The 144179-nt window shown below is 35.8% G+C and overlaps 1 pseudogene; it reads left to right on the forward strand.

Annotated features, from left to right (window-relative positions):
* Positions 1-3000: 3000 nt before the first annotated feature.
* Positions 3001-85780, forward strand: LOC140507878 (DNA replication licensing factor MCM2 pseudogene; annotated as a pseudogene).
* The last annotated feature ends 58399 nt before the right edge of the window (positions 85781-144179 follow it).

Here is a 144179-nt window from a genome sequence, read left to right on the forward strand (position 1 = left end):
TATTGATGGAGATACTTGGAAAGTTTTGCAAATTCTGAACCCTTTACAAAGGCAGGTTTTGAGAGGAGTTTATTTTTCCACCCTCTAGTTCTTCATTCAGAGGGGAGGCTCAATTGCTGTTGCTGAGTATCAAAAATTGTGTCAGTCATCTTGGTGATGAGATTTCAGGTGATCAGTTGATCCTGGAAGGATCATAATATTCTGTGGAGTGGAAACTAAGTAGAACTATACATAGAAAATGGAAAGTTACCAGGGAAGATTGATATGAACTGATGCAGAGTGAAAAGAAGCCAGAGAACAATTTTTATAATGATATCAATATTGTCCAAACAACTTTGAAAGCATTAGTGGCTCTTATCAGCATATTGACTAATCATGATTCTAGGGGATAAATGATGAAATATACCCACTGCCTGACAGAATGGTTTAAAGATTTAAAGTGCAGAATTTTGTACACATATGTGTATGTATGTATATGTATGTATGTGTATGTGTATATGTATATACATATATGAGTATATATGTATGTATGCATAATGCCCAATATAAAAATATTTTGCTTGATTATACCTGTTTGTAACAGAAATTTTGTTTTTCTTTTTCCTCAGTGGATAGGAGGGGAAAATATTACTTTTTACTGAATAAAATAAAATATATAATTAAATATTTATAAGAGCTCTTTGTTTTGTTAAGAGATAGGAACTAAGGGGTTCCTGTATTAATATCTTTCAAAAGGCAATCTTGAAAGACTTAAGAACTCCCTGATTAATGCAAGGACCAACCACAATTCCAGAAGACCAGTGATGAACTGTGTGACCCACTTCTTAAAAGAGTGATGATAGACTCAAAATGTAGTAAAAACAAATTTTTGGATATGGTAAATGCAAGATTTTGAGGGTTTTTTTTTTTTTGCATTTTATAACATAACAAAGCCAAAAATTTATCAGTGTAAATTACAAAGAATAGGATCAAATATAAAAAATTCCCTGAATCTTGAAAGAGATATAACATAGTTTCTTTAAATTAAATTTTTACTTTTTTCTATTCAGAAAAATCTTTTTTCTTTTCTCTTATCATAATTTGTTTAACCATTATCAGCTGATGGTGAACCCATTAGTTTTCTAGACCTATGTCACCACAAAAAGATCTTTTACAAGTAATTTTATCCCTGAGTCCTTTTCCTCTTCCTTTGATCTGCAATTTAGATCTAGCAATGGTATTACTAGGTGAAAGGGAATACACACACACATGCACACATACACACACACACACACATGCACACACACATACATATGCTTGTATGTATATAGTGAGAGTTATCATTATACTTTAGTAACTATTTGAGCATATTTCCAAATTTCTTTCCAGAATGGCTGAACCAATTCACAGTTTCAACAATAAGGCATTAATATGACTATTTTTATTTCAATTCACTTCAATTTGATAAACATTTATTAAGTATCAAATATGTCAGGCACTGAACTAAGCTCTGAGGAAACAAATAATAAGAAGAAAAACAGTCCTTGCGTCAAAAAGCTAGCAATCTAATGGGGGAAGTCAACACACAAAGAATGTTAGAAAAGGTGGGGAGGAGACAGGAAAGGAGTGTTCTGTTCCTTGAAATTGAAACTAAACAGAGCTGCAGATGCAAAGTGGAGCGAAAGTCTATTTTCTGCCCTCTCTATAAGTCCCCTTAATCATGTGTCATTTTCCTTTTCGGTCTAGTTCTTATACATTTTACAAACAAAACAAAAACCTTGTAAAAGTACATGTATAGTTTGAAAAGACTAAAAGCCATAACCCCCCAAATCAGTCAATGTGATATGAATAGTCAATTAAGCAAAGAAGATGATTCAAGGGCAGTCATATGTTGATGATGCCACATTACTGTGTGAGCCCTGGAATGAAAAATCCCAGAGAAAACTAAAATTACATATGAGTCTTTATCAGAGAAATCTCACACAGACAGACACTTCAACTGACCATGGTGAAGGGATACCCTCCCGAAGGACATGCAGATTGTCTCACTTCATGCCCTCTCCCCTTTAATCAACTCATTTTTGTGAATTGTATGCTACTCATAGTTGGGCTACAGCTGTCAATCAGAATTTTTTGTGCTAATATGAAATCAAATTCTAAATCAAAGTTAGAATCTACAAGTTTGGCAAAGCAGCCTCATCTAGTAGAAAGGATATTTGAAAACTGAATTCTTGTCTGGCTGATCCAGGTGTATATAAAACCTTAGGAAAAGTCATTTAAAGTTCTATGGATCTTACGTTATTCCTATGATAAATGATGAACTCTCATAGCTGCCTTATTTTAAGTATTCCTCCACCTTTCTGTTTTGTTCCTTCTTCTGCTCCACCTCCTCCACCTTCTAATTTCATTTAGATAGCACTTCAAGTTTTACAAAGTATTTCATATATATTATCTCATTTCATCCTCATAACAACCCTGTGACATGTGCTATTATTATCCTTATTTTATAGAAGAGGAAACTGAAACTAAGCGTGATTCAATAGCCCAGGTTCACACAGCTAATAAATGAGATAATATTTGCAAAGTGTTTAGTACCGTGACTGAACATAGTAAATGTTATATAAACCCTAACTTGTTAGCTGTGCTAGTGGAAACTGGAAAAGGTTCGGTTTCATTCCAGGCAGCAACATGTACCTGAAGACTGATAAGGACTAACACAGTTAATTATGGAAAGGCTCATTACCAACATCTTGGCTAAATTCTTTAGCAATGTTGACAGAGACCTCACTTGACTTTTATCAATCCCAGTTCCTAATCCACTTCAAAACACATTTATTAGGCTTCTTTAATAGAACACTTCCAAAGACTGAGAAAAGATGGCAAGAGATGGCTTAGCACAGATTTTGATTGGAGAGAATGATGGTCAGACTGAACTGATGCAAGATGCTGGGGTGCATGGTGGTTTGGGTGGTAGGGGTAGATTAAATTAGGAGTGAAGTTTGAAGGAGAAGAGACAGGAGAATGGGAGAAGAGACAGCAACGGTAGAAGACAACAGTGCCAGGTAAGAAAGTTCCTGATGAACATTCTCTATCCTGCCTCCTCTAACAGGCTTTGAGGATCTCCCTGCACTATTTTTACTACAATGACAGTGCTGTGAGACCAGAAGTATGGTTCTATGCATGAGCTATAATCTTTTCAAGATAGCATTCTGGTTCACAATGAGGCCTGTGTTAGCCTGACATTTTTTTTTTTCTTTTGCAAAAAATGTTATGAATGACAATATCATCCTCTGTTATTTCTGCTTGGGAGAGGAGTAGTTTAGCTTAAGTAATTTGGGTGTCAGGAAGGTAGGGCTTTAATCATGGGGATGTGAAAGATTCTCCTATGTTCCAGTTTCTACTGCTGCTGATATTGTCATGAATTTGGCTTTCATTATCCAGAGAGGTTTAAGCAATTAAAAAAAAAAAAGCTATATTAAAACTAAAAGATTAAGGAATTGCCAGTGGGAGGAGTCAAAAGATACCAAGGTATTAGGCTCCTGTGGAGTAACAGGGAAAACACTCACCCTCTGGAATAGACCATGAATAACTCTATTACACAGACTTGGCTGCTGGGGATGGAAGCTCAATTCCATGTGGACAGTCTTGGGCGGGTAAAGGTGGGAACTTCTAAATCTTGGAGTTCTCACGAGGCCCCCCATAAACACCAGGGAATCAAGGAGTGAGACCGAGCAATCTCGTGTATTTCCACCTCTTCCCGTGAGAAACGTGATGGGAGAGAGCTCTCCCAGCCCTTGAGATTGTCCCGGATCTGGGCACACCTATTGTTATCTAACAGGCACGGTATTCAGGTGCAAACTATGCGGCTGGAGAGCTTAATTAGGATTAGGAAAGCCTGAAAGCGCTCTTAGGCGGGAGGGGCGCGGAGCGGACAGGACAGAAGGCTCCATTTTTCCTCTCTTCCTTCTTCCCTCCCCCTCTCTCCCCACTTACACTTCTGCTTCCAATCTCTTAATATAAGATCTTTGCCTCCTTGGGAGATTCCTTGCTCCCTCCTAAGGAAGAATTCCCCCTGCACTTGTAACCAGGACCCTGAATAAAAGCCTAACCCTTGTTCGACTCCGTAAAGTCTCTTCTCTCATACGTTTATCCGGTTTGGCCAGCCGAAGACCTGCGATACAGGTAAGGTAAGACTCGGGTAGCCCTGGCAGTTGGCGTATCCAAACAGGGACAGGAGTGCAGATATCCTGGGTGGTTGGGAACACCCAGAAGGGGCTATGAAAGACGAGAGTCCCGAATCCTAGATTTGGAAGGAGAGAAAGAGTGAGTAGCTTCCCACACCCATGGGAAAAGGGCAGGGATGGGGAATCAATTGCCAGTAATAAAGCCAGAGGAACAGGAGGTCTGGGCTGAGATACTTTACAGGGAATGCAGGGAGGCGGGGGTAACTATAGAGTTAAACGACCTCCAAAAATTTTGTAAAAGGATTTGGAAAGTTTAAGAATTCCCCCTGCAGTTGTAACCAGGACCCTGAATAAAAACTTAACCCTTGTTCGACTCTGGGAGGTCTCTTCTCTCATACAATTATCCGGTTTGGCCAGCCAAAGACCTTCGAGAGGTAAGGTAAGAAGACTCGGGTAGCCCTCAGGCCTCTAGGCCTGGCACTTGGCCAACATGATCACGCTATTAATTATCAGTTTTTCCCTTTTTCTCCCTATGTTTCTCCATATGTGTATGTAATATACATGTGGATTCGGACAAAATCATCTACTGCAGTCTTGTATTTCTCACTAGCCATTCCTAGGGATATGGCAATGGCATTTGTTATATGCATGAAATATACCAGCAATGAATAAATGTATGTACACAGAAAGTTTATTTGAATGAATTTCTCTGTGGTTGGTGAATATTTCTGTGACATTCAGTGATTGAAACTCATTTTCATAATGTCACTCTAATGGGTATAAGATTTCTGATTGATACTAAACACTGAATGATCACCACACCCAGGGATTAATTGGATGAAGTTTTCTTCATAAACCTACATAGCTAAACAGCTTTTTGCTATGTTTGAAATTAAAAACAAAAAGGTTGCAGTTGTAACATTAGCAGGGGGTTCCATTCTGACAGCATGCTTGCTAAGGAAAAGTATGTTTGAAATATGCTGGTTCAGCTGTTTTTTCAGTACCTTATTTCAATTGTATTTTTAGCTTTCTTCTTCATAAGTCCTTGGACAAAATATAATTAAATTCTGTATTTTATGAAAACTCATCAGCAAAACAATGGGTAGTAGTATTCAAAAGATATGAGAAATATGCATATTTAGACATATATGCACACAAATTATATTAGGGAGTGATTATTCATTTGATATAGATTTTTTTCACCTTGCAAGGGAACTCATTATAGGATTCCTTTGAATATCTAACATTTAAAGTGATTCAAGTTTCAAATTTTTTCATTCACATATAATTTTTCATAAAGATTAAAAAAACCCAACTTTTGTAGTCTTTTGAATATGTCTTCTACAATCAAGTCACAGAAGTATTTTGAAATTAGTTTTTTTGAATTGGCTTTGGAAAGGAATAGAGATTATTTATTATATTACATGATATGGTTCCTCCTAAGCATAAAATCCAAATATTTTAATCAAATATGAAACCATATATTTTACATATGATGAAGACATCTTTTTTATCAGTAGTAGCCCAAAGGAAGGATATTGTTGAAGTGCTCTCTTGATTTGCCTTTTCCTTTCTCCCATACATCAATTTCCAGGTCCTGTCATTGCTGCCTACACAATATGTTTTTAATTTCATTAAATACTTCCCAGTTACATTAAAAATTTTAGAGGGGCGGAGCCAAGATGGTGGAGTAGAAAGATGTACATACACATAGCTCCAAACCCACAACCCATAGAACATCTGTAAATAGCAACTCACTGCGAATTCTGCAGGACCAGAGGCCAGAGAACATTGGAGCGAAGGAGATTTCTGTTCCAGAGGGACCTGCAAACCTCTCACAAAAGGTCCTTTGTGCTGTGGACTGGGAGCCAAGTACAGCCCTGCCGCGGCCATGGCACCGAGAGGAACAGATCTGAGCAGGCTTCAGAGACGGAGTCTCCAGCAGCCATGTGGGTCCCTCCACCCACAGGTGACGGGAGTTGGTGAGAGAGTCTCTTTGGCTGGTGGAGAGGGGAGTGGGGTGCCCCCATAACTCAGGCCCCCTCTGGAGGCAGAAGTGGAGGTGGGAGCAGAGAGGGGCTACCAAAGCAGGCAGGAGCCTGGATCCATTGTTGAAGGTCTCTGCATAAACCCCCTGAGGGAACGGAGCCTGTGAGGTGGCCCTGCCCTGACCTGAGCACCTAAACTTAATCTCACACTGAATAGCAGCCCTGCCCCCGCCAAAAGCCCTGAGGCTGGAAGCAGCATTTGAATCTCAGACCCAAAGCACTAGCTGGGAGGATCAGGAGGTGAGGTGGGTGTGAGGAGAATATTCAGAGGTCAAGTCACTGGCTGGGAAAATGCCCAGAAAAGGGAAAAGAAATAATACTATAGAAGGTTACTTTCTTGGTGAACATGCATTTCCTCCCTTCCTTTCTGATGAGGAAGAACAATGCTTACCATCAGGCAAAGACACAGAAGTCAAGGCTTCTATATCCCAGCCCACTCAATGGGCTCAGGCCATGGAAGAGTTCAAAAAGGATTTTGAAAATCAAGTTAGAGAGGTGGAGGAAAAACTGGGAAGAGAAATGAGAGACATGCAGTCAAAGCATGAACAGCAGGTCAGCATCCTGCTAAAGGAGACCCAAAAAAATGCTGAAGAAAATAACACCTTGAGAAATAGGCTAACTCAATTGGCAAAAGAGGTTCAAAAAGCCAATGAGGAGAAGAATGCTTTCAAAAGCAGAATTAGCCAAATGGAAAAGGATATTCAAAAGCTCACTGAAGAAAATAGTTCTTTCAAAATTAGAATGGAACAGATGGAGGCTAATGAATTTATGAGAAACCAAGAAATCACAAAACAAAACCAAAAGAATGAAAAAATGGAAGATAATGTGAAATATCTCATTGGAAAAACAACTGACCTGGAAAATAGATCCAGGAGAGACAATTTAAAAATTATGGGCCTACCTGAAAGCCATGATCAGAAAAAGAGCCTAGACATAACTTTCATGAAATTATCAAAGAAAACTGCCCTGAGATTCTAGAACCAGAGGGCAAAATAAATATTCAAGGAATCCACAGAACACTGCCTGAAAGAGATCCAAAAAGAGAAACTCCTAGGAACGTTGTGGCCAAATTCCAGAGTTCCCAGGTCAAGGAGAAAATATTGCAAGCAGCTAGAAAGAAACAATTCAAGTATTGTGGAAATACAATGAGGATAACACAAGATCTAGCAGCTTCTACATTAAGGGATCGAAGGGCATGGAATAGGATATTCCAGACGTCAAAGGAACTAGGACTAAAACCAAGAATCACCTACCCAGCAAAACTGAGTATAGTACTTCAGGGGAAAAAATGGTCTTTCAATGAAAAATAGAGGACTTTCAAGCATTCTTGATGAAAAGACCAGAGCTGAAAAGAAAATTTGACTTTCAAACACAAGAATGAAGAGAAGCATGAAAAGGTGAACAGCAAAGAGAAGTCATAAAGGACTTACAAAAGTTGAACTGTTTACATTCCTACATGGAAAGACAATATTTGTAACTCTTGAAACTTTTCAGTATCTGGGTACTGGGTGGGATTACATACACACACACACACACACATAGAGACAGAGTGCACAGAGTGAATTGAAGAGGATGGAATCATATCTTTAAAAAATGAAATCAAGCAGTGAGAGAGAAATATATTGGGAGGAGAAAGGGAGAAATGGAATGGGGCAAATTATCTCTCATAAAAGAGGCAAGCAAAAGACTTATTAGTGGAGGGATAAAGAGGGGAGGTGAGAGAAAAACATGAAGTTTACTCTCATCACATCCCACTAAAGGAAGGAATAAAATGCATGCTCATTTTGGTATGAAAACCTATCTTACAATACAGGAAAGTGGGTGATAAGGGGATAAGTGGGGGGGGGATGATGGAAGGGAGGGCAGGGGGAGGAGGGAGCAATTTGAGGTCAACATTCATGGGGAGGTACAGGATCAAAAGAGAACAGAAGTAATGGGGGACAGGATAGGATGGAGGGAAATATAGTCAGTCTTATACAACACAACTCTTATGGAAGTCATTTGCAAAACTACACAGATTTGGCCTATGTTGAATTGCTTGCCTTCCAAAGGGAAGGGGTGGGGAGAGAGGGAGGTAAAGAAGTTGGAACTCAAAGTGTTAGGATCAACTGTAATGTTCTTTTCACTAGGAAATAAGAAATACAGGTAAAGGGGTATAGAAAGTTATCTGGCCCTATAGGACAAAAGAGAAGATGGAGACAAGGGCAGAGAGGGATGATAGAAGAGAGGGCAGATTGGTCATAAGGGCAATTAGAATGCTCGGTGTTTGGGGGGGGAAGGGGACAAAAGGGGAGAAAATCAAGCAATTTAATATTGATTATACATGTGAAATCATGCAAAGCATTTTTCCATATTAGTCATGTGGCAAAAACAACACAAGAAAATAAAACAATAAAAATAAAGAAAGTTAAAAAATATGTGGTTCAATCTGCATTGAGAGTTCGTTAGTTCTCTTTCTGGAGGCACTTGTCATTTGTTCATCAGACAAACTCTGAAACAACCTTAGATTACTGTCTTGATTAAGGTAACTAAATCTTTCTCAGCTGATTATTACAATATTGCTAGTATGGTGTATGATGTTCTTCTGGTTCTGCTCACTTCACTTTGCATGAGTTCAGATAACCCAGGTTTTTATGGTACCACCCTGCTTATCATTTCTTTTAGCACAATAGCACAATGATATTCTATCCCAGTCATGTACTTTAATTAATGGGCATATCCTCAGTTTCCTTTTTTCCCCTTTGCAACCATAAAAAGAGCTGCTACATATATTTTTTGCACAAATGGGTCCTTTCCCCTTTTCTTTGATATCTTTTGGATACAATCCTTTTAGAGGTTTTGCTGAGTCAAAGCGTATATGAAGTCTTATATTTCTTTAGGCATAATTCCAAATTGTTCTTCAGAATGGTTGAAGTACATCACAATTCTAGCAATAATACATTAGTGTCCCTGTTTTTCCACATCCCTCCAGCATTTTTCATTTTCCTTTTTTTTTTGTCACAATAGCCAATCTGATGTGAGGTGGTATCTCAGAGCTGCTTTAACTTTCACTTGTCTAATCAGTAGTGATTTAGAGCATTTTTTATGGGACTATAGATAGCTTTGATGTCTTCTTCTGGAAATTACCTGTCATGAACTTTGACCTTTTATCAACTTGGAAAATGACTCATTTTTATAAATTTGACTTAGTTATTGCTAAATTTGAGAAATTAAGTCTTTATAAGACAAATTTGCTGTAAATTTATTTCCTCTTTTCCTTCTAATTTTGGCTGTATTGGTTTTGACTGTGCAAAAGCTTTTTCATTTCATATAATACAAATTATCTACTTCACTTCCCATAATCCTCTCTATATCTTGTTTGGTAATAAATTATTCTCTTATCCAGAGATCTGACAAGGTAAATTTTTTTATATTCCCCTAATTTACTCATTTTTATTTCTAAATCATTTATCCATTTTGACCTTGTCTTGGTAAATAAAGTAAGATAGTGATCAATGCCTACTTTCTACCAAACTGCCTTCCAGTTTTCTCAGCAATTTTTGTCAAATGTTGAGGTCTTCCCTGAAAAGTGTGGGTCTTTGAGTTTACCTAATACTTGATTACTATGGTTGCTTACTACTATATATTATGTACCTAATCTAGCCCACTGAACCACCACTTTATCAGCCACTGTATTTATCAGTACAAAATTATGATGATTTTTAAAAAATTAGTATTTTATAATGCAGTTTGAAATCTGGAACTGCTAAGCCACCTTCCTTCATATTTATCCTGTCCATTCTCTGAAGTCTGCTTTGCTTGTCTGCTTTCTTTTATATGCCTTCGTTTTTATCCCCCTCTCCCCTCTTTTTTCTCTAATCCACTACTCTTCTTATTTCCCTGTTGGGTAAGATCGATTTCTATTGCCAATTGATTCACACACATACATACACACACACACACACACACACACACATGCACGCAATACATACACATGTATACCTATATACAATCTATACCTTTCTATCTGTCTATCTATCTATCCATCCTCTTTGAACCAATTTATCTGTGACTTTCAAGAGTTTCCAGCCCCCCTGCCCTCCCATTTCCCTTATACTTTAAAAGCTCTTCCTTGTAGGCCTCTTTTCTGTGAGATAAATTTTCCCATTTTTCCTCTCCCTACCACCTTCTTGCAGGGCATCACTCTTTCTCACTTATCCAACTGCCCACTTTTTTTTTACATCATCACACCATTTTTGTCTCATTCCCATGTCCTCTTCCTATTTAAAATTCTAAATGCCCTAATGATGATAAAGTTCTGAGAAGATACATGGATCATCTTCCCATGCAGAAAGGTAAAGAGTTTAATATATTGAGTCACTTGTGATTTCTCTCTTATGTTTACCTTTTCATGTTTCTCTTGAGTCTCATACTCAAAAGAGAAATTTTCTGTTCATTTCTGGTGTTTTCATCATGAAAGATTAGAAGTATTCTATTTCACTAAATATCCATTTCTTTCCTCTTAAAGGAAATATTTATTCTCCCAAGTATGTTATTCTTGATTGCAATCTCAATTCTTATGCCTTCCAGAATATCATATTTCAAGACCCTCCTATTCCTTTAATGTGGTATCTGCTAAATTTTGTGTGATCTTGACTGTGGCTCCACATTATTTGAATGAGGTTTTTTTTTTGGCTGCCTGAAGAATTTTCTCTTTGATCTGGGAGCTCTGGAATTTAAAACATTCCTTGGAGTTTGCATTTTTGAATTTATTTCAGAGGTAATTGGTAGATTCTTTTCATTTCTATTTTACTTACCCATTCTAGAATATCAGAGGAGTTTTCCATAAAAATATCTTCTTGACTTCCATTTCTCAAGTGGAAATCATTTGTTTCCACTTGCCCACTTCTAATTTTTAAGGAATTATTTTCTTCAGTATGTTTGTACTTCTTTTATCTAGCTGTTAGTTCTGTTTTTTATATTTGTCTTCCTTCTCTTTTATTTGTTTATCCAATTTTTCCTATGGTACTCTTTTTTGATTAAGAAAAGTCAGTTTTTACCTTTTCTAGGAATTCTTGTTAGAATTGTGCTAATTTTATTTTTCCCCCACTTTGAGACTTTGCTTATAACCATTTTGACTTTATTGACTTCTTGTGGATTTGGGTCTTGATCTTTTCTGTCGTCATACTAATGTTTTATGGTCATGTTCTATGTTGTTGCTGTTTGCTCATTTTTCTACCCTATTTCTTGATTTGAAACTTTATGTTAATGTTGGACTGTTCCCAGATTGGGTGATAGGGAAGAGCTCTGTCTCAAGCTTCAGACTTTTTTGCACCTACTCTTTTAGAGTTAGTTCTAAGGGTTTGGAAGTTTCAGGTGCTGCCAAGTTGGTATGACCTGAGGAGAGGTTTGGTCACCACTCTCTTGGTCTGCTCTAAAGTCCTTAACAAGAAAGTATCCCTGATCCCTTGGGATTGCAACTGATACTGTACCTCATGGCCCTTCCTCCCTTGGGACTAGAAGTGATACTACTCTTCATGGCTTCCACTCCTTCTTAATTAAAAGTGGTCTTCACCTTTAAACTATGACCCAGAAGCAAGTATAGAAAATGGAGTTGCCAGACAGCATCTGTTCCTGCATCCAGTGCAAACACAATGGTACTCTGCAAACTTTTCCTGCCTAGTAGTCAGGTTCCCTTACCAACTCTGCTCTTATGTTGGCTCTGCCATTCCATAATTCAAATTTAAAGTCCTTGAGAGTAGAATGTCAGGAGAGCTCAGCTAAGTGCTTTCTTTACTCTATCATCTTGGCTCTGCTCCTAGAAATCATACTACATCCCTTACATGAATTTTTTTCTCTCTATCCCCAATTGTATCCCAGGTCAAGTTCTGTTATCTTCTTTCTTAGATTATTTTCAATAAATTTCTAGCTATCATACCTTATTTTCATCTCTTCTCCAACACATCTTCTAAGCCACTAGCCTAGTATTCTTCTTTTTATGATCATGGAATTCTTTTTTTTTTTCTCAACAACAACAACAATAACAAAAAATACAAAAACCCAAAAACCCTTCTATAGTATTTTCTTGGCAAAGATACTGGAGTGGTTCTCTGTTTATTTCTCCAGCTCATTTTACAGATGAGGAACTGAGACAAATAGGGTTAATTTGCCTAGGGTGACACAGCTAGTAAGCATTTAAGGTCAGATTTGAACTTGGGGAAAATGAGTCTTCCTGACTACAGACCCAGCAATCTATCCACCTAGCTCTACCACTCTAGCCACCAAGCTACCCCTGGAAATAGAAATGTCAAGGGTTATTTCAGTGGGTTATCTGATCTTATTCAAACAACAAAACCACCAGAATTTGTCTGCTTTTCTTGTAAATGGTCCAGACTAGAAGTCAGAAGACCAAGGGAACTTGGGAGGTTTCTGCTGAATTTCTCCTTAGTCCCACTTTCAGTATTTATAAAATGGGGATAAAATTATCTGCCCTGAGTACTTTACCAGTTTGAGAGGGGCCATTAGAGTTAGTTCTGGGAAGGCACTTAGAACAATATGAAATGTTACCAAAGTACACATATTAAGCAAAAATTACAAAGACTAGAAGCAATATGTAGCATTCTACAAGGATTTACTTTATGTAATAAAAAATAGATCAATCTCTATATTTGCTTCCCAGCTCCTCCTCTACTTTTCATACTTTTCTGAGAATAGACTAAAAAAACAATAGCAGCTTAATTAAAACCTTCACAGATAAAGGTTTTGTTTAAAATTAAGGACTCTTCACAATCATTTATTCAAGGTGGATCATATTTTAGTTTAGGTTCTTGATAATGTTTAAAAGGCAGATTGATTTGATTCCCCCCTCCCCATAGCAAACATATGGTACGTCTTGTCAGAAAAAAAGAAGTCTATCTACATGCTGAAAAAGAAAGTCATGGGTGCTGGTAAGGGAAGAGAGAGAGAAGCAATTTGGAATAGCCAATGTGGAGAATGAGAATGAGGCAGACATCAATAAATAAATGAATGAATGAACGAATGAACTAGCCAACAGAAACCAACGGATAAATAAATGGGAAAACAAACAAATGAGTGAGCAAATGAATACATCAATAAATGAGTAAAGAAATGAATGAATGAATGAACAATTATATAAATAAATCATCTCCATGCTAGGAAAAGCAGCTATTTGAGATTAAATAGATAGAATTTGCAATGGATCCAGTCGCCATGGTTTTTTAAGTTACTTCAGTAGCAATTAACACCTTAAGAGTAGGACTAGAATACCCTGGATTAAGGATGGGCAGAGTTGGAATATTGAAGGAGAAGATGACTGAAGATCATATAAACAAGGAAAGCACATTGTCTAAATGCTAACCAAAAAGTCAAAACTCTGAAGGGAAGCAAGTAAGGCCAAAGAATTTTTGTCAGATGTATTTGCTGAAAAGAAGATGATAAGTTAAAGATTCAATTTAAACAGTTGTAAGGTTTCAAGGCAATTCAAAGTACTCTTGATTTTGCCTAAGTAATCTGACAAAAGTCATGATATTTCTTTGATAAATAGTTTTCTTATTTTTATTTCTTTGTTCATTCAATATCATTGACAAAGGCATAAATTTGTGTATGGTATGTATATGTGTGGTGGATAAGAACAGGGGTTCAAAAAATTGAATAAAATTCACTTACCATCTTAAACATCACTGGATATTTTAAATCCAGTGATACTTAAGAAAATGGTGTTTCTTTTTATGGCAATCCTTGATAGTTGAATATTCATGTATGGTGAATAACATTTGACATTTGTGTCATTAATCAGCAAACTCTGTAAGTATTTCAAAAGGAGACAAATTAAATTCAAAGTTAGAAATCGCCTATGCAGAAGTAAGAATGGAGTAATTGTCTGTGTTCTTTCCATGTTCTTATACCTGGTATTAATGCCCTTTAACATGTTGTCACTGTGCTTATATTTCCAAATAAATATTAAGAAAAGAAAAAGAAAGGATGTATGAAAAACACAGAGAGAATCACTGTTATTAAGGTCAGAATGTCATTCTGGGAATAATTCAATTGCTCTAAAAATCCATCCACATCACTGTATGAAGGTTCCTTTCCTTTCTGCAGTTTTACTGGCTCACTTTTTTTCTGCTTGGGAACTGTTTTTGCTATTACATGCTCCATATATGACTTTTTGTCCATATTTCACACCAAAAAAATTGAAAAGTCAGCCATCCCTTTAGGATCACAAGTTAAAGATTACTCAGAAACTCTTGAGACAGCTCATTCCAATTTTACACAGTTCAAATTCCTAAGAAATACATCCTTAAATCCAAATCCTCTTTTATTCAATTTCTACTCATTGTTCTAGTTCTCTTTACAGAGCTCAAGTAGAAAAAGTCTCAATCTGTTAGCTTGCAATAGCTCTCCAAATATCTGATGACAGCTATCATGGCCTTTCTCCAAAGCAAATACTCACCTTACTCCAAATTCATAGCTTATAATAGGCTTAAAATCGCAAGACTCTACTTTACTTCTCATCAGTTCATGTGAGTTTTTCCAAGCTTCTCTGTATTCATTACATATATAATTTTTTTGCAGCCCAGTAGTATTCCTTTGCTTACATATGTCAATTTGTTTATGTATTTCCCAGTCCATGGGAATCTTCCTTCCTTCCTTCCTTCCTTCCTTCCTTCCTTCCTTCCTTCCTTCCTTCCTTCCTTCCCTCCTTCCCTCCTTCCTTCCTTCCTTCCCTCCCTCCCTCCCTCCCTCCCTCCCTCCCTCCTTCCTTCCTTCCTTCCTTCCTTCCTTCCTTCCTTCCTTCCTTCCTTCCTTCCTTCCTTCCTTCCCTCCCTCCCTCCCTCCCTCCCTCCCTCCTTCCTTCCTTCCTTCCTTCCTTCCTTCCTTCCTTCCTTCCTTCCTTCCTTCCTTCCTTCCTTCCTTCCCTCCTTCCCTCCTTCCTTCCTTCCTTCCTTCCTTCCTTCCTTCCTTCCTTCCTTCCTTCCTTCCTTCCTTCCCTCCCTCCCTCCCTCCCTCCTTCCTTCCTTTCTTCCTTCCTTCCGTTCTTCTTTCCTTCTTTCCTTTCTCCTTTTTCCCCCAATTTTCCCCCAATTCTCTGCTATTCCAAAAAGTATTGCTATCAATATCAATATCAAGTGTATATTTGAACTTTCTTCTTTCAGTAATGTCTTATTTAATAATGAAACCTTTATGTCAAAGGGTACAGAGATTTTTATCACTTTACCTAAGTCCCTCATGCTTTCTGAAATGGTTGTGCAGATTGTCACCAACCATGAAATGGAGTGCCTGTTGTCTCATAACCTCCCTTATATACCTATTGTTCCCATGTTTTGGCATCTTTTGCCTATTCTCTGGATATGAAATGAACCTCAGGCTCATTTTGTTGTTCTTTGCTAATTTGTGGTTAGGAGTTTGGGTTATTGAGTTCCATGGTTATTGATTTTCCCTTGTCTAGTTTGTTCCATTTTCCTTGTCTAGTCCAATCTTCTTATACTACTTTATAACATAGTATGTTTCAAGAAATTTAATTCCCACTTGTTCCTACATTTTTTATTATTTCCATTATATTTCTTTTATTTTTTCCAAAATTATTATTATTTTATAGAAATAATCTAAAGCCTCAAGGCCGCAGGCTCCTCATCCCTGAAAGTATATCTTTGCTAGTTTGATATGACATTAAAACTGTAAATTAATTCTACCAATATTGACACTTTTATTACATGGCACAATCAAACCATGGGCATTCAATTTTCCTCTTGCTGGTTATATCATGTGCTTTGATAGACTGAACTTCTAATATTTTATACATTTTTTATTTCAATGTTATTTCCTCTTATAGTTTTGTGAATTGAATTATCATATAGAAATTTTGCAGATATCTGTGGTTTTATTTGATAGCATGCAACTCTGTTGAAGCTATTTGCAATCTCATTTAGACACATCTTTGCTTTTCTACACTTTGATCTCTTTTCCAAGGTGGTGAGAAGTTGTGATTCTTAATGCTTTTTGCCACTGAATAGTAGGGTAAGGATATGAGCATGGTGTAACGAAAAAGATGTCAATATCAGGAAGGAAATTATTCATTGGCTTTTGGAGCACGTCAGGTTAATTGGTTTGCTATTTTACCAGAGTGTAGGAGTTTGTGGGGGAGGTGATGCTAATAAGCATGTTGGGATTAGTCTTCTTTGCTGCTAATTCATCAGTTTTTACATGTCTGATGTCAAAAGAAAAGGCATTGATAGGAGTTTTTTAAATTACTTTTTATTATTTTATTATTTATTTTATAATATTTTATATATTATATATAATATAATAATTTATATGATTATTTATTATTAATTTTTAATTAATTTTAATTAATAATTTAATTAATTTTTTAATTAAATTAAAATTTAATATTTTACACACACCTCTACACGCACCTTTGTCCTTGTTCATTGTACTTTTAGTGGTTACTCAATAAATATCTTGTTATTAAAATTTTTCATATAGCATTTACATTTAAAGTGAAGTATAGTAAATTCGTCATAGGCTCAAATTAGTATTGATCCTAAAAAAAAGCTTAATATAATTCTTGGGTATTAAAATAGCGGCCATCCATTATCATCCCCCATTCTGTTTTGAGCTCCGTAACTAAGACTTTGGAAAATGTTGCTGAGTATGCAGAATGGAACAATGAAAATAATTAAGACATTAGAAAGTTAAGATGATGAAATATTTAAAAGGTTGCATAGATAATTCACTATCTTGACTCCTGGACATATTTAAATCCCCAGAGATAACTCCATGAGAATTAAATGAGGCAAAGACTGAAATAGGTTAGCAAGGGCAATTGCTTTCCTATAGGGCCTTAAAAGAAAGAAGAAATTCTAAACCACATTAGAATCATAAAAGTCAGAGTGAGAAGATGCACAGAAACTACTTACTCAAACCTCTACCTGGAAAAAATAAACATCCTTTCTACAAAGGATCTGACAAGTGGTCATCTTACCTTCACTTAACAGTCTCAGGTAGAAGTGAGCTCATCACTTGCTGAAGTATCCATTTTACTTTTAGGTAGCACTAATCATTTGTGCTTTGGAGAATCATTTGGGAATAGTGACACTTTAAGGCACAAAGAAAGGATAAGATTTATAAACATATGTGTTGTTTTATTAGTAAAAATATAAACCCTAAAATTCTTATTGATTAGCAATAATTTGTTGATTGGCTACTATGTAATAATGATGTAATAATAATAACTAACATTTATATATTGCTTCAAGGTTTATATGCACTTTTATCAATTTTTATCTCATTTTATTCTCACAACGATTCCAGGAGGTAAGTGCAAAAAAAGTAAAAATGAAATAGTCCCTCCCCTCAAAAAGCTCAAAATCTCAATGTGGAAATACAACATTCACATATGCAACATTGATAATGAGGCAATTTTTTGAGGGAAGTCCCATATCTAGGAAAATCAGGAAAGGCTTCATGTAGGTGGATCACATAAGAGGTTTTAAAGATTCGTTATTTTAAACCTATGTTCTATATATTTGACTTTGGGTGAGTATTTATTTTGTGGGAAGGCCATGATAGCTGTCATCAAATATTTTGTAGGGTTATTACAAGTTATTCTGTTTGATCTCTGTAAACATAACTAGAACAATTGGCAGAAATTGGAGAAAAGAGCTTTGAATTAATAAAGTACTTCTCAGCATTTCAAATTTTCTAAAAATTAGAACGAGCTATCTCAAGAGCTTGTGAGTAATCTTTAACTTATGGTCCTCAAGAGAAAACTGAATTTTCAATTGTTTAGTGTATTATCTTTAGGTCCAGAATTTTCAGGGGCTCTGAATCCATGTAAAGGGACTTTCATAGAGACCATCTTCATCTTGTTCATAACAGCACAACAGATTTAGTTGAACGATTTGAAATTGAAAATCAGCAAAAAACAAAAAATAATAATTAATTAAATTAATTTAAATTAATTAAAGCCAGCCAAATGCAAAGTCAACTGTATCTCTAGAGATGTATGGTAAGGTGCCTAAATTACAGGTATGTTAAAGCCTTACTCCTCTCAGTGTAGGAAAAAACAAACAAACATCAAGAGAAAAAAAAAATGAATGAGAAAGAAATTCTTTTTAAAATTCCTGAAAGAAGAACAGCAAAACACTGAATACTTGAAGAGACACTAAAAAAGGAATGGTCTTCAGATCATTGTGTTAGAAGAGTCTAGTGCTCAGAAAAAAAAAATGAGGAATCAACTTGAGATCTTCAAGAAAAACTTAAAAGGAAAATGAAAGCTAGAATACTTTAACAAAGCAATGGGTATCCTGAAAAAGAAAAGGGAAGAAAATAAAATAACCCCCTTAAAATGTCAGCAATACAGTACAACATTTCGAAAGACATCAAAATTGTGATAGTACATGGTTATCTCCATAGTCAAAGCAACTAATCTTGAATATGGACGTTGGGAAAACAATCTAAAAATAATGGCTTTCAGCAATAAAACAAAAATTCCAAATACCATATTTCTGGAAATCACTAAAAAATTTCTCCTTAACTTTTAAGGTATAAGTCAAAGAGTAACTCAATTGGATTCAAATGACACTGGTAGAGAGGAACTCTAGATTAAAATATTGTCACCAAATTGCAGAACATTTCCCCTAAAGTGAAAAAAAATATCGGTGAATATAGAGGTGGATTCAAGACACTTACTAAGAACACTTTATTATAAAACATCAGTCAACTCATTAACAGTTGAAAATTAAAGAAAAAGCTGGAGTAAAATGTTCCAAACAGAAAAAAAAAAGAAAACTTCCACCCATAGATAATTTGTTTAGTGAGATTGAGTACCATAATCCAAGAAAATTGTACTCTAACAGAATTCATGACTTTTAAGCATTTATTTTAAGAAAACTGAGTTCAGCAGAGGTTTTAAATTAAAACTGCAGGAGAAAAAAAAAGAATCTTAAGAATGACAAACAAATACAAATAACATAAAAGGGCCAAATGATGATGAAGTGTTCATGTACCCCAAGGGAGTGATAAAACTGTTCATCCTTGGGATTGCCACATTGTCTAGGGGTCATTGAAAGGAATAGACTTTAGTTGGGGGTTAAGAATACCATAGAGATGAAAAATGCATTCACACATAGTCAGAAAAAGATCTTGGAGTAACAACTTATAATTATAACTCGCATATACAAAACTCTTTAAGGTTTCTAATATGCATTATATATGCTGTCCCATTTGATTTGAATAGAATTGCTTATACTTTGAATGACTCAAAAATGGATGGGATTTATAATTTCAAGTAAAAATATAGTAAACCTAAATAAATATTTTGTAGTCATAATAATATAAGGTATTTATATTTTATATCTGTAATATACACATAATATTTAATATATTTATTATATATAATGGGGTGCAGGATGTGTTCAGGGAGGACCAGTACCTTTGGTGTGATAGCTGCCAAGCCCCTTTCAGGTCTGCTTTCCGCCTTTGGTGTCCAACTGTTACACCCAACTCTCACCTGTGGCTCCAAAAAACTGCAGCATGCGCAGTGGCAACACCCCAGTAAACCATTTCGGCAGATGGGCCAGACCAGGTTGAAGGCAACCAAGGGGTCTCAAACTCATTGATGAGTTCGGGAAGTGTCTACCCCAAGCATGTGGAGACTTCCCTTGAAGGAATGGGAGGATGAGAACGATTTGTTCCAATGGCCATGAAGGCAGCTGAAGCAGGTGATGTGGAGCACTTAGAGCTTGCTTAGACACTGAAGATGAAGATGCTCATCCTGAGCCATTGCCAGTCATCTTGACTCTGTCTTGCCACTGGACTATGACCACTCTGGAGGAGAGAGTGAAGCTGAGGACTTCATGTAACTGCCTCACAAATTCAATTTACTCATGAATCAAAAAACATCACTTATATACAATATAATACAGTATTTCACACATTATTTATTATGTATAAATAACAAGCATGGAATTGAGAAATTGTATTGGATTAAAAGTACCATAGCTAATGAAATAGTATTAGTATTAAAGATAAATGAAAGAAATACTGTGTTTTCCTTAAGGAAAAACTTACTGAAAGGCAGAAACAAATAAATAAAATTCCAAGAGACTTGGCCAGTAAGACAGCAATTGCAGATTAGTATAATGTTTGTGTTTAATGTGAGATATTATCAGTATCAGCTACAACTGCTGACTACCTGTCACTAATGGGAAGATAAGCATAGTAGGCCTGAGAATGGTAGAATTCCTCCAACCCCATCCTTAACCTCAGTCCCTAATTTCAATCTGCCTCTCACAGCTGTCATCTGCTGAGCGACTCCTGTGGAGAAGGGGTCAGTCATTTCCTTCAAGTGCCAACCGCAGGGCAGGTAGCAACGTAGCTGAAGGGACAAGGTGCTCTGTGGGAGAGACTGCATGTAACCAGGCAGATCATCCCACCACCAACTTGGCCATCATCTCCCCTCTCACCCCAATGAGACAGCTCAGGATCCAAAATCCAAGAACCTTAGGAACAGCAATGCTTCCAGTCCAGTGTCCAGTTATCCATCATTCTGGTAATCAATTTCTGTGAAGATTCTGTATGGAAACTACTTCATCATATACTACAACCACATCTCTTGAAGACTCTGAAAAGACAAATTCTTTTTGCCAAAGTCTTCAGCACTGTGAAATGACTCAAAACTATAAATGTATAATTTTACTAGAAAAAAGAAACATAGTTAAAGATGAACTATTACCATCAGCTTCATGGATACACCCTAACGACCATGGAAACTTTCCATCTTACATCTGATACCTTCTTTGTATTGTCTCCCCCATCATAATTTAAGTTACTTGAGTTGTTTTACTTGTCTATTTGTATCCTCAATGCTTTTCACATATTAAGTGCTTAATGAATTTTTCATTTCCTTATTCATCTTTTAGTTTTAGAAAAAGTAGAGAAATAAGCAAGTAATGTATTCATTTAAAAACTAGATGTTGACCTCATAGTTAGCAATTAGTGAATGAGAACCCTAAAGAATGTATTTTTTCAGTATCACTGAAAATCTTTATCAAGATATGTATTGCGCAGTTCCCATCTCTTCAACACTCTTATGTTGACGACCACTTATCTTTTCTTCAAAATTATTATGTCAATCAATTATTAGTAAGCAATGAACACAACAACGTACTTAGAGATTACTGAGTTAATTGGGCCTGTGCTACATTAAATCACCCTTAAAATGTGACATTATAAAGGTTCTTCCAACTACTTTTTATAGTTTCTCTGTGTCTTTTCTTTTGTCAGTCACCATTTCTCACTACTCTCAAGACTCACTCTATGTTTAATTGGTTTTTCTTTCTTTGTTTGTTTTAATATACAGTTCTAAATCACATGTCTGAAGGTGGTTCCAAGGTACTCTAAAAAGGTTAAACCTTTCAGAAGCTTTGTATCTCCTTATGAGAGACCTTTTAAAAATACTGTGTCTGGTTAACACACTATGTTCCATATGATTGAGACTGTCTGCAATCCAATTTCTGGATAAGTGGGGTACTGTTATATTGGGTGAATATCATGATAGTCTATGGAACCTCTTCACCAAGATGCAATGAATTCAAACTATTGAATTCAGCAAATAGTTATTAAATGCCTGATTTGACAAAAGGTACTGTACTAGATACTGGGAATCCAAATATGAGTATAATATTGCCCCTGCCATGAAAGAGTGAAACTGATTTTAAAAATAATATCATCAGTAAATCAGATATATTTTTGTTAATGTTGTAACATCTATACATACATACATATACATATATGTGTATATATATATTCTCTCTTAAGGCATTTCACCATTACCTGCATTTTTAGATTCCCTTGGATTCAATTTTCCCTAATCAGTCAGCTATATGATGCTAAATATGTGATACTGAAAATGAATTCATAGCCAAGTAACCTTTGTCACTCTGATTTATGCTGTTTAAATGCTCTGCTGTGAAACCAAAATATAATCACATCTTAACTGAGAAAATTCAACCCCAGGGATAATTTATTTAAGTGCTTAGAGCTAAGACCTAGAGAAAAGCCTCCCTACAATTTTGAATTGTGATTGTTATTTTCATCTAATTCTATAATGGAAGCTACTTTCCACAGGATGGAAATGGTGATCGAGATAAAAGCCAGTATAATCAGACCATTGTAGGAGGGAGTCAATGTTTCTGGTTTAGTTCGGTTATGAGGAAACTGTACTACACTATGCTTTGTACCTTGTGGTCTCTAGTAATAAGGGAACCACTACAAAACTATCAAATGGTCACAGGAGTCTTTATGTGAACTCATGTGATTAAGTAGAGGCAGTGGAAAGAAATAGTACCTTCAGCAAAGACACTCAACCAGTCATCTGTCCTATTGTGTCCAGTTAGCCCTATGCATTTTTTATGGTCAGCACCAAATGCTCTCAGAGCATTCTGGAAGAAGTTTCTGTGCATTATTTATGGTTCTACAAGAAGTCTAGATACCTTATTTTAGTACAATTAATTTTAGGCAGTTAGATTTGCATCTTAAAGAGCCTCTTAATGCAAAGACCAGGTGATCTTTGACCACAGAGAAGGTATCCTGAATAATAATACTGGAATCGGATAAGCCATGAAAGCTATTGTGCTCAGCTGCCAGAGAGGGAAAAATAACAATTTGTACATGGTAAGTTTAGTAATGGAATGCTAGAGTGTTTTAGGGTGATAACTAATATAGTTTTTATGAGACAGACTAAAATGAGACTCAGGAGAAGAGCAAAAGGAAAGACTGATCAGAGAGAGTTAAATTGGTGACGAGAAGATTGGAAAGTGGAGCTTGTGGAACAAATAAATCACAAGAGAAGCTGCTCATAGAGGCACAAAACAGCAGACTAAATCCTAGGAATCCAGGTTTTGCTAGAGGTCAGACTAATGAATTATCAATGTGAATATTTAAATTCTTTATTATTTTACCACACATGGGAGAATGGTAGTTGTTGACTAGACAGAGAATGTGATTTTTTCCTCCATCTGGATGTTCAATAAAACTGCAAAAAAACTTTTTATAGTCAAAGTCCGATTAAAGAGAAAAGCACTACCTTGATTATATATTCTTTTTTACTTCTCTTGCTATTTGAAGGCCTGAGTTCTGGGCCAGACATTACTATATGGAACAATGATAATGAATAACATGACTAATGTGAAAATGTGTTTAATAAGAATGTATTGTAGAACCCATATAAGATTGCATGTTACCTTGGGGAAGAAGGGGGAGAAAATTTAAAACTTATGGAAGCGATGAACACTGAAAACAAATGAATTAATTAAGTAAAAAAACAGTATGACTTTAGATTTTCAATTGATACATATGTTGGGTTCATTTGGATCTCTTATTTAATAGTCTCATTTTAATCTGTTTCATAAAAATATATTAGTTTAATATGTAAGGTACATAAATTATTTTATATATTTAGTAAAAGTGAATAAAATCATGTTGCCTAGAAGAATTAAATGGGAGAAACCATGAGGAAATCCAAATCAAAGGAAAACATAACAAAAGAGAAAATAGTCTGCTTCATTGTGCATTCCAACTATAAAGTTCTTTCTCTGGATGTGGATGAATGCCCTATTATTTTCAAAAATGTTTATATATCCATTCTTTGATTTTACTGTTATGAATTCTATTCTCCATTTGTAGGTATTGTCAATGGACTTGTATACTTCAAATGAGCAGGAAATTTCCCTGGAAGTTCTTAGATTTGCAAGACCTTATTAATTCTCTCTGTTCTTGAAGAAAAAAATTGTCCCTGTTCAGTACTATTTGGCTAGTATACCATCTTATAATCTGTGGTTTAATGATACCAAAAGTTACTGATTTGAAGATCTCTATATTCCCAAATTCTTTCTAAGAGCAGTTTTATTAATTGTTGGATTAAGGAAATAGGATTAATAAATTTGCTTTATTTTAATGGTTATATATGAGGCGTTTGCTCTATGGAGTCCTTTTGTTTGGGGGAGATAAATTTTGATATACTGACAAGTAATCAGTTTATAAAGTAAATGAATCTATATCCCACAACTGGCTTATGCTCTGCTTTTCAGGAGATCCATCCTAAATATTGCTTGAATGAGATGGGGAGTGCTTTAAGGCTAGGATTAAGAAGACATAAATTCTACTCGCCAATTCTGCAATTTTCTTTGACTTTTATCTACTGTAGGATTATAACATGCACACAGCTAGAAAAGTAAAAGGAGAATTCCGAGAGTACTATCAGGGGGGGAAAAGTCTTTTGTGTAGAAGGTAGCACTTGAGTAACTCCTTGAAAGAAGAAAAGGATTATGAGAGGAAGAGATGCATAGGGGATGCATTCTTGCCATGATATATGTCTTATGAAAACACCCAGAAGTCAAAGTTAGAGTTCAGGAAACAGCTAGCAATCCACTTTGGATGAAGAGAAATAATATGAAATAATTCTGAAAACATCATCAAGTCACAGTGTAGGCAGTCTTACATGTAAAGCTATTGGACAACTGCATAATTGAGTCATTGAAAGTTTTTCAGCAGGTGATTGACATTATCAGACTTTTTCCTTAGAAAGATGACTTTGGAATCTATATGGAATATAGATTTGGGAAGGCAAAGAAAAACATCATAAAGATCAATTAGGAGGCTATGACAGTAGAACAGATGAGAGGAGAAAAGGGCCTATAAATGGAGATAGCTGTGGGAATGAAGTGGAAGACCCAGCTGCTAGAGATGTGGAATAAATTCAATAGGACTTTGCAACTGATTGGATCTGTTAATGAAGGACAGGAAAGAATTGAGGATTCTGAGGTTACAGAAGCTGGTTGACTCAAGGATGGTGATGGCCCCCCTAACAGATGTTTAGAAATATAGAGGGAGAGCATGTTGAGGGAGAAAATGATGAGTTCAATTCAGGACATTTTGTAAAAGTATAAAGTGGACATGTAAAATGAGCATATTGATACCTGCCACACAAGCTGGCAGTACAAGTGTTCAACCAATGGCAGAATGGGCCAGGCTGCAGATGGCTAAGACTCAGAGACCCAACCACTGGGATAAAGCAGGAAATGTAAGTTGCCCCTAAGCATGGGTGTTAGGAAACAGTCTTTGAATAATAATTATCAAAGCAATATAGTAGCAGATATTAATAAATACAGAATAGATGGTAGGTACCAAGGAAGTCCTGGACTAGAGAACAAAGTGGAAGTATTAAAAAATAGAGAAGTACGAAGAAATGGAAAATTTAATTTTAATTTAATATAAATGCTAAAGTGGTGAACTTGGAATTAAGCAAACCTGGGTTTGAATCCTGCTACTGACCTTGGTACCTGTTTATCCATGACCAAGTGCTTTAACCTGGATAACCCTCAGTTTTCTAATTTATAAAATGGAAATAATGATATCTATGGTACTTGCCTCACAGGATTGCTGTGAGTCTCCAATTTGTATTTAAAGCTATTCGTTCATATACATACATATGCACATACAGATATATTTTAATTTTATGAGTTTCATGTAACATATACATATGTATATATATAAACACACGTATATATGTGTATGTGCTTGTGTGTGTTATTACTAATGTTATTGTTAAGGAGAACTTGGCATTCAAGTAATGCCAATGGAAAGTCTAGGTAGATCAGATATTTATTTAAAGGGATGCTTGGCAAAAAAATATTCACATATTTTGGTTGTACTTTACAGTAAGTTTTTCATCCTTACAAGGTCTACCACTATCCCAGAAGAAATGAAATATGAGAAAGGCCACAAGATGTTGGGAGACTATGATAAAGGGTTGCTAGTGAAATGAGTGCACAAGGATGGGAACTTAGTCTCAGTGGATAAAGTTGGAATCCAGTGGTTTAGAATCAAAGCACAAGGTTATGGTAAGACTTGATGATGAGTCCCCAGAGTCATGATCTAGAAGTTCTTCTATTCATGTGTTCCAGCAATGATATTGGTCCTGGAATTGGTGCACAGCTAAAGACTGTAGGTGGTGGTTAAGGGATAACTACCTGAAAGAATTTTGATGATAGAAGGCAAGACTAGTCATTATACAAGATTGCTTAAATGACAATGACAATGAAAGTAAATTGGGGTGTTGACAGAATCATAGAATGATGGTACTAGAAAGAACCTTTGAGATCATCCTCTCCAATTCTCTCATTTTATAGAAAAGAAAATTCAAGGCTATCAAGGTAAAGTTATTTTACCCAGCTCTTTTGGACTGGGCCTAAGGTCAATCTCCTGCTAATTCGGTTTGATATTGGAACAAAATGAGACACACATAGTTCATTCAACAGTTAACCAAAAAGTTACTGTCTTAGCCATAGCAAGGGAAGGCTATTCAACAAGGATAGGCTTTAAGGACACCACAAGTTGATTAAGCTAATGAATCTCCCTTGCCTGAATTACTGATGTTCAGCCACAGGCCAGACATCAGAGTGCTTCCAAAGTGTCTCTGGAGCTCTTGGTGCTGCTTTATACTCAGGCAATAAGGAAATGATGACAACTGTAAATCATAAAGAATATTTCAATACCTTTTAACTTAGGATGAGAGAATGCTGTAAGGGGGGATTATGGTATTGTTCTTACCACCCCCAAAGGAACAAATGTATTGAGTAATAGAAGATATTCAAATGCCGTGTTCTTTTTCCTTTCCCAAACTGCAAATGAGACAGTAATGAAGCTACCAGAGCTATAATATTTTCCTCTTTTTCCTGTACGAGTCTGTATCTAGAAGTGGGCTCAAATTTCATAAAGAGCCCTGAGCACTAGTCAACTGATCACCTCAAGCATGTTCTCCAGGTCCCTCAGATCTTCGAGAAGCACACAGATAAGCAGACCTGTAAAGGTCTATTACTGTGTAAGCTCCCTCAGGGCTGTGCTTTTTTATTTCTTTGTATCTCCAGCTCTAAAAGCATTCTCAGCACACAGTGAGTGCTAATTAAATGGTTGTTGGAATCTGGCTTTTCCAGGAACACAAAATATGATATCCACCTGCTCTGGACCAGAACCCAAGACACCAGTGCAGGATAAAAAGATAGACATAACCAATGGGAAATGGAAGCTAGTCCACCAGACTCTGTAAGCAGAGTTCTACGACTTATATGGTTAAAGACAGATTGATCTTTGAAGTCATTTGCTATAATCTTCTCATTTAGAAAATGAAGAAACGGAGACCCAAAGAGGTAAAGTGCTTTATCTGAGGTCATACTACCATACATAACACAATTGATATTCAAACCCAGATCTTCTGATATCAATTTAAATACTCCATTCCCTTTTACTTTATATTTTAGAATTAAGATAGCCAGTGTGGTCAAGTGGACTAAAAAGGAAATTAGAGTCTTTGCAACTAGTAAAGAAGAGCTTTTACTTTTATTGTCTACTCCATTAAATATTCCAGATGGACTCTCTGTTGCCATCGGTCATGGCTACTCCCAAGAAATTCAATAATTCAATTAAATAAACATTTATTAAGTGCCTACTCCATGCCAGGCAGGATAGTTAGGTGGTGCAAGTGGGAAGAGCACCAGGTCTGGAATCTGGAGGACTTGAGTTCAAAGCCAGTTTCATATATTTCCTAGGTGTGTGACCCTGGGCAAGTCACTTCACCCTGTTTGCCTCAGTTTCCTCATCTGTAAAAGGATCTGGAGAAGGAAATGGCAAACCACTCTAGGATCTTTGCCAAGAAAACCAGAAATGGGGAAACAAAGGGCCAGATGTAGCTGAAATGACTGAACAGCAATAATAGATGTCAGACACTGTGCTATGTACTAGAGGTACAAAAAGAAGCAAAAGACAGGAGAGCAGACCACTGTGGGCAGAGCAGTTTCAGATATGACAGCTTCATCTTACTGATAGTTCTGTTGGTATTGTTACAGAGTACAATGAGCTCAACACAGTTTGGAAGCATTAACATAGCTTAGTCACATAACTTCAATTTAAATATTGATTTTTCCTGCCTCCAATTGTCTTTACCCAAGTCAAGACACGTAAGAGTGGAAATTGAAGAGGGCATGCAGAAATCTATTCTCCAGATCTCAGTTATTCACTTTACCTAACTGGGCCTTTATTTCCTCATCTGGTAATCAAGATGACAGGAGGCAGTAGGTGGCACAGTGAGTATAGTGACAGCCCTGGAGTCAGGAGGAACTGAGTTCAAATCTAATCTCAGACACTTGATACATTTATTAGTTGTGTGACCTTGGGCAAGTCACCCAACCCCAGTTGCCTTGCTTTCCCCTTCCAAAAAAAATCACGGGGACTATGGATATTTATATTTTTTGGTGCCACAGACCCTTTTGGTAGTCTAGTAGAGCCTATGTATATCTTCTCAGAATGTATATTTTTTTTTAATAATTGAGGAAAATGCTAAATTTCATTTAGAGATTAGTAAAAATAATTCTTTTTTTTACCATCCATGTTCACGGGTTTGATAAAATCTATCTGCCTGTCCTTAGATCCCAAGAACTCTTAGACTAACGATTTCTCAATTCTTGAGGTCAGCTGTGACATAAAAGACAGAGAGCTGGCCTCCTAGTCAAGAAGACCAGAGTTTAAATCTTACCTCCAACACATACTAAGTATATGACCCTGGGCAAGTAATTTAAATTCTCAGTGCTCTAGAGTCTGGTCAACTCTCTGAGATTATAAACTGTAGAAACGAGTGTGACCAGCATTCATTAAGAGAATCTATTCATCTGGAAGTTCCCGACATTCATGAAACCACAAGCCCCTGTCCTTACCTTCTAGATTTTGATTCTGTAATCTTAAAATTATGTTGGATGTCTCATACATACATGTGTTGGTCTAGTCTGAGGTTGGACCAAATGATATCAATCTAATATCCTCTCTTGTGAATGAATAAATGTACCTTCTTATATTTTTTGCCCATTATTGTTCTCTCTAAATTCCAACAAATGTGGTCTACCTGCCATTCCTATGTGGAACATTTCATCTCCCATCTTTCCATCAATTGTCCCTTGAACCTGCAATGTACATCATCTTCAACTCCCTTTAGGGCTTTTCTCCTTCCAAATTACTCTGTATTTGCATTTTGTATATTTTTTATTTAATTATATTTGTCTTAATTCTTAGGGTCATAGATATAAACCTGAAAGGAATCATAGGGAAAGAAGAAAAAACAATGCATTTAAGTATCTATTATTATGCCAGACACTATGTGAAGCACTTAAGAAATAAATATTACCTCATTTGATCCTTATAACAGTTCTGTGAGGTAGGTGCTATTATTTTTGCTACTTTCTGGGACCACATAGCTAATACATCTCTAAGGCCTGAGTCTGAACTTGAGTCTTTACAACTCCATGCCCAGAACTCTACCCATTCTGCCACCTACATGACCTTAGGAATGATCTAGTCCAGAGGTATTAAACAGATGGCCTGTTGACTACGCATAGTTCATAACACAGCTAAGTGAGAACTGAACCAGGTAAAATATAGTTTCTATCTGATTTTAATGTGTTGATCTATTCATAAAAAATAAAATCTATAAACATGTGTCTAAGACAAAATATGGCCCAAAGGGATCTTTATGTACATTTTAATGATCTCCATTTCAGTCTGAGTTTGACACCACTGATGTAGCCCAACATACTCAGTTTTATTGATGAGGAAACTGATTAAATAAATTGATTAAATGTCATGCAACACAGAGATCATCTTTGTTGTTGCTGAATCACTTCAATCATACCTGATTCTCCATGACTCCATTTGGGGTTTTCTTTCAAAGATGTTGGAGTGGTTTCCCATTTCCTTCTCCAGCTCATCATACAGATGAGGAAAGTGAGGCAAACATTGTTAAGCAGCACAGTTAGTAAATGTCTGAGGCTGGATTTGAACTCAGTTCCTCCTGACTCCAGGACCAGTACTCTGTTCACTATATCACAGTGGATTCAAATGATTCAAACTCAAATCCTGTGACTTCAAGTTAAACTGTCTTTCCTACTATACTATACCTGTCCTCCATTCTCCACCTTTTCCCTTTGAAAGGTAAGGACTAAAAAAAAAAATGCAACAACAACCTCTTTAAAAATTTCCCAGCAATTAGGATAGTGCCCTGCACCTTGTTCTCTTAGACTTGTTAGGCTGTGAGAGCTGCTGAAGACCAGGCTCATTGTTCTGCAATGACTTGAACCCTCTCATTCATCACCTGCAGACTAACTCGGTAGCCTCCCTATCAAAATGTTTAAATTCCATGCCTTGAGTGTCCTTTGAAGGTAGGGAGAACATAAATGCAAAATAATTATTAGCTTCAATCCAGAGCCATGATCTCACCAGACCCACACTCAACATGAAGCCAATGATTTAAGAAAACCCAGTGACTGAGTAATTTTCTCTTTCTTAACAATACATTTTTCAAATAAGCCCTTTCTCTTTTGAAATGAAAGCTTGATCTTCCAATTTACCTTAGTAGGAATACCCCATGTTCCAATTAATTTTATTGGCACAAATCTAAAGCTTTGAGTGTTAGTACTAAAATCACCGCTGTTTCTTCAACGTCAGCCTGTATCAGAGTTTAACAAAAAAAGAGCACATTGCTTCCTTACTCTCGCTGTCTCTGTCTCTATCTGTCTCTTTCTCTGACTCTGTCTCTGTATGTCTGTCTCTTACACACATACGTGCAAGCACATACAACCCTTTTTAGGGCTACCTTGACTAACAACTACGAGGAATTACCCATTAAGCTTCACTATACTTACTCATCACCATAATAAAATGAATGAATATTAGGTATACTCACAGGTAAGAGATGTAAAATCTGTAAAATATAATCTAAGAATCCTTAGAAGGAAATAAAGTATATCCTCTGTAGTCATTCCATAAGGACTGACCTTCCTACTACAGGATTTGGGGTAGCTCCACTCTTTACTATAATATCTCATCCTTTAAATCTAGGACAGGACTTCTTAACTTATTTTTCTGTGAACATGAATGGGGAAATATCTCTTTAACTTCACTAAATTCTAACCAAAATTTATCATTTTCTTCAATTAGTTATAAATATTTATCTGAAAATAGTCTCTTAGACTTTACCAGACTCTCAAAGGGATCCATGCTACATGCAAAAAAAAAAAAAAAAAGTTAAGAAACCTGATCTAGAATTATTTGTTAATTAGGAACTTGTCACTCATTAAGTCAGACTCTATCACTTTGGATAATCTATTCCTTACATGCCTACCATATTATTATATTAATTGAAATCTTAAAGTCATAGTTAAACCAGTGGTTTAATTTGATTAGTAAAAATATAATGAAAATCAAGAATCAACAGAGCACTAATATAAAAAATGATGACAGTCCAGACTCTTCCCATATCCAATCTTGTATTCCCACATGCTGCAGGGCCAGGAGATTATCATAGCCCTGCATGATAGTAACTCACAAATGGGTACTTCAGATTGAAATCTTTCATTCATGTGGTATAGGGCAATATAGCTTTGTATTTTTCACATTCCTCAAGTTGCTCTTAGAATCTGAGCTTCATACCTGTACTACTCACAATAGAATTAGATTTCCTTCTGCAGTTTTCAAACCTTGTTCTTAGATGCCTCACCCCCTTGCCAAAATGCCTCTCCTCATGACTTTCAACAATGCCTATGCATGGCAGCATTTGTAAATATCTTATACATGGCTCTCTGGGAAATCACTTCTCTCCCAATGAACACATTCTTTACCTGGAAACTTTCTGGAAAACAGGAAAAAAAAAAAACTTCTATTGTTGTCAAGGGTACTTCCATGCCAGTCCTCCAGGCTTTAACCTATGTCATTCTCTAAACCTCATTATCATTCACCCCTCCTCATGGAGTATATCAAACCAGTCCCTGGTGGCGCCACTTATTATTTCCTTGAAGCCTTCCAAAACATGTTACTCCATTGCCTCCATTTTCCTGTATATTTTGTCTTTATCTATTAGAAATAGCACTCTTTCCATATTTTTTTCCAGGAGGCATGATTATGATCCAAGCACTAAAAAAAGAGGAACTAGGGTTAGGATTAGATTATGTGATAGCTAGTATGAAGTTCAGAACTCATGATTGGAGCCTGGACCTAGATATAGGGAATGATTAATACAACAACCAGTCAGAACAGCAGGTCCCCGGGATCAGTGTTCAAAACTACTTTGAGAATAGGGATTGTTTTCACATATGCATTTGTATCCCCAGTATTTAGTATGATTCTTATCTCTTAGTATGTTGGGTCTTTTCCTTACAGCACCTACCTCTCAGGAATTTTGTGAAAATCAGATGAGATAATTTTTAGAAAACATGGCACAGTACCTGGCACATAATAGACACTTAATAAATGTTAGTTTTTATTCTGATAAATGAAATGATCCAAGACAATTCAAAAGGATTCATGCTGAAAAATGCTATCCACTTCCAGAAAGAACACTAATAAACTCTGAGTATAAAATGAAGCATATTTTTTACTCTATTTTTCTTGCTTTTTCGCAACATGACCAATAGAAAAATATAGTTTGCAGAATTTGACGTGTGTAATTGATATCATATTGCTTGACTTCTCAATGGGTGGGTGGGGCAGGAGAAAGGGAGAGAATTTGTAACTTAGCATTTAAAAAGAATGTTAAAATAAATGATATTTTAAAATGTAATTGGGGGAAGGACTTATATGACCTGATGCTGAGTGAAAGGAGCAGAACCAGGAGAACTTTGTGCACAGCAATGACCACAGTGTGTGAGAGTTTTTTCTGGTAGACTTGGATTTTTGTAATAACGCAAAAACTTCTTATATAAAAAAAAAATCCCAAAGGTTGTTCTCAAGGCAAAATGCCTTCCACACTCAGAGAAAGAAATATGGAAGTCACTCACAAAATGCAGCAGATCATGTTTGTGTATGTGTATGTGTTTGTGTATCATGTTCTGATTTTTTATACGATTTCTTTCATTTATCTTAGTCTGACTACATAGCATGACTATAGTGAAAATATACTCAATAGGAAAGTATATGTAGAATCTATACAGAATTGTATGCAGTCGTGGGGAGGGAGGGGGGTAGTGGGGGGTAGGTGGGGGGGATAAAATCTCAATTGTATGGCAGTGATTGTTAAACATTACAAAATAAAAACATAAAGAAAAAAATAAAATGTAATTGGGAAATGTTTAGCAAAATAAATCAAATACAGTAAAGCATTCATGTGCTGGTTATTATTACTGCAAAATAAAGTTGGAAACTATCTCTATACCCCTTCTGAATGCTGTCTTCCCTCATTAGAATGTAAGCTACCTTAGGGCAAATATTGTCTGCTTCTGCTTGTGTTTGTATTGCTGGCATTTAGAACTGTGTCTGACACATAGCAAGAGCTTAATAAATGCATATTTTCCTTCCTTCCATCTTGGTGTTTGATTCAAGAGCACCAATTACTAATATTTGTCTGGGAGTATGAAGCAAAAGAATAGTGTGATGTCATGCCACTGATACTAGGCTAACCATCAGGGACTGAATTCTTGTTCTGACTGCAGTTAACTAGTTGTGTCTCCACAGGCAACTCATAGCTTCCCTTTATCAAGAAAGCACAGACATACAGTGTGTCAGAGATAGAATGGACAGAATCTTTCTGATCACAGTATTTTTAGCTAGAAATGATGTTAGGCATCAATTAACCTAAACACATTCCACCCCAAATCTCATGTTACAGCTGAGGAAATAAAAGTCAAGGAATGATAAATGATTTTTTTCAAAATTTTATAGATAAGAGGTAGCAGAACTAGGCTTTGAACCCAAATCTCCTGACTCCAAATGTGACATTATCTCCATTGTGCTACATGGTCCACAACCTTAATTCTTTAGCAGATGAAACTGAAAACAAGAAAAGTAAAACTGATTGCCTAAAGTAACACGAAAGATGTATGGTAGAGCTATATCTAGAACTCAGGCCACCTATTCCCTAGTCCAATAGTCTATCATACTACTCTAATTTTGTTATGCACAAATAAAGATGCTGGGTTACATTATCAACAAATTTCTTTCCAATTCTAACAATCTATAATTCATTGATCCTCCAGAATGCTAGAACCAGAATATTGTCATTAACAGAGGACCTACAAAATACTGTAGGTCCAAATAGGAAGGTAAGGGGCAGTCAAACCTAGCGACAGCAGCAAAAACAGAGAAAAGTTTAAAAAGTGCCATACATCTAGACTGCCTGGAAGGTCCCAATTCTGACAGGTCCAAGACTTAATGAGAGACACTAATGAATAGATTCATGGAACTCACATCCTAAGATCAAACTTCTTTAGTCAGCAGTGACACAGTTAGTCATTCAAATCAAGAAGCATTTTTAAAGCACTTGTTATGTGCCAAAGCATTTCATTAAGTTAGAAATAAAAATGTAAGGAGAAAGTAAGATCATGCTTGCCCTCCAGAAGTTTATATTCTAATTGAGGAAGGCAGTACATTCAAATGAAGGTGGTGGGAATGGGATGGTGGTATCTGGTGTGACGTTATGGTATGGAAAATCCAGAAAGGCAGGAGCACAACCTGGAGAAAAATGAAGACATGAGCTTCTGGAAGGAATAGTCAATCAGAAGGAGTGGCCATAGGGAAAGCCAGTACTGCCAATATGTTAAGTCTAGGCGTAAAATGAGTTGCTAGGGTACAGAGGTTTCTGTGTCATGAAAGAGAAAGCTGATTAAGATAGGGATACAGACTGGTGAAAGTCTGTGGTGGCCATGCCAGTCAATAGTATACACTTGCTGAGTACTCTAGCCACCTCCCAGTGTGGAATTAAATAGTACGAAAAACATAAGCACTAATACTCTGTCTTTAATGCTAATTTTTCTGCTCAGAAAAGTCAAGAAGTCGACAATATTTATTAAGTGCTTACTCTCTGCTAGGCATTTTGCCAAATACTAGGAATATAAATACAGTTAGTATTTTTAGTACTTTCAATGTTTTTAGAAAAAAGCACACATGTAAAAACACAAATATTGATAAATTAAGCCAATGGGAAATTTGGTGTTAGCTTTAAATAATACCTCAAAATGAATCCTGATGTGACAGAACCTGCAAAAGGATGAGGTAAAATGATTTGCAAGTCTAAGAAAACTCCAAAAGTTGACTAGAAATGTTTATTGCACCATGGTGAGATGAGAACACAGAGTCAGTGTGGGCCATGCCCTAGTAAACCAGCAGCAAGTCTTAGAGGTGACTGAATCGGTAGCAACACAATTGGCTTCTGGAACTTTCAGTCAACAAATGGTAAGGAGGTAAGACAATTAGTCAGAAGGAGTTTACAGGGATCCCTTTACTGGAACTACATTCAGAACTCTGCTGGATTGCTTATATGAGGGTTCAAGTCTCAGTCCTGACTTATGGTCCCAGGGAGAGGCATGGGGAATGGGGAATGGGGAAGCTGGTCATAGTTCCAGGATAGAAAATAGTACTTGTGGTCATTCACAGACTAGAGCACAGGCCAGAAGAGTAGGAAACACAGCTTTCTTTAAGCCATAATACCATGGAAGAACTGAAAACTTGCAGCCCACCTGGGACTAGCTCTGAGAGCAAGCTGAAAGAAGGGACTGAAGCTTTGAATAGTGACCCTTTCACCCTAGGAGCAGAGTCCCACTTTAAAATAGAGTTAAAAGTCAAGTAACAGGCTAAAAATATGAGCAAACAACAAAAGAAAGAACCTGGCCATCTAAAGTTACTATGATGATAGAGGAAATCAAAACACAAGCTCAGAAGACAACAAAGTCAAAACTTCTTCCAAAGCCCCAAAGAAAAATGCAAATTTTTCTTCAGCCCCAGTAGAATTCCTAGAAGAGCTCAGAAAGGATTTTAAAATTCAAGTGAGAGAGAAATTGGAAAAATTGGGAAAAGAAATATAAGTGATGCAAGAAAATATTGAAAAAAGGCAACATATTGGTAAAGGACACCAAAGAAAATAACACCTTAAAAAGAGCAGAATAGATCAAATGGTAAAAGTTCCATAAAAATCCACAGAAGAGAAGAAGTGCTTAAAAAGCAGAATTGTCCAAATGAAAAAAGATCTATAAAGCTTCACAGAGGAAAATAATTAATTAAATGTAAAAACAATTTTAACATTCTTTAAAAAAAACTAATTATTCCATGAGACATCAAGAAACAATCAAAATCAAAAGAACAAAAAAAGAAAATGTGATATACCTCATTAAATAAACAACTGACCTGGAAAATAGAACCTGGTGAAATAACTGAAGAATTACTCGACTGCCTGAAAGTCATGCTAGGAAAGACATCATCTTTCAAGAAATTATCAAGGAAATTGCCTTGATATTTTAGAACTAAAGAAGAAATAGAAATTGAAAGAATCCACTGATCACCACTGGAAGAGATTCCAAAATGAAAACTCTGAAAAATAATATGGTCAAAATAATATTAAGGGACAATAAAGAGGAATACACTGGGAGAATGGGAAAGGGAGAGGACAAATGGAATAGCTTATCTGACATAAAAGAAGTATAAAAGAACTTTACCATTGGAGAAGATGGCGGAGTTTGGGGTGTGGGTGGGGGCAATTGAGCCCTAATCTTTTTTGGAATTGGCTGAAAGAGGGAATTCACATTCAGTTGGGTATAGAAATCTATATTACCCTACAGGAAAATAGGAGGGGAAGGAGATAAGAGAAGAGTGTGGTGGTCTAATAGAAGGGAGGGCAGATTGGAGAAGGTGATATTCAGAAACAAAACACTTTTGAGGATGGGCATAGTGAAAGGAGAGGGAGTAGGATAAATGGGAAAAAAACTCAGAAAGAGGGAAATACACAGTAATCATAACTGTGAAAAAATACTGTAAGTTTCAAAAAGACCTCATTTCTCAAATATGTAGAGAATTGAGTCAGAATTATAAAAAAAAAAAAATGACCATTTCCCCAATTGACAAATGGAGAAAGGTTTTGAACTGGAAGTTTTCAAATGAAATCAAAGCTATCTACAGTCATATGGAAAAATGCTCTACATCACTATTAATTAGAATTAAATTAATTAGCTTAATTAATTTAATTACTTAACTAAAATTAAATTAAAATTAGAACAGCTCTGAGGTACCACTTCATACCTGATTGGGTAATACGACAGAAAGGAAAATGACAAATATTGGAGGGGATGTGGAAAAATTGGGACACTAATACATTGTCAATGGAGTTGTGACCTGATTCAACCATTCTGTAACTATGCACAAAGGGCCATAAAATCATGCATACCTTTTGAACTCAGAATTACTATCATTAAGTCTGTATCCAAAAGAGAGAAAAAAATGACATATGTATGTATATATGTATATGTACACATATACTTATTGCAGCTATTTTAATGGTGTCAATAAATGGAAATTGAGGAGATACTCATCAATTGAGGAATGGTTGAAAAAAGTTGTGGCGCATGATTGTACTAGAAAACCCTTCTGCTATAAGAAATGATGAGAAATGAAATGTGCTTTCAGAGAAGTCTGGAAATGTTTGTTACATGAACTGATGCAAAGTAAAATAAGCAGAACCAGAACGTTGTGCATGATGATAATAATGTACAATGATCAACCATGAATGACTTACCCATTTTCAGCATGACAGTTCCAAAAGATTTTTGATGAAAAATGTTATTCAACTTCAGAGAAAGAATTGTTGGTGTCTGAATGTAAATTGAAGCATATGTTTTTGCTTTCTTTTTTATTTTTGGTTTTGTTTTCTTTTACAACATGACTAATATGGAAATTTATTTCTCATGACTGTCCATGTATTATTTATATGAAATTGCTTCTTTCTCAATTAAGGGAGAGAGGGAGATAGAATTTGGAACTCAAAGTATTTTTTTTTAAGCGTTAAAATTGTTTTTGCACGTCACTGGGGAAAAAGATATTATACAAATACACTTTTAAAATATGAGGAGTTTTAAGTTGGATCTAGGACTTAAGACACAGTGAACTTAGTTCACAAGAATATTGGGGATTGTGGGCTCTTAGTCCTTTTCTGGGGAGGATGAATCCTCTGGCATTCTGTTTGGCTCATGAGGCTGGAAATCTAGAAGCTAAACTCTGTTTATTATCCCACAGAGATGATAGGGGGCTCTCCTGAGTTTGACAAGATTTATCTCTTAATCAGTCATAGAGTAGGCTGAGTGAAATATAATACTGTCCCTTTGGAATTGCCAATGAAGATAGGGCCTTCCCCAGTTTCAGGAATGTAGGATGAACCTGATTAATTTGGTCCAGGTAGTTTCTCCAGAATAGTAAGGAGGCAATAGTAGGGAGATACAGCTCCCAACATGTTTGCTCTTTGTCTCCTTTGTGTTTTGATAAGAAAGGGCAAGAAGATAATTGTTTGTAGTTGAAGGAAGTCTCACCAGTGAAACTTGCTTGGGGTTAAGTAAGCCACATAGTCGTAGAGAAAAGTTTTTACTGTCACACTGGAAATATCTGCTATGAATCCAACAATAGTGCTGAAGACAGAAGACCATTACATCCCAGGACACAGTCATGGATGAGGGGATGGAATATATACATACATACATTCAGGGTATGTATGTGTGTGTATGTGTGTGTGTGTGTGTGTGTACATACACACAATATGTACATAGGTATAGGTATGCAGATATTGTGTGTTGTATGAACATATTTATGTATATAAGTTTATATCTGTTGTAAATATGTTACATGTAACAATTATGTCTCTGTCTGTCTATCTATCTACCTATCTATCTATCTATATCTATCTATCTATCTATCTATCTATCTATCTATCTATCTATCATCTATCTATCTATCTATCTACTTAAGCATTGTTCTTCTCTGTGGGTCTTAGATTCCTTATCTCTAAAAGCAGGAATATGGTCTGACTTCAGTGGTCCCTGCTAACTCTAAGTATCTGATGATATGAATTGTACTCCTTGTTTAAAGAAATTCTAAAGTGCATGTTCCATGTTTAGAGGTCAATAACTATAGTCTCTAAGGTTTCTTCAGAGTCCTTTGGCAATGTCCTTGTGGTATCTGACCCTCTAACTCAATAAATATCAAAGCCCCATTCTCTTTTGTAAGGCAGGGGAATAAATGAAGCCTTGTTTAAATATCATCTTAGGTAAATTAGTGTGTATAGGCATGATTTGTATAATTACACCCATTAGTAATTAGTGTAAATAGGGATAATGTCACAATTAGCAAACATAATTAAATCACATAAGGAGACTTTTGGAGAATTCATATGTAACTCTAGGAAAAAAAATCAGCAGATCAATATCACATTTGTATTTTGAAAAAAGTCTCCACTTCAAAATACACATCTTAATATATTTAAAATAATTAAAAGACTGTAATAAAGGACTGCCACAATAATTTTCTTTCAAACAAGTCCTTTTAAAAAATTTTTTCATAGGAGCTACAAGGAAAAATACAAATTTTGATTGTTACAATTAGTTTGCATAATTAGAATCCTACTTCCTCAAAACACAAGTTCTCACTGTTATGAAATTTCACTCTGGAAATTGTGTTTTCATAATATTCTAGAATCTCTGTTGGAAATGAAAATCCAGTCTTCAATAACATACTTATTTTTCTTCTAAGACACGGTTCAAAGTCAATAATATATAGTAAATGAGCAAGTGAATGAATAAAGAACTTCTCAAATTCTTACTGGATGTTCAATTCTGAAATAAGCACAGAAGATACATACACAAAAGATAGTGCCTGCCTTCAAGGAGTTTACACTCTAATGGAGGAGACACGTATAAAGATGTGGCAAACTGAGAGAAGGTGTTTTATTTTGGAAAGTTACATGAATAGAAACTTTGGGGAATGAGTCGGCAAGCATGTGTATTTACGATTTTAAAAATAAATAATTTCTTCTTGGACTCAGTATTTTGCTCACAACAGCTCATTCTTCCCATTTGTATTAGTCTTTGATTTGTCTTTCCTTTTTTGCTTATCTTTTAAAAAGTCTGAGTTTAGCCTCAATCTTTCTATGCCATCACTTTTGCTTATTCAGCTCCACTTTTTTTCATTTGAATTATTCATGATTTCATGTCACACATTTTAGAGTCTCCCAAATCTTTTGAACTATATTCTTATTTTGAGTTTTTCTCCATGAATTCCTAAGTTTCCAAGAATTAAAAATCGAAGATTCTAAAGTTTAAAGTGTACAGTACATGTCTAAATTCTATTTATTTGGATATTGTGAACTCTAAATTTTTCATCATTTTCATGACTAATTTCTTTTTGATCACAATTCTAGGCACTGTATACAGCAATTGCCTTTCCTTTTTCCAGTTTCTTCTCTGCAATCAGATGGTTAGCAAAGCAAGACTATCCTCTAAATTTGGTAGACTGAAATATTCCATAACTGTTCAGATAATTCAGGTTTCTTGTCTTTGCTATATTTTACTTATGTGCTAAAACTGTATTCTGTATGAGGAAGGCTCAATCCATAGCCTCTCATTGGCTGGGTGATCTGTAGTTATGGTCCTAAAGTGAAATTAATATTTATTTCTCTTTTTATCTTTACTAAAAATACTTCACTGTACCTTCACTCTCTGGTTCATTCATTTCTAATACCGAATGTCATTTAACACCTACACACACACACACATACATATACATGTTAACATTCAATTCAATATTCCATCTAATCAAGGTATATCATTACGTTTTCTGTATTTGTATGTGAATTCAACCCCACATATTTTCACCAATATCCATGAGGTCACATTCGCTTTACTGTTTTAAAATTTCAAGTTAATCTCATGCATTACTTGTGATATAGTCATTGGCATGAAAATATTGAGATAATATGTATTATTTTATGTACATCGCTGTTTTTCTATCTCCTGACCAGACATTTTCACTGGCTAAACTCTCCCCCTTCCTGAATTTCTGCTATTCTCTCTGTCTCTGTGTCTCTGTGTTTCTGTCTCTATTTCTGTCTCTTTCTCTCTGTCTCTCCCTGTCTCCCTCTCTTCCTTATCACTTTTCTGTACATAGTTGTTCACATGTTGTCAATCTCATTAGATTGTCATCTTGAGATTAGGGACTGTCTTTTGTCTGTGTTCCTAGTGCATAATACTGTGTCTGGCACATAGTAGGTGCTTAATAAACATTTATTTCCTGATCAACATGTTCCCTTTTGCTTATCTCTGATGAGTACTTTTTCCACTATGGTCATTTCTGTGTAATACACATTTTATTCAAATGCTACCTAGTTTTAAAGATTTATCTGGAAATTTTTCTCCCTTCACCTCAAATTTCAGTTCAAAGTACTCATGATCAAAGTTGATTGATCAAGTTCACTGCCAAACATATTCTTTTTTTTTATCTTGAAATGTACTGTATCCCTTGCCAAAAGCCCATCATCCTGTTATTAACAGGAGTTTGCATTACAGACACTCATATCTATCTTTAGTATAAGTATCTACTTTAATTAATGATAAGCATAATGGGAATCTTCATTTGTAAATTCCTACACCCTTGATTTTTTTTTTAAAGAAAGATTGATCTTCATTGATGATTCATATTTTAGTTATCATCCAAGATGCTATATCTTTCTATCCTATTTGCTGTCAGTTCCTTATTTCTTTCCTGGAATGTGTTGCTCTCTGCTTACCTTTATGTGTGTCATTCTTAACTCCCATTACACGAATGTATCAGATTAATTTGGATTCTAATTTGATCTTTAAATTTCCCCAAATCACTTATATCTGTGATCTTGTAACCATATGTTTATTACTAACTTTCAGATAATTGACCAGTGAAACGTTATAAATCTCTGCAGATTGAATTGAAAATGTAGGTAAAAACTCTTAATTTTATTTTCCCCCTACAAAAAATGATTACTCCAATACTTTTGTAACCTCTGTAATATATGATATTGTTTATTTTCCCCAAGGAAAGGTTCAAAAGCCTTCACACAAAATTTTAATCAAGCTATCCTTCTACCTTGATTTCCTAAGGTCCTCACTGTGACACATGGTAGAACTTTTTAATAAGCTGTGAATTATTTATTAGTCTCCTTTTTTGATCTAGTTACTTATAAAGTAATCTAGTACATTAGGGCAGAACAAAATGTGTTAATATTGTAAAGCTTTCTGAAGGAGGCTTTTAAAATTTCAGAGTTTTAATCAGTTGACCTATTCTCCCCCAATAATTGGATATTTCAATTTAGCTCTCAAATTACTGGAAATGGTGTTTTCAGACAATTTAAAGTAAAAGTCACTTAATGAAAATGATGTTTTGGAAGAATAGATTTTCTTCTTATGCAGAGTTAACTCCTGTCATCATGCTTTGTGGTTTATTCATTGTTACCATCATTCAGGACTTTGATTCTAATTTTTAATAGTTTAGAATTGAGATAATTAGAAAGTACATGGTGATGTCTAATTAGAATATGAAAAGCACTAATCCTTAAGTGCAAATAATGAGTGGGAAATGTGTTGAATTTTTTAAAAAAATGTTTGGAATTATATTGGCACTTGAGAAATCCAATTATCTTTTCCAGTAGCAATTTCACTTCTATCAGTGGAGAAAAAAAGCCAACCCCAAAACAAAACAGATTTCAAGTTTCTGAGACCTCCAACTTTGTTCAAATATGCTAACTTCTCATTTATGTCCTTTTATTTTGATATGTCTAAGCTGTGATTTTGGAGCTCAGATTTCTGTCTATTTATAAAGGAAACATTTGGGGTTATGTTAAAATATGTATCTTATCCCATTTTTTGAAATGTATTAGCAGGCATAATTTCAAATATAGGACAATTAGCTGACATTTGTAAGGTTGTTTAATGAATAGCTTTAAAAATGCAACTAAACTTGTTATGACTTACTTATCTTGCTGCCATGTGAATATTGGGATAAGGTTATATTTGTAATTAATACCTACTCAAGAAGTTATCAAAGCACTAGTTATTTACATAGATTTAGGAATGAGGTTGAATATGACTCTAAAATTACAGTGGGGTTGATTTTCACAGAGAGCCCATTCTTAAGAGCAAGACTTGACCAGGTAGGACAGGTAAAAACTCTTGACAGTAAGACTCCTGATATCCTGTATGATAATAAATGAGTCAGCTCTATATTTGGTGGGGTGGTATCCTTCAAAGACTGTTAATCCTTTGGTTCCACTTGCTCATTTCATTATGCTACTACCTTCAATACCTCCAATTCCCCACTTCATGAACTCAATCAAACTTCCATTTAATTTGTCCTTTTTGTTCTGAGGGTATGATGGAGGCAGGGAGAAAAGATTACAAACCAGAAAATTTACTGTGAACAAATATGGTAAATGATTTGCATATTCTATAGAAGATATAGCAACCATCTAGGAACTAGCCTTCATGCCCCTTTGGGAAAAAATGCCATTATGTCCAAGTAAATAGAAGTGATATACTTTTTTTGGCAGTGTAAAATGACTTCAGATATGTACAATTATGGGCCTAAGAAGGAAAGAATGAATTACCTGGAGCCATTATTGATTCTGGGTTTTGCATTTTATTTTAAACCTAACTCATTTCTACTGAATTCATGTTGCTATGAAATATTGGATAGAGGAGCAAAAAATTGGTTGACTTCATTGGAAATCACATTAGAAAACTTAACCAATAACCAGTCCTTTAATGTTCTTTTTGGGTAATGTGGTTGGACAGATTAGTGATGGAAAAACAAAGAGATCATATTTGATTATGTTCAGAAAATAAAACAAACTGAAAAGAAATAATTATTGAATACTTTTTTATTAAAATTATCCTTGCTTTAAACTATATCATGTGAATAAAATAAGGACATTTTGAATGTATATTTACTTAGTTTGAATAATAAAATTAAAATAGGTCATACACATAGTGCTAGAGCCAGCTTAAACTGGATCATGAAAACCTATTGCTAAATTTTTGTTTGAGCATTTATAACTCAGAAATAAGCAAGTGATACAAATCACAGCTTATTTTATTGCTTTGTTGATAGTCCAGACTTAAGAAAGTGATGGAGAAAATGTTAATAATGAAGATTAAAATTAAAAATGTGTCATGAATGCATCTTTCCTTCCTTCCTTCCTTCCTTCCTTCCTTCCTTCCTTCCTTCCTTCCTTCCTTCCTTCCTTCCTTCCTTCCTTCGTTGTTTCCTTCCTTCCTTGTGGCATCTAGGTGGTGCAGTAGCTAGAGCACCAGTACAGGAGTCAGGAGGACCTGGTTCAAATCTCACCTCAAACACTTGACACTCAATAGCTGTGTGACCTTGGGCAAGTCACTTAACCCCAATTACCTCATCCTGGGTCATCTCCAGTCATCCTGATGACTATCTGGTCACTGGATTCAGATGGTTCTGGAGGAGAAGTGAGGCTGGTGACCTGCATAGCCCTCCCTCACTCAAAACAAAGTCAATTGCAAGTCATGTCATTATTTCTCTGATGGCATGGTGTTCTTCAGCAACAAAGGATGAACACATACTTCCTTCCTTACTTTGTTGTTTCCTCCCTTTCTTCCTCCCTTCTTTCTCTCCTTCTTTCCTTCCTTCCTTCCTTCCTTGTTTCCTTCCTTCTTTCTTTCTTTCCTTTCTTCTTTCCCCCTTCCTTTTTTTCTTGTAATAAACATTCCCCTGCATAGAACTGGCCCTAAATATTCCTGTGGGGGTATGTGGTATGGGAATGAACATTTTAAAATATCTTCCATGTGCCAGGCACTGTGCTAAGCTCTTTAGATATACTACCTCATTGTATCTGCAAAACAAAAGACCCTCCCATTTTGTGGGAGATAACGATGTTACATGTTGTGAAACTGCCCTTAATTATTTGATGATGATGATGATGAATGTTTGTCATAGCAGACCATCATAGCTTTAGCATTCAAAGGGTGCTAATATGTTATTACTCCTAACCACCTCATTTTGTGTATGATGAAAATGAGGCTTACAGAGATTAAGTGACTTGCCTAATGTCATTGAGTAGATGTCTGAGGTGGTCAAAGCTAATTCGTCATGAATCCAAGTCCAAGCTCTCTCCACTATACTGCAGTGCCTCTAAGTAAATATGCTGTTTTGGAGAGATCTCATGGATTTCCAAACTATCCTACTTAATGCCAAATTTCAAAGCAATTTGTAACTCAACTTGAAAACTACTTATAAACACCACTTAATCTACCACTGAAATACAGTCATTTTTCAAATGAAAAAGAGCAGCTGTTTTTATTGCAGCCCCATACAGTTTTAGGATAGACAGCAAAGTACCATACCTCAGCCAATGAAAATGTCAAGAGGAGTTTAGGTAGGCAGAATGTCATCCTGCCTGCATAGTTAAATTGCTTGTTGCTTCATTTAGTATTTGGCAAATCGATCCAGATCCCTTTAGTGAAGACATTCCTGGAAATGATAGAAAATTATGGATTTTATCAGGAGAAAATATTTTCCTTAATAAAAACAACTGGATATATTTTATCTGGTCTTAACTCAGAGAAAGAGGGAAAAGACTACAATCATTAAACTAAAGAGGAAGCAGAATAGACCTTTCTCCTTTTATAATAGCTTTGGCAGAAACATTTTTTCTTCTCAAGTTAATATTACATTTGAAAACCATGTACACATATCCACATATATGCATATATATATGTATATGCACATGAATATACACATATAGGTATATCTGTATATGTATACATGTTTAGGTGTATTTTCCTATGTAGCTATGTGTATATATGTATATATATATATACATACACATAGATACGTATATGCACACATATACATATGGATGGTAGGTCCTTTTGTGTTAGAAGGAAACTTAGAGGCCATCCAATCCAATTCCCTCATTTTACACATAAGGAAATTGAGACATAATGAGGTTTAAAGACTTGTCTGGTGTAACTCAGCTGTGTTATATGTCTGGTGAAGGATTTAAATGGAAGTCTTTCTAACTCTAAACGTAGCATTCCATCCAGTATGTCATCTACATCCCTCAAATTTAACTTCCTCCAAAATAGCTTATATTCTGCTAGAGAGAAACAATAAAAAAAATGCAAATGAATTTCAAGAGGTGAAGTGTGTTATCACCACCATCACCCTTATTCATGTATTTACAATACTTTAGGGTTTGCAAAGTACCCTGCTACTCAAAACTATGTTGTCGGGTTGGGGTACAATGTGATACATACATAAATAACTGTAACACAAAATAATACATGATAATTTTCTTAAACAGTTAGAAATAAAGTGCTATGGTGAATTCCAAGGAGAGAAAGATTATATCAAATTTGGGGGTGGGGAAAGAGTCACTTAATTTGCCTCTGCCTCAGTTTTCTGCTTTCTAGAATAGTGTTAATATAAACTGTGATGACAATAAAATTAGGATCTTTGGCTGTTTTTGTTTTACTCAAAGTGCCTCTGATTGAATAATGTGATTGGGGAGGATCTTTTCCACCCATTGATGGGCCTGCCCATTGCCAGAAGCTTGATTAGGAGAGTTGTTTTGTAGGAGGGTCCCTAGTACTTTTGTGTTTTCTATTGAGGTACTGGGTCAGAAGATTATGCCCTCTGGCTCTAAAAAGTGTATAACTACTCTGAGGGTATGGAAGCTTAGTTTTTGTAATAATGTTTGAGTACCAAATGAGGATTCTGGGAAGCTGCTAAGGAGCCCCCTGGCTTTGTGAACCCAGATGTCATGCTTCTCTCTCTGGTAACTATGGTCAAACAGTTGGAACTTTCTGTTGAATTCAGGCAGAGAAAGTCTGTCTGTTGACTTTTAATTTCTCTGGATTTTCTTTGAAGTTCAGGGTGTTGACTCTCCTGAACTAGGTGAACGATATATGTGCTTGGTTAAAGTATTGATACATGTGCTTATTTAGAGTAATTAACCCCTCAAAAGTTGCCTTTCCTTTAATGAATGCAGATCTAAGAACCTGTGATAGCAGGTACCCCTGTGTATGCTGGGGTGCTTACTGATACAAAAACTTTCTTACCAACATCACAGAGTGGCTACAAAGATTAAGGAGCTTTCATCTGGGTGGTGAATATTTGGAAGAAGAATAGTGTGTTGTGTAGTGGAAAGAACACTCACTGGATTGGAGACCAAAGTTTGAGACAAAGGACTTGAATTCCAATCCTGCCTATGCCATTTTACCACCCATTTTACTTTGGAAAAGTCATTGAACCTCTCTGGGCCTCAGTTTCTTCCTTATGAACTGAGAGAAGCAAAAGATGTTCAAAGTTAGCATGGCCAGAAGTGAGGAGGAGGAGGAAGAGAGGAGGAGGGTGAGCTTCTGTGGGAGATGTTGCAGTTGTTAAATTAGACAGAGGACTGGGAGACTAGGTTGTGGGCACAAGTCAGGGAGAGATGGAAAAAAAACAGAAAAACTTTGTGAAGACCAGTACACTGTGGGAATGTGGATGTACTGAGCGCTGCTTCCCTTGTTCATCAACTGACAGTAATGGTGAGTGTCACTACTCAATAGCAAATAGGACCCTTGAAGAATCAGAAATACTGAGAAAAGTTAAACAACTGGGATATAATAAAGGCAGGGAGAAAAGAGAGAAAAAAAAAGGAAATAGATGTGGATTTTTATAGTCTTATCTTCCACAAGTGCTATAGGAAGAGAACAAAACTGAAAAATTAAAAGAAATGAGAACATGCAAAAATCTTCTGAGAACAGAGGCTCATGGTAAGACCTCTTTAAGGGAAGATTTTTTTTTTTTTAATTTGAGAATCAGCTTTGGAAATGACAAAAAGATTGACCTATTAGGAGAATGTGTATTGGGAGAGTATGATTATGGAATGCCTCATACTCTATGAAGGCTTAGCCTAATATGCATACATATATATATAAATACATATACATACATATATATAAATACATATGCATACACATACACACATATATAAATACATATACATACACATATACATATATACATACACACACATATATATGTATATATATCTCGTTTCCCTCCAGTTACTAATGCCACTGGATATTACATAGCACTTTATGCCTCTCCTAGAGGGTAGCACAGCAGAGTGGAAAGATCTGAGTTCAAAGCTAGGAAAAGCTCATAATGGTTGTGTGAACTTGGGAAAGTCACAGACCTTCTCAGGGCTCTGGCCAAATCTTTAATACCCGAAGTTACAGAGAAGGTGCTGACCTGTATGGATACAGGGAATTTCTGCCCTGGATATTTCATACTTCATTGAAATGACAGATTGAGTTTCTATCCCTAAGATATTTAATTTTTATCCTAATTTTTGTGTGTTTTTCATGCTCTCCTACAACAGAATTTTAGTAAGGGAAGATTCTTGCAAACCTCAAGGCAAGGTTCTTAGACAGTTAATGTGTCCTCAAATATTCACTAGCTGTATGATCCAGGACAAATAATTTAACTTTTGTCCGCTTCAATTTCTTCATCTGCAAAGCGGAAGAGATCCCAGAGTATTTGTAAAGTGCTTTGCAAAACTTAAATCATCGTTTTTCACTCATCTTGTTATATCTGATTTCATGACCCCATACTATCCACGGGGCTTTCTTGGCAAAGATATTGGAGTGGTTTCCCATTTCCTTCTTCATTGTATTAGGCAAACAAAGGTTAAGTGACTTGCCCAGTGTCACACAATTAGTGAATGTCTGAGGTTGGATTTGAACTCAGGTTTTCCTAACTCCAGCCCCAAAACCCTATCCACTGAGTCATTCAGCTACCTCCTGAATCATTATCTAAATGTTATTATTGTTAATTCTTGTTAATAATATTAATCACTAAATGTTAATAAAACTGACCTAGGGATATATGAACTTCATTATAACAACACGTTGATAACCCTATTTCTGTGTTACTGGTTTCCTTGATAATCTTATGTATTTTAAGTATTTAAAACCAGGCTGCCAAAGCAGTCTATGATACACCCCCCAAAATCTAAGAACTGTTTCCTTGAGGAGTTATAATGATGACAACAGTGGTGTCTACCCCCTTGAAATTACTTTGTAAAACTTTGTATTTCTTTTTAAGGTAAATGTTGTGTCCCTCCAATAGAATGTAAGCTGTTGAGGACAAAAGTTCTTTCATTTTTGCTTTTGCATTCCGAGTGTGGACCACATAGTAGGCACTTAATAAATGCCTGGAAAATTGAGTTATTATGACTATTAAATTAATCTGAGTATATAGATTACAACTTATGTAAACTTGGTATTGATTTCAGAGCCTCATTCAGTATTTCATATACAGCACTCAGTTGTATATAACATACACATTCAGTATTTTAAACATGTGTTTCAATCAAATTACAGAAATGAAATAGGGAAAAAGAAAAAAAAATCAAATTTAAATACATACCCTTCATCCCCAGGAAAACCAAATGTAAAAAATAATCTTATCTCTATAATGGGAGAGGGAATATTGTGAAAGGAAGCATTTACTCATGAAAGTGAAGAAGGAATAATTGTGCCCTCTTTACCCCCTGACTCTGGCTGTCGAATGTAAGGAGAAGTCTCCAAGTCTACAGGGTGATTGATATAGCTCATTGTGCCCTGATCACCAGTACCAGCTGGTATTATACATGCTTTCCTGGAATAAGTAAAACCAAAGGCTAAATTAAAGAACAAATTAGCTATTCACAGGAAGAAAAGACATTGGTAGCCTTAAGAGATGACAAGTAACAGATTAAAGTGGTACTAAAATAAAAACTATAATTAATGGAAAACATCTTTAAGTTTCAGTATTAAAATCAAGAAATTAGCTGCAGTATGGTGAAAAGATGTGGGTTTGTGCCCAACTACCAATCAAAGGACAGAAAAACAAATTGTTTTACAGCAAACTCCCCAGCTTCAGAAGTAAGTACCATAATCAAATTTTGCAGGGACAGAAGGATTTCTGAATTTTATCATCTCACTGTTTAGTTGTACAAAACTTTTGAGAAGGTGATTGAACATTTTTTGTGTTGTATAGGAAGGAGACACACTATGTGGAATTGTAGGTTGTTGGATAAGGATTTCACATTTATAGTACTAATAAATTAATATTCATAGATTTTCTAAAAATTATGATTCTTCACACCCTCTGCCCCCTTTCCTACCATTCTGCCACCTTCACTGTAAAAACAGATGGAGACTACACAAGATGCAGGACACTTTTTATACTTTTTTTATTTCCTGAATTTCTATGTATAAAAAAAGTCATGGGGATGAGCATCACTCTACTTAGCTAGACTGGTTCTCGGATAACAGACATAACATATTGCCTGGACTGTTCTCAAAGCCTTTCCAGAATGGAAGAGCTTGCCAGACTTTGTGCTCCACTGGCATAGATAGAAGCAATCAGACTTCACTCCACTCAGTGGTGAGACATTGTGATGCATTATGATGTGCCTTTTTTTGAGCCTTCTCAGGAAACTTAGTATAAGACCTTAAGCCAGATGATCCAGAAATAATTTTAAAATGAAGTTGAGAAGGGGTAGGGAAAGGTAAAATAGACAAATATACCCATATACATGCATATATTTATATACATATGTACATGTATGTATATATAATACATATAAATGTGTATAATATATATGCACATGTATATATAATAGATCTATCAAGATTCCAATAGCAAAAAATATTACTCTTCAGTGACAGCTGAATCATCATATTTATATTTTAACATTTCTTTCCCTTCTGCGCTATATAAGAAAGGGGAAATATTACCAAAGAAAACTGAGATAGGTATAGCAACTATCCTAAACTAATTATATATGAAAGAAAAATAAGCTAAGGTGGTAAAATTTTGCAAGCATCAAGTTATTGAGACTCAAGATATGTGAAGGAGTTGAAGTTGCCAAACAATAGCAAATGATAATATTACTAAAAAAAAGTGATGATCAGACAATATTTATTGACCAAAAATCTACTCTTTCACCTTTAGTAAATCTTTGTGAAAATAAGTGATACCTCTTTCAAGAAAATGTGATGAGACCAGATAAGTTTTCACAAGCAATAGTCTACAGCTGACTAGATTTTATAGTCACATAATTGAATGAAAGTATCAGAGAATACAAAATCTTGCTGTGTGCATTATTTTTTATTAAAAACAAAATAAAACAAAAATAAATTTGATTCATTGACAAAGTTAGCAAGCATTGCAAAGAAAGGCAAACACATCATCTGCCCTCAAGGAGTTCACAGTCTAATGGAGGAGACAACTCTCAAAGAACTATCTAATTTGGAGATAGTCTCCAAAGAAAATAAATAGCGTTGAGATGGTCCAGGAAAGGCTTCTTCTAGAAAGTAGAATTTTGACTGATACTTTAAGGAAGCCAAAGAACTCAGAAGACAGAGATGAGGAGTGAGCGAATTCTAGTTATGGGAGAATAGCTTATGAAAATGCATTAAGTCAAAATATGGATTATTATTAGGGCTAAAGAGAAGTATAGGATATTAAAGAGAAATGATTTTAGAAAACAGACTAAGAATACCTTCAGAAAGAATTGTAAAGATGATGGCAAAGAAAAATATGAAGGGCAAGATAAAAAGAAAAGTCGAGGAAGTATTTAAAAAAGACATATCTGAGGATGAAAATAAATACTGATGTACTCAAAGATGGGGACTTTAATAAAAATTTCAGAGCCTAAAGGACATAGAGCTAGCATCAAGAAGAAATATCAAGTCACATATATTCCCTACAATTGTTCTGTCCAGGGCAGAAAAGATTTCACTTTCCAACAAACAGGGTGTTGTAAAGGAAAAGATAAAAGCAAAACAATGTTTCATTTCCAATAGGCTGATGAGAAATGATCTTTGCTTCCAATTACTCCAAATTAGGTGACTGGGAAGCCAAGGAATAGGCAAGATACATTTAGAAAGAAATAATTGAGCAGTGGCAAAGTGATTCAAAAAACCCATAATCTTAGAAATAATGATTTTCTGTGATAACAGACATGTCAAAAAAGTGTCAGGAGAACAACTGAACAGAAGGACAAAAAAATATAGGAAAGAATGGGGTGAAAATGTGAGTAGAAAATATCAAAATTTGAGATCAGGGAGTTCAAATCATAACCTATGGGAAATTGGCAGGCTGAGTTTGTGCAAGTTCTGTTGGGTTCATCTGGTTATTGAAAAAACTTTAATATTATGTATACATACATATGTATATAAAATATTATATGCATTATATTATATATCACACTAGATATGTAAACTGTGTTTAAACTTTTATATATATGTATATACATATATATATATAGAGAGAGAGAGAGAGAGGGAGAGAGAGAGAGAGAAACTGCGTTTAAAAAAAGAAGATAAAATTCCACATTAATAGAATGGGTATGAAAACATTGTCTCAGGCAGAAAAGTTTAGTGATGTACTTTGGGAATGTTGAAAGAAACAGCAAAAGACCATTTCCAGTTCTTTCCTCATGTATGCTTAAAGTAATTTCATTTCTTACTGAGATCAGTTACATAGTATAAGCACTTTCTTATTTGATTTAGTTTGTTTCAGTCTATCTTCTCTCATGGAATTGCCTCTTAGAATTTGAATACAGGAGCTGTACATTTCTCTTCTTGCTTTATTTATGTTCATTGTTTTTGTCATCCATTTTAAGTGAAATGTTTTCAAGAGACAAGAATTACAGTAATCTAAATTTCTTGGCTTAGACCAAATAAATGTTCTAAAATAATGAAGATAATGATGACGTTAATGGTATCCAATGATGAATTCAAATAGAATAGTACTTAGAACAACTCCATTTTAAACAAGAAATTAAGTTTCATCTTCCTATCTTGCTTTTATCTTGTAACAAAGAGGCACGAGAAGAAGGTTAGGACTTTGTAAATGTCATCATTATTTCATAAATCTTGATCACTGATCTAAATGTAGAAGGGACCTTCAATGCCATCTGGTCTAATCCTTTCATGTTCAGATGAGGAAACTAAGGAGTTCAAATGACTTGTACAAGTTCACACAGGTAATGTCAGAATCATAGTATTAATACCAGTGCTCTTTCCATCAAGTCATGACTTTTTTCAACATCATTACCATGCTGAAATCTCTCCATTGACCATGAGACAAAGTCTGAAACTACATATTCAAGATTATCCATACACTCATCCAATTTTCCTTAACAAACTTACCTTTGTGAATTCTCCAAAATGAATACATTGCTTTACCTAGACAACTCTATTTAGGGCTATAAGATATTTCCTACTCTGTGATTTTTATCATATTTTGCCTTCTGCCTAGTTAAATCTACCCACCTTTCAAGGCCATTCTAAATGCCACTTTTCTCATGAAGCCACGAAACTCTAGTCTGCATCACTGAATTTTTCAGAGTAAAAAGATCTTCTGTAATAGAGAAGTAAGTTGATTAGTCAACTAGCATAATAGCTACTATAAAAATCCTTACTGAATTAGATGCAAAGTGATATTAAGGGAGACAGAACAACATAGTAGACTGGACGCTGGACTAGGAATGAGAAGACACAAGTTTTGTTATCTTTTTGATTGACTGTATAAACCTTGACAAGTCATTTGGTATCTCAAATACCTTCAATGTATCCTTCTGATCAAACTGCTTCATTTTACTGATGGAGAAATTCATATCCTTTGTCTATCCAACATTTTGCATTTCTGTTCTTAAATGCCTATCTCCTTTAAATCACACACAACAAATATTTATTAAGTAATTGCTATAATTGTATAAATAAACCCTCTCTGCTCTATAAGATCCTCTTATTTGATTCTAGCCTTAGCAATAAAGAAAGATAATATTAAAAATATCCTTAATTACCTACCTATCACCAGGGAAATAAATGTTTTTTAGACTTGTGTCTTGCATCATTTGAAGAGACAATACTGTTAAGAAGTGATACAATTATAATTATATATAATATAGATCTATCTATGTACAAACACATATCGCAAAACTAAATAGAGAAAACAAGCACAATTTCTCTACTAATGTTTATGTTTTCGTTGCACAACCATAGCCCTCCATTGACATGTTGTATTAGGAATTCTTTAAAGCTAGTTTAGGAATTCAATATCTAATAGAAAACAGGTATTTTGATCTAAATTTGATGTTAGTTTGTACCTCAAAATATCATGGGCTTAAATATATGCCTTGTTAAATGTATATGTGCTGCTATTTAATTGTTTCAGTCATGTCTGAATCTTCATGACTCCATTTGGAGTTTTCTTGGCAAAGACATTAGAGTTGTTTGCCATTTCTTTTTTACCTCTGAAGAAACAGAGATAAAGTGGGTTAAGTGAGTTGCCCAGGGTCACACAGCCAGTAGGGGTGTGAGGACAGATTTGGAATTCAGGAAGTTCAGTCTTCTCAACTGCAGGACTGGCATTCTATCAACTGCACAACCTGGCTCCCCCTAGCAAATATTTAGCAATTCTCATTAACTGATTTTTGAGATCTATTTTTGCAATTTGGTTATATATATATATATTTAATTCACATTAAAATAGATGACCGTGAGTTACTGGAGTAACAGTAATTTCCATTACTTATAGAAATTAAGTAGAAGATGGGTCTGCTTCTCTTTTTCCACATATGCACCTACACTGGGAAGTCATTTGCATTATACAGAGACAATTCTCCATAACTGAGTGGGAAGTGGAGTTGGCACATCCTTCAACAAAGAACTAATTTGAGTTTTCAGCATCCAGTTTTGACATGCAGTTTCAGATTTTCTTCAGGTACCTGAAAGCAAAGAAAGGAATGAAGCCAACATGCATGTGCATTTTGCAGCTAAGAAGCACAGTGGATAAAACACTGGGGACTAGAGTCGGGAAGATATGAGTTCAAATCCAGTCTCAGACACTTGTTAGCTGTGTGACCTTGGGAAAGTCACTGAAACTCTGTTTGCCTCTATTTTCTTATCTGCAAAATGTGGATAATAGTAGCATCTACCTCACCAAGTTTTTGTGAAGATCAAATAAGGTAGTAATTGTAAAGTGTTTAGCACAGTATTATATAAATGTTAACTATTATTATGTAGATGATCCAGCAGCTAGATTATGTCCCTATACCAAGCTTCCTTAACTAAAGACATCAGGAAATTTCCCTTTGAGTGAGATGTAGAACTTTCTTGGTTGAGCTATCTTGCTCCCAATATGAGAGCTTATTTACTTTGTGTGTTATCTAGTGTGCATGTTTATCTATCTACCTGTCTGTCTGTCTATCAGTCAATGTTTCTCATTTATATTTGCTTATCAACTTGGACAAATAGATTTGTTTGCTACTTTTTTTCATTGAGGCACCAGCATTTCATTAGACAGGAGTTAAGCCTTCAATATATAGCTTGGGATACTCCTTCCCCATTAAGAGACAGTGACTGGAAGCTTATCATGAACCAAAAAATAATTTCTCTTAGGCTAACGATATATAAGGGCAGGGAGGATGGATAAATATATTACTAGCCCTGTGCCCTTTCTCTGAGGAGATCAGAATGATCACCTCCTCTGTCCTCAATCTCCTTCTGCCCTCCTGGGAGGGGTTGAGATGGGAAATGAACAAACATATTTTATACACGTCAGGTGTTGTGCAAAGCAGTTCACAAATATTATGCCATCGGATTTCATTTGGTCTTTACAGCAGCCCTGCAAAATAAGTACTACTATTTCCCATTTTATAGTTGAGGAAACTGAGACAGAGGTTACTCAGGATTACACAGCTACTAAGTGTTTGAGGCTGAAATTTAACTTAAGTTTTCTGGACTCCAGGTCCAGAACTGCTTCTGCTGTGCCACATACGGGACCTTGAAGAAGATTATCTATTCATATTTCCCTGAGAGCCACACCAAGAGAGACCCATGTGGACACATAACCTACATGGGAAAAATATAACACTTACCGCTCACAAATATATGTATGTTTATAAATGTTTGTATGTATATGTACCTTTAAAGTTTTGGAAATACTTAATATATCACATATACAAACATATATTTGAAATGCTTTTCAGTTATGAAATACCATTAGAAATATAACACAGTAATTTTTTCTCACTTCCTATATCTCTGAATACCACTAAAAGTTGTTAGTCTGAACACATAAAAATAACTAAAAGAGATTCCTCTGTTCAAATTGCACCAATGTTGTTATATTTATGACTCTCTACCCCCCAACCCATGCAATTTTCTTATAATGAAAATCAATAATGTCAAATTCAAAGAGGAACAGGGCCACTAAACCTGCAGGTTTCATATTGATTTAGTATTTAAATGTAATATTATATATGTCTTATTGTATTTTTATTGATTTTGTTAAACATTTCCCAGTTTGCTTTAATCTGCCATTCTTTGGAGCATTATGGGAGATATGAATCCTCTGGGTTGCATGTCTGACGACTCTGATGTAAATAATTTTCTGTAATCACTAAGAAGATAAAGGAAGTAATGTCCTTCCTTGTAGTCTTGGTTATGGCTGTGTAGCACCAAAAACAAACAAACAAAAAATCCCAAACAAAGCTTAAATTAGTTGTTTTTTGCCAGGTGAGCAAAAATTCTTATAATTTTATTGAATTCACATTTTTTAAAATGTGCATTGTTATGGTTTGTAGACATACAAAAGCTATATAGGAATGATTTCTATAAAGCTGATACTTCTCCATCATTGTTATTAACCACCTAGCCATCATCTTACTAATGATCCATGTGTTGAAATTTGTTTTCCTTTTAACCTTCACCTCAATGGAGTCTTTTGAATTCTCAAATCATCAGGCTAGAAGAAACAGCAAAATATCATGTAGAAATTGGGGTTCAGGGTTGAGATGTGTATAGGGTCAAATAGATCAATACCATGTTTCTACCCTCCATGTTTAATGCCGCTACTTCTTCAAATAATGGAGATGAATTTAGTACAGTTGTATCTCTTTCCAAATTTTCTCATGTTCCTGCCTCTGATTCTGTGAGCAGGAAATGAAAAAAAAAAAAAAAGAAACTTGCAACAGATGGAAGAGAGAACAGAGAGCATTAGACTCCAATAGCAGTCCTTGGATGGCTGGACTGGCAGATTGCAAAAAACTGGGAAACAATGATCAAGACTGCCAAGTAGCAAGCTACCAATCAATCACAATCAATTAATTGTCAAACCAATGTACTATGCAGTTTTCATTGACACTCCCTAATTTTACAGTTTACAAGCATATCCTCATCAGTGAATATATGGAAAGTGCTTTAAATTCCTCAAAACTGTTATATGTATAAGGTGTTATTATTTATAACAATACTGCTAACTTGTAGTACACTACCTTTACTACTCATAGACCCCCTACCCCCATAAAATTAGTATGGTCTTACATGACCCACATTTCTTTTCCCTTCCTCACTCTCCACCCCTTATCTTTCTTTTGTCAACCTGTGCATATTCTGATCTAGGGCTAACAAGGAAGCAAAGCTGTTATAATAGTTGAAAGAAAACAGAACACCTATTTACTCTATAGCTGACAAGGTGCTAATTGTTTCTAACTCTCCTAAAAGAACCAGTTTTAAGTTCAACTGAGAGATTTACATATTTCTGAAAAGGAGGATGAAATTGGGCATTTTGGTTTTAAACGTATTCTGTAAAGCTACAAGTAGAATAGGAGAATGCAAGTAGGATCATAGCATCACAGATTTAGAGCTGGATGGAGCCTTATGAGGTCATGCAGTCCAACTCTTTCAATTTAGAGATTAGAGAACTAATGCTCATAGAGTTTAAGTGATATGGCAACTAGATGGTACAATGGATAGAGCACCGGGTCTGGAGTTAGGAAGATCCAAGTTCAAATATAGTCTCGAACACTTACTTGCTGTGTGACCCTGGGCAAGTCACTTATCCTCTGTTGGACTCAATTGTCTTATATGCAAAAGGAGGATAATGGTAATACCTATCTTCCAGCCTTGCTGTGAGACTCAAATGAGATAATGTAAACCATTCAGTACAGTGTCTGACACACAGTAAATGCTATATAAATGTTATTTATTAGCTATTATTGTCCAAAATCATTCATGTAGCAAAGGCAGGTTTCAAATTTAGGTCATTTCATTCCTAATCCAGCATTCTTTTGGAGAACAGCAATTGACCAACGAATCTACTGTTTTTATTGAAACACCTGCCAGTGTCAGAGGCCATGTGCTGAGAGCTAGGAGTATGTTAAAATAAGGATTTTTTCATGACCTTTGCTGAATGTTACTCATAACTTTTCAACAAGATCTCAATAATGTCAATATGGTAGGGAACAGAGTTTCCATGGTAGGTAATGGAACAGAAATCTGTTTGAGGGTTCAGTAAAGCATCCTTCCCTCCTACCTCATATAGAAGAGCTTCTTTGAATACTTACACAGTAAGCTTACACAGAGCTCACAGTAGAAAATAGAAACAATAGGTATGTGAGAGTTTTAATTAGGTGACCATTTAAAGGGTTATTTTCTTGCTTTCTCTTATTCTGGGGTATTTCTCCTTTTCAGTGCCGAGTAAACCTTGTTATTCTTACTCTCGTCTGGTTCCCCAATTACTTATTGGGCATCTTGAAATGCAGTGAATGAGGGCAGGGTGGATACTAGCCAGACATGGGCAATTGGATTATTTAGTCATGTCAGAAATAAGGCTTTAAATAAGGCTATATATGTATATATATCTTTTTTCTATAAAATTAGCTCATTAATTCTAGAGAGGAAAACAAGGAATTATTAAGCAACTTCTATGTGCCCGGAACTGTGCTAGACACTAGGGAGACGATGAAAGGTAAGAAAATGTTGTCTTCTCTCAAGGAGGTTAAATTCTAATGGTGGAAACCACATACATACAACTATATATAAACAAGCTTCATACCTAATAAATTGGGAAAATATTAGCACAGGGATGGAACTAGAATCAATGGGAATGAGAAAGGCTTCCTTTAAAAGGCTGGATTTAACTGGGACTTGATGGAAGCCATGGAAGCCAGGAGGTAGAGATGAGAAAGGAAAGGTTTCCAGACACGGAAGACAGTCAGTGGAAATGCCAAAGATCAGGAAATGGAGAACACAAAAAAGAAGACACGCGTCTTCAAGAAACAGTGGGGAAGTTAGTATCCCTGAATCACAGAGTATGTGGTGAGGAGGTGTGGAAGGTATAAAAAGATGAAATTTTGAGGAGGAAGGCAGAATGTGAAGGTCTTTGAAAGCCAAACAAATGGTTTGATATGTGGTTCTTGAGGTGACAGGAAGTCATTGGAGTTGATTAAGTGGCAACAGTGACATGGTTAGACCTGTTCTTTGGGAAAATTACTCGGAATATCAAATGACCTAAATAACCACTCATTTCTGCATTTCCATTAGCATTTGTAGATGATGTTAGTGATAATGGGAAAATTTTATTATCAATACACTTTTCCATCTAGTAAAATTCCTAATGGTCATATAGTTATTGTACTGTATTGAACTGTACATAAAATATCATTTATCCAGAACTGTTATGGGAATAAGTCAATTTGGATAGTACAGTTTTCTGGATAGCTAAGGATTTGCACACCAGATAACAAAACTTCTTTTAATCATTTTGGGTGATATCTTTCAAAAATGTGTTACACCTTCCCTTCCTTCTTAAACAGAGGGTACTGAACATAATTTATACTCTTTGTCATAACTCAAGGTCATTGCTACACTATAATAATGTAGTATAATATTACTATATATCATTGTACTGTTCTGAGAGATCCTCAACAAGTACCCAGATAGATAAGGCTGTTTGGCTTTATTATGCTAAATGATTCCAGATCATGGTCCCTATCTGCTATCAGTAGTAATTACAATAGTTCTCTTCTGTGCTGTGCTGTCCAAAATACTCTGCTTCTGAAGGTGGCATGCCTACCTTCTCGTATTTAATGGGAAAATCATGAATGGCCCATTTATTAGAACTTAGTTAATCTCAGATATGCATATCACATATAACACTAAGCTGTGTAAAATAAAACATGTTTGTGACTGCACAGTATCTCATTTGGATGAAAATCCTTCATTTCTACTCATTTCTGCAATTCCTTCTTTGGCTTATTTCTACTGTCCTATCCTTAAATTATTCCTTTATGATTCTAAGTATCTACTATCTTCTAGATTTCCATATGACATATAAAGATAGTGTAATTTCATCCTTCTAATGTGGGAACACCCTCCAGGCCCTCATTTCAACAAGGAAATCCTTTTATATCTCCATAATAAATTTACTGGCTCACTCGATATAGCAGCTATATCAAAACTTTTCATCCAGTCTTAAACTTTCTATATCTCTCCCCTCATTGCTCTAAGCTAATAATCTTGCTTCATTACTTCTCTGAAAAAATGGGACTATTTACAAATGAGTTCCCCTTTCCACCTTTCTTCACTTTTTACATCACTCAAGGATCTTCCTGTATGGTTTCCTCCATCACTCTGTGTCACATGATGGGTTATTCCTTCTTGCCAAGTCTAACCCTTCTCTGTATATCCTTGATTCCCTCCCCTCCCACCTTCTCTGAAAGATTCCTCTTTCTCTCTGTCTTTCTTCCTCTTTCTCTGCCTCATCTTCATTTTCTACCTATTGGTCCATTCTTTGTTGCCTACAGATATGCTTATGTCAATCCCATCCTTAAAAAAAAAAAAAATCTTCATTTGAGTTTTTCCACCCCCTAATCAACCTAGCGCTCCCTCTCTCTCTCTCTCTCTCTCTCTCTCTCTCTCTCTCTCTCTCTCTCTCTCTCTCTCTCTCTCTCTCTCTCTCTCTCTCTCTCTCTCTCTCTCCCTCTCTCCCTCTCTTCCCCTCCCTACCGCCTTTATCTAAATTCTTTGAGAAAGTCATCTACACTAGATGTCTCCACTTCCTATTCTCTCACTCATTTCTAAATCTTCATTCTGGCTATCTAACTTCATAATTCAACTGAAAGTAATCTCTCAAAAGTCACCATTGGTCTCTTAATTGCCCAATCTAATGACCCTTTCCCAATCTTTATCTTTCTTGACCTTTCTCCAGGCTTTGTCACTGCTGAACCTTCCCTTCAGATCACACCTAGTAACTGTAGATTCCCCAAATTCCTGCCCCAACCCCCACCAACTATTGGCTTTATCTTAGGACTTCTTTTTCCACCTCTATTCTATCTAACTTGATTATCTTGTCTGCTTCCATTTGTTTAATTGTCATCGCACTGGAGATGATTTTCAGATGTACATGCAGAGTTCTAATCTTTCTCTGGAACTCCATCCTGGAATCACCAACTACATATTATCTCAAATTGTGTTTTATAATCATCTCAAACTCAATATATTCAAATAGAACTCCTTGTTTTTCACTCAGTTTCCCTCTTCTCAACTTTCTCTCATTGTACAGAGTACTACTATCCTCCCAATCACCCAAGTTCCGAACTTTCATGTCATCTTCAAATCTTCACTACTCACATCATATATTAAATATGTTGTCAAATATTGCCATTTTATCCTTTGACATTTCTTATGTATGTTAGCTTTTCCCCACTCACACATTGCTCGTTACCTCTCACCTAGGATATTACAATGACTTTCTAACTGATTTTTATGCCTACCTATCTATCATCTACCAATCATCATTGTATAGCTATATTTTTGTGGCAGTTACTTTCCATCATTAATGAGACAGTATAGTATGGTGAATGGAGATCTGGTCATAGTCTCAGAAAGAAATTATTTAAAATACTGTCTCTAAAACACACTAATTGTATGAGCTTGTTCAAGTCACAGTGATCTCTCAGTGCTTCAGGCAACTTTCTAAAGACTATAAATTTCAGAACAAATGAAAATGGACCTTAATAGAGGAACTTTCTTATCAACACCTCATTAGAACTATGAAACCACCAGTTGACCTGTTATTTGTTCAGAAAGTAACTGAGTTTTGAATGACTTTAATAAGAATGGGGAAAACCAAGGTGGCACATTGGTACTGACTCAAATGAAATGCCACTCCTGTGGAATGTAGGAGAATAGTTTCCAATATTTTGTTGTTGCTCAGTCATTGAAGTTGCATCCAATTTTTCATAAGCCACTTTTTGGGGGCAAAGATATTGGAGTGGTTTGGTATTTCCTTCTCCAGATCATTTTACAGATGAGGAACTGAGGCAAATAGGTTTAAGTGACTTGCCCAGGGTCACACAGCTAGTAAGTATCTGAGGACAGATTTGAACTCAGGAAGATGTTTTCCTGGCTTCAGGTCCAGTACAATATCGACTGCACCACCTACCTGCCCATAGTATATAATACACATGTATACATTTCCTTGAACTGACATCAGAGCCATGATGTCCCCTCTCTTTTTTGCAAGAGGATTACTCACTTCAGAGTTTCATGATGATTGTGGTTGTAAACCCAAAGACAGACCTAGGAAAATAGATCAACAAACAAAGACAACTTGAAAACATTGACTTAACATTGTCAGGAAAAGTGGTAGAAGAGAGAAAAAGAGATAAAGTAATCTTCTTAAATATTGGTATCCTTCCTTTGGCAATTAGCATTATTATAGCCTCTTCTCATGATTACTATAGCTGAGGGTTTCAGGAAGCTTTCAGTAAATGCTTTGCCTGAAAGTAGCTTTCTAAGATTCCTTGACTGTATTCAACTCAGTACAGCATCTATTTATCAAAGTAATTACATTTATCAAAGAAATGTCATTAATATTTTTAAACACACTCTGCTTCCCACATAATCTTTTTAAAATGGCATTTGCAAATACTTCTTATATACAATGGATTGAGATTAAAATTTTGACAATTTTTTTTTTTTGTATTTTCTCAAATGCCTAAAAAGTGAGCTACATGGGTAACCTCATTCCAGTCATTTATATTTAACGTGCAGTGATGTCTGACATCATTGCCTCATTGTGGTCAAGAAATAACCCTGAGATCTTAAAGGCCATTTTAGCATACCACATTTGGCAAGTCTGCCAATCTGGTTAAGTGACAGACTGTGTCTTCATCTTCCAAAAAATAGCCTAAATTTGGAAAGGCTCATTAGCCCAAGGTTGGACAATAGGTTGATATTGGTTTTAGCTGTTGCTGGGTTTTTTGTTTTTTTGTTTTTTTTTATTGACCATAGAAACCAATACAAACAAGCCTGCAGTTGAAGTCTGCATTTGTAGATGATATAACCCCATAGATAGTCACAGATCTTTTCAGAGGCCTCAAAAGAAAAGAGATATCATGTAATTTCAATAGCATGGTCTACCTTTCTTTAATATATAAGAATGGAAAGTAAAAGCATTAGAACTAATTTCCTGTAGTGCACAATAATAATAAGTTGCTGTGTCAATTTTTTTTCAAATGCCTTGTTGTCATTCATAATATCAGTAACTGTAATGATCTTCCTTCAAGAGCATTCATCATTTCCTGTAGGTATAACTGGCTTTATGCAATTGCACTTCTATTTCTTGTTATATACATCATAGAGACTGAGTATTTTATCTTCATCTAAAATCTAATTTTTGTTCCTCAGATAAACATTTTCCATTCTGAGCAAACCAGAGGTGCTAGGTCATGGCTCAAGGTACAATCCTCAAATTTGCCATTATACATTATTTTGCAAGCTAGATATCCAGAACTGAAAGGGTAACATGCTATGCTTCCTCCTTCACACTGGTACTCTCTGATTTGTACCGTAGCAAATATTTTCACAGCATTGGTGAAGTTTCCTTGTTAATCTTAACTGGGTCTCCTAGCAACAGACTAAGGAGAATTCAGTTCTTCCTCTTCTGAAGGTACTTTTTTGTTTATTTGTTTTTTGTTTTGGATGGCACCCGTATAAGGGGTATTATTTTTAGTAAATAACAATAATCATCCAAATCTCAGATTCAAGTGAGCTTAGTTGATCAGCTGTGGATTTCAGAAGAAAGGGTGGGAGTGGTGCTCTGTGAGAAACTGGGCTGCTTCAAAAAGGAAACATGGTTCATGGTGCTATAAAATCAAATCACTAATTTCTGCATCACTATCTTAAGTTAAAAGCAAAAATGCTAACCTTTGTATCCATACAATTTTTAGAAACAAACTCATCATACTATAAGAGCTTTAAGAAAATTGGCGTTTGACCTTTACTTATTCAAATATCATTATAGTCAGTAGCTATGCTTCAACAGACTAAATACTGAAGAAATAACCTTCAAGAATTAAAGTTGATACTATATATGTTTTATATGTATCTATATGTCTATGTGCATATGTATCCACATATACCTTCAGAAGTCAAAATTTTTAACTCCTAAAACATAACTCTGAGTACAAATGTCCAGATTTTAAGTCTATCTAAACATAGGATTATTTAAATAGAAATGTCTAAAGAAGACTATCTCATTTACCAGAAGTAATGTTTTCCCAAAAGAAAAAAGATGCCGAGAAAAAGCAGAAGAGCCTTTTGTGCCTTGAATTAAAATGAGTATTAAAAAAAACAAAGTATTCTCCAGCATCCATATGAAGAAAAAATATTTTCCTCTTAATTTTTATCTTTGCTGTCTGAGACATTTCTTGTGCTTAGGAGACTGAGCTTTGAAAGTTTCAGGAGAAGAACACAAATATTTAAGCCAAAGAGAACAATCTTGATAATTGCAGACTCTATTAAAACCTTAATTAAAGGGCAGTGGAAAAGAGTATTAGTACATCTGAGATTTTAATCAAGCTGCTATTTCAACCAATTTATTAATTGACTTCAGGATTAGGTTGTAATGTGCAGAGATGGATATTCGTGATCTGAAATTTTGACTACTGTAGTTCGAGTTTACTTATTTCAGAGAAGAACAGTGTTGAAATCCACACTGAAAAATGGTCATCTTGTCTTTAGAGAATTATTATAGATATTGTGATACACTATGCCATGCTTGTTGAACCATTCCTACTTTGACCAAATAGAAATACTCAGGAGAAATATATGACACAAGGAGTATATTCCTGGGGAAAACTGACTCCCATAGGCATGTGTTTGTGTGTTACTGATCTTAAAGCTGCCTTCACTTTTTTCAGCCCTTTGTTCAAATGAAAGTCATTATTACCAACATATTTAAGTAAATCTGTGATGGTATTTTGCATCTTTATTGGTCTTTAAAGAGAAGACTTCCAGCTCAAAAACTAATGGTAAAGATGAAAAGCTTATGGATGTGAGGAGAATTTCTTTATTTTGATATCTCAGTATTGGTTATTTAACCTGTCTTAACTTTGAATGGTTCTATCATGGAACTAGCCCCTTTTTATTCTTTTGATAAGCTACAAAATAATAGGAAAGTGGTTGCCTTATACAAGCTCTGCTTTATAAATACAAGCATATGTTTTAGGAAGGCTATCTCTTGCATTTTAAGAAGAGACTTTATCAGTCTTGGATAGTTAAAATGTTACCTAGCCTGAAGGTAAGAGGATGAACTGTGTAACCTTATGAAGTTGCTTCCAGCAAGACAATTTTTAGTCCTAGTTTTAATGAACATTTCAAATTGGCTAGAATTTTGTGGAATAACATGATAGAACCTTCAGGTTGGAAAGGATCATATATCAATATAATCCACCCTTCCCTGAAATCTGAAATCCCTCAAGAAAATATAACAAGTAGTCCATTTAGAAATCAAAAAATAGTGAATTAGTGTTTCCTATTAAAAATATTATGGTTTTGGGTAGACATATACATCATTTTTACATTAAAAACAACCTCTTGAAAAATTTACACATAAGTAAATTAAAATTAACAGTGTTGCTTGAGAAGTCACATTCTTCAGGTTGTTCAGGGTTGTTGGCTACATCTACATAGTATCTTTACTCACACACAAAGCTGTTTTCGACTATTTTCGTATAGTTACTGGTGATATTATTGAAGTAGGTGCTCTCTTCAACAACGTTGGATTACTCTGTAGTAATTCATCTATCTATTTTCTTATCCAGAATAATTCCCACAAATCTTCCATGATGGGGTGTCATCTAACATTATCTGGAGGTGGTTGAAGTTTTCTTGACATTACATGGAAACCAATGGGGTATGCATAAAGTGTCTCAGTTATCTTTTACTTTCACCTCATGAGATGTTGACCTTCTTTCCAGTCAGGATTATGTCCTTTCAGTTATATCTAACCCGTATCCACCATGCACTTTTCCATTGCTTTATGGATGACCCTAAAATTTAATTCTTTAGAGGCTGTGATATTTCACATCTTAAAGATTCTGTTTTAGAAATCAGTCTCACTGAAAACTATTAACAGAATTCCTATCCCTCATAGTATGCAGCTCAAAATAAAAACTGTAATTTGACCAATTTTGTTGTTCTTGTTTGTGGAGTCAGGTCAGTCATGTCTGACTCTTTGTGACCCCATTTGGGGTTGTCTTGGCAAAGATACTGGAGTAGTATGCCATTTTCTCCTCCAGCTCATTTTGCAAATAAAGAAACTGAGGCAAACAGGGTTAAATGACTTTGTCAGGGTTATACAACTAGTAAGTGTGTGTTGCCAGATTTGAACTCAGAAAGATGAGTCTAGTACTGGTCTAGTACTCTATTCATTGTGCCGCCTAGCTGCCCCTAATTTGACTACCAATTATGTTTTCCCAACCACCAATTCTCATAATCTTGATTTTTAAGGAGTTAGTTAAAGTTAACAATGAAGTCAGAAGTAAAGATCAGAGAGCATCTAGGATTTATTAGAAAGAAACATACATTATACAGGAATATGTTTTTGACAGTTTATGATCTTATGGTACTGAATACAATAAAACATCATAGAAAATTAATCTGGTGGACTTCAAAAGGTTAAAATGGTTTGATTATTACCTTTTCAATGTGAAAGAAGTTCAAGACCTGGTAGTAACTGGATTATTCCTTTCATTGATTATTATATTAGCCACATTTGAATGGGTTTAAGTACTTTTATATTTTACCTCCACATTATTAACTATTCTCTATATAGTCATTACTCTCTGTATACCCATTCAAATAAAGAAAATTGCATTTGTTAGAGTGAATCAATATTATTGATCATGAAAGAAGATTGATATGTCCACAATCATTCCAGAAGTCTTTGAGGGGTAATATATCAGAAGTATAATTGACCATCATCAATAGTTTGGCTGAACAGTAAAACAAAACATAGTCAGCTACTTATTGATTATGGTTTGCAAATTGGTTCTTCACTCTTTATTTTCATAGACATGGTTCCATCTTTGATAAATCAAGCAGGAAAAAATCAGGCAGAATTTGTTGATCGTTTTAGGATGAAATTCATAGTGGATGGAATGCTGGACCTGGAGTCAGGAAGCCTGGAGGGCAAATTTATCTTTAGACACTAGCTACCTAGTCCTGGGCAAATCATTTCACATTGATGTCCCTCAAGCTTTCTCATCAATACTATGGGGATAGTAATCACACCTACCTCATGAGATTGCTGTGAGGTTAAAATAATATGAAATCTGTAGAGATTTTACAAAGCCCCAAAGATTATTAATTATTGTTATTACTATTGCCACATAGATATGTTTAAAGATGCTATTTTAAAACATTGGTAAAGACCAAAGTACCCATTATATTAATAGATGAGAAATCCGTAACTTCACTCCTCTTCTACTTTAAAATACTTTTCATTACTTCTGCCTTTCACAGAGGAAGATATTACCCTCCTCTTCAAAGCAGCTACTTCTGCTTCTCACATCTTCCACTTCTTCTGAGACTTTACATTCTGTCACTCTCCCCACTTATCCCTTCCCCTCTGCCTAGGAAGATGTTAAAGTTTTCCTTACTCTAAAAACAAAGGAAAGAAAAATAAAACAAACAAAATAACCTTCCCCAAACCATTCTGTTCTTCAAAACTATTGTTTCATTTGTCATCTTTCCTTTATTGGCAAACTTCTCAAAACAGTAGTCACATGTACTACTTCTATTTCTTCAAAATGTAACATATTGTCATGTGCATGGATGTGAATGTAATAGCCCCTCTCAAGGGTTTGGGTAACCACAAACCTCCCAGGGATTTATAGTTCTTTACAATTTGGGAAGAGAGTGAACTAACCTGTGATCCTATTATATCATCTGTACCCTTGTATAAGAAAATGAGAGATGACCCCTCTCTTAATGGTCAAGCTAGAAGGTGTTAATGATTTTCTGTGCCTTGTCATGAGCACTTTTCCTACTTATAGCCCCACAAGGAATAGAAAGACCCTATCCTGACCCAGAATTACTTCCATTTGATTTAACATCTTTTTTTCATAAATTCCTGTAGCTGACCAATTCTTATGTTGTTAGGTGTTTGTTTGTTTGTTGCATAAGCATAATGAGAGCAACAAAGGAGAGACGGACTTTTTCCATTGCAGGGCTGGGAGTTGCAACCCCAGTCCCTTGCTATAGAGACCTATACATTCTGTCACCATCGGTACTAGCTATGCCATAACATAACTATGCCCTTTTTAGTGCAGAATTACTATGACTTCAGATCAAGTTTTATAAAATTATATCTTAGACACCAGCCAGGTCAAGGCTTTATAAACACACATATGTCACATATGTTAAACATAGGATATATATATTATATATACATATATATATACATATATAATATATATGGCATCCTTATATCCACTCTGTTTTTATTCACTAAATGAATATTTTTGAGTGTCTGTGGATGAACACATACATACACAAATAAATGCATAAGTATTCCAAAAGAGACACTTTAGATTTTAAATAATATTGAAGTTATAAATCCACAGATTAATAGCTAGAAAGAAATTTTGAAGCCATTGTCTTCAATGTGGGTAAACTGGGGTTCTAAAAGGTTAAGTGACACATAGTTAAATGTCTAAGGTAGCATTTATCCCAAGTCTTCCTGACTCTAAGTCCAGCTTACTTTCCACTGTATCACACTCTTTTGCTGTACACATACTTTGCTGTTATCTTCACTGGGCCCCACCCTGTCTTTTAAATGAAAATTCCTCCATAAACTATTTGCCATATTCCTAAAATATATTTACTTCTATTATCCAAATGTATCCTAAACTTCCCCACCTCCATATTTTTTTCACCCTAATCCCTTGGCCGATTGTTACATTTCCCCTCAGCTCTGCCTAATATCTATCCTTTCTCAGTTCAAATGCTACCTTTGGTCCGGCTCAAATGCTGCCTCTATATCAAAGTCTTCCTCAAGCCTTTCCCTTCTAAACTGTGACCTTCTTTAGGGCCGAGACATTGCTTTATTCTTTTTTCCATTCATGCATCCCTCATCTTTCAGCATTGGAAACTGTGCTTTATTGATGGTAGATGCTTTAAAAAAATCAATTTTAATTGAATTAAATTTAATTTATGAAGACAGAAGAACTTAAATGGAGGGAATTAGTCGTTAGAGTCAGTAATAACTATCCTCTTCTTGCACCTCATACATAATTTTATTTGCACATCTCTTCTGCTTATCTCATCTTACTTATCATGTAATACATTTCATTATATTTATTTGTGCATGAAAATTATTCCTCTACTGACTATAAGTTGTATGAAGGTGGCAACTATATTGAATTCCAGATTCTTTTGTGCTCCAGCTCTTTTTCCATCCCATTTGTCCCTTTAGGTTAAGTATGATCTTTGGGAAAAAAAAGAAACCTGCCAAATTGCTCTTTAAGTTGTATTATCTGGCATTGCAATTGATTAATGCTAAAAACAATGACTTTGCGGGGGGGATCTGTGTGTTTATGTCTTGTTGGAACTAAACTAGAAATTTTTCAGGTTAAAAGCTACAGCTATTTTCTATTGATTCTGCTATATCTACACTACCCATACAATATGATATGGACAGGTAATATTTATTCAAATTTCACAAATGCTTATTAAATGCCCACTGTGTGCTAGGCATTGTGCTAGCAAGGACAAAATTTAACTAATCCAGGGTCTTTTCCATCATGGAACTTACAGACTTGTAGGAAGATACATAAATCAAAACCTATGATGCAAAATGCATAATTGTATAGGAGAGGCAGCAGCAAAGTCCTAGTTGACACCTCAGAAAGAAAGATCAGAACTGAATTAGGAATCAAGAAAGATTTCAGAAAGTAGTTAGCTTTTGAATTGGACTTTAATAGATGAATGGGAGTCCACTTGATTTGCTTTTGCAAAATCTGAATCTGGCAGAATTAAACCTTTTTTTGGGTATCCCATACATTTTTTGTGATTGATTGTTACTAGTGTCTTTGAAATATATATATACTTTTTATCTTTACAAAGGATTCTGTTTAGATACTCTTTACTCTAACTCTTCAACATATTAGAGCACACAAAGAGGGCATAAGATACTTAGGATTATATGTCGTTTTTATGAGACAACACTCAGAAGACATCTACTGTCTATTCCCAAATTTCCAAAACGATGAGTTCTTTTTTGATAATTTGAAAAAACCCAGGAGGTAGAGTGTGTGGGGGACTTGAAGAGGGGTGTTGTGGTGGTGACATGAAGAAATGATAAGGTAGTCTCTAAAATTTGCCAATTTACATCAATAGATATGATATTACATTCTCAGAAATGCAGTTGACGCTGAGACTCCAAGTGACAATTGTCATGAGAAGATATAAGCTATATGAACAGTATAGTTTCTTGGAAGAGGCAACGTGTTTGAAGTCAAAAGACCTAGTTTCAAACCATAGGTCATAGATCTAAAGCTAAAATAGATCAACTTAGAGTCCATCTCCTTTGACTTCCTTTTTTTTTTAGATGAGGAAATCCTTGCTCTGCAATTTGCATCTATGTGACACAAGACAAGAGATTTAACCCCTTTGAGTCTCAGATTCCTCATGTATGAAAGAATACATTTGAAATATATGACTGCTAACACTCTTTTCACTCTAAATTTATCATCTAATGACTTGGCAACCTTCACCTCTAAGAAGGGTTAATCTTGTGTCCAGTCTATACAGCAAAAAAATGAAAAATGAAGTTAGTGATTGATTAGTACTTTGGACCTATGCAGACAGCCAAAAAATAATAATTCAGGCAAAATCTATTTTATTTTGTTATTCAGGTGTGCATTTGCCAATTTCATAAGTTGTTGCAAAATTTAATTGAATCAACACTCCTACCTTCCTTTTAAGATGCAAGTATCACTTCTTCCAAAAAGCATTCCCTGCTTGCGCTAGAGGGCTTATCTAAAGTATATATATCCCCAGTGCACAATGAAGGTTTCTACTTACTGCAATCATTTAATGAATATCTGCTTAATTTTAATTTTGACTCATATTTCCTTTTTACAAGACACACACTGGGAGCATTCATGTTATCACTGTGGATGCTTTCAATTTTTACCAGCCATCTTCATAAATCCACTAACCACAAATGCCTACACTTGTCTGACAACCTTTCTACATACTCTGAAAATCTCTTCCAAAGAAATCTTTCCCAATATCTTATAATTGCTATTCAAGACATTGTTGTATCTGATTTTTAAAAAATTACAGATAATGATGCCTGAGTCATCATCTTCTCATCTTCCCATACTCACAGACAGAATTAAGTATGGCTACTAGCGGTTTACAAAGAATATTTTGAAAAATGTGGTAAAATTTCACTGCCAAACCATCTGTTACGGGAGCTGCTCCTTTTCATAGAAAATATCATGCTTATCTCTCTGTGTAGCAGAACCTGAACAATATCTATGAAATAATGTACAACCTCCTCTTCTGCACTGGTTTTAGAGTGAGAAAGCAATGACTGTTTGAACATTTTTGAGAAGCTTCTTCTACAGTACAAATAACACACATTGTCCCACTTCTTCTCCTGTATCTTCTAACATGTCAGCGGCGTCACATAAAAAAGATCAAGTTGGTTACTTTGTGCTTGGTGCTCTGTCTACCTAACTTAAAAGGATTGCTATAATATTTGAAATAACATTGCAGAATCTCCACTTTAGAAGAAATCTTGGAGGTCATCTTGGCCAAAATGCTTGGAACCAAGAATTTCCTCTATAAAATTCTGAGCAACATTCACTCCTCTTCTCTTTGTAGAGGTCTACTAGGAGCTCTGAATACCTACAAAGTATTTCATATAATTTTTAGTAGCGAAAATGTTTGTCTTTTTCCCTTAGGGCAAGCAGACAGTGCAGGAACTAGAACACTGGACATTGAGACAGAAATATTTGTGTTCAGACAAATGACTTATGAGCTGTGTAACCCTATGAAAGTTGCATAACCTCTGTTTACCTCAGTTTCTGCTCTGTAAAGTGAGGAATATAATAATACCTGCCACCCAGGGTTATTGTGAGAATAAAGTGAAAATAATATACGTAAATAATTTTAACCTTTAAGCATTATATAAATGCTAGCGATTGTGATTATTTTATGAAGTCAATATTTTCTTCTCTCCAAGGTCAGTTGAACAGAGCCATAGAAATACAATCTAATCCCTTCCCATGTAGCAAACCTCAAAGACAAAGATAGTGAATTCAAAAGTCTTTTCTCTTCAAGAGTAATGCAGATAATTTGTACTAGCTTGATCTCTAGACCTATGTTATCATTAATTTATCTGTATCCTCACTGATGTGACCTGTGGCCCAGGGCCCAGGACCTGAGTTTAGAAGGATAGAGTTCAGTCCCCAGAGCCCACTACTCCCCAAGTGATATTTGTAACTCATTTTACTCTGACTTAGAATTCCCTCTGGGAATCTCAGAATAGAATTCATGTCTAAATCTCTACATGATTAAAATATTCTCCATTTGCATTTATATTCAGCACATATTTAATATAGAGAAGACTTTATTTTATCCTACAGACAGAATGTAGAAAATGCAAAGACCTACAACCAATAAATACTCTTCCTTATCCAGTGAGTCCCCCATCAGTCAATCCATATATAGCATGAAATAATCAATATTCTGGTAATTTTCCTTTATATACTCTCCAGCTTACCTATGGCCTTCTAAAATGTGGTGACTACAACTGAACACAAAACTCTTGAAGTTTTTTTTTTTACCATAAAATAATACAAAAGGGCTGCCTTTTTTTTTTTAATTTCTGGAACCTATGCTAGTGTATTCAATATAGATCATTTGGCTACCACATTAAATTTTTGACTTCTACTAAGATTGCAGTTCATAAATCTTCCAAATAACTTTTTAAAATATATTACCATCCAGCCATACCTCCTCTTTTTTGTATTTATGTAGACTTTTTTAAACCAAATATAAGACTTAGAATTTTTACCCATTAAATTTCTGTATTTTTATTTACTGCTGTGTTCTAGCCCAGGGCTTTACTTGTGGGCAAACTATATCCCACAAGTAAAATCTAGCCTATTGCCCATTTATGTATGGTCTAAAAGCTAAAAATGTTTTTTATACTTTTAAATAATTTTTTAAAATTTATTTGTTTCATGGGTCATTCAAAAACAGGCTGCAAGCCAGATCTGGCCCCTTGACTGTAGTTTGCAAACTACTGTTCTAATCTGTTGAGATTTTTATTTGTTTGTTTCCTGAATTTATCGTCCAATATGCTAGTATGTCTCCTAGGTTTGGTCACATGAAAATATGAGAAAAAAAATTATTCGTGCCTTATCCATATCATTGATTAAAAATATGGTCAGATAATTAGATAGCTCCATTTAACATTTCCCTATTACCGTCCATCAATAAATCCTTTGGTTAAAACATTGTCAATCCATTAATCTGTAGTATCTTTCAGCCCATATATCATCATTTTGTCCACAAGACTTGTAAAAGCAACTGTCAAGTCACAGATTCATTGATGAATTGAATTCTTGGAAAATGTGCACAGGATGGGTACAAACCAACTGCCATGTGTTTTTTTAGCAGAAAGGAAGAGTTTTGAAAGAGAGAATTGTGATGTAAGACCTTCAAACACAAAAGATTTCATAGGAAAAGTGTCTGGAACATGGTAGTCACTTAATAAATTTTTCTTGATTAATTGATATTTCAGTTGAGATTGTTTTGCGTAGGTGAGAATTCAACAAGTAGTAGAGAGAAAAAGGATTATAGGTATAATAAATAGTGTTTGTAAAACAGACATGAAAGTATAGGGCATGTACAGGGGATAGGAAGCTACTAATTGGGTTGGACTAGAGCCATTAATGTGGGTAAGGGAACCAATTTCCTAAGTTTTGAAGACTCTAATTCATCATTGCCTCTTCCTTTTCCCTCCTCAATCTTGTATCCAAATACTGATTCTGCTATATCTGTCATAACAGTCCTCTTGTCCTTCATTGTAGCACTACCCTGTATCAGATCCTCATTCTCACTACCTCTCATGTTGACCACTATAACACCCTCTTAATTGATACTCTTACCTCCAGACTCTTTTCTCCAACAATTCTTCTCAAAGATGTAAAAAAATCTTCCTAATGAATAGTTTTGATTATACAATTGCTCACAAAATATTTGTGGTTCCATATGACCTTAAGGAGAACAGCTAGGTGGTAGAGTTGATAGAGTGCTGTGCCTGAAGTCATGAAGGCTCATCTTCCTGAGTTAAATCTGATCTCAGACATTTACTAGTTATGTCATCCTGGGCAAGTCACTTAACCTTATCTGGAAAATGAGCTAGAGAAGGAAATGGCAAACCACTCCAGTATCTTTGTTATGAAAACCTCAGATGGAGTCAAATAGACTCTTCTTGAGTCAGACATGACTGAACTCACAGTCATTTGAGACCCTCCACATCTTGATTCCATTCTACAACTTCAAACTTATTTCATAGCACTAACTTCTGCACATTTTATATTCTGATTAAACAGATCTAAGAGCCATATCCTGACCATAAAATGTAATCTCTTGCTTCCATACATTTGTAGAATCTGATTAATATGAACTAAAATATCAACTTTGTTTTAATTTTAATTTTTCTTGTTAGTGGATGGAAATATTTCTTTCATGTTGTTGTTACTAGCTTTTTAAGCAGAGTAATGACATGGTTACATTTGTGCATTTGTCTGGCAGGGTGTAAGGATAGCATGTGATGGATGCAATGGGGGCAAGAACTGTAGTGGCATGATCTGTTAGGAATCTACTGTAATGACCTGATACCTCACCCCATACGCTACTTTGCCACCCTTTTAACATTTGTTTTCTTTTGAAAAATAGCCCTTTAATCACTTTTCCCCACTTAGATGCTTCCTTTCAAACATGTGCAACATATTCCTATTCAGCTCCATATATCTTATGCCTCTTTCTCCTCTACCATTACTTGGTAAGGGTATTTTGATTTATTTTTCTTAGTAGGAAGCACATTTGAGAAACTTTGCTTTGTCTTTGTGGTCCCTTTCAAAGAGAGCCAGCTTTCAGCTTTCTTAGAATTACATTTTAATACCTACCTAAGTAATCCTAAGAAATTTTAAGTGACTTATTTCATATATATATATATATATATATATATATATACATTTCATATATATCTATATATGTATCTACCTATACATATACATATAAATGCACACATACATACATAAACACACACACATATAAACTGATCATACATGTTGCTGATCATGATATTCAGCTCAAAGTCCTAATTAATATAGTGAAACCACAGAACTAAGACCCTAGAACACTCTACCAGGGTCACATTTGTGGAAAACCCACACTATTACTTGAACACCTAGCATTAGACCCTCTGAAATGGGCTATTTAATTGCTATTTAGCTTAATATCTATTACCAAGTAATTATAATTTCATTATAATGTTCATTTCTGTTATAGCTCCATGCTGTGTTATGAAATTTAATCAAAGAATAATTTGAATTCGTGTGGTAACATTTCTGATTATCACCTCATAATTAAACATTTGATTCAAAAAGATTTGAAAATACTAAAAAAAAGTGCTTTTTCATAGAACCTTCCTTTGTTCAACTAAAGAAAAAAAGGATTCATATCAAATACAGTAATGATCCAGGATATATTTTAAACAAAATTGTGAGCATATTGTGTGTTTACATGAGATTCTACAAAAAGATTTGAGATTTAGAAATATTTAGTTTGAAAATATCAAGTGATGTTTTCAATGTATTCCACACACACAAAAATAATTCAGTGCTTCCTTTTTCCTAGATACATGATCCCAATCTCATTTCATCAATAAATTGAAAAGTTTGAGTGTTTACATTATCCATTAAATTGTTTTTTTTTCAATGCCTTGTTATGTTACATATGCTATGGTAAAACTGCTTGGGCTTTTTAAGTGGTTGTTCAATTTTATCAACAATTCTTGTAATTCAAAGTTCAGTGCCAGATATGAGAGACACAAACAAAAACTCTTAAATACCATTTTTAGTTTCTATAGGATCTATTGGAATTATTGAGAAAAGAATCTGTTCAACCAAGTTTCTTGAACTACAGAACCAGAAGCCTCCCCAGGATAACTTGTTTTTGAAGGTTTGAGTTACATTTTTTCCATTTATGAATCATTTATTAGTTTTAGTGGGGGTATATGAGGCAATGTCATATAGTGGAAAGATCAGTAAGTGTAGAGTCAAAAGAGCTAGGTTAAAATCCTATACCTACCACTTGCTAGCTAAGTGAGGTTAGACAAGTCACTGAGTCTGTTTCCTCACCTGTAAAATGGGAATTATTAGTCATACTACAAATTTCATAGGGTTGTTATAAGTATCAAAGGAATTAATAAATATAAAATATCCCATAAATATAAGCCATTATCGGCAAACATATGCATTCCTTTATCATTTTATTTTATTATTTATTATTGTAAGGTTTATCCCCTTATTTTCTTTCTTTTGTTTTAAATTCATCAATTCTATTTGATAAGTATATATTGGTTGCTTATTACAGGATCTCTCCTTTCACCCATGTGTAAGAACTTTTCCCACATTATCACCCAAACTTCAAAAAATTGATTATACACCCACCATCACCATATGCCAGGAAGTCATTTAGGATTCAGTGATAAGAAAGTGTTAGGTGTTACTAGAGGGAATGTATTTCTACCTCCATCCATATGGAGTTATTTGTTTTACACTTCCCAGTTATACCATAAGACACATTAAAGGACATTCTATCTAATGTGCTGACTGCCAAAGAATCTTGTAAAATGAGCCTTAGAAGTTTTAATTCATTATTTAACTAGGGTATGATATGATATGGTTGTATCTTTACCAAACAACACTGATTTTGACTGAATTCATTAAGACAATTGGAAAATATTTAATTCAATTTAAGATAACTGTTTATCAGAAATATTCCTCTCCCATGTATAGCCCAGAAGAAGAAAATTTAAAATGAAGGCACTATTCTCTTTTTTCGTTATTTTAAAAGAAGTTTTTATTGTGTTTTGTTTTATTTTTTTACATCACCATAATCTCCCTCTGTATACCTCCTTTACTCTCTTGAAGAGCCATCCTACATAACAATAGAATTTTTAAAGAAAAAGTTAAAAAAAGAGGAAAAATCAGCATCACTCATGAATAGATTGAAATAACCTAAAAAAATGTGCCTTGTGCAACATTTATGGACATTTCAGTTCTAATAAGGAGTATGGTAGGAGCATTTTTTCCTGTCTTTTATTTTGAACCATGCTTATTCTTCATATTTTTGCAACACTCACTTTTAATTTTTTGTTTGTAGTTCTTTCCATTTAAACAGTTTTAATCTTCATGAAAACTGTTTCATTTGCTCTGCTTACTTCACTCTGCATCAATTCATGCAGTTCTTTCTCTGTATTCATCCTTCTCTGTATTCATCACATTCATCTTTTCTTCCAGCACAGTGATGTTCCTTTATGCTCAGGTACTATAATTTATTTAGTCATTCCTCAAAAGGCAAGGGATGCCAACTTCAAGCAGTCTTTTTTCTTCAATCAGCTCCAGGAAATCCATCTATGTTTTCTTCCTACGTGAAATTATTAAGCATTCCAACCCATATATGTTTTTTATCTCATCTCAGACTCCTTTTGTTTTATCAATCTGTGCTCAATCTAAATCATATAATTTCTGTATCACAAGGCAGAATTATTTTTATTTGAAGAACAGTCCATTAGGAATATGTAGAGGTGATCATATGTAATGGCAAGCTTTTGCTGTTTTTGTTTTGGTATAAAGTGCCTCTGATTGAATAATGTGAATAAAAAAGATCTTCCTCACCTATTAATGGGCCTGCTAAGATTTGTAGGAAGGCCCACACCTTTCATTACTGAGACACTGGTTCTCAAGAGTTGTGATGTCCTTTGGCTCTAAAAAATGTATAAATACTCTGAGGGTGAAGTTTTACTCTGAAGCTTAGTTTTTGGTTTTGTGTGCCAGATGAGACTGTGGGGAACTTCTAAGCAGCCTCCAGGCTTTGAAAACCCAGATGCTGGTGCTTCCCTCTCTGGTAACTATGTATATATGGTCTAGCAGTTGCATCTGTCTGTTGAATTGTGATATATGTATTGCTTACTGTCAGACAGTTTGGAAGTGCTGTCTGCTCATTTAGATTTGTCTGTATTTTCTCTGAAGTTCAAGGTGCTGACTTTTTCCACGGAATTAAGTGAATGATATATATGCTTGATTAAAGTGAATGTTGAGCCCTTGAAAGTTGCTTTCTAAGAACCTGTGACAACAACCCCTCACATGCATGTCAGGTGCTTACTGATACATCATAACAAGTATCCATTGGATTCAAATATGAACATTTCATCAATCATTAATTGGACAGTGTACGTTTGTGGTAGATTTCTAATGTGGTGCCTGACAGATTGCTTTCACTTCATGAGAGGTCTCTTGTGACAAAGTGAAACACAAGTAATCATCCAATGGTCTCTTTTGAAAGCATATGCAACCTTTCACATCTCTAGCACCATCCCTATTTTTCTATTACAACAAAAAGATAACAGAAATATATCTTTCTCCCTCCAATCTCCTACTCAATAGGAAAAAAAACAAATTTCTTGTAGCAAATATTCATTCATATATACACTACTTTTTAAAAAAGCATTTCACACAGCAATTCTTAACACACTATATCCCAGCAAATGCAACACCAAAAAAATTAGCTTGATAAAATTGTTCACATTTTTAATATTTTAAAATATTCACCTACATTTTAGTGATTGAGCTGAATAAACTTCTGAATCATCTTGAGTCTCCCAATGTCCATTGATTCAAAACGAAAAGGAGACTTAAAAGGTCAGTTTTCATTTTTAATATATACATACAGATATATAAAACAATGCATATGCATTAAAATATTCACTTATGCATTTTATATATTATGTGGTATAACATACAGTATATATAGTATATTATACATAATGAAATGCATACATATACATACATATAAATTCAATAAGCATTTTTAAGTACCTACAATGCTTTCTTTACAATAGGAAGTAAACTACTTTGGGAATGTAGTTCAAGGAGTTGGAAGATGAGCACTATCAAAGGTATAAAAGACAAGACCCATCCATGAGAAAAGCTTGTGTTACCCCTGAGAATATAAGATAAAGACTATGTTCATGAAGCAACTTGAGATCAAATCTAATGTATCAAGCAGCAATTTGAAACATTAGCCCTCCCCATTGTGACCCTATGGACTCTATGATTCTTTTAACCTTAATGCAATACCCGCTTTTTGTGATTTCTTTTTTATTGAGTCCTGACCCAGATCATGCCACTATTTGATCCCTACCAGATTCATGCCTCTTGGTGAGGCTCTGGGCATCGTTTCATCCCATGCTGACCTTGCCTTCCTTCTCTCAGCTTAGACTTCTTTGGCTTCAACACAAACATCTAGCCAAACAGTCTTCCATTGGAACTTTGCTTTTTGGATTGTTTGTTGAACTTTGACTTTGAACTTTCACCCATTCTTGAAATATGATCATCAGCATCTGCTGGCCAGATCTTTTAATGGGAAATTCATTTGGATTTAAATGGTTTTTTCCAGAAGGAAAATAGTGTGATACAAATAATTTCATACTGTAGAACAGAGGGGGAGATATTTTGCTCTTGAGAGATAAGATAACAGAGAAAGCTTATTATTTAACTTAGAAAGTCATAGTACTGAATTAAATGGGAAGAACAGAATTTTATAAAATATACTTCTTTTATAATAAGGTAGCCAGATTATTTGAAGACAAAAAATCCTGCCTATGACACAAATGGCTCTCTGGAGCTTGAGACAAACAGAAGATTGAGAGGTCAGAGAAATGCCAAGAACAGTCAGTATTTGTGGAGTCCTTTTAGCACAACAGTCTCGGGGTATGACATAACAACTTGTGCGCTTGCTGTGGTCATTGCCATTGTTGCTGCTGCTCTGGGCTCAGGAACATGATGAGATGGAAAGACCAAAGTCAGGAAGACATAATTTCAAATCCCTCTTTTGACACTGGTGGTATCCTCTTTAAGCTTTTATTTCCTCATATAGAAATGGAGATAATTTGTTAGGCTTCGTGTTACTTCTAAGGCACAAATTATATGATGGATGAAAAGTACTTTGCAAACATGAGAGTGAATGTCCTATATTATCTCATATAAAGGAAACTGGCAAGGCCTTACAGTTTGAGCAGGAGTAACATTTGTTCATCAGTTTGTTACGTCTCCTTTTTGGTATTTAAGAAAGCATATGTGTTCCTTTTCAACAAAATAAATTTAGGGGGCAGAGCCAAGATGGCAGAGTAGAAGCACAGACCTGCTAGAGCTCTTCTCCCAAACCCCTCAAGAATCTGTAAAAAATGACCCTTAACAAATTCTGGAGCAACAGAAACCACAGAATGACAGATTGAACCAGATTTCCAGCCCAAAACAATCTAGAAGGTCAATGGGAAGGGTCTATCACTCCAGTTTGGGAGCAGAGCACAATTTGGTCTGGGTCCAAATGGAGCTGGAGTAGGCCTTAAGGGACTGAATTGCTGGAGACTGCTGTGGTTTCTGGACTTCTCAACCTATAAAAGTTAAAGATAGCTTCAAAAGGTCAGTGGGAAGAGTCTCTCACTTGACTGAGAGGGGAGCATGACCTGGCTCCATCCCAGTCTCAGCCCTGGCCCCAATCCTGGCCCCAACCCCAGGGTTTCAGCAGCCAATTCTGAAATGGAGGCTGTTTCTGGAACTCTCCACCTAACAAAAAGATCAAAAGTCACATAATTGGCTAGGAAAATGAGTAAATGGGGGAAAAAGACACAGACTACAGATTCTTACTTTCTCAGTGAAAAGGTATTTTATTTTTTCTTCCATTTTTTCAAACATTCATTTGTTTTCAATTTTCAACATTCACTTTCATAAGTTTTAAATTTTCTCCCCACCCCTCCTCCCTGGCTCCCTAAAACAGAAGGCAACCTTATATGGGCTCTATACATGCATTCTTTTATTTTTAATGCATAATTTGTTTTTATTTTTTCAGTTCTCTATATTCACTTTCACAAGAATTTGAATTCAAAAATTTTCCCCATTTCTCCCCACCTCCCACCCCAGCATAGCAGGATACCCCTTCCTTCAGTTTGTCCTCCCTTCAATTACCCACGCTTCTCCCATTCCCCTTCCCCTCTATTTTCCTGTAGGGTGAAATAGATTTCTATACTCCATTGCCTGTATATTTTGATTTCCAGTTGCATGCTAAAACAATTTTTAACACTCATTATTAAAGCTTTGAGTTCCATATTCTCTCCCTTCCTCCTCATTCACCCTCACAGAGAAAACAAGCAATTAAATATAAAGCCATACATGTGTAACAATGAAAAGCAATTCCATAATATTTATGTTGTCAAAGACTAACCACACTTCCCTCTGTCCTATCCTGCCCTCTATTTATTCCATTCTCTTCCCTTTCCCCTTTCCTTCCTGCAGGGTAAAATAGATTTCCTTATCCAACTGAGTGTGTGTTATTCCTCCTTAAGCCAAATCTCATGAGAGTAAGGCTCACTTATGTCTTTTCATCTCCCCCCTCTTCCCCTCCATTGTGAAAAGCTCTTTCTTCCCACTATGAAATGATTTGCTACATTCTAACTCTCCCTTTCTCTTACTCCTAGTATATTCCATTCAAAAGTAAAATTCATTTTATTTTAGGTAATGTCCCTTCATTTTCAGCTTACCCTGTGCCCTCTGTCTATATGTGTATGTGTATATACATACATATATATATATATGTGTGTGTGTGTGTTTGTGTGTATACAAACATACACCCATGTCCATATACATACCTATGCATATACAATATACACATACATGCATACCCATACATACCTACATAAGTATATGTATGCATGCATGTATGTACACACATATATATGTATATTCCCTCTAACTACCCTAATATTGAAAAAGGTCTCATGAGTTACAAATAACATCCTTCCATGTAGGAATGTAAACAGTTCAAATTTAACAAGTCCCTTATGGTATCTCTTTCCTGTTTACCTTTCCATGCTTACCTTGATTCTTGTATTTGAAAGTCAAATTTTCTATTCAGCTCTGATCTTTTCAACAAGAATTCTTTGGAGTACTCTATTTGATTGAAATTTAATTTTTCCCTCCGAAGTATTATGCTCAGTTTTGCTAGGTAGGTGATTTAAATCCTATCTCCTTTGACCTCTGGAATATCATATTCCAAGCCCTCCTATCCCTTAGTGTAGAAGCTGTTAAATCCTGTGTTATCCTGTTCATATTTCCATGTTACTTGAATTGTTTCTTTCTGGCTGCTTGTAATATTTTCCCCTGGATCTAGGAGCTCTGGAATTTGACTACTATATTCCTAGGAGTTTTCTTTTTGGGATCTCTTTCAGGAGGTGATGAGTGAATTCTTTCCATTTCTGCTTTACCCTATGGGTCTAGAATATCAGGGCAGTTTTCCTTGACAATTTCTTGGAACATGATGCCTAGCCCCCTTTTTTATCATGGTGTTCAAGCAGACCAATAATTTTAAAATTATCTCTCTTGGATCTATTTTCCAGGTCAGTTGTTTGGCCAATGAGATATTTCACATTGTCTTCTACTTTTTTCATTCTTTTGATTTTGTTTTATACTTTCTTAGTTTCTCATAAAGTTATTAGTTTCCTTCTGCTCCATTCTAATTTTAAAGAACTATTTTCCTCAGTGACCTTTTGGACTTCCTTTTCCATGTGGCCAATTCTGCTTTTTAAAGCATTCTTCTCCTCATTGACTTTTTGAAGCTCTTTTGCCATCTGGGTTAGACTATTTTTCAAAGTGTTATTTTCTTCAGCATTTCTTTGGCTTTCTTTTAGCAGGTCGTTGACTCACTTTTCACAATTTTCTTGCGTCACTCTCATTTCTCTTCCCAATTTTTCTTCCACCTCTCTTATTTGATTTTCAAAATCCTTTTTGAGCTCTTCCATGGCCTGAGACCATTGAATATGTTTATTTTTGGAAGCCTTTGATGTAGAAGCCTTGACTTTGATGTCTTCCTCTGATGGTATGCTTTGTTCTTCCTCATTCAAAAGGATGGAAGAAAGTACCTTTTCACCCAAAATGTAACCTTCCATGGTCTTACCATTTTTACCTTTTGGGGGTATTTTCCCAACTAGTTGCTTGATTTTTGATTCCTTTGTCAAGTGAGGGTATATCACCCTAGGCTTCAGAGGTTTTGTGCAGCTTTCCTCTGAGATATCTCTAGGGACCTCTAAATTCTCAGTTCCTCCAAGGTGGCACAATCAACAGAAAGTAGTTTACTCCTTTCCTGGCCTGTGCTCTTGTCTGTGAACAACCACAAGCACTCTTTTCTGCCCTGGAACTATGAATAGAGTTCGTTCTCCCAAGCCACCCCACCTCCACCGCACCAGTGCACTTGGGACTGAGACCCAGATCACTACTTGATTCCCTCAGGGTCTTTAGGCTAAGGGCTCCAAAAGTGGACACTGCTGTTGCATTAGCTGCTGTGGTCCTGGGGCAGAGTCTGGGACCAGACCATGCTCCTTTCTCACCCAGATGAAAGAGCTTTCTCACTGACTTTTGAAGCTGTCTTTAGCACTTATGGGTTGAGAAATCTAGGAACCACAGCTCCTACCTATGATTGTTCTGAGCTCTGTAGACTTCTCCAGTCCTGTCCATGCCATGTGGCCCAGGCCATTCCAAGCCTAGTGCGATAGACTTTTCCTATTGGCCTTCCCGGAAGTCTTGGGCTAGAAATCTGTTTCATTTTATAGGTTCTCCTGATCTTGAATTTCTTTAGAGTCATTTTATGGGTATTTCATGGGTTATGGAGGGAGAACTAGCACAAGTCCATTCTTCTACTCCTCCATCTTTCTTCTGTACCCCACATACATTCTTATTAAAAACATTTTCCCATTAGTCATGTTGCATAGAAAAATTAAAGTGAATGGGAGAAAGTACGAGTACAAACATGGCAAAAGAGAAAATAGTCTACTTTATTCTGTATTCCAACTCCATAGTTCTTTCTCTGGATGTAGGTGGCATTTTGCAACATGAGTCTTTTGGAAATGTTTTAGGTCCTTGCCTTGTTGTGGAGGATTGAGTATATCAAAAACAATCCTCACAACTGATGAGGATGTGAAGACTATCATTAGCCTCTCTAAGGATCAGCAAATTGTAGAAAAGGCCTTTGCTAGCATTGTCCCCTCTACGTATGGACATGAAGACATTAAGAAAGGACTTGCCCTGGGTCTATTTGGAGGAGAACCCACGAAGGGTCTAACTGAGCCATCTTCACCACTGGCCAGGGATCCTCAGCTGTGAGGCTCACAGCACATGTCCAGTGGCATCCTGTTAACCAAGAATGGACCTTAGAAGCTAGGACCTTGGTTCTAACTGACTGACGGGTATGCTTGATTGATGAGTTTGACAAGATGAATGACCAGGACAGGACCAACATCCATGAGGCCAACAGAGCGTCTCCATACCCAAAGCGGGCATCATCACCTCCCTTCAGGCCTGCTGCACCATCAGTGCTGCTGCCAACCCTATAGGAGGACAGTGTGATTCCTCATTGACCTTCTCAGAAAATGTCAACCCCACAGAGCCCATCATCTCCTGTTTTGATGTCCTGTGTGATGTGAGGGATACTGTTCAGGATGAAATTCTGGCCCTTTTTGTGGCTAGCAGTAATGCTAAACACCACCCTAGCAATAACGAGGAGGAGGTACCCAATGGCAGGACACTGGAACCAGCACTGCCTAACCTTGGAGCCCTTACTTCAGGAGATAGTGAAGAAGCACACCATCTATGCCAAGGAGAAAATCCATCCAAACTCAACCAAATGAACCAAGATAAAGTTGCCAAAATGTACAGTGACCTACAGAAAGAATCCATGGTCAGAGGTAGCATCCCCATCATGGTTTGCCACATTCGATCAATGATCCAAATGACAGAAGCCCATGATCACATTCTCCTTTGGGACTATGTGCTGAAAGGTGATGTCAGCATGGCTATCCAGATGATGATAGAGAGCTTTATCGACTCCCAGAAATTCATCATCATGTGCAGTATGCGCAAGACCTTCACCCATTACTTATCATTCCTGAGAGATAACAATGATCTGTTACTATTCATCCTAAACATCTAATGGCAGAACAGGTGATCTACTAGCACAACTGCTAAGGGGCCAAGCAAGACACCATTGAGGTGCCTGAGAAGGACCTAGGGGTCAAGGCTTGTCAGATCAACATCCACAACAGTGCTATTTTTTTTATGACAGTGAACTCTTCAGAATGAGTAAACTCAGTCATGACCTGAAATAGAAATTGATTATCCTGCAGTTCTAAGACCTCAGGACACTGTAACTTATAATGCACTTTGCTTTTGGAAGGTTCAGTCAATGTTGAACACCCTGTTTGCTTTGTGCCTTAGGGAAATTTCACCTAAGAGTTTTGGTAAACCATCAATGGACATAGGAAAATGGTGGAGTCCTGTTGCTCAGGGTTCAAATACCTTAATTTGGATTTGTTCTGTTTTGTTGTTTTTTTTTTTTAATTATTTAATTTTTAACATTCATTTTCACAAAATTTTGGGTTACAAATTTTCTCCCCTTTTATCCCCTCCCCCCCCCAAACCCAAGCATTCTAATTGCCCCTGTGACCAATCTACTCTTTCTTCTATCATCCGTCTCTGCCCTTGTCTCCGTCTTCTCTTTTGTCCTGTAGGGCCAGATAGCTTTCTTTACCCCTTTACCTGTATTTCTTATTTCCTAGTGGTAAGAACATTACAGTTGATCCTAAAACTTTGAGTTCCAACATCTTTACCTCCCTCTCTCTCCACCCCTTCCCTTTGGAAGGCAAGCAATTCAATATAGGCCAAATCTGTGTAGTTTTGCAAATGACTTCCATAATAGTTGTGTTATATAGGACTAACTATATTTCCTTCCATCCTATCCTGTCCCCCATAACTTCTATTCTCTTTTGATCCTATCCCTCCCCATGAGTGTTGACCTCGAATTGCATTCTCCACCCCATGCCCTCCCTTCTATCATCCCCCCCACCATGCTTGTCCCCTTGTCCCCCACTTTCCTGTATTGTGAGATAGGTTTTCCTACCAAAATGAGTGTGCATTTTATTCTTTCCTTTAGTGGAATGTGATGAGAGTAAACTTCATGTTTTTCTCTCACCTCTCCTCTTTATCCCTCCACTAATGAGTCTTTTGCTTGCCTCTTTTATGAGAGATAATTTGCCCCATTCAATTTCTCCCTTTTTCCTTCCAATATATTTCTCTCTCACTGCTTGATTTCATTTTTTTTAAGATATGATCACATCCTCTTCAATTCACTCTGTGCACTCTGTCTCTATGTATGTGTGTCTGTGTGCATGTGTGCATGTGTATGTGTGTACTCCCACCCAGTTCCCAGATACTGAAATGTTTCAAGAGTTACAAATATTGTCTTTCCATGTAGGAATATAAACAGTTCAACTTTAGTAAGCCTCTTATGACTTCTCTTTGCTGTTCACCTTTTCATGGTTCTCTTCATTCTTGTGTTTGAAAGTCAAATTTTCTTTTCAGCTCTGGTCTTTTCATCAAGAAAATTTGAAAATCCTCTATTTCATTGAAAGATGATGTTTTCCCCTCAAGTATTATACTCAGTTTTGCTGGGTAGGTGATTCTTGGTTTTAGTCCTAGTTCCTTTGACTTCTGGAATATCCTATTCCATGCCCTTCGATCCCTTAATGTAGAGGCTGCTAGATCTTGTGTTATCCTGATTGTATTTCCACAATACTTGAATTGTTTCTTTCTAGCTGCTTGCAATATTTTCTCCTTGACCTGGGAACTCTGGAATTTGGCCACAATGTTCCTAGGAGTTTCTCTTTTTGGATCTCTTTCAGGCAGTGTTCTGTGGATTCCTTGAATATTTATTTTGCCCTCTGGTTCTAGAATCTCAGGGCAGTTTTCCTTGATAATTTCATGGAAGATGATGTCTAGGCTCTTCTTTTGATCATGGCTTTCAGGTAGTCCCAAAATTTTTACATTGTCTCTCCTGAATCTATTTTCCAGGTCAGTTGTTTTTCCAAGGAGATATTTCACATTATCTTCCATTTTTCCATTCTTCTCTCTTTGTTCTGTGATATCATACTTTCTCGCAAAGTCCTTAGCCTCCATCTGTGCCATTCTAGTTTTGAAAGAACTATTTTCTTCAGTGAGCTTTTGAGTCTCCTTTTCCATTTGGCTAATTCTGCTTTTGAAAGCATTCTTCTCCTCATTGGCTTTTTGAACCTCTTTTGCCAATTGAGTTAGGCTAGTTTTCAAGGTGTTAATTTCTTCAACAATTTTTTGGTTCTCCTTTGGCAGGGAGCTGATCTGCTTTTCATGCTTTTCTTTCATCTCTCTCATTTCTCTTCCCAGTTTTTCCTCCACCTCTCTAACTTGATTTTCAAAATTCCTTTTGAGCTCTTCCATGGCCTGAGCCCATTGGGTGGGCTGGGACACAGAAGCCTTGATTTCTGTGTCTTTGCCTGATGATAAGCATTGTTCTTCCTTATCAGAAAGGAAGGGAGGAAATGTCTGTTCTCTGAGAAAGTAGCCTTCAATAGTCTTATTTCTTTTCCCTTTTCTGGGCATTTTCCCAGCCAGTGACTTGACCTCTGAATATTCTCCTCACACCCACCTCGCCTCCTGGTCCACCCAGCCAGCGTTTGGGGACTGATATTCAAATGCTGCTTCCAGCCTTAGGGATTTTGGTGGGGGCAGGGCTGCTATTCAGTGTGAGAATTAAGTTCAGGTGGTCAGGTTGGGGCAGGGCCGCCTCTCAGGCTCAGTTCCCTCAGGGGGTTTATGCACAGACCTTCCACAATGGATCCAGGCTCCTGCCTGCTTGGGGAGCCCCTGTCTGCAGCCGCCTCTCAGCTTCTACCTCCCGGGCGGGGTGGCCCGAATCATGGGGCACCCCACTCCCCTCTCGACCTGCCAAAGAGACTCTCTCACCAACTCCTATCACCTGTGGGCGGAGGAACTTGTGCAGCCTCTGGAGATCCCATCCCTGAAGCCTGCTCGGGTCTGTTTCTCTTGGTGCCGTGGTCACAGCAGGTCTGGGCTGGGCTGGGCTCCGCGTCTGCAGCGCGACGGACCTTTTGCGAGAGGTTTGCAGGTCCCTCTGTGCGTGGAGGGACCCGCGTGGCCCCTGGAGGTCCCGTCCCCGAAGCCTGCTTGGGTCTTTTCCTCTCGGTGCCGCGGCCGCTGCAGGGCTGCCCTCAGCTCCCAGTCTCGGCGCCCAGTCCGCAGAGTGAAGGACCCCCCGTGAGAGGTTTGCAGGTCCCTCCAGAACAGAAATCTCCCTCGCTCCAATATTCCGTGGCCTCTGGGTGCAGAATTCGCCATGAGTTACTCCCCTGTAGCCATTCTGTGGATTGTGGGTTCAGAGCTATGTGTATGTGCGTCTTTCTACTCCGCCATCTTGGCTCCACCCCCCTGGATTTGTTCTGTTAAAAAAAAAATGATTTGTTCTGTGAAGTTTGGATTCAGTTGAAGGGCTGGACTTGAGGACTTAGACACACACAAAATGCTTAAGTGCTTATAGCACAATAGTATTCCATTATATTCATATACCACAACTTATTCAGTCATTCCCCAATTGATGGACATTTCTTCAATTTCCAGTTCTTGGTCACCACAAAAGAGCTGCTATAAATATTTTTGTACATGTGGGTCATTTCTGCATTTATATGATTTCTTTGGGATACAATCCTAGAAATGGTATTTTTTATTGTCTTTTGGGCATATTTTTATTGTCTTTTGGGCATAGTTCCAAAGTGATCTTCAGAATGGTTGGATCAGCTCAGTGCTCCACCAACAATGAATTAGTGTTACAACTCTCCCACATCTTCTTCAATATTTATCATTTTCCTGTTTTGTCTTGTTAACCAATCTGATAGGTGTGATGTGATACTTCAGAGTTGCTTTGATTTGCATCTCTCTAATCAAGAGTGATTTAGAACATTTTTATATAACTTTTTTATATAACATTTTTATATAACTTCAATTTCTTCCTCTGAAAACGTCCTGTTTATATCTTTTGACCATTTATCAATTGGGGGGACGACTTGTATTCTTATAAATTTGACTCAGTTCTCTAAATATTTTAGAAATGAAGCCTTTATCAAATACAGTAGTTGTAAAAAAAAAAAAAAAAAAACTCTTTCCCAGTTTTCTTCTTCTGTCCTAATCTTGGTTGTATTGGCTTTGTTTTTGCAAAAACTTTTCAATTTCATGTAATCAAATGAAGAGGTATTTTCTTATGTGATTAGTTATGAGGAAGATCAAAACATACAACCAAAAGAAGACAACAAAAACAAAACTCCTCCATCCAAGAAAAATATGAAATGGTCTCAGGCTATGGAAGAGCTCAAAAAGGTTTTGAAAATCAAGTAAGAGAAGTAGAGGAAAAATTGGGAAGAGAAATGAGTGATGCAAGAAAATCATGAAAAATAAGTCAACAGTCTGCTGAAGAAAACCCCAAAAAATACTGAAGAAAATAACACCTTTAAAATTAGACTGACCCAAATGGCAAAAGAGGTCCAAAAAGCAAATGAGGAGAAGAATGCCTTAAAAAGCAGAATGGTCCAAATGGAAAGTGAGGTTCAAAAACTCACTGAAGAAAATAAAGAATGAATTAAAAAATTTAAAAATTAGAAAGGAGCAAAGGAAAACTAATAATTTTATGAGAGATCAAGAAACTATAAGAAAAAAAACAAGATAATGAAAAAAATTAGAAGACAATGTGAAGTATCTCATTAGAAAAACCACTGACCTAGAAAATGAATCAAGGAGAGACAATTTAAAAATTAATGGGCTACATGAAAGCCATGATCAAAAAAAGAACATAGACATCATCTTTCAGGAAATTATCAAAGAAAACTGACCTAATATTCTAGAACCAGAGGGTAAAATAAAATTGGAAAAAACTCTCTCTCACCTTCTAAAACAGATCCCCAAAGGAAAATTCCTAGGAATACTGTAGCCAAATCCCAGAGTTCCCAGGTCAAGGACAAAATATTACAAACAGCCAGAAAGAAATAGTTCCGGTATTGTGGAAACACAATCAGAATAACACAAGATTTAGAAGCTTCTACACTAAAGGATCAAAGGGCTTGGAATATGATATTCCAGAAGTCAAAGGAGAAAGGGTTAAAACCAAGAATCACCTCCCCAGCAAAAATGAGTATGATACTTCAGGGGAAAAATGGAACTTCAATAAAATAGAGGACTTTCAAGCATTCTTGTTGAAAAGGCCAGAGCTGACTAGAAAATTTGACTTTCAAAGGCAAGAATCAAGAGAAGCATGAAAAGATAAACAGGAAAGAGAAACCATAAGGGACTTATTAAAGTTGAATATTCCTACATGAAAAGATGATATTTGCAGCTCCTGAGACCTTTCTCAGTAATAGGATAGTTGAAGGTAAAATGTGTATCATTGGATTTGGATTCAGGAGGGAATAACATACACCCTACAGGAAAGCAGGTGGGGGAGGTGATAAGAGAAGGGAAATAATAGAAGGGATGGCAGATTGGGGGAAGGGGTAATTGTAAGGAAACACTTTGGTAGAAAGAGATTTCAAAGGAAAGAACTGAATAAATGGAGGGTGGGACAGGTTATAGGGGAATATAGTTAGTCTGCCTCAATATGACTTCTATGGAAGTGTTTTGCATGACTGCACATGTATAACTTATATTGAATTGCTTGCCTTCTCAATGAGGATGGGTGCGAAGGGAGCAAAGCAGAGACTGTGGAACTCAAAGCTTTAAAAATGAATGTTAAAAATTGTTTTTACATGCAACTAGGTAATAAGATATATAGACAATGAGGGGGTATAGAAATCTACCTTGTGCTGTAGGAAAACAGAAGGCAAGGGGGGGACAAGAGAGGGGCTGATAGAAAGGAGGGCAGATTGGAGGAAAGGGTAATCAGACTACATGCTGTCCTGAGGTGACAGGAGAGGGGAAAAGGGGAGAAAATTTGAAATTCAAAATTTTGAGGAAGTGAATTTTGAAAAATGTAAAATAAATAAATAAAAAGAAGAAAAAAATAAAAAAATAAACTTATTTTAATCAATAAAAATCTATCTTCTCTTTCTTCTCTATTTTCTTATACTAATTGAGAACAAAAGGAAAAACATGTATACTCATGTATGGTTAAGAAAAAAAATTCCCTCAGTGTCCACATCCACCCCAAATACTTGTTGCTTTGTGCCCTAAGTCCTTTATCAGGAAGTAAGTAGCATGTCTCATAACTATTCCTCTGGAATTGTGATTCCAGAGTTCCTAAATCTTTTAAAGTTGTTTGTCTTTACGATATTACTGTGTTTGTATATGTTATTCTCCTGGTTCTGTTTACTTCACTCTGTGTGAATTCATATGTCTTCCCATCTTTCTTTGAAACTATTCCCTTCATCATTTCTTATAGCAGAATAGTGTTCTATCACATTTATATTATTTAACTTTTTCAACTTTGCCCGAGTTTATAAGCACCACCTCAGTTTCCTCTTCCTTACTATCATAAAAAAAAAGTTATAAATATTTTTATGCATCATCACAGTTTGTTTTGGTTAGGACTAATATCTCCCTTAAGGGCTTCTCTCTCTAATTCTCACTCCTTTCCTTTTGAGTCAAAAAACTTTCTGTAGCAAACTGAGTATTTATGTGCATATGTGTGTGTTCTTCCCTCATTTGACAGCTTCAAAACAGAGAAAGATCAAGTGTCAATTGCTTCCTCCTCCCTTTTATTCTTGTTTATATAAACTTCTACTTGCACCCCACCCATTACAAGATAATTTTCCCAAAGAAGACCAAAGTAGAAGACCTACTTTCCCTTACTGTATTTCTTAGTGAATCTTTCTTTCCCTCCCTTTCCATCCTTCTTTTAAGATCTCTAAGCCTGGAGGCCTTCTGTCTAATTAAACTTCTTCTCTGAAAGCATAAAAGTGTGTGTGTGTGTGTGTGTGTGTGTGTGTGTGTGTATGTACTCCCTCTTTAAAAAATTATATCTAAACTTAATAATACAAACTTCCCTGGCCCACATTAACTGAAGAGCAGATATGTTACCTTTGGCCCTTCACCTATGGTTCTCCAGTACCCTTGAGGGGGTTAGGGGCATGTATCTATACTCTGTTATCCACCTACTATGTTTCCTTCCATCTAAGGGGATCCTCTGCATTCCCAGTTCCATTTAATTGTTAAAAACTAAATGGACTTTTAGAAAGAAATATTTCTTTCAAAATCTATAATCACAAATATACAAATTTATGTCTCAACAATTAGAGCACAATCCTCCTCTCCCTTTGCAACCCTTTGTTCTCTGGATACAGGAGGGTAATTAGATTCACAGCTTACTTTCAAGTCCAAAATCTCCCTTAGGATTGAGTTCCAAACACCTTGTTTCAGGGCTTCCCTGGCTGGTTGCACCATTCTACTTGTGATCTTGGCTTCAAAATCATCATGGTTCAAACTCCTGATGTCAGTGGGGAATCATCACAAGATCACCAGAGGAACCTGAACCTGAGGATAAACAACATAGATTAGAGACCACAGGCCCATTTCTCAGAGTTGCGATAAAATAAAATGAGAGATGTATCCATCCTTCTAATTTAGTTTATGGAATTCAGGACATAACTATGATCTTTACCTTCTGGATAGAGGAGAAAGAAAAAGAGTAACAGTTCTAATCTGGACAGTTTAATGACACATACACAGCCAATGAAAGGATCCTACCCCTAACGTAGAGGGGGTGTAGTTAAACCCTCTTACAAAAGAATATCTCTGTTCTAGGAATAACTTTCTAGCAGGTCTGCATTCCCTGATTGATGTCACAACAGTATAATGAATGAATGAGCAAAAAGTACTCAAATCAATCCCTTAATATTTACCAAAGTCAGGGGGCACATACAAAACAGCAATTTTCAGTTGTGACAGAAACTGAGATAAATTGTGAGCTTGGACCTTTCCTTCTTTTCAGAGACCAAAGTGGTATTGGTGGGATTATACTCAGGTATTAGGAGAAATTTGCATTTGGTAATACCTGTGAAGTAAGTATTCCTTCATAAAAACTAATCTGGCTGTTAAGTGGTTAAATGGAATGGGAGTGTATAGATCCATGATTAGGAGGAAACACAAGAGACCACCAAACCTGTTAATGGTACATAGGAGGACTGGAGTCTTTAGTCCCTGGAGGCTAGAGAGTCACTGATACACAGGGATGGTAGGTGTAGCCATTGAAAAATAGCAAACACAGTTTCGATTTGATTGTGGCCCCAGAATAAGAAGGGGGCACAATGATGATCAGAGGTTACCTTGCTGGCAGCAAGACTGTGGGTAACAGGAAATGGTGAAGAGGCACTAAAATGTAGTAAGGACAGAGATTGCCTCCATGGAGTGGGTCATGTGAGGCACAAGCCAATCAGGGTAGCAGAACTCCAGGGCAAAACTTCCTGAAGTGAAAGAGTTAAATCCTTCAAGGTATGTTACTAACTGGGGCAGAGTGAAGGACTAGAAAGAATGACTGCTATTGTCCTTCATTGCCTTGAAAATAACTAGAGAGTGAATGATATGAAAGAAGAGAGCAGATCCTTTCCCAGATTTCCACATATTATGGTAAACTTCCTTTGTAAAAATACACTCACAGATCATTAGCAACTTCATGTTAATACAATTGGTTTACCTTGTCCTCAGATGTAAGATTTATAAGATGATGAAATTACACTTTACCTCTGAGATAAGTAGTAGTATACCCCAGGAATAAATAGATGCCTTAAGATAAATTGAGTACAATCTGTTAGAATAGGAGCAGAGGTTATCAATTGTGTTAAGGGTTGGTTTAAGATAAAAGAAAAAGGAAAAGAATTTATATGTACAAAAATGTTCATAACAGATCTTTTTGTGATGTTAAAGATTTGGAAATTGAGGATGCCCATCAATTGGCTGAACAAGTTGTGGTTTATGATTGTAATGAAATATTATTGTGTTATAAAAAATGACAAATGTGATGGTTTCTGAAAACCTTGGGAAGACCTATATCAATTGACATAGAATGAAGTGAGCAGAACCAGAAGACCATTGTATACAACGACAATATTGTAATGATGATCAACTGTGAAAGACTTAACTACTCTGATCAATATAATGATCCCAGACAGTTCCTAGGGACTAAAGATGAACAATACTACCTACCTCCAGAGACAGAATTGATGAATTCTGAATACAAATTGAAGTGTAATTTTCTCTCTTTATTTTTCTTTATTATTTCAGGGCTAATATGGAAATGTGTTCCATAATTTCGTATGTGTAATTGGCTAGTCTTCTCAGTGGGTAGAGGAGAGGATGGAGAAAGGGAGATAATTTGGAATTTAAAATTTTAAAAAAAGGATGTTAAAAAGAATTGGTGGCGCATGTATTTACTTATTTAAGGGCTCAGTGATATTGGAAGCTAAGAAAGAGAGAAGACTTTAAGCCATTCTGCTGTACAACTGGTGCAAACACTTTGGCAACTGGGTTATACAGGAAAACAGTCAGAGCTTTATGTGTGGAGGACTGTTCAGATTACACTGTAGTTCAGAGACAAAAGGTATCTAATGAAGGGTATCTACCCCTAGCTATTGTACACTAGGTCTTCCTCAGCATGCTAAAGGTTACTTTAGCGCCAATGAACTCTAGGCAACTAGGCAACAAATCGCTACTGAATCAGTGGTTTCAATAAATGGACCCAGATTATTTAGATTGGCAATGGATTCATTGCTGGAATAATAACAATAATATTACCATCACCACCATTAATGGGCATGTAGTGCCTACAAAGTGCCAGGTACTCTGCTAAGTGCTTTACAAATTTTATCTCATTTTATTCTCAAAACAACCCTGGAAGCTAGGTGCTAATATTATTCCCCTTTTCCAGATGAAGTAACTGAGTCAACAGAGCTTAAGCAACTTGCCCCAAATCACACAACTAGCAGGAATCAAAGGTTGAATTTAAGCTCAGGTCTTCCTGATTCCAGACCTCCGGATTCTATTTAATCCACCACCTAGTTATACCTGGGCAGGAATGAAATTTGGACTTTCCACAAGTCAATTACTAGATTTCCTTTTGAGATACAATATATGAAGATCCTCTGTGAATACAGGTAGAGTCATTTAAAACAGAAGTACCAGGTTAGTGGTATTGTAATTAGCATGATGGCAAAAAAAAACAAAAAAGAAAAACAAATTCCCTAAACCAGTTACCACACTATTATTTTAATTCCACCCTACCAGCTTATAAATTTATGCTAGTATAGCCATCCTATCTCATTCATTGCTTATTGACTATAGTATCTCTTAACTGATGTCATATTTCAAAAAAAGAGCTACACATGTGCTAACTCTAACTTCTACCACATAGAAAACACTATTCTCTACTATTGAAAGTCAACAATCAGTGAATCAATTAGCATTAATTAATTATTTACTATTTGTCAGATATCACATATGAAGACAAAAAATGAAAAGTCTCTGATCTCAAGGAGTTTATCTCCTATCAGGGATGATTCCAATTTACCCAGCTTTTCCCAATAAGTAAGAAAAAACTGACATACAAAAATATGCTAATGAAAAATTATTTCTTTCATAGCTAAATATAGCTCAATTAACTTATGATTTTAGCTTACAGTAACTAGGAATCTCTATTTCTTGATTTTTTTTCCAAACAACTCATAGTTCTCCTATATGTCTTTTATGCTTAGTCCCTTTGGAGTGTCTGAAGGGGAGAATCTCTACTTGCTTTCAGAAGCTTCTTTAGCTAAGCATCTGTCTGTTACATACAGTCTTGTGGCTCTCAGCTTTTCCACTGGAAAAGAAGAAACAACTTTTCTCTCAATGTCAACTTTCTTTATACTTTTTTACTAATCTGAACCAGTCGTTGGTATATTTCTTTAGCTCCCTCTGGTTCTGGTAATGATAACACAGGCTATAGGTAAAAAGGTAGAAGGCACCTTGGTGCCACATAGCTTTAACTCCTTATTTTACAGCCAAGGAAATTAAGAATAAGCGACTTGACTATTATAATGCTTACACGAGGTTTTGAGCTTAGTGAACCTAGTTATCTTTAGTATGTAGAAGAGTATATCATCATATCAGTGAAATCTAGGATAAAATTGGTTCTTTCTCTAGAAAATTTGTTTCACCTGTATGAATTAATCCTGTTCTTTCTTTACCCCACACCCCTACACACTTTCTCTCTTGCATCTTCTCTTTATCTACTAGTTCTCAATTTTCATTGAAAAATATATTTAGGGCTTTCCTTTCCAAAATATCCGTTGACCTTAATACTACTTAATTTTCTTAGATTTTTTTGTTTTCTCTTTTTTGCACTTAGTAGTATTTTATTTTTTCAAATCACATGTAAAGATAGCTTTCAATATTAATTTTTGTAAGATTTTTGCTTCCAAATTTTTCCTCTCCCTCCCTTCCATCCTACCTCTCCAAGACAGCAAACAATCTGATGTAGGTTACAATCACTTTAAACATATTTACACATTATGTTCATCCTTCATTGCCAAAGAAGACCACGCTATCAGAAAAATGATGGCATGCCTTGCACTTGACTTTGTTTTGAGTGAGGGAGGGCTGTGCAGGTCATCAGCCTCACTTCTTCTCTACAGTCATCTCAATCCAGTGACCAGATATTCATCAGGATGACCAGGATGCACTAGGAGATCTTGCCCCCTGTAGGCCAAGGTCTTTGCAGGTACTCATTTAGGGCAAGGCAATGCACATTCATTGAATAGGACTCTTTAAGTGGTAGCCAGGGCATGGCCCCTTCAATGAGGCCAAGAAAAACAAAGACATAAGCCTGGGAGGGAATGTTGTGAAAGAAGAATCAGAACAAAAGGGAAAAACCTTGAGAAAGGAAAAATAAAACAGGAATACTTTGATCTGCATTCAGACTCCATAGTTCTTTCTCTGGGTAGGGATAGTATTTTCCATCATGACTCTTTTAATTAAGATAATTTTATTGCTGAGAAGAGCTAACTCTATCACAGTTGCTTCTGCCCACTTTACTGAGCACCAGTTCCTGTAAGTCTCTCCAGATTTTTCTGAAATCTACCTGCTCATCATTTCCTATAGAACATATACCACAACTTTTCAGCCATTCCCAAACTGATGGGCTTCCCCACAATTTCCAAGTCTGTCACCACAAAGAGGGACATTATAAATGATTGTATACGTGAGACCTTTTCCCTTTTTTTATGATTTCTCTGGGATACAGAGATAGTAGTGGTATTGCTAGATCAAAGGGTATGCACAGTTTTAGAGCCCTTTTGGCATAGTTCCAAATTGCTCTCCAGAATGTTGTTCCACCAACAATGCATTAGTGTTCCAATTTCGCAATATCTTTTCCTGCTGGGGATGGAAGCTCAATTCCAGGTGGACAGTCTCGGGCGGGTAAAGGTGGGAACTTCTAAATCTTAGAGTTCTCACGAGACCCCCCCAGGAAACGACTGGGAATCGAGGTGAACCGAGCTATCTCGTGTATTTCTGCCTCTTCCTGTGATAAACGTGATGGGAGAGAGCTCTCCCCGCCCTCGAGATTGTCCCGGATCTGGGCACACTATTGTTATCTAACAGCCCGGTATTCAGATGCAAACTATGCTGCTGGAGAGTTTAAGTAGGATCAGGAAAGCCTGAAAGCTCTCTTGGACGGAGCGTTTTCCAACATTTATCATTTTTCTTTACTGTCCTATTACCCAATCTGATAGGTATGAGGTGGTACCTCAGAGTTATTTTAATTTGCATTTCTCTAGTCAATAGTGATTTAGAGCACTTTATATGACTAAACATAACTTTAATTCTTCACCTGAAAACTGCCTGTTCATATCCTTTGTCCATTTACCACTTAGAGAACAGTTTGTATTCCTAAAAATTTGATTCAGTTCTCCCTACGTTTTAGAAATAAGGCCTTTATCAGAAACAATGGCTTTAAAAAATTGTTTCTCTGCCTTCTTTCCTTCTAATCTTGTTTGCATTAATTTTGCTTGCGCAAAACCTTTTTAATTTAATGTAAACAAAATTATCCATTTTGCATTTCATAATGTTCTCTATCTCATGTTTGGTCATAAATTCTCCCTTCTCCATAGATCTGACAGGTAAACTATTCCTTGCTCTCTTAATTTGCTTAATGTATCACCCTTTATGTCTAAATCATGTGCACACTTTGTCTTACCTTGGTATAGGGTGTGAGATGTTGGTCCATGATTACTTTCTGCCATCCTGTTTTCTAGTTTTTCCAGCAGTTTTTGTTAAATAGTGAGTTCTTATCCCAGTAGCTGGAATCTTTGAGTTTGTCAAACAGATTACTGTAGTTGTTGACTCTTTCTGTATCTAAACTATTCCACTGATACACCACTCTATTACTTAGTCAGTAACAAATAATTTTGATGATTGCTGCTGTATAATATAGTTTTAGATCTAGTATGGCTGGGCCACCTACTTTGAAAATTTTTTTCATTAATTTCCTTGTTATTCTTGACCTTTTGTTCTTCCAGATGAATTTTCATATTAATTTTTTTCTAGCATTATAAAAGAATTCTAGGTAGTTTGATTGGCATGAAATTTAATAAGTGAATTAACTTATGTAGAATTGTCATTATTATATTAGTTCAGACTACCCATGAGCAATTGTTATTTTTCTGATTGTTTAGATCTGACTTTTTTTTGAGTGAAAAGTGTTTTGAATTGTTTTCGTATAGTTCCTGAGTTTGCCTTGGCAGATAGACTCCCAAATATTTTATATCATCTACAGTAATTTTGAATGGATTTCTCTTTCTATCTCTGCTGAGCTTTGCTGGTAATACGTAGAAATGCTGATAATTTATGTGGGTTTATTTTATATCCTGCAGCTTTGCTAACTTGTTATTGTTTCAAGAAGCATTTTAGTTCATTCATTAGGATTCTCTAAACATACCATCATATCACCAACAAAGAGGGATAGTTTTGTTTCCTCATTGCTTAGTCTAATTTCTTCAATTTATTTTTCTTCTTTTATTGTTAAAGCTAAAATTTCTAGTACACTAATGAATAATAGTCATAATAATGGGCATCCTTGTTTCATTCCTGGTCTTACTAGGAAAGCTTCTGTCTTATCCTCATTATATATAATGTTTGCTAATGGTTTTAGATAGATACTACTTGTCCTTTTCAGAAAAATTTCATTTATTCCTATACTCTCTAATGTTTTTAATAGGAATGGGTATTGTACTTTTTTCAAAAGTTTTTTTCTGCATCTGTTGAGATAATCATATGATTTCTGTTAGTTTTGTTGTTAATATCAGAAATTACGCTGATTATTTTCTAAATATTGAACCAATCCTCTATTCCTGGCATAAATTTCACTTGGTCATATTGTATTAGCCTTATAATAATTTGCTGTAATCTTTTTGTTAATAATTTATGTAATTTTGCATCAATATTCATTAGGGAAATTGATCTATAGTTTTCTTTTGCTGTTTCAGCTCTTCTTGGATTAGCTATCAGCACTATATTTGTGTCATAAAAGGAATTTAGTAGGACTCCTTGTTTGTCTATTATTCCAAATAGCTTATAAAGTATTGGAATTAATTGTTCTTTAAATGTTTGGGAGAATTCACTTGTAAATCCATCTGGCCCTTAAGATTTTTTCTTAGGGAGTTCACTGATGGGTTGTTCAATTTCATTTTCTGCAATGAGATTATTTAAGTATTTTCTTTCCTCTTTTGTTAATTTGGACAATTTATATATATAGTAAATGTCCATCCATTTCACTTAGATTGTTGGATTTATTGGCATATATTTGGGCAAAAGAGTTCTCAATTATTTTTTAAGTTTCCTCTTCATAGGTGGTGAATTCATCCTTTTTATTTTTGTTATTGGTAATTCAATATTCTTTTTTATTCAAATTAACAAAAGGCTTATCTATTTTATTATTTTTTTAATAAAATTGGCTCTTGCTTTTATTGATTACTTCAATAGTTTTCCTACTTTCACTTTTATTAATACCTCCTTTGATTTTCAGAATTTCTAGAGTTTATAATTTGGTGCTTAATTGGGGATTTAAATTTTTTTTCTAGATTTTTTATTTGCATGCCCAAATCATTGCTGTCTCCCTTCTTAATTTTATGAATATAAACATTTAAAAACATAAAACTTCCCCTATGAATTGCTTTGGTTGTATCCCATAAGTTTTAGTATGTGGTCTCATTACTGTCATTCCTTTTAATGAAATTATTGAGTGGCTCTATGATTTGCTGTTTGAGCCACTCATTCTTTAGGATTAGATTATTTTGATTCCAATTAATTTTAAATTTATCTTTCCATGGCCTTCTGTTGCCAATAATTTTTATTATATCATGATCTGAAAAGTGTGAATTTAGTACTTTTGACTTTCTGTATTTGCTTGTGAGGTTACTATGCCCTAATACATGGTCAATTTTTGTGTGGGTGCCATGTGTCAGTGAGAAAAAGGTATATTCCTTTCTATCCCCATTCAGTTTTATCAAGAAGTCTTTCATACCTAACTTTTCTAAAATTATATCTACCTCCTTAGCGCTTTTCTTGTTTATTTTGTTGTTTGATTTATCTAGTTCTGAAAAGGGGAGGTTGAAATCTCCCACTAGAATAGTTTTGTTGTCTATTTCTTCCTGTAATTCACTTAACTACTCTCCGAGATTTGGATGTTATGCCATTGTTACCTGAAATTCAGGGCTGGCAATTTGCCTGTTGTGTGAGAGCTGAAGGTCTTACAGCTGACCACTGGGCTACTAAGTCAGGATCAAGGGGCCTAGGTTGTTGCTGATCTGTGTTTTGGCTAAGAACCTCATCCTGTCTTGCCTGGATACCATTTAAACTAGGCTGCACTCCTCTTTCACCAAAGTGAAATAAACCTTTCCTGAAGTCCTTCCAAGATATTGTAATCTGGAAAATTGTTTTGCTCTGTCTCTTTGTGGATTCTGTAAATCCAGAATTCATTTTGAGACTTAATTTAACTTTTTTTCTGAATTTTTTTCTGATGTAAACTGGGGAGAGTTTAGGCAACTTCCTGGCTTCTCTCCACTATCTTGGCTCCACCCCCTCATATTCCCTAATTTTCGACCTTGTTTCTCTCATTTTCTTCATAAACTTAAAAAAAAAAGAAAATATAATATTCACATATTCACTGGTGTCACTTTCTTATCTTTCCTTAACCTCTTATAGTGTCTTCTACCCTTCTCTCTCTGCTTGTCACTCTACTAAAACTGCTTTTGAAAGTGAACAGTAGTATAATTGCTGAGTCTGTTGAGATATAATGAAAGCCTCCAGAGAATGTTATGTTGAGTTCAATTAAGCAGTTACATTACATTATGATACATCATTAGGCAATAGCTAGCCATTCAAGAATGTTCCATAATATAGGTGGATGGGAGAAAAGTGGGGGGGGGGGTTAAAATTTCCCATCTCCTTGTTCTTCCTGGCACAAGACACTCCATCTCTTGACGCTGTACTTTTCATTGGCTGTCTCTTATGCCTAGAATTCTCTGCCTCCTTATATTTTTTTCCTGGCTTCTCTGGCTTCTTTCCTTCAAGCTGCAGTTAAAGGGACTTCTAAAGGAAACATTTCTTGATCCCCTTTCATGTTAATGCTTTTCCTCCACTGAATATTTTTAATTTGTTCTATAACTGGTCTATATATAGTTGGTTGATATTGTTTCTCTCATTAGGCTGTAAACTCTTTGAGATCAGAGATGATCTTTTGCCTTTTTTTGTATCCCCATTGCTTAGCATAATGTCTGATACATACTAGGTGCTTGTCAAATTCAAGGTGATTGACAAATTCCCTGGGCCTGATAATAATGTATCAACCCCGTCCTTAAGAGTTTGGAAAAAGAAATAGGATGGGGGGAAAAAAGCTTGGGTTGCCTTAATTTTAATAACTGGCTACTAAAGAGAGAGAGATAATCATTTCTGTCAGAGGATCGACTATGGGGCCCCTGAAGCTATGAAGCTCCCTCACTTCTCTGCATCACTTCCCTGATCCTTCTGTATTAGTTCAGTGGGCTTGTCCTACGTACTAAGTAAAGAGTCCCTCAGATAGTGGATGGGCATACCTTCTTGAAAAGGACCATAAACTCAGGCTTATATTCTATATTTTATTTCTGTTATTATTACTAAGTAGATGTACCACACAACATGCTGTATTGAAAATGTTATCACTTTGTCATACAGGTGAGCTACTAGAGGGAGGCCTTTCATATTAGCACAAAACTCTCCAAAATTTCACTTCCTCCTCTTGCTGGAATTCTTTATCAAAGTCCCATAGAAACTGGGGTCCCCAAAATATAAGATAATGATTCCTGAGGGTGGCATATGGACTTAGAAAACCACATAGTAACCTTACTTCTGTTCTATTGTATTTTTATTAATTTTTAAAAACATTTTATTCTGGCTCAGACCTAATTTGGGAGTATTGGAGGCCACAAGGTTATGCATTTGATACATTTGCTGTAGAGGATGTGGTGCTGGAATTTGAGACAAGACAATGAGTCCAAATACTTACCTTGAGACTTGTTAGGAAAATAATTTAAGTACTATGACTCAGTTTCTTCATTTTCAAAAAGTTTATGGTATACTTCATAGTGTTTCTGTGAAATGCAGATGAAATAATGTATGCAAGGTACTTTGTAAACTTTGAAGAGCTTATGTAAATTTCAGTTTTTAGCAAAGAGAAAATAAGTTGCTTGAGAGCAGGAACTTCTTTCTGCTTTTGGTGATGGTTAAATTAATTGAATTGAATTGGTCAGCAGTTAGGGAGATTGCTAAATTTTAAATAATACAATTAGATCTCTTTGGAATTCAGTCAGTGTCACAGCTTCAGGAGATTTTATATAACATGACTATCATTTATCCTCCACCTCAGTTTTCCTTGGTCTATATTTTGAATCTCCTCAAGTTATCAGAAATGGAGTATAAGGTCTGTGCAATGTCATCTGCATCAGAGTTAAGAAGGATCATCAAAGCCAATAGTCCCTCTTGCAGGCCAAGTCCTATGAAGGAGCACCAGTCTTCCATCAGCTACATGGCCACAATGTCTATTCAAATGCTTAATTATAATGCCCACTCAACATTGTCGCTTCAGTAATACTGCCAAAAAATTCAATAGCACTTTGTGACACCATAAAATGGAATTTCAAGAGCACTTTATTGTATAACAATAAGAGTGAAACAACTGATCTGGTCAGTAAGACTTTCAGTTTAAATGTGGCAAATAAATTTTGAATTATCAATTACAGTCTAGAAACAATGCAAAAAGAAAAAAAATATGCAATGGTCCTTGAATGCAGTGCTATAGCAAATAGTACAACTTGACCCAATACTCAAAGCAGCTTTGCTAAATGCATAAAAAAGACAAAACAAAACAAAGAACAACTCACTGAATCAGAGCTTTTGGGCTGGCAAGAATCTTAGAAGTCATCTAATCCAAGCCTCTCATATTCCAGGTTAGGAAACTGAGTCAGCTAGGTGGTGCAGTGGATAGAATGTCAGGACTGGAGTCAGGAAGACTCATCTTCCTGTGATCAGATCCAGTCTCAGACATTTATTAGCAATATGACCCTGGGCAATTCACTTAGCCCTTTTTGCTTCAGTTTCCTCCTCTGGAAAATGAGCTGGAGAAGGATATGACAAAGTGCTCCAGTATGTTTGCCAAGAAAACCCCAAATGGGTCATGAAGAGTCAGACAAGACTGAGACAACTGAACACACACACACACACACACACACACACACACACACACACACACACATACACACACACACACACTGAGACCCAAAGAGTTTAACTGATTTGACCATGCTTATAGAGACAAGAAATTTCAGATTCAGGTATTGAGTTCAGGCCTTCTGTCTCTAAATTACATATTGTTTCCACAGTGCTATGAGGAAACCCTGTCTGTACTATGTAATGCATTATTTTTATCTATATTCAACAAGCTCAGGAAGGATATCAACAATCTTGAGTGAGTCCAGCAACAGGAGAACAGGCTGGTGAGTGGATTCAAAATATTGCAGTAACTGAAGGAAGATGGGGATGTTTTGAAGGGAAAAGAGAGGACTTAGGACATTTTCCTGACCTTTAAGTGGAGGATTGTTACCTGAGAGAAAGCAGAAGGCTTTCTTCATTCGTTAGAGTTTCAGAGTTATATAGTACCTCCACAAAAGGAGAAACTCCTTAAGATTCAGATATCTAAAAAATGAAAAGCGTTGATTTGATTTTCCAATCCCTAGAGGTCTCCAAATGGAAGCTATAAGATAACTTACCAAAAATGTTGCTTTATTTAGAATGGATGGAAACCTGTGAACTTGTGATCCCTTCCAACTCTGAGATTCTATTCTGTTTTCTCTGATGTTAATTTACCCATGTGTCCTTGATCACTTAATAGAATGCAATTAATATCCTAAAGCAAAACTGTAGCTGGAAGGATCAACTATATGGGGATGATCTTGGAGAAGGATTTTCAACTCCTAATCACTTTTTCTTGCCATTGGTCAAATATTGGTTGCTTGTTGTCTCTTGACTGTGTTTCAGATATCAACCATCTTCCCATTCACACAGCCACCACCAGAAATTAAGTTCCATGTACTGGAAAGTTCAGGACAATTTAGTTGAGATCTGCCTTTACCAATTGCTAGAGGGAATTCACTGTCCTTTGCTGAGCCTCATGGTTATTATTAGCAAAAACGAGGAGACCAGACTATGTGATCTTTCTTTCTGGGAAGAAAGAAAGAAAGGAAAGAAGGAAGAAAGGATCGAAACTAATAAGTATATACTATGTGGCAGGTAATGTGCTAAGTGCTTTTTATTAATTTATTTTTAGTTTACTATATTCATTTCCATAAGATTTTTAGTTTACATTTTCTCCCCCTTCCTTCCCATCTCCAAGATGGTTTGCAACCTGAAATAGGCTCTACTTATACATTCATATTAAACATTTTCACATTGGTCATGTTGTAAAGAAAAATTAGAGCCAATGGGAGAAACCATGAGAAAGAAGAAACAGAGGGAGAGAGAAAAAGAGAGAGAGAGAGAGAGAGAGAGAGAGAGAGAGAGAGAGAGAGAGAGAGAGAGAGCAGATTAGTGGCTTCTTTTTTCTGGATGTGGATAGCATTTTACATCATGAGTCTTTTGGCCCTATCTTAGATCCTTGCATTCTGAGAAGAGCTTAGTATATCAAAGTCAGTCATCACATACTATGGTTGTTACTGCGTGCAAAGTTTTCCTGGTTCTGCTCACTTCACTAAACATCAGTTCATGTAAATTTTTTCAGGTTTTTCTGAAATCTCCCTCCTCATCATTACTTATGGAATGATAGTATTCCATTATATTCATATACCACAACTTGTTCAGCCATTCCACAATTGAAGGATATCCTCTCAATTTACAATTCTTGGGCACCCCAAAAAGAGCTGCTATAAATATTTTTGTACACGTGGGTTCTTTTCCCATATTTATGATTTCTTTGGAATACTGACCTGGAAGTGATATTGATGGATCAAAGGGTATGTACAATTTTATAGCCTTTTGGACATAGTTCCAAATTGCTGTCCAGAATGGTTGGATCAGTTCACAACTCCACCAACAATGCATTAATGTTCTAATTTTCCTACGTCTTCTCCAACATTTATCATATTCCTTTTTTGTCATGTTAGCCAATCTGATAAGGATGATGTGGTTGTGCTAAGTATTTTATATATGTTACCTTTGATCCTCTTAATTACTTTCTGAGTCAAGTGCTATTATTATTCCTGTTGTCATGATTGAGGAAACTGAGTGGCTTGCCCAAAATTACACACCTTGTTAGTATCTGAGGCAAAATTTGAACTCATTTCTTCCTGACTCCAGGCCAAGTACTCCATCTACTGGACCAACCAGCTGCCTCTAGCTCTACACTCTGTGATTCCATGATTGTCCAGTTATATATTGTTCAACCTCTCACTGTAGTATCAATAGCTTACTAATTAATCTCACTGCCTTCAAATTCCTTCCCATCTTGTTCACTCCCTCAACTAAAGCCTTAGTTATTTCTTCCCTACTAACAAATCTTCCAAAGTTCTTCTCTGCTCAACTCAATGTAGTTCCAATTTAGTTGTCTAGACATCTCTCCCACGATTCCTCTTTATATCTCTGCAGATTCAGCTCGGTTGGAATACTCAAAACTATTCCTAGAACATAATTTGTATAGAGTATCACTCTCTAGCCTCCGCTTGTTGTACTACTCAAGCACCCGTGAACACACTAAGTCCCCTATGAAAATTTCCCCAATTATGTGGTTTAGAAGAAATCTCTCCCTTTTTGAAAGCTTTTTTTGGCTATTTTGTTAATACCCCTGCCATACCATTTAGCACATGCTTCCTTTTTCAAAATTATGTGTCTGGATATGTATGTTCTATGTCCTCTGATGGCTGTAAACTTGTTGAGGGCAGAGGTTGTGGTTTACTGCCTTTTTATCTCTCCCATAGCATTTAGCACAATACCTTAGGAAGTGCTTAAAATCTATTTGTTGGACTCAGGAAAAAACTGTAGTTCTCAGTCAGTAAATCATGTGTCTCTAACTCTACCCATCTATCAAGTTCCATTGAATTTCAATTGCGTGACCACTTGAAAACTTATAATGGGCAGAATTGTGTTCTCAGCTAGCAGTCTAAACCACAAATCCCATTTCAGGCTTTTTACTCATGTACTATAGCAGAATAAAGAATTTTATCAAAGGAGGCAAGTCTTTTGAAGATTTTAAACAAAGATACAGTTTGGAAAAAATACTAAGTTACTGAACCCTCAACCTCCCAAATGTATTGGCTCTATTTAATTTATCATGATTCAAAGAAAGGCAATGTTCACATACAGGAAAAGTAGTTACCAAGTTACTATACATTATTATGTAGTTCTTATTTTCCCTTTAGTAAAACAAAGAAACACAACTTTCTCATGTATCTAAGCCAGATGTTTCACTTACATAAGTTCTCTACAATTCAGCAGCAGATACAGAGTCCTCAAACTCAGACCATGCTCATTTAAAGCTGTAAGCCTTCTTAAAATTTAGGAGAGGATATTTTTAAAGTCTCATTAAAACACACTATAAAATCATTTATCATGTGAGATTATTTTGAAATCTCCTTAATGCTTATTAAAATGAGTGAATCTCCTATGAAATGAATCAGAAATGAGATAGAGCTGGTCTGACTTACCTTGGAGTTCCACTCTCTTACTGAAGTATTAAAAAGACTACTAAATTTATGGGTTAAAGAAAGTATCAGTTACTAGCAATACTTCCTTGGGAGAGTAGGCGATAGAGATAGAATGGCCATCTGGGAGGAAAATGTCTGAAAAGGGACATTTGTCTGTGAGGCAGAAGGAATGTAACTGCAATCTGCTTCCTATGTTTGTGGGAAAAGCACCATTTAAAAATTCAAACAACTTTTCTATTTCATGTGGCTCTTAGTCATTGTGGATCCCTGAGGACCCCATGTACTTAATGTTACCTTGCAAAAAATCAGGTCTCTTGGGAGGGCTGGTAGCCATGCAAATAAAAAGGACCCAAGTCCATACAATATTTACATTAATTTCTTCTCTGCCTGCTACACAAAACTCACTCTCTATGCCCACCTCTTTCCCTCAGTCTTCCAGATAATGTTTTTTTTTTTTTTTCCTACTGGACATTTCTGATCATCCTCAACAGATATTTCTCATGTGTTCATCTTACTTTGAGAAGGACACTTAATTTTAGTTGATTTCCACTTGCCTTAACTTAGGCAGATTAGTCTTTGTGGTTATGTTTTTCACATTCAGAAGCAGAGCTATTGAAATATTGGATGAGGAATCACTGTCCACAATTGCTCTCAAATCAGAACAACTTTCAGGGGCATTGATCTGTGTGGAGAGTACTTGAAAGCCTCAATAGATTTGAAAGTGAGTTTCAGGACTTAATCATCAAAAGGAAAATGAAATTATTGGTGCAGACCACTTTGAACAATTTTTTTATACTTGAATAACAAGTACTATGGCTGCTGCTAGCAGAACTGTATTTTTGGTATTCAACTATAGTTATGTCGTATTTCATTTTATGGCTTAATGAATAAGGCACAGTATATGTTGCATACAGTTAAAGCAGTCAGAATATAAAATTTTAATTCAATTTTGGGTACAAATGAAATTACCATGTATTACGATAGATTTTGATTTTTAAATTTAGTGCATAAACTATATAATAAATTCAGACTGGGAGATTGCTTGTCACAAAAGACTATTTAGTCTTTTTCTGAAGAATTGCTTAGTTGAGAAGTTCACCAATATATTCTTAGGCAAATAGCTTAAACTTTTTGAGACTCAGTTTATTGGATAAGATGGCCTCTAAGTTTCCATCTACATATCTGTGATCATATGATCTGATTTATAAATAAATTCATAGAAGAAGCAATGCTCTATGTTTATGGAATGTCTGACCTGGCAGGAATCTTAGAGATGATTTAGTGCAATCTCTCTAAAGATGAGGATATTAAGATCCAGAGAAGTGGGGCAACTAGGACAGCATCACATAGCTGACCACACCTCAAGAGACTTCTCTAAATCCCTACAATTCTCTATGATATTTATCTTTGGGGACATTTTTCTAGTGATATCTCGTCCCTTCTTTCCATAATCTCCAACACTGACTACTTCTTTACCAATATTCTGAGTATGAAGTAAAAACTTAAGAGTTTTTAAAAATTTGTATTTCTTTTATTATTCTTAGTGATTCTGATGCTTCCTCCTCATACAAACTTTGGCAAGCCACTTAATTTCTTTGAGGGTCAATCTCCCTACCTATGAGGAAATTGGATTATATAACATCCAAAATTCGGTCTCACTTTCTATTGTAGGATTTTGTGATCCCATAAACATTACATTGAAGGAAAATAGATAGGAAATAGCAATTTTGTAATTTCAGTATCAACTGTGTGTGAACAATAAGGTGATGGCTAGAGGAAAGGTCAAAGTGAAGCCCTGCAAGTGGATCCCAACTAGCTGCATGACCTTGGGCAAATCACTTTCATGTTATGAATCTTAGTTTGCTTATGTATAAAATAAAAGCATTAGACTTTGAGGTCTTTTCTGGCTCTCAATATTTTTTTAAAAAATTACAACATTAGAAGAAAGGATGAAAATGAGAAGACATCTTGTATAATTACAGTGATTCCATTCCTTCTTAGTCAAGCTCTGGAGTCCAAAAATGGCAAATGATTTAGAAGTAAAGATGTTGCCTGTAAATTAATATTTCCTAGAAAAGTTTAAATATATAAAGTCACCTTAACAAATACATTGAATGATCCCAGAGATGTCCTCAGACAGAAGACACCCAATCTCTTTGTCATGTCAATTAAGGGTTCCAGTCCAGAGAAGAAGTTCATGTACAAAGCAGTATGAATGAGAAGATAGAACATTATTGTTAATATAGATCCCCCAAAACAAGCAAAAGAGTAGTTGAGAAAACAAGCTTGAAGAAAATTTGACTTTAAATATAGCTGTTACACCATACTGAGTGCATCATAGACAAAACGAAAAGGAAGACTAGAACCATGTATTAAATGAAACAGATCTGGAATAATTTTTACACTAATATATTCCTGTTGTTGGTAATCACCACATTTATACTACTCCTTCTGAGTACCCAATGTACCATATGAGGAAGTAGCAACCATACTTAACAACATATAGTTAGGAAAAGCAACTGGACCCAACCAAACACACGGAGAAAAAAAATCTGTGCTAGGATCAACACAATGTTAAAAACAATGTTTAGAATACTCTTCACATAAGGGACATCACATAATATGTAAAAATCATGCAAAACTCTAAAAAGTGCTACTGCAGAAATAAGTTTGCTCAACAAGTTCATAAGTGCTAATATCAAGCAATGTATAAAACAGAGAAATATGTTGTATTGAATACAAGTAAATGGGAAGCATTCAATTTACAGTTAGGAGAGATGGTTTCAGATTTCAGCTCTGATACTTTCTAGCTCTGTGATACTTTATAAGCTGTTTGTGTCTCAGTTTCCTTATCTATAAAGTGATGGAATTTAATTGAATGGTCTCTAATTGCTTCCTGTTTTCAATCCTGTTTTCACAAACCATATGAAAGCCTCCTCAGCAAAAACTATGTTTAACCTCGTGAAACAGAACTGGCAGCTAGGTGGTGACAGTGGATAGAGAATTAGGCCTGGAGTCTGAATGATTCTTGTTCCTGAGTTCAAATTTGGCCACAGACACTTACTAGCTATATGACCCTGGGTAAGTAACTTAGCACTCTTTTTCTCAGTTTTCTTGAGATAGAAGTGTCAAATCACTCTCGTGTCTTTGCTAAGAAAACCCCAAATGGGATCAGGAAGAGTTGGACACAAATGAAAAATGACTCAATAAGAACATAGAACATAATATGTTCCTACAACACTAGTAGCCAAGTAATAATTATTAATCATACACACTTTTATATAGCACAGTACCAGGCAAATGTAATAAGAACTTTATTTAAATGAAATAAACAGGGTGAAAGTATATTGTGCTAGAGGAAAATTGAAGGTAGTCCATTTCCTTTCCATTTTTCATGTGTTCCTTATTGTTCCTATCACAGTTATGAGCTGTTGCTTGTTAAATACTCGATTTAGGGATATTTAATCAAGGCAGTTTTTCATGCAGATGACACATAGTGTTGATGGCATGGAGCCCTGTTGTTGTTGTTCAGTTATTCTACTCTTGTCTGACTCTTCATAATCCCATTTGGGGTTTTCTTGGCAAAAATACTGGAAAGGTTTGCCATTTCCCTCTCCAGGTCATTCTACAGTTGAGGAACTGAGGTGAATAAAATTAAGTGCCTTACCCAGGTTCTCATAATTAGTAAGTGCCTAAGGCTAGATTTGGACGTGGAAGGGTGAGTCTTCATGACTTCAGGACTGGCACTCTATCTACCATACCACCTACTTGCCTATTCATAGAGCCCTAGAACACTGTAAATTTTCCTCAGTAAGATTCATGGCCACTCATAAGAGAATGGTCTATGATCTACATAGAAAGAAAAAACAGGACTGTCTTTCTGACAATATGACATTCAGTTGGTCAGGCTTAACTGACAAACTGAGTTAATCCATCAGTTCAAACACCTGAGACCAACACTGCAAAGGGACTAGCATTTTGAAAAGGAGGAGAAATGGAACTTATATGAGAAACTGTGCAGTGCTTTCACTGATTATGATAAGTTTCCTGACAAAAAATCCATCTTGTTAACACCAACATACTCTCAGTAATATTATTCAGCTGAGAATCATGAAACAGAAGCTAGGAGAAACAAAGCTTGCAGATGATCCAAAGGCCTTTTGAAAGATACATGGTGAGTATATAAGTGGGATTCAGTATATTACCAGGGATGATCTACACATGGGAAGTGCCATAAGGGATATTTAAGAAAATCACTGATTAGTATTCTTCTTCCTCACCATCTAGTGTGTGTATGAATGTGTGTGCGTACAAAATGTTGTTCTCCTTGATAGACTGTTAGCTCCTTGGGAGCAGGGACATTTATTTCTTATCTAGCACTTTCCAGTTTATTTCTTTCTAGTACTTTGGCTGGTGCTAAGCACACATTAGATATTTGATAAATCATTGTTGATTTTAAAAATATTAATATACTGAACATAGTGCTGTTGTCTTTGTTGCAGACCAGTTCTATAATCTCACTAGGATAGAAAATGAGCAAATTTTCTCTATCAAAGTAGATTAGCACTTTCTCTGCAATTTATAATGTTCAAAATTTGCCTGGGAATTGAGAAGTTTTAAATAATTTACTTCCAGGGTCATATAGCCCATGTGTAACAAAGGCTAGACCATCTAGGATTCTTGATTCTGAAAATGTGTTGCTATCTAACATGTCATGTTACATTAATATGATAGATCAAAAGAACTAAAACACTTTCATTTGATAGGTAGATTTTGACTTGCAGTCAGGAAGATACTAGTTGAAATTCCACCTCTGACATTTACAATCTCTGTGATCCTGGTCAAGGTTAACTTTTTTCAGTTCCACTCTTGTCATCTGTAAAATGGGGAAATAATAACACCTACATCATAGGTTTGTTGTGAAGATCTAATGAATTAATATATATAAATTACATTGCAAACCTGAAAGTATTTATAAATATTAGCAATTGTGATAAATACTATAATGAATTATTATAAGAGTGTGGACAAGAATGGCCTAAACAGGAAGGTGTGGATGTTTACCAATGGAGGATGTACTTACATTCAATTTAATTTATTAAGTACTAACTTTGCTAGCCCTCAAGGAAAAAGTGAGAGTTCATTGATGAGATATCAGATCCATCAAAGTATTGAAACAGTCCTATAATATTAGAAGAATAAAATACATCTCTAAAAGCAAGCAATCTGCTCTTTCTTTACCAATAAGATTGGATTTGTCATATACAATTTAAATACTTTACTATATTTGAAATTGGTCTATCAAAAGAGCAAAGAGCAATGATTTATGAAACTGTTTCATCACCTTTAGTAGCTTGCACCGGGATACAAAATAAACATGTAAGAAAATGTTCTCTGCTCCCAAAATACAGTGACCTGCAATAAAAGTATATGGTTACATAGTTACCATAGCTTTCACGTTATCAAACTAAAGCAGATTTAAATTCCAAGCGTGAAAAAAATGTTAGCCATGTGCAGTGTTGTAGATTTTTCTCTACCCATGAACATACACCCACCTTCCCCCACCCCCATAAAAGGAGTTTGATGAGCTCAACTTATGTTTTCTACTGAATAATATCCTCACTCTAAGGAGTTTGGGTTGAGTTTGGTTTACATGAATAAACAGCATATGCAAAGCATTTTTTTAAGTTGGACTGTCTTGTTCATATTTGTATGTTCTCAATAAGCTACAACTTCGCAAAAACAATCTCTAAAATTCCAGAAATAATCAGGTTATGTGGTCTTAAAAAATAGATAATGGAAATTTTAACTGGAGGGCAGTTGAAGTATTTTGTTTTGCTCTAATTCCCCAAAGGGAGGAAAAGATATATAAAAGTATCAGCTAAGAAACTGTTATAATGATAAAATACATATTCACTCCCATTGAAAGCTTTGCATATTTGTATGTGTGGCACAAAAAAAAATACTCTGGACAAATCAAGCTTTCTACTCCTGGATTACAATGGAATGCATGTTTGTTTCCTGAATTATTTATGGGCCAACAACCTTCATATGAAAATGCCACATTATACAAAAATCCTAAAGAGGACATTAGAAATCTAGATACTTTCCAGGCTTAAGTAGCTGGCCCAAGAAGGTACAAAACATTTTGAATTATCTTTAATTATTTAGCTTATCTTGGAATAAAACAGTTGAATTCAGAAAAAGGTATACAAAGCTGGCACTTTTTGAATTCAACATATTGTTTCCTTGCATATGTTTGAATAATAACTCCCTGTAACACAGATAAAGACACATTTTTTTTTTTTTACTAATTATCACAGGAAATCTTAACATATAGTTGAGTCTTCCCTGACATTTACTTGATCAATGAATTATATTCATGCGTGATCACTAATGAGAATTTTAGGAATTCATACTTTAAGATTCCAGGCAGAATTTCTGCTACAGTGTTGGGGGAGCTATGAATTAAGCCAGCTGTTCTAGGGTGGAGTGAGGGAACACAAAACAAAACCATTTGGAACTATGCCCCAAAAGTCACTCAAAAGACCAATCTCTTCGAATCATTGATACCAAAACTTGTCATATGACCCCAAAGAGAATAAAGAAAGAGGAAAAGGGCTCACATGTACAGAAATAGTTATAGCATTTCTTTCCATAATAGTAAAAAGAAATAAAGGAAGGAAGGAAGGGAAAATGGAAGGAAGGAAGGAAGGAAGGGAAAATGGAAGAAAGGAAGAAAAGAAAAACAACTGGAAATAATGAGTGCTGATCCACTGGGGAGGGGATGGCTAAACAAGTTAGGGTATATACATGTAATAAAATATTATTTTATTAATAAGGAATGATGGAATGTACAGTTTCGGAAGAAACAGAGACTTCTGTACACTGAAATGAAATGTGGATAATGAGGAGAAAAAAATACATTAACAACAACATTTTTTTAAAAAAATATCTTTGAAAACTTTAGAAATCTGATCACTGCATGACAAATCACAATTCCAGAGGACCAAAGATGAAGCATGATAGCAGCCTCCTCCAAGAGAAGTGATGGAATCAAACAGCAGAATGAAACATACAGTTTTGGACATAACCAATGAGAGAATTTGCTGTGCTTGATCATGCATATTTGTAATGACACTTTCATTCAGCTGAAGGGTGGGACATCCTGAGAAAAAGAAAAAAAAAAGTAGATGAGTTTGATCTCTTAAAAAATGATAAAATATATTTTAAAAATAAATTTCCTAATTTCTTGTGCAACAAAAAATGTATACTCTGTAAATCAAACAAAGTTGTAACTTATATTGCTTAATTGGACGTGAAACACATTGAAATTTTAGGAGAGATTCTTTATTTTGATCATAGTTCCACCTTAAGACTTTCCTTATTATTTATGTACATTTTCCTCCTCTAAAGATCTAATCTTTATATCACCATACATAAAGATCAAATGAGAAAATATTGGTAAAGTGCTTTGAAAACGTTAAAATGCTATAGAAATGTTAGCTGTCATCAACACTATTATCATCATGTCAAAAGGAGACTTTGTTCTTAAAGATTTTTCTAGTAGATTGTAAATCCTGGAAAGTCCTATCAAGGTAGAAAGCCTCTGTCTAAAGCTCTTTGATCAACTATGGTCTAAGAACCAGCACAATGGAAGCTTATCACTGGAAGATTGGCTCCTAGATGTGAAATATCCCTTAGCTCTCTCTCTATACCATCTATATCACAAATGTGTGTGATACACAGTGATTTTATATATATATATATATATATATACATATTATGTACATATATATACATGCATACACATATATACACACACACACACATATATATATATATATACACACATATATCTTATGCCTTCACTGGCCTCCCAAATATGTGTTTTAGAATATGTAATAATTATGTACATATATATATATATATAAATGTAGGCATGCATGTCTAGTAAGGGACTAAGAAAGGCATAAAATTCACCCATTAAAGTGTGGAGAGATTGAAATTTGTTGATGATGGATACGCAATGAAATCATAAATCATTTCATTAATATAATTGTGCAAAACATATTAAATCAAATTAAGTCTCTGATAAATTTATGACTTTTATCAGCTTCATTTTTCATTATATGTATGTATGTGTGTGTATTGTGTGTGTGTTTCAAATTCTATGTTGCACCATCAGTTAAGTTTTTGAACCTGAGTCTGGGAAATTGGGTTGCCAAAAAGCTATGAACCAAATCATTTAGTTGACTTTTTAAAGGGAAAAGAATATGTGTTAGAGAGAACTCTGTAGGCAACATAATAGTGATTAGTAACCATATGGGAACCTCATTTTCTCTGGGGAAAGAATGAGAAATAGTTCATGTGTCACATTCCTATGCACCTCTCCCATATGTACAAAAATGATAGAACCACCTGCTAGGCAGGAACTCTCTACTTGAAATGGGTATATTTCTAGTCTATGGAGAAACCAATATAATGGAGAAAGAAAGATTGATTTTTACCCTCTGTCAGTGACTTGGAAATAGCTATTTCTATAGTGTTCTACATAAATCATACTCATATGCTTTCATTTATGCTATTCACCTAACTCCTGGCATCTACCACAATCGAAAATTAAAGTATTTAGACCTAGAAGGTAACTTAGAAATCATGTAATCCAATACCTTATCTTAATTATGTAAGACTAGTATTTTACACGCCCCATAGATTCAGTCAGTGAGTCATAGTGAGTAGAGAGATGGACCTGGAATCAGGAGGATAGGTTCCAATCATAGCTCAGATGCAACCTTTTTGACCCCAGATGAGCCAATTAGCCTCTCTATGCCTCACTTTTCTCATCTGTAAAATGTATGGGTCACACTTAATGTCCTTGAATCTTCCTTCATTCTCAAAATATATTATTCCTTAAATTTATATATCTTCTTATCTCTACGCTAAATACCTTCAGTTCCTTCAACCTACATGCTCACAAGAGGATTCCAACTATTCTAGTTGCCTTATTCTAATAGTTTTATGTCCATCACAAAACTTATATTCCTAATGAAAAGATAATTTAATTTAGTATAATTTTAAGTGCTACTTATTAAATAGCACTGCAGTTGTGTATTAAGTAGTAAGCATGATGTGCTTTATGACATTCTTACTAGAACACTGCATTTTGGTAAGGTGGTGATCTTGCTTCCTCAAGATTTTGTCAGTACAAACAATTGTGTACAATCTGGGCAAATGACTGTATCTGCCATCTGATGATCTATGTGTCTTGAATTTAGAATGGATCTGTCTCTGTCCACTTGTTGATAATTTTTTTATCACAACAAACTATGAAACAAAAAGATTCTAAATTGCCCTATTCCTGTATTTGTTGTTAGTTGTTATCAGTTGTTTGACTCTTTGTGACCCCATTTGGAGTTTTCTTGGCAAAGATACTTGGAATGGTTTGCATTTCTTTCTCCAACTCATTTTACAGATGAAGAACTAAGGCAAACAAGGTGAAGTGATTTACCTCGGGTCATACAGACCGTTGTCTGAGGCTGAATTTGAATTCATAAAGATAAGCCTTCCTTACTCAATGCCAGGTGCTCTACCCACTGCACCACCTAGCTGTCTATATCTTCCTATATAGTCCCCTTTCTACTCTAGTAAACCAATGAATGACAAACAAAAAAGTAGAGATTACTAAAAATTATAGTCATGAAATCACCAAGCAATATTGCCTCATGAAGCAATGAGAAAAAAAGGAGAAAAAAACAACAAACTACACAAGTTTGTGGAAACCTTGACAAGACCCTATAAAGTCAGGTTATACCAAGCATATATAGGGATGATACTGGAGAGAGGACAAAAACATCAAAGAAGGAAATGATCTGCCAATATTTCTATACCAAATGGTTATCACTACTTTTGATAATGGGGTACAGTCTTTGTAAATTTATATCTATATTTGATATAGAGATAGATAGATGTATGTGTCTATGTATATACACACACATATACATAATATGTGTGTATATGTATATATTTGGGTGTATTACACACATATATAAATACATTTTTCCTTAAACTGTGCATTTACTTTGTATACAATTTTCTTTCTTTTGCGTTATGTATTAAAATGTATCTTTAAATCGTTGTTAAATTTACAATTGACTTCTAAGGTTCATATGTGGTACAATGGGTTACAATAGGGTACCATGGCCATGAAGGTTCAGACAAAGTAATACTTTACTAAAATTACCAACCTACCTTGCCTCAGGAAAAAGCATCTTGAATGGAAGTTCCTTGAGTCTATAAAGTCCTCATATCAAACCACAGAACAGTCCTATATGTTTTGTTCAAAAGGCCTGGGACTATGGTTTCAGGTGAAGTTACCTTGGGGAAAAATTAACTCAAGCTACTCAGATTTTCCCCATAGCATCTGGGATAACAATAACCCTATGGGGGAAGAAGAGCTAACCCAGGATGCCTAGGGTCTGTATCATAGCATCCTAGTCCCAAACAATAACCGGTAGCATAAATGAAAAAACGAAAAGGAATACCAAGTGATCATTGTATCTTATAGATATCCCTATTTTTACATGAAATTGTATGAAATGCACCAAGTCCTGGAACACGGTATAACCTGCTGAGTGCTAAAGGATTTCTGATCCTAGTTTGCTTTCTAAAGAGGTACTGCTTCCTCTACAGAGTTATAGTATTATTTTTCACATAACTCTAGGTATATGTATGCCCCTAGAGGGTAGAGGCCTCTGACACAGTAAAATAATGATAATGATAATGATAGCTGGCATTTACATGGCACTTTAAGGTTTACAGGGTACTTTCTATGTGTTAACTCATTTTATCTTCACAACAACCCGATCGTGTAGGTGGGTATTATTATCGTCATTTTAAGGATGAGAAAACTGAGTCTGACTGGTTTAATAACTTGCCTGACTGAGCTACTACATCTCTGAGGCAGGTGTCCCCAACTCCAAGCCCTGTGTCACCTTGGCACCTAATTGTCTTAGAGCAAATATTTAGAAAAAAAGCATTTATTTTACATTTACTACATGCCAGGCAAGTGCTCATTTCTGAGAATAAAAAGGTAAACTAGCTAGTTAAACCCTGCCCTTGGAGAACATACTGTCTACTAAGGGAAGATAACATCAAGGTGAGCATGACTGGTCATTGTTCTGAATTCTTATAATTCCTTCTGTGGGGTTTATTGACTGAGCTCAGTACTTCTGAGTTACAATGTGCTAAAAAAATTGGATTTCCACACTAAGTCTGAACCAATATGGTGAATACTAGAGGGATACAAAGGTGTACCAGGCTGACTAAGGAGGGTCAAATACTCCCTAGGCCATAAATGGAGCAGGTCTAAGCTGGGCAGATCAGCATGAGATACCTTAAGTAGCTCCAGCCTTCTGGCCTGAAGAGGAAGAGCTAGAAGGTGATGTTATATGAGCAGGCATATGGTTTGGAGCTGGTGTCTTGGAAGTGGGATAGAGGTCTGGAACTGGGAAACAGAAAATGAAAACTCACTTACTGAAGCCCAGTGTGGTTCAAGTTGTGTGTGGAGAGGTGATAGCCAAGATTCATGTGGGCCACTATCACAGGATAATGGAAAGCTCAGAAGGCACATAGTTTGGGACAGTCAAGATTTATTTCTTGTATAATAAAAAGTATATTGCTGGCACTCAACACACTATCAATAAATACTGAATTTAATTTATTTGGATTCATAAAAGAAGATGTAGGTAAATTTAACTTTGGTAAATAAAACATATCTTAATGGAATTTTAGGGAATTTTATTCTGATCTCTTCGGAAAAGAAATATTAATTCCTTATTGTATATATGTTCATGTGTGCATATATGTGCATGTGTATGTAAAAGACAAAATTTTACCTCTAGGTTTGTATAAAAGGAGATAAAAACTTTGTGTGGAAGGCAAGGTGCTATGAGGAAGGCTATTCCATGAAGGTGCTAGAACTTTAAAGGGAAACTTTAGCTCTTATATTGATTTGAAAATGGTTCAATAAATTGACATGATTTCTATTTGGACTTCATGACTATAGATTTTTTGGTATAGAACCCAAGAGATGTTTGCAGACTTTATTTTGACATCAGTTTTTGTTTAATTTTCAAGTTCTCTCTCTCTCTCTCTCTCTTTCTCTCTTTTCTCTCTTTTTCTTTCTTAAAACCAGAGGACTAGTGTCCCAACTATGGCCATGTTGACTAACAGCCGATGTCTTGATTCCTAGCTAGTGAAAACTGCAAGGATTCCCATGTAGAGGACAGGAAACCAGTAGCAACCAGAGATTCTCTCTCTTTTCTCTTTCTGTGGGAAACTGATTTTTTTTGAAGATCAACTGTTTCTCAGAGAATAGATGAATTTCAATATACCTACCTTGTCTCAGGGATAAACACATTTGTAGTTAGGCAAAAGTACTGAATTATACCTGTAGTATTCATAGGCTATCCCAATTTGTGACTTCTCTATAACAGGATATACCTTTAGAAAGAGCACTGAAATAAAATAAATGAGGTAGATTTTGTTTGTTTTTTTTTCTTGGAAGAGTAGTGGTATAAAGCCACAGAGATGGAGTGTTCCTGTGATGAAAACGCTAAGCCAAAATTATAGAAACCAAAAATATTTCTTGGAAAAGCAGTGGTTTAAGATCCCTGGGGTGGGGGGAGGGTGGAGGTAGAATGTGCCTCTTGGAAAAAAAGCACTGATGCAAAACATCTTGATCCATTTCTTCTTGAAGGCATTAATTTGACACCTGACCCCCTTGAAAATACCTTAAGTAGTATATTGACTTCCATACCAGACAGTAATTGATTGCTTGTCTTACAATAAAGAGCCACGAAAAGTTATTTATGATATATAACCTAGTACCTCCACCAAAAAGTGCTGGAAAGATGGCAAGATTTTTATAGCTTTTTCTTTTTAACATATACTTTGATTTTTATTCGGTCTAATTCGATTAGACTGAATCAGTCAATTGACTCACATATTGTATGCACTTATTGCATGCCAAGTAGGGTGCTATGCAGAAGAGATAAAGATATAAATAAAATACTCTCTACTCCCAAGCTTCTACCCTATGAAATAATCCAATAATTATTTACTTAGTGCCCACATTCAAGGAATTAAAAGTGAATTATATAGTCTCTGATGTAAGAAAAAAACATTAAAATTAAGTAGAGAGCATGACAAGTATGCAAATACATTGAAAAACATTTATTGAGCATCAACTATTTTCAAAATCTAGAGCTCAAGTGATGAGGAAATTGTGAAGCTATACATTTCTACAGAAGTCTGTCCTGCCTTCCAGGATAAAGACCAATATAAGAACGAAAGCTAGAATATTTGCTAAAGGGCAGTGGGAACAAGGAGGTAGCATTTACCTATTATTATACAGTGTAAAGAATTTTCAAGGCAAAAACAATAAGTAGGTATAGAAGGTATGACACAGTAGAAAAGGCACTAGGACATCATTTCCTATAATGGATGGGAATAAAAGATCATCATTCACTGGGAGAAATTCTTAGCATTATATTTCTCAGAAAACCATACTTTTAGTCCTAGTGTAATAGCATCACCAAGTAAGAACTCTGATTAGTAGAAAAAATTAAATAGAAAAAATCCAGCAATCAATAACAATTTATGAAATGCTCACTATGTGCCAAATACTGTGCTAGATGCTCAGGATACAAACAGGAGAAAAGCACAGTTCCTCACCTAAAAGAGCTTACACTCTAATAGAGAGACAATATATACATAAATTGGTGTATACATAGAAGATACAAGTAGAGTAGATGAAAGGTAACCTTAGAGGGGAAATCACTTGCAGCTGAGCGGAAAGGAAGCAGGTAAAGGCCTCCTGCAGAAGGGCGAGTTTGAATTGAGATTTGAAAGAAGCCATGGATTTTTAGAAATGGAGAAGAGAAAAGAGAGCATGCCAGGCATAAGGGAAAAGTGGTACAAGAGCATGGAGATGGGAAGTGGAATGTCATATGTGAGAAATAAGCAGGCTAGAGTGACTGGATTGTAGAGTGTGTGGAAGAGAGTGATGTTTAAGAAGTCCAGAGACGTATGAGGGGACTCAATTACAAAGGGCTTTAAATGTCTAACAAAAGAAGTTATATATTAGCCTAGATGCACTAGAAAATCACTGGCGTTCTTTGAGGAGGGGTGTGGTCAGACCTATATTTTAGGAAAATCATTTAAGCAATTATATAAAGGATTGATTGGAGTCGGGAGATAATTAGATAATTAGAAATCCTTTGCAATAGTCTAGGAGAGGTGATGACAGCATAAATTGGTGTGGTGACTGAGTGGAGAGTAGGATAGATATAAGATAGATATATCTATAGAATCTATAGTATCTATATTGATTCTATACATATATATGTATAGAATATATATATACATATATGTATACATATATACATATATATGTGCAAAAGCAGGGGTGTGCTGGTTGGAAAAAATTGTTAAATTTTCATTGTAAGTACCTACACCTCAGAAATCAATAATCACTGTAGAATAGGACTTATTTATTTATTTATTGTTTAATTGATTTCCCACACTTGAAGTGTCAGTAATACAGATTTAACCTAAAAGTATATTGGTTTGCATTTTTTTCTAGAGAGCCTAGTTGTTAAATATTTACCAGCATTCTCTTGTAATGTTCTATAAACACTGCTTGAACTCAGGACTTTCAGAGCTTCAAGGAATGGAGTTATCTTCATCATCACAGTAATCATGATGATAATGACAATTCCTAGGATTTATATAACACTTTAAGTTTTACAAAGTGGTCTACATTCATTATCTCAGTTAAGCCTCACATTAGCCCCCAAGGAAGGGGTACAAAACAGCTAGACTTGCTAAGCTGACAATGTATAAAAGGAAATCAAGTAGAACCACATAAAGTGGGAAATTAGAAATTTATTAGGTTCAACGTAAAGGGAGTCCTGAAGAGCCCCCAAATTATCAGTCAATAAATATTTCCTTAAGTGACTAATCTCTGCTAGGCACAGGGTTAAGCGGTGTGTACATAAAGAAAGGGAAAAAACAGTCCCTGCTCTCATGAAATTTGAAAACATAAGAAAAAAGTTACGTTCCTAGCATTGGTAATGAGCAGGCTTGGAAAAGTGTTAAGCTGGAATCTTGATGTAGCACAGTTGCTATCTTTTAGCAGAGACCAGATGTCCCCTGAGATGTAGAAATCTTATGATGGCTGCTGAGAATATGAGGAGAGGGGACAGGGAAAGACTGCTTCCTCCCTCTGAGCTGAGAGCCAGTTACCTATCACCCCATAAATTTTTGACAGAAGGCTTTTGTTTATGTATGGGTAAAAATAATGTTTTTAGTATTCAATTTTTCCTTCCTTCCTTCCTTCTTTCCTTCCTTCCTTCCTTCCTTCCTTCCTTCCTTCCTTCCTTCCTTCCTTCACTCTCTCTTTTTTATTTTTTGTTAACTACATTGTTTCCTGCCTTAAATACTTTTGTTACTAGATTTGTCTTTTGTATAGATTTGACAGTACAGACTGTATTGTAAGGGAGCTCAGTCTAGGAGTTACATAATTAATTACCCAAAACACCCTACGTTGACCCTGGGAAAGTTATCAGGGAATTACGGGACCAGAATATGGGCACTTTGTATGCGTTTGTGAGAATAGTTCAGCAAGATACTGAGTACCATCTGTTTCAATTTCTTCTCAATTATGATTATCGAAAGCTGCCAAATAGTGACAGAGATTTATTGGGAAATTAAGGATATGTAAAAACAAAAGCTATCAATTTCTTTTTTAGAAAGCAGCTCTTTAAGACATTTGGATAACAGTGATCTTGAGAAAATCTCACATATTTGGGAGATTATCTGTGCAAATGGAGGACACTTGCTTATATGGATCCTTAATATCCTTAATAGATTGAGAGGGTCTTAGAACAAAGGCAGCTCCTGCTCTGATGGCTGTTTTCAATTTCCATTTCTGTATCTCTTCTCATAGAATTTTGTCCAATGGCATTTAGACCCCAGAAGGTTTGTTCTTGTCTTTCTCTGATCTAGGAGTGCAAAAATCCCTGGTTTTACTGGTTTATCATATTCACTAGCAATATGAACAAAACAAAGGAATGGCAACCTTATATGATAGAAATCAGCTGCAATGAGAAGTAGCAGAGTATACTGATTACCAAGAAAATGTCTGAAATGTTCCTTCTATTTACCATAAAAGGCAGAACCAAGCCAGTGGGACATCCTGGGCATAGAATATATAAGTATATATGAGATACCTTTAATATAGTTATACAACATAGTATCACACAACATAGTATAACCACAACTAAGTTTTCCTATTATATACCCATCCATTGTGAAAAATGCTTTCTTAGAGTGTTCTTAAATAATAGAAAATTATGTTCCCCAAGCACTATTTTTTTAATTTAAGTAATCTCTCTCAATATATTAAAAAATTAAGATGTAATAACTTTATAGATCTTATAATCCTTTACACTTATGCTCAAGGTTATAAAATTTTAGAACTAGAAGGAACCGAAGATTTCATCTCTTCAACTCCTTCATGTGAAAGGTCATTAAAAGGATGGAGGCTTAGAGAAACTCAGTGACTTGGCCAAGATCATACTGTTAGTAAGTGGGAGAACAGAGATTAAACCTATGTTTTCAAACTCAGTCCAATGCTATTTCCACTATACCATCCTCTTCTTTTCTCCCAGTTCTGCTCCTGACTGTCTATCATTCACCATTATGCATCAGCTATTCTCTCACCCTGGAAAATCTTGCTTTCCCCTGCCACCTTCTCACTCTTGAAGATCTCTTTGCTTCACCACCATTCCTTCCTCTATTGGTGAGTTTCTTCTAAAACTTCAATTTTAAGCAAGTGCCCAGACTGAGCATCCTTCATTCCTTTCCCAGCTCCACTGCTACCTAGTCAGATTTACCATCGTGCCTCACCTTCCTTCTCAAAGGGAAAATACCTTTGCCCCTGTGGTCCCCTTCTCCCATTTTTGAGTTCATCTTGTAGCTTCCTTTTTGGGGAAGTCTCAAGTCAGACATGGTTTTCTTCCCTCTTTACTCTTATCCTGACTCTCCAGACTTTGTTATCATTCTCCTATATGGTTAATTTCTCTCCTCCAAAATCCAATCAACTTAAATCAGTAAATGTTTATTAAATACTTACCATGTAGCAGACACTGTGCTAAGTTGTAGGACAAAAAATGTAAGCATAAAGAGAGTCTTTGTCTTCAAGGATCTTGCCTTCTCATGAGGGAAGACAATGCACAAAAGACAGTTTAAAAGTGTTTAGGGTAGGAGGTGTGTGTGTACTAGTTGAGGGAATGTGGTAGAGTAAATCCTGCAGAGACGCATGGGCAAGACAGCTCCAGGAGGAATGCAGACATAGTAAAACAGACTCTCCTTCTGAGAAAAATCAGTTAATCAGAGGGAGAGGCCACAGGCGTGAAGGCCTCTTCATCCTCACACGAGTGAGATGTAGTGCAGGGGTGGATAAAACTTTCAGGATGGAAAGGTTTCTATGGCATTCTAGAGAAAGTCCTATGGAGATGAGTCAGTATTATAGCCTAGAGAAGAATGAAGATGAATGAAAAAGAATGGATTCCTTCTTAAATGCCTCGATTTCTTGAATGTTGTACAGGTAGAGGGGGCATGGCATGGTAAAGAAAAAGTTCTGGAGCTAGTTAGATAGTGTGGGTTTAAATCCTGCTTTTGTCATTTGCTTTATATGGGACCATAGGCAAATCACAGCTTCTACAGACCTTCATTGCCTCATCTTTAAGATGATGGTGCTAGATACACGTCCACCAAGAACTCTTTCAGTTCTAAGTTCATTATCTTACTTGAAAGTTTGGTAGTTCTTAGATCTGGAAATACTCCTGGATATTGACCCAGTACCAAGGTGTGTATCACTCAGTGCCAGACTAGTCAAGTTCAGTTAGTCAATTTGCAGGATTAAGGTTCTTTGAACTTTGCCACACTGGTACTGAGTGAGTCACTTTGTTACTGGGCAATTCTTGAAAGATAGAAGGGTTAAGAATAATATTAGTAGAAAGGATTCCTCCATCAATGAAAACTTAGATCTTCCGAGCAATCAAAGCTAATTAAAAGAAATCTTAATAAATTAAAATGTGTAAGTATGTGATAATTCTAGTGTATCACAAGCTTAGCTTTTCTAAAATTAATTTTCTAGTATGATCAAATTAAGTATGACAGTTCTGTTTATTTTCTAATTTCAAAGAACTTTCTCCTGAAGTTGGGATCGCCCAAGTCAGTGATTTTAAGGGAAAGAACAATGTCTGTTTGTTTGTTTATCAGTTCATATTTCTCACATGAGTAGATGTTACAGAAGTATTTTTGAATGAGATAGAAATTGTTTTCATTATAACTTATCAAGGAAATTCACACTTCCACTTTATTTTTCTATCTGGTAATTTCCAATGTGTAGCTAAAGTGTGGGAATGTCATCCTTTTTGAAAGTAATAACTGTGACATTTAATTTTTAAATGTATACCTAGATTTTAAAATGGGTTTCTTTCTTCAAATGTTGTTTCTTTTTAAAAATTTTCTCTCTTGCCGTTCCCAACCCAGACGTAATCTGGGAGGAAAAACAAAGTCCCATAGTAGGGACATGCTGAGTACAACCTTTCTCTGTTTGTTTGTTTTTGATGGTGAATGGTATAAGAACCAATATATGTGTCTGTATATAAGTATGTGTGTGAGTATGCGCATATATTCATATGCATCTACATACATATGCATACATACATGTATATAGATATACCACAAAGCTGTGTTCATCACCAACTCTCTGCCCTCTTGCTGCCTCTCCTGAAATGAAATAGAGCTCCCAAGCCTTCACACAATATTCCATACTCTCAATATAAATACAAAAGCTGTAAAAGTATTACCTTGTAATGTAGGTGAGGTTCCCTGTTGGAGATTTAATAATAAAGGTACCCTTGTACACTTGAAATTTCAACATGGGAAGCTGAAAGCTGTAAGAAGCAATGTAAACTCATTTAAGATATAAGATCCTCAGGCATTTTAATAGGATTCTTGGGTATCCTGTCCTACATAAGAGCACAGGAATGAAACAGTTTCAATGCTGAGTCTTTTATTATCTGTTAAGAAACTAGAAAATATTACTTCATATCATCGCGAAAAAAATTGCTGGGGGTTACACTTTCCAGAGTAAAGTTTCTAATAGATGATTTTTCCTACTTGTAAAGAAAGCTCTCATTACCATCTCACGTTTTATGAGAGAGTCAAAAGCCCAGAATAGATCCATTTACATTGCATCACACAGTTTGGGGTCTGGGATATAGAACTCTTCAATCTTGTCCACAGTTTGCTTACAAGATTTTTCTTATGTGTACCCTTGCATCCAGGATAATACAGTTTTAGGGCCTTCACAATATATGACCTCTCACTTTCATCAAAGCCGTTGGATTCCTTCCCCCTCCCTTACCTCCATGCAAAGCATGTACTTGGTTTGGGTGGCTTTAAAACTTTTCCTCTCAGCCTCCCAAAATAAATGGAGTGGACTATGTATACTCACAGATAGATAATTCTATACCTATTTTATGAAGCTTTTTCAAAAGGAATACATTTGTGCTAATGGAGTTCAGACAGCAGAGAAAAGAAACTGATGGAACCAGTAAAGGATTCAGATGGTCAAGACTATATCTCTAGGATAAATGCATTATTCAAAATGCAAAACATGTAAGTCACTTTTATGCCTTTCAAAGGGAAAAAAATTAAAAAGATATACTTTTGAGATTGGATTGAAACATAAATGACTTGTTACTGTGAAGTTCTAGTGTTCACTTGAAAATAATTACAGAAATAATAATACTAATACTAATATTGATGTAACCATGTCTCTTTCAGTGTTAAAAAGAATTTAGTTTTTTTAAAGACAAAGTCATTTTTAAAAGTAAAAAATCATTAGCTGAAAAGTGGGAGATCAGATTTTTCTCAGACTATTTTCTCCATGTTGTTGGAGCCTTTAAAATATCTGGTATCCAAAGTCTCTTTGAGATCCATAAAGCAGTAGATGACAAGTTGTGTCTGCTCTAGACAAACATGCTCTTCTTTACTTCCAAGAACCTCTCGGTTGGAAGCTTATCAATGCAGAAGGAAAGAATAAGCATTAAGTAGCTCCTATGTGCCAGACGCTGCACCAATCACTTACAAACGTTGTCTCATTTGACCTCCATAACAACCCTGGGAAAAAGGTAGGTTACCACACAATTGCCATTGAGGAAACTGAGACAGCAGAGGACTATTAGCTTTATTGCTACAAGATCTTTAATCCGAGGAGGTCAACATTACCATCTTGGATCACCATACTGAAAAGTCTTCCCTAAGCCTGGAGCCCTCATGCAATGGAGTAGCCTCTTCCTCTGTCTACTTTTGAACTGACTCCTCACAGAGGAATCATTCAGTTTCTATAATGCTTCTAAATCAACAAACCAATAAGCATTCATTAAACATGTATGAAATATAAAAGAAACTAAGATTTCTAAGAGACAGAGATCAACCAACAAATAATTATAAAGCCCCTAAAGCAAGCAACAAAAATGTAATACATACGTACATACACACATACACATAACACAAGCAGAACGGATAGAAGATAACCTTATGGTGGGAAGGGTGATCTCTTGCCTATCAGTATTCCTTTTCTTTCTGACCTTATGTTTTCATGCTGGATATTTTTTGACCTACAATACGTTCTTCTTCTCTTTTACCCTTGTGTTTAACCTCCAGAGGAAGCCCCCTTGAGGAGTGTTGGGACTTTTGCTTGAAACAGGTTGTACCAGTTGATATGACCTTACTATATGCATTCAGCAGTCCCAGATCCAACTACACAAACTCACTTTAGTTATTTTCACATCTTTGTTAAAATTTTAAATATTTTCCTCTTTTTAAACTTTAAAATAAAGTTTCAGGTTACGGCATATATTTGTAATGAATACTACTGTACTATAAGAAATGATGAGCTCAATGATTTTAGAAAAACATGGAAATACTTGCACAAAATGATAAAGAGTAAAATCATCTAAACCAAGGAAATTTTGTATACAGTAACAGCAATATTATTTTAAGAACAACTTTGAGCAAAAAAGTTATTTTAACTACTGTAAGTGCTCAAATTAACTATAAAGGATGTATGAAGAAAGATGTTATCTGCATCCAGGAAAAGAACTGATAAATAGAATTATTTATAGAATAATTTTACAAACACATATTTATACATGCATATATGTACATATAGATGTACATACATATATATGTGTATGTGTGTATATATAAACATATATAAATTTGTATATCTGTGTCTAATTTTAGTCATCTCTAGGAGGAAGATAGGGAGAAGGGAAGAAAGAAAATAAATTTACATGATATATTTTTTATATATTTGAAAGAAAGAGCAAGTTGCGCACAGTAGATTTGCAGTTTCATGTGTAGTCATTCTACTGTGTCTTGAAAATTCTTGTTTTATTCCATAAATTAAAAATAAAATAATTTTTAAAAATTATATAGTTTCATAATATTTTATCTACATATACCCCATATATGTTTATAATTTGCATAAACATATACATACACATGCAGACAGACATAAAGACATATACTCCAAGTCATTACTTTTGGTCCTATTCAACTGCCAAAAGATGAGGGAAAGAAGAGTAGTTATATAAATCTACATACATACATCGCATGCATGCATACATATACACCCATTATGTGCATGTAACTGAGAGATGTATAGGATGTTAAGGGAAGAATAGTCCCTCTGATGTGACAGCTTGCTGAGCCCTTTTCAGGGCTGCTTGTCCATCTTTGGTGTCCAATTAGTTACCCAACTCTTACCTGTGGCTCTAAGAAGCTGTAGAATGAGCAGTGTCCACACTCTGATAAAACTATCTGAGAAGACAGGTGAAACCAGGTCAAGGGTAACCAATAGACCTCAAACCCATCAGTGAGTTAGGGGGATGTCTGTCCCAAACACATGAAGACTTCCCCTCACCCTGGTGGAATAGGTGGATGAGAACAATATGTTCTAATGGTCATGAAGGTGGTTGCAGCAGGTGCTATGCAAGCAGGTTCTTAGAGCTTGATCAGACATCAAACACACCAAGGTCACAAGATCATCCACTGCATCTGACACCATACCCAGTCCTTTTGACTTGTGTCTTGCCACTGGACTTTGATGACTGTGGAAGAGAAAGTGAGACTGAGGACTGTGCAACTGTACCTCATTTAAATCCAATTCATACCCAAGTCATCACTCCATGATATCACTGGTCCTCTTTGAAAACAAAGCACAAAGAACAACAACAGTATGTTTCTAAGTATACATATATGTATATGTATATATATGTATGTATCATATATATGTGTGTATGTGTGTGTATGTTTGTATACATATTTGAAAAAGAGAGTATTAAGCAAGTTAATTTGGTCTTGAGGAGGAGAAAATGTAATCCCTTTTGGGGAGAAATAGAGATTTGGACCTAAAATATTCTTATCTCTATTTTCTACCTCTCATTTGAAAGATTTTGGGAAAATAACCCAATAACTTTATTTCAAAGAGAAATCGGAAATTAATGTTTATTCTGGTACAATCATTATGAATGAATGAGTTTGCGTTGTTGATTTTTGGAGTGTGTCTAAATAGCTGGAGGAAAAGAAAAGTCCTATTCCTTAAAGATAGGCATGACCAGAATAAATCACTGGGGAGTAATGGGAGGGAGATAATCAATGATGAGGGATGATCCTGCTGAGAGGATGCAATTAAGCTTTAAGCAAAAAAGGCGTAGTGAACTATGGGTCAGTTCCATGGTTTTCACAAGATATTTTCTGAAACCTGCTGGGAGGACGTAGAAAAAATATTCATGCTGGTCCAGGAGAAATCATTCTCATTTCAAATTTTCAGAGGAGTTAAGTGGGCAGTCAGCAGTCACTTTTCATCAGGCTGCAGAAACCAGAAAATATTAGAACAAGATGTAGGATCATCGAGTTAGAGTAAAAAGAAGCTTTAAAGGCCAACCCTTCTCATTTTTCAGATGAGGAAACTAAGGCCCAAAGATGATATGTGATTTGACTAAGGTCACACATGTAGTGAATATTAGAGATGGAATTTGGGATCAGATGACTCCAGTACTATGAAATAGAATGGAAATGTGACAGGAGGACAGGGTATTGATGGTCAATGAACAGTGTGGAAAAAGTGTCAAATATTATGATGTAATCAAGACTACTTTTACTTAAAAACCATCTTAAGTTTCCCTAATCTAAAATCTTTAGTTTCCTTCAAGACTTGGCCTGAGTAACATGCTCTGTGATTCCCCCAGGTTACTTTTAATCTGTTTTTCATGGGTTGTTTTCCTCTCTCTCTCTCTCTCTCTCTCTCTCTCTCTCTCTCTCTCTCTCTCTCTCTCTCTCTCTCCTTCTGTGTGTGTGTATGTGTGTGTATGTTTTCCCTACTTACAATGGAAACACCTTAAGGGTAAGTACTGTTTTGTTTTTTATCTTTGAAGATCTAGTACTAACAAAATTCCTATCATATCATAGGTGCTTAATAAATGGAGAAGAGAAAGGAATAAGGTTTTAAATAAGACCCATACCATACTAGTTGTTTGGGGGTGTTCAAGGAGGACTAACCCCTTTGATGTGAGGCTTTGCTGAGCCCTTTTCAGGGATGCTCCTCCACCTTTGGTGTCCACCTTCTTCCATCTCTCACCTGTGGCTCCAAGAAGTTGTAGAATGTACAGGGCCACAGACCAATGAAACATTCTCAGGAGACAGGCTAAATGAGGTTCAGAATTTAATCCTGTCAATGAGTTAGGGGGACGTCTACCCCAAGCATCCAAAGACTTCCCTCAGCAGAATGGGCACGTAAAAATAATTTGTTACAAGGGCCCTGAAGGCAAGTACAGCTACCGTGGAGTATTAGAGCTTGGCCAAGCATCCAAGATTTCAGGGTAATCCACTGCATCCCAGACATGGTCAGTCATCTTTACTGGACTTGGATGACTGGAAGAAAAAGTGAGGCTGAAGGTTCTGTGCGGCTCTGCCTCCTTTAAATCCAGTTCTTGAGAATGTCAAGACATTGCCCATACCTCAACCTTGTGATGCTATTGGTTCTCTTTGAAAACAATGGAAAGACAGCAAGTGTATCTCACTTAATCCTCATCTTTAAGGTGCATTTACTGAACCCCACCTACATCATTTTACATTTGAAACTGAGACAGGGATTTAGTGACTTGCCCAGGGTAAGTATCTGAAGCCAGATAGAAACTCAGATTTTCCTAATCCCAGGCCCAGCACTCTGTCATTTGCATTACCTAGCTGTCTCAAAGATCGCTAATTGACTAATTGACTAATTGACTAATTTCTGATTCTTAGAATTCTGTTTTCTTTAAACTTATTATTACATGCTTAATAAATGTGTGTCAGTTTATTGATTGAAGGCATATCAGGAACTGTATAATTCCTCTTTGAGGAATTTCTTTAAAAGGAGACAAAGTAAAATGATACAGGGCATCAATTCATTCAGTTCAAGTCAACTTTACAAAACTTACTAAACAAGGTACTGTGGCAGGTGCAAGAGATACAAAGGGAAAAAACAAAGCATTATGTGTTCTCAGACAGTAGAACTATTCATGCATATATTTAAGTACTTGATTATTGAGGAGGGAGGAGGAAAAAAAAAACTGCCTGGAAGATTCAGAAGATGTTTTCCCTAGGATGTAGCACTTGAATTGACCTTTGGAAGGAACTAAGGATTCCAGAGGTCCAAGTGAGGAAGGAGTTCGTATCAGGCTTGGGGGAATAGCCTGCGCAAAGATAGGAAGACTGAGTTCTTTAGTAGTTAATGTGCCTGTTAGATTGAAACAGAGAGAGCATGAAGGAAAGTAATATAAAGTATATCTGGGAAGGTTAAGTGAGACCTAGATTGGGAAAGGCTTTAAATGTCAGGTTGGTAATGTTTATATTTTATACAGTACACAGATTTGTTCTCTCTGTGTCTTTTGTTGTCTCTCTGTCTCTTTCTGTCTCTCTCAGCCCCTCTGTCTCTCTTTATCTCTCTGTCTGTCTCTTCTCTCTCTGTCTGTCTCTCTCTCTGTCTCTGTCTCTCTCTCAGATCTCATTACTGTAAGGGTATGGGATTATTGGCCACTAGGAAAGAAATAGGGAGAGGGAAGTTCACAGGGTCCTGGCCTGGCTAAAATAATGTGCCAGAGCTGATATTGTTATGGTTAAAAGAAATAAGTTTACATCAAGGGCAGAAAAGGTTCAAAAGAATTTGCTTTAGGGACTAGTCATAAGAGAAAGAAGGAGGCACAAGGCTCTGAAAGCTATTTTCACTGAAACAGAGGAAATGACTTTGAGAGACATAGAGAAAGAGAGAAAGAGAGAGAGAGAGAGAGAGAGAGAGAGAGAGAGAGAGAGAGAGAGAGAGAGACAGGAACACAGAGAGACACAGAGAGACAGAGAGACAGATGGACAGACAGAGACAGAGAGATCGATCACTTTGGCAGTCCGGTGAAGTATATGGATCTGTTCCCAGAAAATAAAATGTTTTTGAATCCTTAAAATAAATTACATATAATTTAAAAATAAACCAATTATGTTGAAATACAATTATCATTTTTTTTTAAAGAACAAGTAAATGAACACTCAGATTAAGAAACTGCGTTGAGGCTGTGTTTGTCCTTCATTGTCAAGAAGGACCATGACATCAGGGAGATGATGACATGACTTGAAGCTGACTTTGATTTCAGTGGGGGATGTGGGGGCTGTGCAAGGTCCCTATCCTAGCTTTCTCCTCCACAGCCATCTGGGTCCTTTGGCCAAATATTCATCAGGACAACTGAAGATGGCCCAGGATGCAATGGAAGACCCCAGCTTTTTTAGGCTAAGGTCTTTTCAGGTTCTCTCTCTGAGTAAGGTAATGCCCGTTCAGTGAATAGGACTCTTTAAGAATTGTGTCAAGGGATGGCCCCTTTAAGTAAACAAAATAAAGTGGGAGGGAAAAACCCTTTGAGGTTGCTGGCCAAAAGAGAAAACAGTTGCTATTTACATTCACTCAGAGCTAGGAGGGCCCAAAAAGGAGGAGAAAGTGAGACTAGTAACCTTGCACAGCCCTCCCTCACTCAAATCAGTCAAGAAATTGCCTCCACTGATAATGAAATAACCAAAGAGACAGAGAGAATTTAGCTCAGGGTAGCCATCAGGATATGTCTACCCTAAAATATATGGGATATTAATGATAATTCAACCAAAGAAACTAAGAAAGAGTGGTCAGGTATTTAGTAAGAGACACAAGAGAGAATAATTAGTTCTCAAGGTCAGGGACTGATTCAGAGTGTCACGTAGTAGACACTTAATACATTGTTTTTCTTGACTAATTATGATAGAAATCAAAGGAGGAAGGATTTGCTTTCACTGTCAAAAATTGTGGTCATATGGAAAAGCAAGAGGAATGAGATGGGACTTCAAAATTAAGTAATTGATCGTTGATAGACTGGGATAGTCTTTTTAGTGAGAAATGTTATTAGAATGTAAATTATGATGAGAGAAGTTAGTGGTACTGTCAAGAATATGAAAAAAAATAAGTGTAGATACCTCTTTCCATTTGTTTGGCTGTGAAAGAGAGGAGATTTCCGAGGTTAAAGATATAGTTCAGAAGGATAACAAAGTGAAGTGAGAGGGGTTTTTTTTATCATTAATTTTTTTTTAGTGGAGGAGATAAATAGTCATGTCTATAGGTATCAGAGAAGAAATCAATAGATGAGTTGGGATTAAAGATGGGATAAAGAAAAAGAAACATCAATGGAGCAAGTTCAGAGAAAGGATGGTTTTCAGGGTAGAAGTTGAGCCTAACATTGGCAAAGAGGACAGACTTCAAAAATTGAAGTCAAAGAGAAAAAATGAAAGAGGCTACAGGAAAAGTTTTGACATATGGAAAAGAGAAAAGAGACAGGTCGAAAAGGATAGCCTCTCTTTTCTGAGTAAATTTGGAGCTATTGTTGGAAGGCTAGAGGGTATTGTAAGGAGCTTGTTAAGAGAAGTCTTGGAACAGCTGTTGTGTGGAGAGTGACGGTCAGTCATGGCAGTATTAAACCAAGTATGGACTTGATCTCTCCCAGTTTTTTCTCTATATTGTTGACATCCATATGCAATTTGTAGAGCATCACCATGATAGCTATAGTGCCTCACGTTTAAAAATAATCTAGCAAAGATCATATCTAAGATTAATATTACTATATAGTCTATCTTGAGACCATTGGACACAACCAATTAATCATGGCCTGTAATTATTCACTTTTATTGTGTTTGTTTTTTTAATCTCATGGGTTCACCAATACCCTCAGCAAATTCTTCTCTTACTATATGACATGACCACTCTTATGATTACTTAGGATTTTACAGCTTTGTGTCACTCCTTCAAACTGTGATCCAAGATGTTCTCAGAATGTTACTTTATCTTGCTTATAATCAAAGCATTCAAGAAATGTTCCTGCAGAATTATTAGGACATTGAAAATATGATGATAAGACTGAGTGTCTTTGCAATTAACAATAAAGTATGTCATAGTGGAAAGCTGGTTTCAGAGTCTGAAAGATAAAAATACCTTTGTGTCCCAGATAAGGAAAAATCTCTTCTTATCTGACAGTTTAGGGAGTTTCCTAGTCCATATCTGAATTTAAGTGTGAACTATCAGCCAATCAATCAAAACATTTATTAAATACCTACCATGTGCCAGACACTGTGTTAAGAGCTGGGATATAAAAACAGTCAAAAGACAGTCCATGCCATCAAGGAGCTTACAATTTAATGGGGGAAACCACAAACAGACAAATATATTCAAAGCAAGCTATATACAGAATATATAGGAAATCATTTACAAAGGTAAGTCACTAGAATTAAAAGGGAATAGGGAAGACTTCCAGGAAAAGAAAGAATTTTGATTAGGTCTTGGTTGGTTGTTGTCCTTCATCTTCGAAGAGCACCAAAATGACATAACCATGATAAAGTGAAATTTCAGTGTGTTCGACTGTGGCTGATCAGACCTATATGAGCTCAAAATGTTCTACCACAGGTTGGACGGAGATAGTCTGTGTGAATGTTTGGGGTGGATAGCCCAAATATGGGGATCCTACATTTACTTTGTGTGTATCATGCTGAGTGGTCCTGTGCCAATGTCTCCCATAAAAGAATCCAGAGACATCTGTAGGTGTAGTTGAGGAGGGAGAGCATTCCAGGCATGAGGGGCAGCCAGAGAAAATGCTCAGATCTGAGAGATGGAGTGTCTAATTCATGAAGAAGACAGGATGCCAGCTTCACTGGATAAAAGAATATGTATAGGGAAGTGAGGTGTAAGAAGATTAGAAAATTAAGAGGGAAATAGGTTATGAAGGGCTTTGAGTGCCAGAGTGATTTGTATTTTATCCTTAGAGGCAAATGCGAGCCACTGGAGTTTATTGAGTAGAAGGATTAAATGATTGTACCTGCTATTGAGGAAAATCACTTTAGTGGCCAAACAGAGGATGGATTGGAATGTGAAGAACATTGGAGCAGGCAGACATATCAGCAGTCTATTACAATAATACAGCATGATGTGATAATGTCCTGTACTACAGTGGTGGTATTATCAGATGAGAGAAAGGGGCATATTCAAGAAAAGGGAACTGATTGAATGTGGGGGTTGAGAAAGAATGAGGAGCTAATGTTGACTCCTAGGTTATGAGTCTGAGAATTTGGAAGAATGATACCATAATAGGGAAGTAAGAAGGGGAGAAGGGTTTAGGTGAGAATATAATGAGTGTGGTTCTAGACATTCCGTTCAAGATGTTTGAAAGACAGAGATAGGCGATTATGGTTCATCTGAGAGTTTGGGACAGAACAGATGGATTTGAGAATCATGAGCATCGTTAAATCCAGGTGAGCTATTGAGGTTATCAAGTGAAATAGTTTAAGAGGAGAAAAAGGCATAGAATAGAACAGAGGCTAGAATCCTGAGACTACCAAAAAGAAGACAGAGAAAGAGCAATCACGAAGGGAACCAGGAAGACTGGTATCCCAGAAGCCCAGAGAGAAAGAAGTAGTGTCCAGGAAGCAAGAATTATCCACAGTGCAAGAGAAGTTGCAACAGAGGTCAAAAATGAGAATTGGGAAAAGGCCATTGGATTTGGCAACTAAAAGACAATTACTAACTTTGGAAAGAGAAGCTTTAGGGGAATGATAAGATTGGAAGCTAGACTGTAAGAGGTTAAGGAGAGAATTAGAGGAGACAATGTAGAGGAATCTGCTATAGAAACCCTTTTGAAGGAGCTTAGCTACAAAAGGCAGAAGAGATATAGGATGATACTGGAAGAATAGAAGGCTCAAATGAGGGTGCTTTTTTATTTTAAAATAGGGGAGACCAAAGTATGTTTCTCAGCAGTAGAGAATGAGCTAGTAGATAGAAACTGAAAATAATTTCAAGAGTAGATATGACTGAGGGGGCTATCTGTTGGAGGAAATTGGATGGAAAGGTACCACTTAAACATGTAGAGGGTTTGGCCTTGGTAAGCAATAAGAACACTTCATCATCTGAGTCAGGGATGAAGGAAGAGACAGTGGCAGAAGGCATCAGGAGACAATGAGGGGAGAAGACAGAACGGACTCAGTTTTTTGTTTTTTTTTTTTTCTGTAAAATGTAAGGCAGAATTTAGCTGAGAGAGTTGGGAGAGGGGAGCCATGGGAGTTTGAAGGAGCAATGAAAGAGCCACCGTGGAGGGTGGAATAGTGGGTTGATAAGGAAGTGTAGTAGGATTGCCTTGCAGCACTGAATGAGAAAGGTGAGATGGGGATAAGGATATGGAAGGGGTGGGGAGGATTGCTGATGAAAAGAATTCCACAATTAAATTTCAAAACACTGAGAAGTTTAGTGAGATAGAAACAAGAATTAGGTTAACATCAAGCGTAAGACCAGGCAGAAGAAAACTAGATAGGAAGTAGTCTCAGCAGCACAGATCAAAAGTTCTGTAGTTGGTGCTAACTTCTAGAATTTGGTTTTAAGTATCAGCAGCTTTTAAAATGATTATACTTTTCATTGTAATAATGACAATAGTAACACACATATGTATAAATATTTATATATATACATATACATACTTGTACATATACAAAGAAACAGAGAAACATAAAAATGGTTTTCAAAACATTTTACATACATTATTTCATTTGATCCTCATAAGAACTTTGTGAGGTATGTGCTATTATGACCCCTATTTCATAGGGATTCAGAGAGTGACTTCCCCAAGGTCACTCAAATATAACAAGCATCTGAAGCAGGATTTGGGTCCAGGCTTTCCATCCTCCAGGTCCAACACTGCCACACGGCCTCTTAAATCGTGAAAAATTAGAAAAAAAAGAGAGGATAGTTGTGAAATGAAAACTAGATTTGTCAGAGGAATAAAAGAGACAGGGGTGGGGTGGGAGTGAGGTAGAAGAGGCTTGCTGTACCATGTAACTATACCTCAAAGGTTAGAAGACTTTTTTGCTTAAGTAGCTTGTTATGACTGTCCCTTAAAATGTATCCAAACTAGAGAAGTCATAATAAAATAAACAGATTTTTTCAGTGTTATGGAATGATGGTCCTCATTACTGCTTTTGGAAAAGTATGATTTCTTAATGACTGACAACTGTGATTTAGAAATTAGACATATTATTGATTTTAATAACCTAGCAATCAAATGAGTTAGAACTCCCACTTTAATTAGATATAATAATTTTACAAATTTATGAAATGTTACACGTGATAAAAATTGATCCTGGATAGGTTGATAAGGGATATTTAAGTTGGCATGACTTAAGCAATGAAAACATCGTGGCACGTGATTTATGAAAAAAAATAGAAGTATTACAGGTATGTTTGAGAATGTCTATGCTTTCGACAAGCATCCTATCATTACAGAAATCTCTTATCAATCAATCAATCAAAATTTATAGAGTGACTATTTAACATGCATTGTGCTAGGCACAGGATATAAAGAAAAAACAGAACAAAATAAAACAGTACGCCTACTCTCAAGAAACTCTCTGGACCTGGAATTCAAATCCAGTCTCTTACACTTACTGTGTGACCTTTGGGCAAATTATTTCACCTGTCTGCCTCAGCTTCTCTGTCTGCAAAGAGGATATTGACAGGACCTACCTCGCAGGCTTGTGTGAAGATAAAATGGGTTATTATTTGTAAAGCACTTTGCAAACCTTAAAATCCTATATAAATGCTGCCTCTTTTTATTCTATCAGAATACAAAGTATATGTAAGTGAGTATGTACTGAAAAAAATATAAACTAAATTAAGAGAACATAAACAGTGATTAGTGAGGAAGAAGAGTAGAAATTGGAGAGAACAGGAAAAGCTTCGAGTGGAAACACCAGGAAAGAAGAGGATGATTTTATGAGAAAAAGATAAAGAGGAATGAAATTTCAGGCAGAGGCCATGGAGGGGTATGTAAGGCACAGAGATCCAGAGATGGGAGATAGAGTACAATATGTGAGGAGCAGAGAGAAGGAAATTTGGCTGGATTATAGAATGTGGGAAAGGAAACTCTATCCATCTTTTTAGAGAAAGAGACTGGAAAGATAGATTGGGGTTATCAGATTGTGTAGGGTTTAAATAGTCTAACACCGAAGAGCTAGTTACGTTGCTCTTTTAAAGTAACCAGAAGGGGAAAATAAGCAAGTTTATCAAAATATGTCTTCTATGAATTGATTTTTAAAATAATAAAAGTAAAATTGACCTTGCAGATGATGTTTCCAATGCTTCGTTTTACAGATGAGACAATTTTGATCTAGACACATGAAAGGATTTGCTTAAGGTCACATTTCTAGGTGGTCATTTAATGGACAGAAGAATTCAAATTTGACTCCTCTTCTCCTATGCCAAGGTTTCTCCCACAATGACTATATATTTGATTTACTATTTGTGTATTTAGTCAGACAAATATCATTCCCTAGTGGGGCTAGAATCACAAATTGATAATGTTGGGCCTGAATATTATTTCTAATTCTGGATCTCCATGAACAAATTAACTTTAATGTTTAGGCTTCTAATAGCTTTCATCCCCCTTTGTGTGGCTTATCTTCATGGAACATCAACCTGATTAGGTGAAAATAAGTCAGATGGCTTCTTTTTTTGTTTTTGAATCTGATAAACATTTACTTGGCATTCATCCAGGAATATTTTTATTAAAATAAAAGATACACCTGTATACATCTTAAAGTATCACCAGAAAGCAATAACAGATTTGCAGAAATAGAGTTGCAGTTGAACATTTTTGAAACGGTCAAAATGACTCTGATGTTAAAATGCATTCGCATTACGTGCTGGTTTCTCCTCTACCCTTTTTGGTTTATAGGCAGTTTAAAACTTCAACGGAAATTTCACTTTAAGTGGCCAAAACAAGACCCAGAATTTTTCTTAACTCAGATTTCAAATAAGTGTTTTACTTCATTGTCACAGAGAACTATAGTATTCTCACTGGATTCAAGAAAATACAAAATAAACCAACAAAAAAAATTTGGTTCAAACTCCTTACCCCCCAGGGCTATCAAGCTGCATATTATCTGAAGACTAAGAGAAATCAGATCCAAACATCTGTGCATATTTCCTGCAGTCTGTCAGTCAACAAGCATCATGAAGCATTTACTGTGTGTCAGGCACTATGCTAAGCACCAGAGATACAATACCAATGAAAACAGACAGTTGCTTACCTCAGGGAGATTGAATTATAACAGGAAAAGACAAATGCATTTTTAAAAAGAGTTGAAAAGGAGAGTAGCCATACAAATATGAGGGCTTGGATGGTGTGTTGAGCTCTTTCAAAAAATGGAGGTTTTGGGAGGAGCTCACCTGGAGGAGAAGGGAGCTGCTGAGGCAGAGCCATATTGCAGGGTGAAGAGGCCACAGGCACTGAGTGAATTTTGAGGGACGAAGACAGCTGACAATGGTGGCAAAGACGATTTGTTCTGTGAAGTTTGGATTCAGTCAAAGGGTTACACTTGAGAACCTATAGGGCCACATAGTGGCCTTGAGGTCAGAGGTTCCCCATCCCTGGTCTAGAGAATCTGAAGTAGAGACAGGAGAGGAATAAGTCTGAGGCTCAGAGTCACTCTACGCATTGCTAGTGTCAAAGGTTGTTAAACTCCATTCTTTGGCCTTTTTTCATCTTTAAATCTCTCATATGATAATCACATATGAGATGATAGAAAATGGCGATGATTTTCTGACCCAATCTTTCAAATAACATATTTGATTGTTGACTGAATTTCACTCTGGGGCAATAAATGACCTTGATTTTCCAACTGATTTTCAGTTCGTAAAGAACTGCCTGAATTTATGGTTCCATGAATGTAGCAGTTTTGGACAAGATGGTAGGTCTGTGACATTCTTCAAGGAGAGTTAAAGTGATGTCATCATTGTATTACAGGGGGTAAGATTCCCCAATGCCTGGGCACAAAAGATTACAAGAATCTTCCAAATTATTGTTATGTGATAAGCTTAGTCCTCTTACCCTTCATCTATGACTATAATTAAAGACATATATCTCTCAGTCCCCTTCACTTGCTTATCTACCTTCCTGTTTTCTTACATGCTTTCATACTGAACATGTGGTAAAGAAAAAGAGGTAGATGAGCCTCTTGTCTGACTTCTCAAGTAGGAGCCTATTGGTTGGCTGCTTCTTGGAAGGTGAGCGTCATCTCAGATCCAAGTCTGATCCTCAATATTGCAAACTTGGGAACTCAATTTTACCTCTCTTGAAAATATCAGTTAATTCACACATCACTGTTGTGGTTACTTTGTTATTTACTCTTTCTGGTTTTCAATTATTTTTAATTTAGCCAATATCATTTCTGTCAATATCTTAGGGATTACTAAGATAAAAGAATCTGCAGTCATCGAACCATAAATCTATATTTTTAAAATTAAGAATCATTCCTGATTTTCCTTCATTTTTTGCCTTTCAGTCATGTTAAAATTTGACCAGAGTAGAACAAAAACCTATGAATTTAAAAACAACAAGATTTCAGTCATTTTTTTCTTCTCTTTCTGACATCCACCTTATTCTACAAGACTGATTTGTCACTCCTCATATTAAACCTCAGTTCACTAACCTAGAGCTGAACAGTCACTTTCCTTTGAATTTTTCAGTTTTAACTAACATCCTGGTGGATTTAAGTCAATACATACCTTGCTTTAACTAGACATGCTCATCTTTTGCTTGATGAAAAAGATGGGTCTTTCAACTAAAGACAATTTTTCTTCTCTCTACCTTTTCCAGGATGATAGTTTTTCAATATTCAGAAGTCAGTCATTTTAATATGCTAAGTTAATTCAGTGAGTAGCAATAATTTTTATTTACTTTTGGAAAATATATTTCTGAATTCTCTTTTCCCCCATTATTTGTCTAGATTTGAATGTGCTTGCATAATTAAGTTTGTAGCTTCATTTTATGTGACACAGAGAAGGCACTTAACTTCTCTGGCACTCAAGGTCTTTGCCTGAAAAATGTAGAGGGTTTGAGGATCATTTGTCAGAAATAATATTGATGATTCAATATTTGGATAAAGTGGAATTAGATGATGTCTAAAGTCACCTTGTAAATCATCTCCATGTTCTCTTTAACCCTAACATTTTATCATTCTTTTTCTCCTTTTTGAGAGCTTAGGGCATATTTTCTCTTTAATTGAGTTGATATTCTTAGGGAATGACTGGTCCTTGCTCTACCCAAAACCTTAAGGCTTAGGATTAAGATTTCTGAATCTATAGTCCTGAGAAGATATTTTTTTCCAGTACATGTAGAAACCATGTGTGTGTGGGGGAGTGTGTGTGTGTGTGTGTGTGTGTGTGTGTATGTGTGTGTATGTCTAGTGAGTGGTTAATAGGTATAGAGGGGGCAGCTTTAAAATAGGCTATTATAAAATGATGAGTAATTTCATTTAAAGTCATTGGCTATCTCAATCTATAGAGCATGAGATATTCAGTCTTAAGGTCGTTAGGTCAAGTCTCACATTGTGCATCTCCCTATTTGAACAGGAGGTGATGGATGTTCCCAAAAAACTTTCCTGTGGTCATGTCTGTCATATTATGTTTAGTCCTGGGAGCTATATTTTAGTAAAGGCACTGAGAAGCTTTAAAGAGTCCAGAAAAAGTCAACAAGGAAGGGTGAGGTCTCAATACTATAACATACAAGAGTCACTCATAAAAACTGGGGATGTTTAACTTAGAAAAGGGAAGGCTTGAGGATTGCAGGAGTAGCCACGGTTCTTGTCTTTAAATGTTTTAAGGTTTGTCCTGTGGAAGAAGGATTATACACGTTCTTTTTTCCCCAAATATGTAGAACCATTAACAGCGGATAAAAATTATAAAGAAGCAGATTTAGGATTGATATAAAGGGAAAAGCGGAGTGGTAGGGGGGAGTTATCCATGTCTTGGAAAGAAATGGTTGTCCTTAAGGCTTTAATCAAAAGCTAAGTGACTTCTTGTTCGGTGTGGGTTCTAGCAGATGATCTCTGAAGTTCCATCTATCCCTGAGATCCTGTGATTCTATGGTTCTGTAAGGGAATTCTTGTTCAAGTTCAAATTCAACATTGGAGGTCTCTTCTGCCTCTAAACTTTCACAATTTCTAGCACAAAGCATCTATAAAGTACATTTGTGCATGGATAAAATGAACTTGGGGTCAGGAAGGCCCGAGTTCATCTTGCCTCCTGCAGCCTCTGCAGAGGACAAGTCACTTAACCTCTGTTTACTTTCTTTTCCTCATTTATAAATTGGGAATTATAATTGCCCTTACCTTCAAGGATTGCTGTGAGGATCAAATGAGATGATTATTGTAAAGCCCTTAACATGGTAGTTGGCACATAGTAACCACTACTTAAATGTTATTATTAATGTTATTAGTAACTCATTTATCTCTTTCCACCTTGGTTTCCTCTTTACTATCTCTAGTAAAAGTATATACTTCATGGAGTTGTTGTACGCAATAAGATAACATATGCAAAGTTCTTTGCAAACCTTAAAGCACTGTTACAAATAAATAAATGCTATTATCATCATCAATAATGGGAGGTGGGATAACTTAGTTCTTAAATGTATATTCACCAGTGTGACATTAGTGCCTACAAAAGTCATTCCCAAATCCTGAAATCTCACCTTCTGGGAGAATTTGAAGTCATGGCTTGCATGTAGGAGGAAATCCAAGTATCACATATTTAGAGCTACAAGGAATCTTACAGATTTTTTGAGACATATGTTCTACTTTAAAAATTAAGAAACCAAGGTCAAAAATGTATGATTTACTCAAGTTATGGTGATATGTGACTGAGCCAGGAGATAAATCTGACTACAAAATATATTATTTTATT

This window comes from Notamacropus eugenii, chromosome 5 (assembly GCF_028372415.1).
Source record: "Notamacropus eugenii isolate mMacEug1 chromosome 5, mMacEug1.pri_v2, whole genome shotgun sequence".
Classification (NCBI taxonomy): Eukaryota; Metazoa; Chordata; class Mammalia; order Diprotodontia; family Macropodidae; genus Notamacropus; species Notamacropus eugenii.